Raw genomic sequence first — 107,781 nt, 5'->3', positions numbered from 1 at the left:
TACTCTAACTACACGCTATGTAAAGAAGTGTTTTCTCAAATCTAGTGTAAAATGTTCTCCTGCTAATTTCCACCTATGGCCACAAATTCTTGAATTTGAACTAATATTGAAGTAACTATTTGGTTGAACAGCATCCGACCTGTTATTATCTTATATACCTGGATCATGTCCCCCCTTAGTCTCCTTTGCTTGAGACTGAACAGATTCACGTCCCTAACCTCTCCTCTAAGACCAGGAATCATTCTTGTAGCCCTACGTTGAACCTTTTCCAAGGCAACAATGTCCTTTTTTATATAAGGTCACTGAACCCAGGGGCGTCAGAGGCATTTTGAATGTGGGGGGGACACACTGGCATAAAACTAATATTTTATATTAAATGTGGGGGGGGTCCAAACTAATAATTAATGAGCGAACCTGCACAGAATATTCTAGGTGGGGTCAAACCAAGGAATTATATAATCGTAGCATCACCTCCCTTGACTTAAACTCCACACACCTAGAGATGTAACCCAACATCCTATTGGCCTTTTTTATTGCTTCCCCACACTGGCCAGAGTGGGACATGGAAGCGTCAACATACACACTGAGGTCCTTCTCTAATCAGCTACCTTTATTTCAGTGAAAGCAATAAAATATCTGTACATTATACTTCTGCTCCCTGCATGAATTACCTTACATTTGTCTACATTGAATTTCATCTGCCAGGTATCAGCCCAGTCAGCAGTTAAACCAAGGTCCCGCTGCAGCCTCTGTGCCGCTAGTTGAACCCAGTGGTTCCCCGGTATGAACACAGGAATAACTTCCTGTCTGTTAACCAGTTTTCGATCCAAACTCCTACAGTTCCTAAAATCCCTGGTGCTTTGAGCTTAAGCAGGAGCTGTTTCTGGGGGACAACATCAAAGGCCTACTGGAAATCTAAGTAGATCACATCATATTTAGAGTAGTGTTAGTTTCTATATTCAGAGTGATAGCTGCTATATCCAATAGCTCCTGTATTCAGAGTGTTAGATTCTGTATTGAGAATCCATGGAGATAGAACTGTGTGGAGAACATTTTCATCAACATGAAAATTTCTGTGTAATTTACAGCAATGTATTTGTATTTACAGCAATGTACCAATGTATTTGCCTAAAAACAAAACCAGAATGGTGACATTTAAGGTTGAAGTTGAATCAGCAGAATTCTTGAATTTAAATAACTTAATTGGGCTTGTTTAGGTGGCAGAAAGCAGCAGAGAAGAGCACGACTCTGTCAGGTTCCCTCTTCATTCTGTCTTTTATTTATATACACTTACAATTCCCCGGCACCGGTTTGTACTGCATTAGCCACATACATGAATCCGGCAGGCTGGCGAACCTCACTGTGCTATAACAGTGAACATTCATAGCTAATGAAAGTGACAATGCATATACTGTGCAAAACATTTTCACTGCGGGGCTCCTGCTAGAAACCACCAAAGGCGAGACCAATGCTTACACACTTTTATTGTGCCAATTCACATCATCCTCCAGATTTGTAGGTAAATGCAGCAAGGACAGTAGACAACAATGAGGTAGAGACTTTGGAAACTCTAAAAAGCAGCTGAGGCAAGTGACACAAGCGATGGAAACAGTCTGAGGGGAGAAAAACAGCAGGTCTTTGGCACACAGCTTCATAGATGCAAAAACAAGCAGCGAGGGGGTGGGGGGGGGTTGGGGTGGGGTTAGGGAGGTTAGCTGCATAAGGCCTACTCTGGATCTTTGTTCACTCTAGCGAAGTTAGTGTTCTCTATATTAAACAGGAAAGAAACCGTCATAACCAGGGCTGAGCCCTTGACAATACCTGCCCTTCTGCACATTTACAAAAAGGAAAAATGATTTAAAAACATATTTTACCCCTTTTTGAAGTGCAAATTAAAAGTGCAACAATTTAAAACTGTACAATCTCAAAGGTCAACGTCCATTCCCATTTCAGAGGCATAATTTTAACTGGTTTTAAAACTTGATGGTCACTCAGGTGAACTGGCAGCCAACAAAGATTGTTAATATTAACTAACTGGACAAATAATGTAAGCAAATAACTGCTTTAACACTTTTTTTCTTCTTGTGCTGGAGAAAAGACTTGATTAAAAACCTACACCAACAGCTTCAGACAAGTACGCTGAGGGGTGGGGGGGTCATTTAAAAGCCACCTCTCCAGTTTTCAGCGTCACCACTTAAAACCGCTTGTGTACAAAATTAGTTAAAAACTGCATCACAATGTCTGAAATGCAACTGGTTAAATGAAGCATAACTCATTCTCTCAAAGTAAGAAACTCCAGTTTGCTACCCAGGAAAAACAGGTAACCAGCTGGGGAAGAAAAAAGAATGCAAAGGCACTGAATGGCCGGAGGCCACCGTGAAAAGGCAAATGGGTCTGCAGAGTCGTTTACCAACATGCAAGGAATGTGAAACAAAAAAGTACACAAACAAAGAAAAAAATCATTAAAAAATCAAGGGGAAGGTGTTTTTTTTTTTTTGTGAACACCTTCTGAACCCTGACCTGAATCACCTTCCTCTTTCTGCTTACGCCCAGGGGTCTGTGATCTGCATAAGTGGTGGGTTCAGTAAGTCATCCAGACGCCTCACTCTGCATAGTGCCTCCGGGGACAAACAGCAAGTGCAATCATGAACTTCCGACGGCATGCCCCCCCCCCAGGCTCCACGCCATTGCAACCAGCTTTCTAGTTCTGCTTCCTTTTTTTGAGGGGGGGGGGGGGGTAGGGTATGTGGGAGGAGCATTGGGGGTGTCGGGGGAGGGGGGCGCTTGCGAGGTCATGAGTGAGCTGTGACTACTGGGCAGCTGCTTAGCTGGAGTCCTGGTTCTTCTGGTGCCGCATCATGGGCCGGTGGCTGCTCAGGGCCTCCATGCAGTGCTGCCAGTGCCAGCAGGAGCGGCAGTAGTACTTGAAGCAAGCCTGAGGAGAACAAGGAGCGCTTACACCATGCCAGCATCTCTATAGCCTGCATTGCAGCAGCCATCCCTGAGCCATGGGGGGAGCTCAACCCTCGGTCAGATGTACTAAGTCATCGTAATTAACTACTGCTGCATTTCTATAAGCAGGTGTTTTGATGGATTTTTGTGAGCTGACACACTATTTAAATTCATTAGTGTACATTGATGTGAGGGGGGCTTTTTCCCCATAAAAAGCCATAGAGGCCCCCCTGCTGGGTGGCAGGACTTTTGTAGGGTTTCACGCACCTGGTCTCTACAGAAGAAAGGTCCAGGCTGCCGATTGCACACGTGACACATAGAATCCTCCAGGTACGGGTCGATCTGAACCTGGCAGAGAACAGCACCAAACTATGATCCTCTTAAGAAACTAGTGTCCCATATTGGCCACTGAGATCTCAAATGTCCTCATACCTTCTTGGTAAACTTGGGCGTCTTGATCTCCACGAAGGCTGCGCTCACCGCTTTCAAGTAGCTACGCTGGTTGTTGAAGGTCACACGCCCAGACCCTGTCACAACAAATGCCGGCTTTAAATATGACTGACGCGCATTTTAATAAGCAGCGGCACGAACAGCGAGCGCTCGGTGAACAGGGGCTGCATTATTTATGACGAGCATAGCACTAGATGGCATCCATATCATGTGTCGTAAAGCAGCCATGTAGACGTTTCATAGTGTGCACTTAGAACAAAAGTGCAGGAGCTCAGTGTCAGCCTGCATTCATCCACAGACGTTCAGGGTCATAGACGTCTTACAGGGTTGTTTCCCCAGTCTGTCCACTCTGAGCCAGTGCTACATGCTGCCCGTTTCCTCACCCGCCTGCTTTGGACACAGTGAATTCCTCAGGACTGGCTGCAGTACGTGTCCAGTTTAGCTGCCCTTATCACTCTGCTCTGCTCGGGCTCTGTCCTCTACATCCTGTTCTTTGTAGTAAAGCTATAGGCATCTCATGATGCTTCTCATCAGAAGCTTTTCCAAGGCTGCACCTTTCATGACAAATCTCATAATAAAATTTCTGCTGTTGGAGTTATTTGGATCCAGCCCAAAATCCCTACATGCAGCAGTGTTAAGTACACTGTCAGACAGCTGAGAAGGTTATTCCTATCATAGAGCATTTCTCAGGGTTGGACCACAGCTCTGACTTGTTTCTGCTGTTGCTTTCTCTTAACTGACTAAGTGAAATGAGGTGTATCCCTGGTGTATCCCTGGTGTATCCCTGGCATATCTCTGGAGTATCTCTGGTCTATCCCTGTTGTATCCTTGATATATCCCTCTTGTATCCCTAGTGTATCCCCGGTGTATCCCTGGTGTATCCCTGGCATATCTCTGGAGTATCCTTAGTGTAGCCCTGATATATCCCTGTTGTATCCCTGGTGTATCCCCAGTATATCCCTGGTATAGCCCTGGTGTATCTCTGGTTTATCCCTGTTGTATCCTTGATATATCCCTCTTGTATCCCTAGTGTATCCCTGGTGTATCCCTGGCATATCTCTGGAGTATCCTTAGTGTAGCCCTGATATATCCCTGTTGTATCCTTGGTGTATCCCCAGTATATCCCTGGTATAGCCCTGGTGTATCTCTGGTGTATCCCTGTTGTATCCCTGATATATGCCTGTTGTATCCCCAGTTTATCCCCAGTATATCCCTGGTATATCCCTGGTGTATCCCCGGTATATCCCTGGTGTATCTCTGGCATATCTCTGGAGTATCCTTAGTGTAGCCCTGATATATCCCTGTTGTATCCCTGTTGTATCCCCAGTATATCCCTGGTATAGCCCTGGTGTATCTCTGATGTATCCCTGATATATCCCTGGTGTATCCCCAGTATATCCCTGGTATATCCCTGGTGTATCCCTGGTATATCCCTGGTGTATCCCCGGTATATGCCTGGTGTATCCCTGGTGTATCCCTGGTATATCCCTGGTGTATCCTCAGTATATCCGCAGTATATCCGCAGTATATCCCTGGTGTATCCTCAGTATATCCACGGTGTATCCCTGGTGTATCTCGAGTATATCCCTGTTGTATCCTTGATATATCCCTGGTGTATTCCCGGTATATCCCTGGTGTATCCTCGGTATATCCACGGTGTATCCCTGATGTATCTCCAGTATATCCCTGTTGTATCCTTGATATATCCCTGGTGTATCCCATTGAAACAAGCAACATGTGTTGAGGGCAGACACCATTGTTGGGAGTGGATTAGCTGTCGCTTTCGAATTGCAATTAATTGGAAGGTAGAAAGAAGGTAAATGTTCCTTACCTATTGGATATTTGTGTTTGTCCGTATCAATCCCAGCATACATCACTCCTCCGAAAAGGGCGTTCATGATCATGGCCAGTGCCTCAGCGTTGAGCATGCCATGCAGAGCTCCCACAAACACTGTCTTACTGGGATCCAAGCGTTGTGATGGGCAGCGCACATAATTACTGTCTGAAATCACCCAGGGAATCACTTGTACCTGTTGGGAAGACCTTATCAATGATTGCCACTTTTACTGCTGTTTCACTGCTTTTTCAGGGTTCATTAAAGTCCAAGACAAGGTAATGACCTGTATATCTAGGTCCATTTGGATAATATTTTTTTGTAGAGTAATTGTATGTGATAGGAAGAACAGGCTGAGATCTGTTAGGATGGCCCCACTGATCAGCACAAGGTGCCATGCAGACACTCACATCCTTGCATCGCATCCTGCGGCTGGACATCCTGAAGTAGTACTCGCTGTAGTCCTCTGGGTGGAGCATGTCCTGGGTGCAGGCCTGCAGCAGCCCACGCACGGACTTCTCCGACTCAAACACCAGGTAAACATACCCTGTAGGAACAGTCAGGAGAGCCCACACAGTGCTTACAGCGCAGTCAGAAAGATGGGGAAAACGATGTATGCATATAAATGATATGAGTAATGTGTTATGTTTTATGGGGAATAATAATAATGATGGGCCTGTGACCCTGACCAAGATAAGCCGTTAGATGATTGTTGGAAAATTATAATAGAAAAATTCTGCTTCTATAAGAACGACACCATTATCTCACCTATAATGCCTAGGAAGTGCCCATGTACAGTGCTGCCTGGCAGTGTTAGAGTACAGGAAGTGCCCACGTACAGTGCTGCCTGGCAGTGTCCGAGCTCAGGAAGTGCCCACGTACAGTGCTGCCTGGTAGTGTCCAAGCACAGGAAGTGCCCACGTACAGTGCTGCCTGGCAGTGTCCGAGCACAGGAAGTGCCCACGTACAGTGCTGCCTGGTAGTGTCCGAGCACAGAAAGTGCCCACGTACAGTGCTCCCTGGCAGTGTCAGAGTACAAGAAGTGCCCATGTACAGTGCTGCTTGGCAGTGTCTGAGCACAGGAAGTGCCCACGTACAGTGCTGCCTGGCAGTGTCAGAGTACAGGAAGTGCCCATGTACAGTGCTGCCTGGCAGTGTTAGAGTACAGGAAGTGCCCACGTACAGTGCTGCCTGGCAGTGTCCGAGCTCAGGAAGTGCCCACGTACAGTGCTGCCTGGTAGTGTCCAAGCACAGGAAGTGCCCACGTACAGTGCTGCCTGGCAGTGTCCGAGCACAGGAAGTGCCCACGTACAGTGCTGCCTGGTAGTGTCCGAGCACAGAAAGTGCCCACGTACAGTGCTCCCTGGCAGTGTCAGAGTACAAGAAGTGCCCATGTACAGTGCTGCTTGGCAGTGTCTGAGCACAGGAAGTGCCCACGTACAGTGCTGCCTGGCAGTGTCAGAGTACAGGAAGTGCCCATGTACAGTGCTGCCTGGCAGTGTCAGAGTACAGGAAGTGCCGATGTACAGTGCTGCCTCGTAGTATCCGAGTACAGGAAGTTCCCACGTACAGTGCTGCCTGGTAGTGTCCGAGCACTGGAAGTGCCCATGTACAGTGCTGCTTGGCAGTGTCAGAGTACAGGAAGTGCCCATGTACAGTGCTGCTTGGCAGTGTCAGAGTACAGGAAGTGCCCACGTACAGTGGACAACATCCAAGGCCCATGACTGGAAACCTCAAAAAGTCCTGGAATCTACCATCAGACACCAGTGTCTTTCCTGAAGGCTTAATTAAAAGAAGCCCTGGAACTCACTGGAATCACTGCACATTCAAATGAGACCAAGAACAGATGATCTGACCATTCATATAAACAGTGCATTCAGCATTAAGCCAGAAGCAGTAACGCTCAAAAGATCCCTCATACCTATAATAAAATATCGTGGTGGAGGCTTCTGTATTTTTATTTAGTATCTACTAAGCCTGGGGTCCTTATTAAGGTCAACAAAATCATGGCCTTCAGGAAGCAGTCAAACATTTAGCCAAATAGTCTGACTCCCCTTCACCAAGAAGCTGAAACTTGACCCTAAATAGATCTTTCAGTAAAATGATGACCTCAATATCAATGAAGAAACGGTTACCTAACCACAAAATTACTGCTTTGTAATGGTCGTCTCAGGCTCCACACTTGGAACCTGATCAGCCCCCCCCCCGGTGTCTTCAATGTAACGAACACCGTGGAAGATGACTAAACTGCAGTGGGCGGGGTGCCGAGCAGGATCATGCTCTCTGAGGCTCTGCACCGGTCCCTCTTTAGCTTTTGTGCACCTTACCTTTGGGTGGGCAGCGTGGGTGCTTGCCATCCTTACCGGGCCACTCGACACTCAGGGGCCCGTATGCGCTGAATGTGTTTATCAGTCCAGCTGGAGAAAGAGTCAGGGAAGCTTTAGCGAGAGGCAGTGCTGAGTGGCGAGGGTGGGGCACATGCACAGCCCCGACTCACCTTCGGTGACGTCCCAAGGAACTCCCCCCAGGAACACCTTGCAGGAGTACTGGGCATTTTTATTGCTCCTGGAAGGCAGCTGTCCATTCCATGTCAAGGTGGCCTCGTTCACAGCTGCAGGGACGGGTGATTAACGTACGTCAGAGTAACAGGGGAATCCTCAGCACTTACCAGTCTCGTGTGGAGTACATGCACGTACCTTTGGTTTCAACACTATTAGGGATCAAATCAGCCCCGAACCCCCACCCCCCCAAACACACACGGTACTCCCACAGTATTGGTAGGGATATGCCTCCACCCTCCATACCCAAATCAATGCCCTTGGTGCTGTATAAATGTATACTTTATGTATAAATAATAGCATTTCAGTTTTATATTTGCATTTACCCATCCATCCATACATACATACATCCATTCATCCATCCATCTTTCAAACAATGTATCCAGTTTTGAAGTGCCTCTGTAAAGGTTTTTATGTAACACTTTACTTGAGGGAGGCACAAGTCATATCGTTACTGAAGTAAGAATCACAGAGAAATATAGTAACTCATGAAATGCATGAACTTTTATGATATTTTAATGATGAACGAACATGTGATCAATGTGTAACTGACACTTAATTTTTGTTTAATTAATCCCTTAAGTAAGCGTGTACTACTACATTATTCGTGTCCCTTCAAGTAAAGTGCTACTGGATTTTATTTCCATATTACGATAAAAATAATGAAATATTTTGATAAAATTTGTTGGAGGCTGCTGATTTCAGTGCAAATTTGAAAAAAAAAAACAATGTTTAAATCTACAAAAATAATCATAATGTAAGGAAATATTCTGGTAATTCCTACCAGTGCAATGAATGACAGCTAATAGGCTTCAAAGCAGGACCTAATATGCTGCTTCAGAACGAATTCACATACCGCCACACTGTGACTCTGTATGTTAAAAAAAACATTGTTTAAAAAAACATGTTTTATTTGCGCAGCTTCCTAAAGATGGCTTAATTGTGACACGCTGAAATTAGGTGAAGGCTTTGCAGTGGAAATGTGGAGCACTGATTTTTTTGTCCCTCGAGTTAAGAACTAAATCTCATAAAGGAATAAGCATGTCGGTCTGCTGGTTTTGGCTGCCGGGTTTGGTTTGTCTAACAGAAGCGTCACAGAACCCAAACAGTATTATCTGAGCAGTCCAGGACAGCCATGTTACCCGCAGCCTGTCTGTGAAGTCGAGCTTCTCTCTCAATGCTGAACGGATCTTCTGTTGCCTCCTGGGTGTCCGGGCCTGGCCACACGGAGGCGCCAGGCCAGCGCTTAGGTGGGGCGTTGGCATATCCGGTGCTTGGGGAGGGGGCCAGAAGGGAACTGTCCTGGTCCAAGTGAGAGCTGACGGCCAACTTGATGGCATCCTTTTGCATGCTGGACATGAGGAACGGCAGTGGTGGGGAGATCCTCAAGGAGGACTGTGGGGGCGAGTAAGTAACATGCACTGACAGATCTTTGTACAAAGGAAAATGACAAATGGGAAAATGCATTCTGTAGACATGAATTATCCACCTGGGCTTGAGACAACGAAACAGACTGCCAGCTCTTTGCTTAGGCGAGCATGGACAGAGATTTTGGCACTGTTGGATGCTGCATCGCACACTCTGACAGGACATGACTCAGCAGCCCGAGGACTAGAAAAGCCAGCTGATGTGAATCCAGAAAAGCAAGGAGAATTCTGCATTTACCAGCAAGTCGCAGAGGTGGTCAGACCCTGAGCTGAAGCCACTAGTCTCTGAATCCACTGGGCTGCTTGAGCGGGAGTCCAGCAAGGAGTGGGACTCCAGCCGCGAGCTGAGCCGGGCCATGTTGGAGAACCTCTCCTGGAAGTCGGGAGTGCTGACAGGCCCGTTGAAGGGGAAGCCCAGGGGTTTTCCCAGGATGCTACCCAGAGGGCTGCTGGGCATGCCTAACACTGCAAAGGAATCAAATTAGACACCTGGGCTATTCTGAATGGGCCCCACACTTGCCCAGATTCCCCCTAAGATACTGTTCGTTAGTCTGGCAGCCATGGCAATGCCCTGCGATGCTTCTAGAAGCATCACTATTACTTTTAGCGCTACATTCCAAATACGTAATAAGTATATTTTAAGTTTGCGTGCAAATAAGTGGAACCTCATCAAGGTGGCAGCCCACCTCAGGTCAGTTAGTCAGACCTTAATCAAACCAGCGTCGTGCTCCTGGGTGGTGGTACCTGGCCAGAAGGACCAGCATGGTTTCACTAGCATCCTTTACCTTTTACCCATGTGACTCATGTGCCAAAACGAAGGCCCCATGGCCCGGCTAAGCTGTGGAACAGTGAGCTCAGTGTGTTGGGTCAGCTGTAGGGGAGCTGCCTCCCGGCGGCTCAGGCTGCCCAAGCAATGTGGAGCATTTTACTGCAGCCCAGTAGTCGGTGGTATTAGCCAGGCCCTGTAGCGCTCAGCCTGGCAGTCAGATCCAGCTCTCAAATCCATAGGCCGCTCTGCTGCCCGCCTACAGCAACGGGTTCATTCACACAGGGCAGATAATAGGTGTGATGCAGCATATAGCACAAAAGTGGGTCAGACCTAAACCAAAGGGCAGGAAACTTTTTAAGGACGTTTGGACTTAGGAATATTTCACATTCTTCATCTTAGCAGAGGCCAGTTTCCTCCAGGGGCTGGGAAGCAAATGCTGATGGTGATACTCGAGCCAGTAGCACCCATGCGAGCGATGACATCGATGGCACCTGCATTTCACATATTTATGGCTGTGAATAACATGACAGAGCCAAGTCACAAAAGGCTCCAGAAATGAACGAATTGGAAGACAAACACATCGGAGCCACTGGAATGAAACTGAGGAGTGAAACCACGGTCAAAGGACAGCTGTACGCACAAGCCAATAAAGCGCCGGCTGCATGACCCAATAAAGCTGAAGCTCAGTCCATGAGGTGTAAAAGTCACTAAATTTTATATTTCCTTTGAGCACGGGGTGCTTTTTCATGTCCTAAAATATTAATTAGGTCAGCCATTTTGTAGCATCTCTGCTCCTAAAAACAGATGACAAATTAGCCTGAAGAGCCCTTTACATATAGGCTTACAGAGGTCATGTTGCAAATTACCCTGCACAGAAAAGGGACAAGCTGTCCCAATTGTTTTAGCTGGGATTAAAAGGACACAAAGGAACAAGTGAGTTTAGACAGGTGAAAAACACTGAATTGGCACATCAGAATTGTAAAAGTTTCACGGTATCAAGGGCAATCTTATATTTGGCGTGAAGGGCTAATCCTCTTTTGCAGTTACGTTGGGAAGGTTACATTTTGAGGATACACGAGAATTATCAAGCAGCATGTTAGAGGAAAGACCGTAAAAGCTACGTGTTCCTGAAATAAGCACAGCACACAATTCCCACGCACCGGGAGACCACGAATATAGTCTGATATTCCATAGCGTTGTTAGATTATAGATAGTATCCTGGTTATATCTATACAAGATGGTTTAGCCCCATGGGCGACAAAAACAGCTAGATGCATCTCAAACCTTCCAGAATGGTCCATTTTAGAAGACCAACAGCTGATGCATCACACAGAAGAGTGAGGCAAGTTAGGGGCAAGACCCACTTCTTTCTAGAAAGAGGGAAGCAGGGAGCTAAACCCTGTCGGAGCAGAGATCTATGTACAGCTGCTAATCATTTGCCTCAGAGCCTGGAAGTCACTGCATATTTGTCATGTCTATCTGAGCAGACACAGCCAAGGCTTGGGCAGGCTTCTGTTTTCCCTGACTGAAAAGTTTACTCACTGGAGGGGGTGCCCTTCTGCAGCGACGTCTCTGTGCTCTGGCCGCTCCGGGGGCGATCCCACCCAGGCAGGCTGAGTGAGTGCAGGCCCCGGTCACGGTCCCTGCCGTCGGGCAGCACCCGGGCAGAGTCCTGCGTGCTACTGGGGAAAAGCATCCTGAGCAGAGGACTGCAGTGGCGTCCGAGTCCCGCAGGTCTGTGGGCGTGGGCTGGGGACTGAGGACAGCCTGCAGGCGCTGTTCTCCAGCCGAGGAGGCAGGGGGAGGACGGGGCTCCTTTAAATACCGCGGACGAAGGCGAGCGCACTGCTCCTGCTCCTCAGGTACGCCGGAGAAGTCTGGGAGACAAGCTGCAGCCGCGCCTGCTGAGACTGCCATGCATCTCCATTTGCATCACTGACCCACCGAGCATGTGACCAGGCTGCTGATGCGCTCACGTCCTCCTGCTAATGACATCACCACCCCACCCCCTTGCCCCACACCCTACTGCCCTCCTCTTTCACTGGCTTCCGAAAGGACCGAAAAATTCCGGTTGGAAAATTCCCAGGCTGTCAAACGGCGCGGCACAGATCCACAGAAACGACAGCGGCTTCTGCTAAGGGCTGGTGGAGAGAGAGAGAAAGCGAGAGAGACAGGGAGAGAGAGAGCGAGAGAGGGAGGGAGGGAGCTGCCCGCTCGTGTCACAGACGGCAGACAGCGGCAGTGGCCCACTGATCAGACGCTGGGAAAGGAGCCATTGGAGACCCGCTCCCCGCCACTGGACGGCCTCCAAGTGCTTAGCAAGAGCCCTGATTCAGCAACTGCCGTCGGCACAGAATGGAGGTGTGGGGGGGGGGGGGGCGTGGGCTGGCACGGCCGCTTTGGGCCGAGGGTGTCATTGCCTGACTGACTCTGCATTGTTTACCAGGCAGTATCACACCACTCCCCAGAGGCACGGCGGCCATTGTGATGGCTTTGGGTGGGGATCCGCGGGACAAGGTGACACTGGACGTGGACTTTTCCTGTTTGCTCATCCCTCCTGCACCTCGACGTGAGTGCGGCCCGAATACAAACAGGACTGGGCTGAGACCAGGCCAATCCTTCCGTGCTCCCAAGTCTGGCTTCAGCCACCATTTTGCTGCATGCAGATATTGCACTCTTTCTATTACATCTTTAAGAGATATTTTAAGAGATATTTTTTCGGTATTGATGGGATTTTTAACTGTGATGCCATTAATAAGCAATGTATCATTTTCACATAGTTAGACTATTAGCTTATCTTTTTCAAATGTTTCATATCAGAGAGAGCCATTAGTGAGGACTTGTGCACTTCTCAGACCTATGTAGTGCATTGTACAAAAATGCCACCACTTCCCAGCATGACAATAATAATAAAATAATAATTCCCAAGTAAATATTTCAAAAGGCAAATGAACTGACTAATGACTCAGCTTTTTCAGATTGATTTCTGAAGCTTTAAGGTAGCTCACATGACGGATGTGTCACCCGGATAAAGCAGACGATCATAAGCAGTAGTGTCCCATCTCTGTTCTACATAAAGAACCACTGCCGGAATGTTCTGAGTGCCTCTCTGCAAGTTCCTCAACAGGAGTCGCTATCATGGAACGGCACGATATCTTCCAAAGAATCTTCAGAAAGTGGAGTTTAAATCAGTCAGAGGTCTAGGGGGATAATTCCATTACATGATTCAATTATATTCCTGCAGTGGTGTGCTGGAGAGGTTACACAGACCTCCCACATTCTCAATATCAGACTGTTGAAGCATAATCGCTTCGCCATGACATTAGTGTTCCGGTGCATGTAGCTGGCTCATGGTGAGCAAAGGTTCTGTAATGTGTTCCAGGTGATACATCATAAGTAAACAGCTCAAAGGCTAAACAGAGAACAATCATATACTACATATAATTTTAAATAATGTAATGGAGCACATTCCATAATATCACTGTAATGATGGTGGTCAGTCCATATTCACCTTTTATTAATATACTTTTTTTCCGTCGTGAAGCTGTACTCAGACACATTATCCACAATCACACAGGGGTTTACTGACACAATATACTCTCACTCTTTCAGGGGGAGCTGATCAATTTCCTCACCTGGGGGGAGAAACTCCACATGAGGATACGCATAACGAAAAACACACGTAGCAGATAATAATAATAATAATAATAAAATATTATACAATCTGATGCTAAGCTAATTACACTAATGTACATTTATTTCAGCTTGCAAAGGGTTGTGTTTTTTTTAATGAGCCTACCAATCTTACATGTAACTGAATGACACAAAAGCTTTTTAAAGACACCTTCATGACAGAGCAATGCCTCCACACTGCTACAGCAGGCTCAGTCCCCTCCGAGCCGCCTCTGCCGGAGACGCATCAGCGTCTGCGTCACTGTAAACTACAGGAATTGAACGAACAGGATTCTCTTTGCTCCAAAGAAACAGAATCGTCTTGAATTATTCAGTGTAACATAGCAACACAACTTAAGGTTTGTAGACCATATAAAACAAGTAGTATTAAAAAAAAAAAAGACGTAACATAATCTCCTGTTTAGTGGTGCTCTAAAGAACATAGAATTTAGTGTTTATATATTATTTTAATACAGTTATTAATTGTGATAAAAATGTACAAGGTCATTGCAGGGAAAGAGAGACAGCACTGCACTGAACCACCAAAACAGTTAGGAAAGGGAAAAAAACCACGAGAGTAAAGTGAGAAGCAGGGCTCTGCGCCGGGGAGGGGCAAGCTGAAAGGTCCTGCCGCTGCAGTGCACCCAGTTAGCAGACGGAGCTGAGAAAGCAGCTGAAAGTGGATTAAACACAAATGCCACATTCTCCATACGGGCAATCAAAAGAAGAGAGACACTGTGATACTGGTCATAATGGAGCTGCTTGCTCCTTAAATGATGTGAGGCCAGTAAGCGCATCAGCCGTGTGAGCTTAGAAACACAGTGCGATTACATGAGGCTGTTCTGCACTGGTCCACATGCTACACTCAGGGTTTTCCGCGACGAGGGGCCACACAATGAGCGATTCAGCGCCCGCTCAGCGCAAACAGGGCCCCTTTCAGCCGTCACATAATACTGCATATTGTGTACAAGATGCAGATATTTTTTTAACCACATGAAAACATTTGTAGGCAATAAGTGATTCTACTTTGGGTGAGATTTACAGTATAATGCAATAGAACAGTTTTATTTGAGTCATTGTACTTAAGAAAATGCATTCATTTATTTAGTGAATTTAAATTTAATTGGCCAATAGATATATTTTCATTTTACCTGCTTGTGCTGTTCTGTATAACAGCAGAATAATAAAATAATTATTACAATGTGAAATTTATGTACATTCTAGTACAATCTTAACTGCAAAGGGAGAATGTATGCAGATTTTTGGGATGACCTGTAGGTCAGCTGTACAAACCCAGGTGTGAGGATTTGTCAGCCAATCACTCCTCTGATTAGTGATCTAATTAGGGAGCTGCAGCAAAAACCCACACAAACAACGGCTCCTCAAGGGTAGGACTGACCCCTGTTGTACTATCTATTTAATATTACGTTAAAATCTCCCTTGCTGGTTATTTGAGATCAAAGAATCATGTGCTCTGAAGCATGCTTTCTACCTTCCATAGAATTCATTGTTTTGTCTCATAATAAAAAAGGAAATAAATTGTTTATACGGGAACATTTTTATGCAGGAATGAAAATAAGCACAGGAAGTGACATACGCGATCACACAGGCACAAAGCGAAGCCGTTCTCATAGGGAGCTGCTGATGGGGGGGGCAGGTGCTTGGTGTTTGGAGGCAGAGATTTGGGAGCGAGATGTGAGGATGAGGGCAGACGAGGGGGGCCCTCAGTCTGGGCCATCACTGAGAAAGGGCCTGGAGGACGTCCTTCACCAGCATCGTGCCAATCAGCATCTTCTCGCAGTTGACTGTCAGCTGGGCCACGTGCTGCTCTCTCGTTACAATGGTAACGAGCACCAGGCTGCCGCTGGTCACTGTCTTACCCGCGAACCTGCATATCGGAGGGGGGGGGACAGGAAGAAGGTAGAGATCAGGTCAGAAGGTCGGAAGCCAGCAAGACTGGAAAGAAGAGCAAAAATGGAGGCAGAGAGTACACGTGAACAGTCGGACATCCTTACATGAAAAGAACAGCTTAAGTTCATAGCTATAAAGTAGCTTTTCCCAACCTGGTCCTCAGAGACCCACAGACAGTCCACGTTTTAGTTTTCCTGGGTGCTGAGGGGGAGCGAAAATGTGGCCTGTCTGTAGGGGAGCGAAAATGTGGCCTGTCTGTGGGTCCCCAAGGACCGGGTTGGGAAACACTTCTATATAGGATTCTCACCTGCACTCCATCTCTGAACCACAGGGCACCCGGCTAAGGCTGGCTGTGGAGGTGACCCTCTGCACAATGGCTGCATCGCCCTGGCATGTCTCTCCCAGGGTCAGCTTCTCTGTGATCTCGTTCATGCCCGTCAACTGGCCTGCGGTTAAGGACACGCCACTGCGTAACTAAGTCAGCTCCCACTGTCTGAGGCATCCTGAGTATATCAGGCCGCCTGCTCCACACTCAGCTAAATACATCACTGTGTCATTCACATGAAGATAAAATACAACCATAAAAAGCTTTTATAAAATGGGCAATTTTCATTTTTTAAATTATTCAGTTAAGCTCTAAACTCTGGAACATAAATGGTTGAAAATAATATCTGAAAATACAGGGAATAGTAGTACTCTTGCTTTGATGGTCATAATGGAAAGAAGTTACACAATCCCGCCGCAAAGGTGTGAAACAGTGGCTTGTTTTTTTGAATCGGCTCCAAGGCATCTTATTAATAGATGAAAACTCTGAGGGGTTTGCTTCTGCTATAAACAACCAAGCACATTTCTTTTACCCATGGTCTATTTTGGTTGCTCTTCATAGGTCAAAAATAGCTTTTCCATACAATACAAATAATGAAAAACATTTAACTGCATGCAGCATGTAAGGCTACGTGCTGTCGCTCTCCTGTGGCTACGTGCTGTCGCTCTCCTGTGGCTACGTGCTGTCTCCGTGTGCAGTTGCGTGCTCAGCCGTGTGCTGCGGATGTGCTGTCGCCGTGCTCTGCCTGCATGCTGTCACTGTGTGCTGTCGCCGTGCTCTGCCTGCATGCTGTCACTGTGTGCTGTAGCCGTGCTCTGCCTGCATGCTGTCACTGTGTGCTGTAGCCATGCTCTGCCTGCATGCTATCTCCGTGTGCTATCGCCATGTACAGTCACGGGCCGTTGCTGTGGACATGCTGTCGCTGTGCTCTGGCTGTGCTCTGGCCACATGCTGTTGCCATGTGCTGTCACCGTGTGGTACACTGTGCTCTGGCCACGTGCTGTTGCCATGTGCTGTCACCGTGTGGTACACTGTGCTCTGGCCACATGCTGTTACCATGTGCTGTCACCGTGTGGTACACTGTGCTCTGGCCACGTGCTGTTGCGGTGTGGTGCATTGTGCTCTGACTGTGTGCTGTGTGGCAGTTTCCCACCTAATTCTCTCAGCCCTCATTAACCAGCTTCCCTGGATCATTGCTGTTCCTACATGGCGTGCATTGCTCTGTGACAGACCGAGCCTCCTTCCCTGTGTTTCCTGTCACAGCATGCAGGTTCAAAATAACTAGCTCCCACATCTCCACCCAAATCCCACCCATGTCTCTGCCTACCCCAAGGCCCTCTCACCTTGCTCCTTCTTGAACTCATTCTCTGTCATGAACACTGGCATCATCAACTCCCCCACCGGCGGCTGAATCGTCAAGAAGAACTTCCTGGTGTGGGTGCTGGTGGGGCAGAACAGGGGACATGGAACAAATGCTGAGTCAGGACATGCACACTGCGCAGAGCCCATCACTGTAGTATAAATGTTGCACTATATATGATGTGCACAGTGATGTGTCCTTACTCACTTGCACCTCTGAGGGTCACTGTTTCGCTGTGCTATCACACATCTATTGTTCATAATTATGTATATACTGTCAGTTGGTGTTTGTACTTGGGTTGAGCTAAATGAGTAGTAATCTTCTGCACTTAACTGCTCTGGCGTGCAGCACGCGATGGACACAGGGCAGTGTGCACTTACCAGAGCTGGAAGTTGGCGGCCTGTGTGGAATCAGAGAAGTCGATCCCCATAACCACGGTGACGGTCTCACCTGGAGGCAGCACATCTGAAGACACACAGAAGGAAAATTTTAATCAAGTGCCAGTTTAAGATGTCAATGTATCTCAGGATTATCATATTTTTATAATTACAGAATATATTAACCAGGAACTGTGAATCTCATTTGGCAAATACACTATGTAGACAAAAGTATTGGGACACCTGGTCTGACCCACAGAACATGATGCCATTCTAAATCCATAGGCATCTAAATGGATTTGCCCCCCCCCCCCACCACCCTTTACAGCTGTAATAGCTGCCACTCTTCTGAGGAGACTTTCCACAAGATTTTGGAGTGTGTCTGTGGGAATTTTTGCCCATTCATCCAAAAGAGCATTTGTGAGGTCAGGCACTGATGTTGGATGTGAAGGCCTGGCTCACAATCTCTGTTCTAGTTAATCCCAAAGGTATTTGGAACCATAGCATTGAAAATGTCTTAGTAGGCTGAAGTATTAAGAGTTCCATTCTTTAGAACTAAGGGGCCCAGCCCAGCCCCTGAAAAACACCCTGATACCATTATTCCTCCTCCACCAAACATTACAGTTGGCACAGTGCAGTCAGTCAGGTAACGTTCTCCTGTCATCTGGCAAACCCAGACTCATCCAGCAGACTTACAGACAAAGAATCATTATTTGTCACTCCACAGAACACATTTCCACTGCTCCAGAGTCCAGTGGTGGTGTGCTTTACACCATTTCATCCAACGCTTGGCATTGCGCTTGGTGATGTGAGGCTCGCATGCAGCTGCTCAGCCATGGAAGCCCATTCCATGAAGCTCCTGCTGCAAATTTTTTGTACTGGCATTAATGCCAGAGGAAGCTAGGAATTCTGCAGCCACTGAGTCAACAGAACATGGGTGACTTTTACGCACCATGTGCCTCAGCACTCGGCGACCCCGCCCTGTTACTTTACGCTGTCTGCCGCTTTGGGACTTTATGCTGTTCCTAAATGCTTCCACGTTGCAATAATACCACTTACAGGAGACTGTGGAATATTTAGCAGGGAAAAAAAACAAACTGACTTATTGCAAAGCTGGTATCCTTGAATTACCTGAGCTCTATAGAACAACTCCTTCTTTCACAGATGTTTGTTAATCTGACTGCATGGCTAGGTGCTTGATTTTGTACACCTGTGACAATGGGTCCGAATTGAGAGGTGTGTCCCAATACTTTTGTCTATACAGTGTATCTGTATAGAAGCAGAGGTGAGGTATAAATGGGCAGGGCTGCCATTCCTGACCGATCTCTGGGAACTCGGCGATGCGCATTCCGGACTGCAGCTTGGGCTCCTGGATGCGCAGGTTGCGTGTCTCTGTGTCGCCGCTGTTCGTGAACTGCATCTGCACGGAGACCATGTGGGGGTCATGGCTGAAGGGCTGTCGGCTGAAGCAGTAGCTGACGGAGAGGCCCTCGCCCGTGATGCGGTGCAGCAGCTCGTAGCTCTTCACTGGGCCCGACGCAGGGCTGACGGCCTGTTGGACACGGAAGACAAAAACAGCTTCCTGTCTCATACACTCCGGCCTCAGATTTATGGCCATTTCCACACGACAAAGAATTTGCTAATGAAATGAAAGGCTTCGCTGAGGGGGTGTGGCATGCTGGCCTATCTGACCAGTAACGGCATCTCTTTGAGGAGCGCTTCGTCATTCTGTCTCCGCTACTTTGTCTCTGAAGGCACATCAATTACCGCATGGACAGTTAAATCAGGACAGACTCAAATCAATTCACAGTGACGACAGAAGTATTTTTCCTGCTAGTAAGTGTTTATTAGGCAAAAAAGCTTGTATAAGCTCTTAGCAGCTGTAAAGTCCCAGAACCAGGCTTCTGGTTCTCTGTAGGGGAAGAGCTCTGTGAGGCGTCACTTGTGTGGACAGTTAAAGGTCCGTGGCCGGTAGAGGAATCATATCGCCTTTGGGCCTAGGATCCAGGCTGACCCAGGGTTTACTTACCGCCGGGGACAGTGCAGAATCTGACAGGGACAATCCCTCAAGGTCTGTCACCAGACTGCTGGACACGAAGTTATTCACAGGGGTCACCTGTGGGGATGGCGTGGGTTCGACTGTACAGCGACAGTGACAGAGGGTTGTCAGGGCAACGGCCAGAAATGACACTTAACACTGGTCACAAATAATGCAGATTCTCAAGTGTGACTTTTTAATTCATTTCATTTCATTAATATGTATAAATATTAATGTAAATATCCTGGAATCTTGATTTAGAGAATATGTATTCCAGGTTCATGTACATTTCAACTCATTAAAAAATTTTTTATAAGAAAATATTTATAATTTGATAATAGAATTTTAGTTTTTATACAGATACACTTACAATCATCAAGGTCAAGCAGGGACATTTCCGTCTCTCTCTTCGGTTGTCTTGGTGGTGGTTTGGAGGCACAGGTCTGTGGGAAGAGTGGAGAGATTCCGGAAAAGGCTCTGTAAGCGTTTGTGATGCAGGGAACAGGGCACCTCGTCTCTGGTATGTTTTCAGTGGTTTCTGCTTCATAAATGGCAGTTCCTGTTCTAGCAGGTCAGACAGGGTGAGGGTCAAAATCCTGGATGCTAACATAGACCTTCACTGCTCTGGTGGCTTTTGAAGGCTGTCTGGCTTTGCTGGTGGCCCCCGCAAGCTGAGCTTCCCCCACCTTCTGCTTATTCCTGGTGTCTGTGTCAGACTCGGACTCCCGCTCAGACTCGCTCTCGCTGCTCTCTGAGGAGCTCTCCTCCTCCTCCTCTTCCTCCTCCTCCGACTCGGAGTCTGACGCAGCCTTGGGCCCTTTGCCCTTTGGTGGTTTCTTCCTCTCATCGCCGCTGCTGGGCTCACTGTCAGAGAGAAGGTGTCGTCTCTGAGCTGCAGCTATCTCCCCAGACAGAGCGACTACTACCAGACAAGCTGGGAACCCAACCGTGGCCATGTACTTAAACCAGCTCACGCTGCTCCCCATAGTTACTCAACACGAAAAAAAGCAGAAACACAAATTATATGAATTGAGAAACAGAATTATTAAAGTTTATACTGTACATGAACTGCAAGCCTTAACATGAGGACAATGCGATATTCTATACTAATATTCATTCTCTGCTGACTGCTCGCTTCTTAGCCAGTCATTACCTTCCCTCGCTTTCCTGTGCGCTCTTCTTGGCTCTGCTCTTACTCTTCCTCTTGTGTTTCTCCTCCTCCTCCTCCTTGTCTGACTCTGACTCGCTTTCCTCGCTGCCCGACTCTGAGCCGCTCTCCTCGCTGCCGCTGCCAGTCCCGCTGCCCGTGTCCGAGTCTGGAGGGGAAAGCGGAGGCTGGGACACGCACAAATGCCCCCCCCCACCACACACACACACACACACACACACACACACACACACACACACACACAACACCCCTGCCCATGACCTTGTACTGCGAAGGGCCCAGAGCGCATGCAGGTTAAAGCAACATGCTTCTTATGTTAAGAAAGAGGTGCTGAATATGGCAAGTAAAAAACACAAAATAAAAAACTGAAAAATCCCAAAACATAAGTAGCTGTGTAATATCCAAGGCCGGCAGGACATGCCAGACTCTGCTGTCGCTGTGGAACAATGGCCTCAGTTACCACTGTCTGCCGACTCTGTGGGTCCGGACTCCCCCTCCGAGTCCGAGTAGAAGGGCTTTTCCACCTTCTTCTCCTTTCTCTTCTCACGGCTGCTGCACTTAGTCCACTCAGGAACCTGCAGGCAGTGCAGATGTGGTCAGCACCTGCAATCTCCACGGCCTTTTTCTGTCAGATATGTAGCCTGGCACAGCCCCCCCCCCCATGACCCTGTCAGGATAAGCGCTTGGAAGATGAATGAATGAATGGATGGATGGATGGATGGATAGATAGAATAATAATAATAATAATAATAATGAGATGACAATAGTAAGGCTAAAAGCATTTCTAAACAAGTGGCCATGAGAGTCTGACCCAGGGTTGCCAAAAGCAGAATCCACCTGCGAAGAATGAGGCAACAGGTCTTTAAATTGATTGGTTCTTCTTTTTAGTGATGCAGATCTAACGCAACCAGCAATCTGAGTGCTGTTCATTCAGAGTTCAAGGACACAAGCGGCATAAAACTGAGAACCAGGTGTCACCCTCATGGCCAGTTCTGATTATTTTACCAGGAGAGCTGCAGCGGAGACATGGGTCATCATTGAAAAGTACTTAAAGTTCTCTAGATAACAGAAATGAATGCGCATGTATATAAATAGAGTAAGCCAAACAAATCACACATTAAAACCAAAGACTGCCGTATGTGGACATTCAGAACCATATAGCCACTTCTCAAAATGGCTTCTTGTCCACAAAACAATGAAATTGATACGTAATTTGAAAAGGAAGACAAGGGCAGTAAGGTAAGAGAACACTAAATACTTTCAAGGAAACAGCTTTTGGCAAATTAAGCACAAAGGCGGAGTTGTGCAGTAAGGACTGCAGAGGGTGGTAAGGAGCTGCAGTGACTGGTGCCCTGTGCTGTGCCACTGACTGACTCACTCTGGTTAAGGCTGTGACTCTTTCGAGCAGCATAATAACCTGCCAGATGGGAAAGAAAAGAATGGCATGGAATTGAAATGAATAGTCAAAGGAAAGACAGTACAGAGAAGTGCACGGTACAAAGGACGGGGGGGAGGGGGGGTTTGTCTGGCGGTCCCGCCGGCCCACGTAATTACCAGGCGGGCTTACTAGCGCGGACCTCTTTACTGAAACACACACAAGCTTTACTGCAACCACAGAAAACAGTGCAGCGGCTGGGAGACTTTCAACCTTCAATACTAAGAACTTTCTTCCTGTTATTGTGCCACAAGATGGCCCAGATGAGAGCGGTACAGCAGGCTTCCGCAGACACACCCCGGTGCCGCATGAGTCTACGAGATCAGAGCAGCAGCGTGCAAAACGCTCGCTTATGTGGCCTGAGAACAGACATGGACATAAAAGCGATTCCAAACCAGCAGCAGGTCAAGTCAGCAGTGTTTCCATGCAGCTCGGCTCTTAGCGACTAAAGCACAATATCCACTCACACCATTAGTCACTGCAAGTTAGAAACACGTCTGAAATATCTCACAGTATCATTTCACTGTATCTGTAAAAACCCATTCAGACGAAATAACAATATTCCATTTAGAACCTGACCTACAGGTACCCGTGGTAAATTCCTTCCTAATAATTATTCAATTGGTTAAGAGAAATCTGACTTTCTGAATAAGGCTTGTTTTTTCTTGAGACCACTTATTCATTAAACAGCCTTGAATGTACGTTACGGAATTTATTAAGTTGTTAAAAAAGTTAACTTCCAAAGGCGTTTTCTGCTCTGTATGTGTCTGTGTTCTGAGCCTCCCTGGCCACAGGTAAAGAGGAGGAATCAGACAGCAATCCCAAGGGGCACCTCTGGCCAGCCTCCTAGCGAGCCGATCCGCCCCCTGCTGGTGGAAATGACCTCCTGTAGCTGCAGGTCAGGGCAAAGAGAGAGACGGTCAGCGAGAGAGGAACGACACACAGGGGTGGTAGAGGGGAGGGGGGGAGAGGAGAGTCAAGGAGGGGAGGGGAGGGGAGGGGGCTTTCAGATCAGACACACAGCGCTCCGCCCTGTCTTGGCCTCACTGGGTAAAGTCTACATCGTCTACCGGACGAGACAACCCACAATGGAGGAGAGGGAAGAAAACTCTGAGAGAGGAAGCACCCTGCAGAGCAACAGCCAATCAAAACCCTCAGACACCCAATGAAGAAGCCAAACCAGAAGGTTTCAGGTATTTCGGGGATTTGAACAAAAGTTTTGATTCGATCTTGGATCTTGATTTATCAGACATGGAGATGAACAAACAGCGCAATGGACACAGACTAGGTGGCAGACCAGGCCCCTGTCTTACTCATGAAGTATTTCTCTAAGGCTGCGAGGTTTACAGAGAGTAGGACGGTTCTGGGGGTTTTGTCCTACAGAGCACAGGACAGGGCATGGTCTCCTGATGCATACTCTTCAAACGCAAGGAGATGACAGGGCCAAGCGGATTCCAGTGGACTGGAATTTCACAGCATCTTGAGCAAAGCTTGGTGTGATTCAAAAGCCATGCCGATTCAACCAGCGTAGCCTCAGCTCTCAAAGACATGACAGTATCTCTGCGTGTTTCCATGGACACCGCTTCCCCCCTTTCGTGTAGGAAGACAATCGAAAGATAAGGTGCATTCAGCTACAACCTTCACTAGAACAGGGCGCCATTATTCTGTGGAGCAGATGTTTCTCAGCATGTATCTGGGGGAAGACAATCTTACTGGATGGGCACTTGCATTTGGCAGTACTGTTCTAGAAAAGCATGGAGGTGAACAGAATATGATGCAGGCGTCAAGGGGTGCTTCCGTATGGGGTTGGTGAGACAGGAGTTGAGGGTGGACACAGACAGTGCTCCCACAGGACTGTGCAGAGAGCGTCGGCGAGTGTGGCCGGGGACACGGCCACAAGCGTTACCTCCACATTGCGCACAGACGGATCTGGGGCCACCTCGGGCCAGTCGGGCAGCTCCTGGTAACCACCGGCCTTGGCGTTCAGCAGGTGGGAGAGCGAGCCCAGCTGGAAGTGATCCCGGTCTACAACAACAACACACAGGGGCGACACTCTGCTTAGTGCTTAGCCAGCTGCTCCAGCCATTTCAGTCTATAACAAATCATTAGGCTTTCTGGCAATTTCAAAGCACGTAATCACACTCTACCGAGGTTTATCCATGATCCATATGGCCAAAACACAAAATGTTCATATTTCACTGCATTTACAGTAACGGCTAATTTAAAAATACACTCCTATTAAGTCAGCCATTATTATTGCTATTAGTATTATCATATCATATCATTATTATTATTATTATTATATTAATGCATGGTGGGAGGAAGCTAGCGAAGTGTTGGCAGGGTTGATAAGAGGCTACTCCTGAGTCTGGGTGAGCAGCCATGCATTCTCCCATATCTCTCAGCAGATGGCAGTATAGTGAGCGTAGCGTGGCTGGGCCTGAGAGGCTGGGTCTGAGAGATGGGTTCTGAGAGATGGGTTCTGAGAGGTTGGGTCTGGCTCTAAGAGCCCTCCAGAAGCTGGGGTTGCTTTAGATGCCCTTAATGTCTGGCAGCTGTAGACCAAGGATGTGCCTGGCTGGCTTAGTGACCTGCTGAAGGGCTTTTTGAAGAGCAGCCCAACCATAGGCGTAACAGCCTTTTACACACTGGGTCAGGACACTGCAACAGCCTGCCTTTAAGCATGAGGCAAGTTGGGAGAACAGTGGTTCTTGGCAGCGCTGGTACACAAAGGACTGCTTACGGAGGACTCCCTTTAGCTCTTCAAGTAGCCTGGCATTGTCTAGCAATGTTTCCATTGGCATCATGCATTTTGGTGCCTGTTTTATTCTTCCTTGCACACGAATTCTCCCAGTGCATCCGTTAGTTCTTAATTAACATAGACAGGCCACATATAGCATGAACAGGTTTAAATTAAACCTAGAATGTATGGACTGAAATTTAATCCCCTTCTATAGCATCGGCATGCTGAGTGCTCCCTCTGCTTATCGGTATGAGACGTGATGTCAGGCAAACACCTCAAGCCTTTTGAACCCTCCCTCTCAGTGAAGCCTGTCTGAGCTTTATCATACAGTCGTGGACAGACTAAGAGCCGTGCTTTCCTGCTTAGAATAACAGTACATTGGATTACGAACATGGCTGTATTTCTGAATCCTCCGCAACCTGAAAAGGCTGGAAATTGCTGACATTCATTAGCCAATTCCTGATCTACTGTTTTGCTGGGGTCACGGTCTTCAGCATAAAGTGGCCTATAAGGCTCAGAAGAACAAACAATATCAATAAACAAACAAACAAACTCTTAGAGCCGAATCGTTCACAAATGACCCATCATGCTGGGAACCGACTACCGCTATGGTTGGGACTGAAATGATGAGAAATAAACTCACCACATTGGCATTTGATTGCCGGTGTAGACGTGGCCAACGCCTAGCAAGAACCTAGCACACCTAGTCCACACCTCCTCCCCCCCTTTGCTTTTGCTGAAGTCAACCATTGTATCAGTGATGTAAGCCAAGTAGTGCGCCAGGTCAATAACAGCGTCCAGGATGTTGTGTTTACTGTCACCTCTCTGTGAAAATCGTTTTGTGCAAAGAAATTCTCTGCTGTAATTCAATGATCTTAATTAGCAACCGGGTGTTTGGTAGCAGGAGGGGCCTTGGGGGGTGGGGGGCTTCGTAGCCTGGCCTGTATCTCGTCACTCTTCCCTCACTCTTGCTCCTTTCGCTGACTGCATCACCTTCTCGCTGACATGGTAAGCCATCCATGCTCCAGTGAGCATCAGCTAATCTGGCATCTTCTTCAGTTCACAGGAAATGAGCTGAAATTTTGTTTTCTAATAAGAACTTCCTTATGTCCATATGAAATGTGTGCTCAGCACACAGACTTTAAAGACCTAAGGCTAACAGACACTAAACAAGCACACAGGACGTGCATGGCGAGGTCTTAGCCACAGCCTCTGTGCCATCATACCTATTACGGTTATATAGCTATTCTCCTCATATAGCTCTTATAACTACCAAAAATGACATAAATTGTGTATATTTATGAGGTCAGGTGAAGCATCCCACGTCAACCAATGAGATGCTTTTCAACAAGAAAGGCCCGATGACTGATTTGTAACTATTATCCCTGAGGTACGCTGATATATAAAATGTGTATATGTGGTAAAAGACCACAGCAGAGCCCGTAGCCTTAACCCTATAAAGAAGTATAATGCATACATAGGCAATTCAGGAAGCCATCTTACTTAGACGTAAAAGGCAACAGCGATCCCCTACCAAGGAGGGAGAGTGCACACAATGGCAAGGCAACAAAGATGACAGAAACCAGTGATGCTCATCCATTTTCCACTTGCTTATACAATACAGGGCTACGGTAAGCCTGGGTGCAGCGGGACCATATGAGGAGAACATGCAAGCCCCACACACAAAGTGGAACCCGACCTACCAACCCCGCACGTGTCAGACACACCCACATTAGGAGAGGATAAAGCTAAATGCTAAGGCACCAAGTGTGGGAATTACTGCGGTATGGGGGGATTTCCGAGGGGCGTTCCTGCCCTACCTTTGAAGGGAGACTCGAGCACAGGGGCTGGCTTGAGCGCCAGGAACAGCTTCTTAGCGTACTTGCTGAGCGCGCCGCTCTTGTCAGTGGGCACGATGAGCTGCCGGATGAAGCGAGCCCGGTCTCTGATATCATAGTTCTGGTCATACTTGGCCAGGTTGAGCACGTACTGAGTCAGCAGCTTGGTCTGTATGGTACACAGGAAGGAGGAACATTATAGAAAAAAACCGAGGGGAGCAGATTTAATGGCAAGTGGCAGCGCGCGTGTGTGAGTGTGTGTGTGTGTATGCAAGCGGGTATACCTATCCTTATGGGGACACAATATCAACCCTTAACATGATAAATATCTGTTTTTTCCCGTTTTTTATAAAATTCTATTTTATAAAAATCAGTGACTGCTATGAAAAAACTAAAAATGCAAAAACTCTTGTATTTTGTTCAGTTCCTCATGGTTAGGTTAGGGCTGGGTTAGGGTTAAGGCTGTAAGGCTGTCATTGTTGTGATAAGGGTTTTTACCATAGGAACAGAGAGTCCCCATAAACATATGAATACAAACGTGTGTGTGTGTGTGTGTGTGTGTGTGTGTGTACATGCCTGTGCATGCATGGTATCACCCCATGAATATTCCCACAATGACAGACAAGGCCCATCCAGAGAAAATGCAGGCTGCAGATTACATGCCCAGAGCTCCAGATTGTGCCACGAGATTAAAGGCAAATACTTCACTGCCCTGCATCCCCTGCTTCTGATCGCCACACCCTGGCATTTTCACAGTAATTATCCTCGCCCCTGAAGTTGACGTCACTGCTCAACTGTTAAAATAATGTGCTGCTGTTTTACGAGGGTCTATTATGGCTGAGAGTCTCAATTTCAGGACCATAGACAGCTCTATGCAGGGCCTTCATGGAAGAGCAAAGCGTGAGGCTTTAATGCTGAAAAGAGCTGAAGGTCACCTGCTGCGTCATTCTCCGAGACACAGACAGGTTGTTGTGCAGCCTGTCCAATTTTGCATTTAAAATAAAACCAGATTTATCGCAGTAATGCTGACGGAAGTCAGCTCTGCCGCACACAAGGCCCTTGATCATAAAGTGCACTCGGCACATTAAAGTTACAGAGCGCTCTGGCTAATTACACTGACGGTTTACCCTGCCTCTGCAGGATGCTAGCATTTGGGATGGCAACCAAGCGAAACTGAGGAACAGAAGACACGAACAGTAGAGAGAGGCTATAAAAACAGACAAACAAGCCCTCCACCTGTCTCGCTGGATTCCAGCACGTTACACGGGTTTGATTTACACCATATGGCCGCTTCAACCTTTCCTTGATGAGGATCTAGAATAATCTGCTTTCCCCCTGTGTTTTTCTCTGTGCTACCTATCCAAACGATGTTTTTCACTCTTTTTAAACCACAATACAAAACACAACTTAAACCAAAGCCAATGTCTCCTTAGGACACTGTTCCATTCACCTGCTTGGAGTTGGTCAGGTACAGCTTGGCAGCCAGATTGAGGACCTGCAGCTTGACGATGTCCTCCTCATTGGTGAAGGACTTGGCCATCTTCCTCAGCACATCGGGAGCGATTTTCGGGATGTGCTCGCAGTACTCACCGATGAGCCATAGAATACTGGCCCGGGCCATGGGGACCTGGTCACCGGGGAGAAGGTGTGCGACTGGTGAGGACTAGAAACCCTGGGATGAACTCAGAGGCCTAATTAATGGAAGACAGCTTCAGCTGAGACCCTTTAATGGGCGGCCACCCCACCTCCAGCCCTGGGAATTTGTATGGTGTTCATATTATGGTTTTATTCTCTTACTTGTTTAATTAAAACCATTATATGGTCAGGAGTTGGTGTCACATTCATACACGTATGCTATGACTCAGAGACCCACAGACAAAGGTGGGACCTTCTCCCCACTGCTCACTGTCCTGTTCGCTCGGTGGCTGAGCCGACCAGTGACACCCAGCCACCATACCTGGATGTTGTCCGTCAGCTTGGCCATGTGCTTGATGATGTCACTGTGCCTCTCCGGCTGCATCTGCAGAAGCTTCTTAATCACCACAACTGACTCGGCCACCACCAGCTCTGTGACAAAGGGGCGCAGAAGGCATGACACCCCATGTCACGTCACTCCGCTGGAAGCTTGGAGGACTTGGCCGGGAAAACTCACCATCCCGGTTGGACAGCAGCTGAACCAGCCCGTTGAGACAAGTGTCCCTAACCTCCCCGATGCTGGTGGCACAGCGGCCAATCGCTTGGATGGTGGCAGCAACAAAGTCTTTGTCCATGCTTTTGATATAAGTCTACAACCAGAGGAATGGAAGCGGCACATTACACAGAATGTGCATGTGTATACAGAATATAAAAATGGCACGTAATGTACATAAAGGTTTTTAAAACAAATATAACTATGTAAAACATCATGAACGAATGTGTTGTTACGTAGTCTGAAAAAGAAATCGAAATGCTAAAAATATTTCTAAATAATTTGCCAAACCTGAAATTCTCTCAGAATAGTGGATATGTTGGTTTCATTTGCCAGGTTGGTCAAAACTTCTAACTGCAAATACAACAAATAAGTCTGGTCATCATGTGTAAACAAATCCATTCATCCAACCATCCGCCTATAATTTAAGAGGTTAAGGGGGCCTGATAATTTACAGTGGTGGCACCTGAATACATTTGGCTACTGAGGGTGTCACTAATGGACCCTATGAATAACTCACTGGTACCAATGTATCTCACCCACAATCTACAATACACCTACAATTACCTTGAGGACCTTGATCTGGGTCGGGTCTGTGGACCGGATATAGAAGCTCTTCAGATAGGGTTCAAACATCCCCTTTGAAAAGAAAGACACACACATTTTCTTTTATATATGGAAGTCAACTTCACTTTTACAACATAACTACAAAACTCTCACTCGAAAAGTCAATTCAAAGGGGCAACTTGATAAGTACATTCACAGTATTTTTGTGTTTCAAAATGAATTCTCCTAAGAGCCTGAGCGTGTAAATCAATTGCTCATAAATGAAAATTCTACTTACTCTTCGCTTGATGGACATGGTTGCCACATTCTGCAACACGACGTACTGGACTTCACTGTCGGATAAGTATAGCATTCAGTAATCTCGCTTCACTTAGGGGTGACGGCCTGCTTTACTACAAAGTCACTGGACTGAATAAATTCGACAGAATATGTACCAGTGACTACTAAACACACCAAACAATGCAGGAGTCCATGAAAAGCTATATTTTAACAGAGCTGCTGCATCGTTTACTGCTGAATTCTCCCTTAGTAAACGTCCGCTCCTATATTTCAGTACATTGACTGTGAAATTGTTTGTTGCAGAAGAGTTTCGGCTTTAATCTCAGTCCCTCCTTCACACTTACGGACAAACAAACGACGAAGGAAACCCCAGCAGAGACAGTTTACGGTATCATTACAATCAAAACCCCCATGACGTTCTGCAGACCTCATCCCAGTAAGAGAGCAGCAAGCTGGCCGACAGCTGGGAAGGGAAGGGTAACCAGTGGCTTTCGTGTTTTTCAACATCTTAACATTGTGTGTCGCCCTTATGAAATTGTGCCCCTCACAGCACCTACCTGTGGCTCCTCATGAGGCGAACCAGGGCCTTGGCGATGACCCCAACTTCTGCTTTGGGGGCCAAGTGGAAGTACAGCTGGGCCACAGCCATCACCACCTGGGGATAGATGGTAAAAGGATGAAGCTTGTCTGGGGCTGGTACTCCTTCAGACCAGGATCAGGTGGCACTTACGGCTGCATTACGGCTCTGCAGAAGGGGCTTGGTGTTGCGTAGCAACAGCCTGTGGTCGGGGTCCATCACATAGGGCTTCCTTTTGGCCACCAGGGCGGCAGCTTCCACCTTTTCCTCCTTCCCCTCGTCTTCATCGGAGCCGTAGAAGGTCTTCTCCGTGCCCTCCTCCAACAGGGACTCCTGCTCGGAGAGGGGAGGAGATTACGGGGGTGATCCCCTCTGAGTGGGCACGATGGGGAGGTGGGCACACTCACGTTGGCATTGGGGTTGAGGAACTGCGTGCGGGCGTAACGTGTGAGCATGTTGATGATCACCACCTGGCCCCATTCCTCCACATCGATCAGCAGGTTGCAGAGCTTGCGGTAGTTCTTGTGGATGAGGTCGATACGCTCAGGACAGACTTCCTCGAATGCCATCACCACGCTCCCCGCCACCAGCTGCGGGCGCAGAGAGGGACGATAAGCAGCCTGACCTTTCACCTCCAGGCAAAATTCAAACATACAGTATCAGAACAGCAATGCTTTAAAGATTACATTTACGTATTACTGTAATTGAATGTAATAAAACCAAAGTATATTTAAGGATTAAAATATCAGATATGAATGTCATCTGATAATTTTATTTGTGGATTTAGTCGATTTACTTTTCTGTTTAGACATTAATATTATTCATGTGTGCAGTTTTGAAAACATAATGCATCAATATGTTGAGTAAGTTATACATTTTTGCCTTGTTCACATATTTTTTGTATAACTGCATCAGTTACAATAAATGTGAATAAAAAGTAACACAATCATTCCAATGTGACAAAATACAGCGTTCTTCATCCATCTTACACCATACTCCAATACAGATCTGTGGGGGTGTCTATTCCAGGCATCACATGACACAATAAAAAACACCCCGGATTAAATGACAGTCCACTGCAGAGCAGGCAAACAGCAGTTTAGAAACACCACACTACACACATGCACGTCACTGTACTATAGGAGGAAACCCAGCAGGAGCACGCAAACTGCACACGCACACACACACACAGAGGAGCAGCAGACATGGGAGCTCACACGCCGGGGTGTGAGGTGATGGCAGTATCCACTGAGCCAGCACACTGCCGGCCCTTGGTTCCTGTTTGATGATTTCAGTCAGCAAAAAAAGAGCCAAAAAATAACCCATCTCAATGGGGTTAATGAGAGTGAAATGATTTCTCTTTATTTTACCACATATGTGTCATTCCAAAAGCTGTAACCCAAAGACAGCTAATATAGGCTTACATTAAGGACACAGAAATACATCCACGAACACACAATACACCAAAAAAACAAATATCTCGTGACAAACAGCGGCTCAACGTTCATAAAATATTATATCATACCAAATATTAATTAGATCAGTGTTTCCCAACCGGCTCCCCAGACAGCTCACGTTTTTGCTCCCTACCAGACAGCTCACATTTTTACTCCCTCGCAGCTGGTCTGCGCGTGGGTCCTCGAGGACCCAGCTGAGACACTGAATGAGACATTGGCCATAAATATGGCAGAGCGTTTGAATCAGAAGATTTCCTTACCGTGGTTTTGTCAGCGAGGAGTTTTTCGATCACTTCGATCAACTGGTCTTTCTGGTCTGGGTCTAAGCTAAACATGGTGAGAACGAGGAGGGATACAGTTTAACAAGATGCGTTAAGAGAGCAGAGGAAGGAGTATCAGGTGTGGATGGAATGCCAGGCCCCAGCCAGCTGACATGCCGCACGCACACACACACGCAAATAGATGCTGTCAACGGAAGATTCCTAAAGCAAAACTGTGCAAAACTGTTATCAGCATTAGGTCGAACATGCAGTCTTTAAGGCAGTGGTCTTCAACAGGAAATGCAGTGGGTTCGTGAATCATTGGCAACACATTTTTGTGAAATTGAATAAAATATGTCTGCTAAATAAATATTAGATAATCTCAAACCAGAAATAAGTCAAACCAATGATAAATAAGCACTCTCACATGCTCTATGGATTACACAAACTAGCCTGGTTGTCATCCAGATTCCTTATTCAGCTCAAATGCTGGCACAAGTGCACCATTGGAACAGCAGAGAATAACGTAATGTAAGCTGAAAACACAATGTAAAATTCACGGGGGGGGGGGGCATGCAAATTTAAAAAGAATTTGCGCACAATATTGAATACAACAGTTTGTGATCCTGAAGATTCATTGTGCCCGCCCGTGAATGTGGCCTGTGCCCGCCCGTGAATGTGGCCTGTGCCAGCCCGTGAATGTGGCCTGTGCCCGCCCGTGAATGTGGCCTGTGCCCGCCCGTGAATGTGGCCTGTGCCCGCCCGTGAATGTGGCCTGTGCCAGCCCGTGAATGTGGCCTGTGCCCGCCCGTGAATGTGGCCTGTGCCAGCCCGTGAATGTGGCCTGTGCCCGCCCGTGAATGTGGCCTGTGCCAGCCCGTGAATGTGGCCTGTGCCCGCCCGTGAATGTGGCCTGTGCCCGCCCGTGAATGTGGCCTGTGCCAGCCCGTGAATATGGCCTGTGCCTGCCACTTTTCTCCTGGCCCATTTTCACAGCTCTGTTCAGTCTTCGAGTTTCTGACGTAGTTAAAAAAAACTCACACACACTGCTATTAATTAACTCCTTCATTAGTGCACGAGGGGCAGTATGGTGGTGCAGTGGTTAGCACTGTTGCCTCACACCTCTAGGACCTGAGTTCGAGTCTCCGCCTGGGTCACATGTGTGTGGAGTTCGCATGTTCTCCCCATGTCGTCGTGGGGTTTCCTCCAGGTACTCCAGTTTCCCCCCACAGTCCAAAAACATGCTGAGGCTAATTGGAGTTGCTAAATTGCTGGTTTTAAACAGTGCAGCCTGCACGCGTGGGTGTGTGCGTGTGTATGGTTGTTGGACTTGATATTACCAGCCAAATTTTTTATTTTAAAATCTCGATATCACATATTACGTTTCTTAGATATCCCAGACCTATGGAAAATGCAGACAATTTAAGTTTACTTTTTTTGTACTCTGTTGATTCATATAAACTATGTTTACATAATTAGAAAGCAATATTTTAACGCTGACGGCTGGTACATTTAAGTTTGAAGCATATGATCACCATGTGATGCCAACTGGAAAGGAAGGGGGCTGGGCTAAAGTAGAGCGAACCACAAGTTACTGCAAGGGAGCCTACATGGTCCGCTGAGCTTGGGAGATTATACTTTAAGTCAGGAGAAATCTTATGAAACTTAATTATTAATAATGTTGAGTTTGATTTACATTTACGTTGCTCAAAACTAGGGTGGAAACCCAAAGGCAGGGCCAGCAGTTGGCTTCCGATGCCGTCCGCCCATCCACCACTGGGTAGGGGAGGCCCCCACGATAATATGTGCCCAAGCCTAGTACAGACACACACAGTTTACAGACTGACTATAGAGACAGAACTGCATGGGTCATGCCAAGGCTGCCCAATTCCAGTACTGGAAGGTCAGAATTCAACAGTCTGCAGATTTCTCTACTCAAACACTTATTATAACTCGGGTAATTAGCTGTGTGTTTGAGCAGGGAAATCTACAAACTGTGTTGGATTCTGGCCCTCCAGGACTGGAATTGGGAAACCCTGCTTTACACGGCTGAAGCCAGTTAGATCAAAAACATGCACACCTACCGTCCTACAATCAACACTACAGATACTACTTCTGATTGGATCCATTTCCAATTTTTCTCTTTCTGACATTTTTGCCTTGTTTTTATTTGACGACGAAAGTGTTGGTACATTTCATCATAGTTTTTGGCATCGTAAATCAATTTTTATTATCGTTCCATTTTCCTAAATTAAAAATCTTTATTGACAAATAGTTTTCGTCAACAAAATGACCACTGACTGCAGGTGGGGGGGGCTGTGGGGGGCTCGTACCTGTAGAGCTTAGGGATGGCGTGGGCGGCGGTCTTGCGTACATAGGGCGACATGTCGGAGGCAGCCTCCCTGATGGCGAGCATCATGATGGGCACGATGATGGTGACCCTGATGCTGGAGAGGACCCGCAGAGCACTGGCTCGGATCAGCTGGTTCGGGTCCTGGAGACAGAAAAGGCAGGCATGCTGCTGGTATCGCGCCCAGATCAATATGGCCAGGGATTCATCCCTGGAATTGCTGTTGTTGCTGTTTAAGACCGAACATTTTCACTAATTTCTTTCTGCATTTTTATACCAGTAAAATAAAATCAACAGTTACTCCTGTTTTTATGGGTTTCCACTTATTTTCTTTTACCCCACAAAACAGCAAAGATATTCATCAAAAACTTAAATTTATGCACAAATCATTCTTGATGCTTGATGATGTAAATCAATCAAGGTACAATTATGATGAACATACAAATACTGAGACAGATTGTCACAGACATTATTTACTTTGACTTCAGGTCTTACATTAATATCTATTTAGCAGACACTTCTGTCCAAAGCAAAGTATACGAGTGATAATCAGAGATCAGGGTCAGCCACCATCCCTGAAGCAACTGGGCTTAACCCTCTGGGAACTAGGGGTAGGGACACACTTCACTGACTGGGACATGATCACACATTTCTTTCAATATCAGAAACTTAATTCATGGCAAATAAATTATATCTTAATTTTAATATATATTGTAAATATGCCAGATTTGTGTTAAATTTGTCATCTGACATCAAAGTACAGACATTGCAAAATGCAGTCTGGAACACTTGCAGAAACATTATAAAAGTACATAGTAAGCAATGGTGCCAGTTTGTTTTGATCCCAGATATCTGATCACCAAAGTCTTGGCTACATGAAGATGACTAAATGGCATAGTCGCAACATCCATCCATCCATTTTCCAAACCGCTTATCCTACTGGGTCGCAGAGCCTGCCCCGGAAGCAATGGGAACGAGGCAGGGAACAACCGAGGATGGGGAGCCAGCCCATCGCAGGGCACACTCACACACCATTCACTCACACATGCACTCCTACGAGCAATTTAGCAAGTCCAATTAGCCTCAGCATGTCTTTGGACTGTGGGGGAAAACCGGAGCACCCAGAGGAAACCCCACGACGACATGGGGAGAACATGCAAACTCCGCACACATGTGACCCAGGCGGAGACTCGAACCCGGGTAGTTGCAACATTCAGCGGGATAAATAAATAAGAAAAACCTCACTTTTCCATTGAATATGTAGGAGCCCTAATGTGCATGCACGAGCCATTCACACCTGGCCAATCCCCCCCCCCTTTATGGTGCTGATGGGGATGTATCTGGATCGCGTTTCACTGTTGCATTGTTCATCAAATTAACATGCGAAACCAATTTGAATACGTGGTAAGGATGGTCTCCCATAATCCTCTGCGCAGACGTTCTCTATGCAAGTAATAGAGTTTAAAGATTCTTTCTTCCAAACACTTGGAATGACTTTTCCCAGTTGCAACCTTTCGTTTTGTGGGCAGTGGCGGCTTAATGGTTAAGGAACTGCACTTGTAATTGAAAGATTCAAAGGTTCGAATCCCCGACCAGCAAGGCACCGCTGAGGTACCCTGAGCAAGGTACCGCCCCCAAGCACTGCTCCCCAGTGCTGAATTAGCTGCCCCCTGCTGTGTCACGTTGTCACATATGGGTTAAATGCAGAGAACACATTTCGTTGTTGTGTGCTGTGGTGTGTCAACAATGACAATTAATCACTAAATTCTAATGGGGCTATTTAGAATGCGAATAGTGATCTTCAAGGTGAGAGTGGCACGACACGCCCCCGATGCAGGTAGAACACAGAATGGTGACAATGTTGACTTTTTTGCAGATTTAACCTAATTTTAAGAACTTTAATACATCCAACAATAGACTATTTGAAAAGACAGATTACAGATTTAATTTTTTTCATAATTCTACATAAAAATTTCAGCGAGATATAAACTGAAATAGACCTGAAAAATATGCGGCATCACTTACGATGCGCTCGTCCCCAGAAGGTTAAGGGCCATGTTCAAGGGCCCAACAATGAAGTCACTCTGCCAGCCACAGGATTTGAACTCACGACCTTCTGGTCACGGGTCCAGAGCCACACACCACCCTTCTCTGACAGAGGACAGAAGCCAAGTGTAAATTTGTTCTGTACCTCTGTCTCTTCAATCTGACTAATGATCAACAGCATGGAATTATTGCTAAAAATAGCTGGAGTGACATTAGAACGTCCTCTTTGTGATCTGGGATGAGCAGATATAAATGCAGGTAGGCCTCTGTGGGAGATGACGCGTTCTTTCCAGAGCATCAGGCGAGACGAACGTCTGTGATGACGAGGCCCTTGTGTGTTTCAGGGACAGCCCTGGAGACACAGACGCCTCGGAGGGTTTTGTTTTCAGCCCCTCAGTGCACAAAGAACAAAATCGCTTCAGGGAAAACAGCTACAAATCGTGCAACATCCAGTTTTGCACTAACCTCTCTGAGGAAGCCACAGGAAATCATTTACCGTACCCTGTAATCTTCAGTGGGTTACAAACAAAATATATTGGAAAAAAAAATCACAATTAGGAATGTGTGTGATTGATTGTTTTATCTGCTAGTCGTTTCATTCAAAATGTGATCAGTATCCTGACATTCCACATACAAGCCATTCTTAAGATTATTTAACTGCAAGACTGACCTTTAACCCCCTCTGGAAGGTGGAGATAGAGAGCAGTGCAAGGTCCTGCTGCTCCTCAGCATATCGGACCAAATACACATAGACCAGCTTCTTCACCTGGAGCGAAAGGGACAAACCCAGGCAATCACAGACCAGAATTTTCATCATTTTCACCTTTTTGTTACAAAGAGAAATTGGAGAAAAAGCTCTTCGACCCTGAAGAGGAATGTAAAACTTCCTAATCTTTTCCAACGTGAAACACGGTCATAATTTTGGAAAAATAGCATCTATAAATTTTTGCCAAGACATAATAAAATAGTGCTACAACACAGGTCATCGTATCTGGAAAATGGCCAACAGCAGAATGCATTATTTTAAGTGTTACACTCAGTCACTAATAATTTGGCAGGAAACAGACATGCGAAATAGGTCAGAAATGCTCAAGAGCTCACCTCGATATTCTTACAGGCCACGTTCTTCACCACTGCAGGGAAGAGGTCTGAAGCATTTTTCCCCCTGGCTATCATCTAAAGAAAATGCACAAATCGGTAAGCAGCTCCGACTGACGACTATATCCTCACAATAATCTCCAGCAGGAGCAAACTTGTTTACAGTCAAATGGAGCATGTTAACAAGCAAGAGGAATTAGGAAGAAATACATTCACACTTACTGTTATATTTTTACACTTTATTTATTTAGCAAATGCTTTTTCCAAAGCATACATGTACTTACAACATAAAAAATGTGAAAGCAGGGCACTGTAAGATGTCTGAGTTTACACAAGCCAGTCTGACTTTGAGAAGCTTGAATAGGGACCTTCTTAGTGAATAAGTGACTTGTCTGCACTCCTGAAGTTGGAAGGTTAACACATAAAAATGCAAGACCTCCACTGAGGCAGTGCTCTACAATGTTTTACCATGTCCTTTATAGTTTGAGCACCACTAGAAAATATATTGATCTTTCCTGCTATAAATACATTTCTCTGAAATAAATAATTCAGCCATATGCACCTTTAAAAAGATTCAGTTGACGAATATTTAACACCGGATGGTTCATTCCCATTCAACTGCCACATTAATGAATCTGCAGCCGTCTTAGCAATCTTCCCTGGTGTGTCAAGAGGTTCAAAGTACAACAGATTAATTGAGGTCACCTGTCAACATGAAGCATATTTCAGAACTAATAGTCTAACTGACCACTGGTCTAATTGACACTTGCTAAAAGACTTCCTATTCCCTTGCTGTTCATTACTTCTGACAAAATACTGTGCTTTAATTAAAGCTGAATTGCCATTAATTAATTAGTAGAGCTTTTACATTCATATAATGTGCACACACAAGTTTAAAACAGAACAATTAGGATTTCGAATTAACAAGTATAATTTATTAAATGACAGTCAAATTCATGGCCTTAATCATGACCCCTGACCCTTGTCAGTCCTAAGCATAATCAGGCTAAGGGATGAGCGCTTTGTAAGCTGTACCTGCTGGCCAGTGTTCCCATGGTGCCAATGCAGCTGGTTCCCTACCAGTACTCAAATGACCCCAAACAGTAACTGCAGCCTTCAACTACCTTTGCTGCTCCTGTGCCTCCCACCTTCACTGTTGTCCACTGGTTAATGGCATCCTGTTTATTTGCTCGTGTCGAATTACTATCATTGGTTGATGTGCTTCCACGCCTACTTGTCCATCACTGTGTGCGTCCCATTAGTGCCACTAGCTTATCTCTCACCCCCCCGCTTACTGCCACTACCTTAATAGGCATCCCCATGGAAACCGGCTGTATTAAGAAAACACGGGCCAAACATGTCAAAATGATGCTGTAATGACGGGATGAGAACTCATCATTTAACTTCCAAAAGAAAGGAGAAGGAGCTAAATAAGTATACTATTTTGCCACAGACCATTCCAGATTGATTTCAGCACCAATTAAATAAGTCACATGTGATCAATATGTGCAAGTGCCCTCCGGAAAGCAAGATACAATCTTAATTAATACTATACAACTTGCTGTAAATATTATCCGTTAGTCTTGTGTTGGGAAGGACTACACAGGACGGTGATTTACAATTTGGTAAGGACATCAGACTGATGCGAGTCTGCTCAGTGCCTCCTGCTTCAAACAAATCACTGTGAACTAGTTTAGTATTTAAAAAAGGAAACTGTGCTACATTTACTGGAGTGTGGCAACTGGGTGGGAATTGAGTCCCTGGTATCTGCGACACAAGAAGCAGCTGCTGAAAGTAACAGACTGGATTAAGTTTGCAGGATTATCCCTGTGGCAGGCTGACTGATTGTTTTTCTGGTGTAAACGCAGCAGGACTGATACAGTTTCATGTGTACACCTTTTACTCTCTGGGGCTGTTTCAGTCATCCTTCGTCACTCTGACCCACCAAATAACACCACTGTGTGTATGCACTTCACAAAATAAAAATTAATAATGGTGACCAGGGAAATGCATTATGCTTGGCACTCACTCCTTGTTGCTACTCAAAACCGGCATAAAGGGGAACTTACTGCAACAATCCTCTTCATGGCCTCTAGCTTCAGGGAATCTTTGTTGCTGTCCAGCATTTCCTTCAAGTCATCATGCCTAGTGTTAAAAAAATATATGTTTAAATTTTTATTCAATTAGCTTTTCTCCGTGCACACACTGCACCCTGTTACATAATTGGTTAAAAATGCTTTCAATGCAATGACATGAGTTTTTATTTTTTATTCATTATCCATGTTTTCTACACCACCTTCATTTCTAAATATAAACATTACAATGAAAAATCCCCAGATGGATGCCTGAGATACAGGAGTAACACACATTTTGTTCTGAAGTATTTACACCCCATTTTACGAATGGAATTACTCTTTTTTTATGAAGTACACGAAATGGAGATGTGAATCTCTCTAAGTTACAGTCTTTCATCATTTCTGATTCCGCTTTGTGTCCGCGGCGTTTATTAATAGTCTATGCGGCATCGCTCCATCTGTACACCAACACACTGGGAGAGCAGAGGGCCCATGGAGAATTCCCAGAAGTGATCATAAACAGCAGTACTCGGGAAGGGAACCGGGCATTCCTAACAGTAATGGACCGTACCTAATGTAGCCCTTGAAGAAGCACTAAGTTACTATAGTAATGGGCATTGATTCAGAATCAAGTAGCCGGTGGCTAAAAGTGAAGCCATTAGCGGGCTCCTCCATTCAGCCGTGAGTCAAATAAATGTCAGGTTTCTGCGCGTTATTTCGTCTCTCCGCAGCACCGGTACCTGCTCCATCCCACCAAGCACTTTTCATTAGCTGTTCTATGCTATCGTGTGTGCACTAACGGCTGTTAGCCAGTAGGCATTAGCAAAGCATCAGCGGCGCGAGAGCATCTCGCGCGTCACGTGACACCGGACGCCGAGTGAAAGCGCGGCTCAGTAAAAGGCCGTCCGACAGCGCCGCCGAGCCAGGGATGGCCGGGTCCCAGTCAGGGATCCCGGCTGAGCCAGGGATGGCCGGTTCCCAGTCAGGGATCCCAGCTTGGTATATAATTGATTAAAAAAAAAAAAAACTTGCCGAGCGCGCGCGTGTATGTGTTGGGGGGTGCTGGCTGCTCCCCTCCCCGGGCAGCCATGTCCAATAGTAGTTCATTTCCTGCCGCCTATAATAAAATAAACATTTAGATTAAAATATGGGTTATGACCTAGTAATGTCTGAATCGATTCGATTCTCAAAATGAAAACATATAGATCAAAAGCATCGATATTTCAGCATCAATCCGCACATCCCTACCCGGCGCTACTTCGGATACCGTAATTAAGTCTGTGCCATATAGATATATTGAAAAACTAGTTTGGTTTTCCGAACCCTAAACTAAATTCCTTTTAAAAAAGAAATTGATTACGCCCCACATGACGGTCGAGGTCCCAGCTGACTGGAGCCGTACTTAAATACAGCACGAAATATCCCATGTTATTATTACCAAATTAATCATACATTTATATATTACCCACGTACACGGAAAAAAATTATATAAAACTAAAAAAAAACACAAATAGTAAACCAGAACCAACTTTATGCTTAGAGTTGCAATGCCTTCTTGCGGACGCCGATCTGCTCTGCGCAGGTACTTTTTGTGCCAGCAGGCTCACGCCGGACCCAGTAAGATTGCCGGGCAAAGTTACTTCCACAAATCACCTCCTCAGACTAACAAGGATTATTCTTCCAGCCAAAACAGGTGACTACGCTCAGAAAGCCGGGAATAATGACTTCATCCAAGGCGGCTCCTATTCTCACTGCCAGTGTCTATCACTCCTTTGAGGGTGGGGAAAAAACATACTGTCATTTTACAACTTTACAAACTAAAGTAAAATGATGGTGGGGAAAACACACTAGTCTTAAAATTTTACTTTTTAAAGTGTGTAAGACGATGGTGGGAAAACTAACTTTAAAATTTTTACTTCTGAAATACATTAACATCAGAAAATAATTCATATTGAATACATTAACGGGTCACACAGCATTATAGCAGGAATCACTGTATCGCTACAAGTTAAGATTAGTCAATTAAAACGTTAGGAAGCCACAGTGCTTAATATTTCATTTATCCTCAAGAATGCTTTCAAAAAATGTGGTTGACTAGACAAATTTTAATTTAACAACTTTTTTCTTATATAGTGGTCAACTCAAACTTAATCCGTTCAGAACTCGTGTTCGAATCCAAAAAAAGTTCGAGTTCTGATCGAATTTTCCCCATAAGAAACAATAGAACACCAATTAATTGGTTCCCGGTCCCAAAAAATTACACCTTAATATGTTTTTTTTAGCATTTAAACACAAAATGGACAGGATAAAACAAGAAGAGCATTTTTTTCCTTAATGGCTTCCAAAACGATAAGGAATGTACCCCAACACGGGTCGTGTTGTGCCCCGATCGTCCGCTCCTTCCGTGTGCCACGCCCCCTCGTTAACCTCGTGTGGGATTCCCTTGTGATCAGATGTTTCTATTTGTTGTCATTAGTTCTCTGTATTTAATCCGCATTTCAATTTGTTTCCCGTGTCCGGTTATTAATTGTAACGTCATTGTATTGTTCTGCCTGTTCGCAATTAAACCCCATGGTTCCCGATCGCCTGAGCCCTGTTCCTGCTTCCCCGATACCGGCTCGGCAGATCGTGACAACCCCAAGCCATGCTCCAATACTAGACTATATGCCATGCGGTCCATTGTTTATTTTTATTACTCTGTATTCATTAATTTGTTCGTAAATCGCAAACTTTTAGGTTGTAACATTTGTACAACTATTGCGTAACTTTTTGGTGAGCAATGCCTACCAAAATGATATAAAGTACAGTGTATTACCTGATACAGTATTTTCAATAAAAAAAGCACTATCACCAACAAACGATGCTATGACAGCGAATGGGCTGAGACAAGCGTCACCCTTGGTTTCCGCTGAGAGACGTGCCGCATCTTAGGTCGGCGTTCATGGTTCTACTGCTGTGGTTCAGATCAAGTTCTAGGTCATTTTTTTCGAACTGGTTGGTTAGACTTCTAAGAAATTCGAGTTCTAATGAGTTCGAGAACTGAGGTACCACTGTATATGGAATCACATCCACCTTTTAAATCATTTTCTAAGTACTTTTCTTGGTGAAGGTTGTAGTGTTACATTCGTAATACAATATTACTAATAATATTCTGTAAGTTTTTTTTAAGCAGATGTTACTGCAGAGTAGTAGGAATCTTTTAAGTTTTTGCAATTAATGGCTACAATACTGCAAGACATCTTTAACACAAATTACACAAATCATTTCTGATAGAATTAGAAGAATTAACATTATGTCCTTAGTAAAACTGCTTCCTTGGTTGCTGCCCTGTTCTGGGTTGTTCCCAGCCCTGCAGCCATAGTTCCTGGGGTAGGCTCCAGGCCCCCACAACCTTGCGCAGGATAAGTGGGCATGGAAAATGGATGGATGGATGGATGGATGAAACAGCTTCTATAGCTGTTTATAAAAAAAAAACACCTTTATATGTTTAGAGACGGCAAAAAAAGAGCAAATTTCTTAGAGTCACCCACTGTGAGCAATATAATAATGTAAGTAATGTAAACGTAGACATTTTTCTTTCCTGTATAGAAATTCGCAGATTGTTTTTGTTTCTAGTGTATTTCCCAGGGGGTGGCATGGTGGTGCAGTGGTTAGCACCTCACACCTCTGGGACCCGGGTTTGAGTCTCCGCCTGGGTCACATGTGTGCAGAGTTTGCATGTTCAACCCGTGTCGTCGTGGGGTTTCCTCCGGGTACTCCGGTTTTCCCCCACAGTCCAAAGACATGCTGAGGCTAATTGGACTTGCTAAATTGCCTGTAGGTGTGCATGTGTGTGTGAATGGTGTGTGAGTGTGCCCTGCAATAGGCTGGCCCCCCATCCTCGGTTGTTCCCTGCCTCATGCCCATTTCTTCCGGGATAGGCTCCGGACCCCCAGAAGGATAAGTGGTGTGGAAGATGGATGGATGTATTTCCCAGTGTATGGAGCAGTGTATTTCCCAGTGTATGGAGCAGTGTATTTCCCAGTGTATGGAGCAGTGTATTTACAACCTCCAGTAATGAAGAAATAGATTTGAGAAACAACCAGAAAATAGCAAAACCAAAACCACTGCAATACCTAAAACTTCACCATGTTTCTTTGCTCCATTATTTTTCGCCTGTTCATATGGACGTCATTGAAAATATAATTTTAAAATCCAATTTGGTGCCAAAATTCCAGAGTCTACCTGGAGGAAAAGCACCTTTGAAAAGTTCAGGTTTGCAATAGGTTTCCAAGGCAACAGAAATTAATAAAGAGAGATCAAAGAGGTTGTTTTTTCTCCTCAGTCATTTCAGAGTGATGTTATTTTCAGAGTGCTAGTTTATGAATGGAAACCTACTATCTATCAATGCAGCGGCTTGTAAGACCCTTGCATCTATTGCCTCTTCTACAACTGATATCAAAAAGAAAATGCGGAAGACGCTCCAGCCATGGATCACAGGAGGGCTGTCAAGTGTATTAAACCATTAACAGAAAAACTGGCATTTTAAGTCTGAGGCAGCAGCTAAATTATAATAACTTCTTTGCTATGGTTTATGGACCTTTGGAATAAAGTCACAAATAAGCGACTTTCTAAAATGAAATGAAAAGAAAGAAAATGCAAAAAAAAAAGGTTTTGCTGAGAAATCACACTGTACTGCCTCTCGCATGACACCCGTGTGGCTATTGACTCATTTGCAGCACTTTTGGATGCATACTGTAGTTGAGTGTTTTTGCTGATTTCCCCCAAAGTGGGGACAAAATAAAGTACATTTTAAAAAATGAATTTGGAAGCAATTCTGCAATGCTGCTCTTCCTTATGAGGGTGAGTGCATATCAGTTGGCCACGTTAAGTATGTTAAACTACACAGAATCAGCAAAGTCAAAATATATATATATATATATATATATATATATATATATATATATATATATATATATATATATATATACACACACACACACATTATGGTATACAGCCATAGCCTCAGGACATTAAAAGGCAAACTTGTGAAATTTAAATGCACATATCTATGTGTATTATACTAAACCCACATCCACCTTCAAATGTAACATATTGCACATTTATTTCTCTTTGAAAAAAGGACGACAGTGAGCCTGTGACAGAAAATGTAATAAGACCAATGGAAAAGAACAGGATGCCCCATAGAAAAATAAGAAGCAACCTACTGGTATGACACATGACCCCCCCCCCCCATCAGGCTGTCTGCATGTCTGTGTATAACAGAGGCCGAATTCAGTGTCTGTAGCTGCCCAGGAGGCCGACATAGTCGGTCCTCAGTGCTCCGTATTAAAGTTTTGTTGCATCAAACACCTACAGCCTGCCAAAGAGCTTCACCCATCAAAGTCTAACTTCAAATATTCAGGCTGTTAATATGTGTTTTAGCTCTGCTTGTCTCAATATTAATACATATTCTTTAAATAACAGCCAGGATATATAAATCACAGAGTAATGCTTTCGGCTGAATTACAGTGCAATGACTGATGCTAGTAAATAAAAACTCTATTATTGTACAGAACTGCTTTAAATTCACTAGCAAAATGTATCCATTACTGTTTCACCCTTTCTATAAATGAGGGCCCTTGAAGGTACAACCTGAAATGTTCACAACACCTTAAAAATTTCACTGACACATTAATCAAAAGGCGTAAATAAATCCCTATCAGGGGCGACTTAATATTTTAAAGCTGCTTTCTGGTAAAAAGCAAAAAAAAATTATGTATGTCATGTGGTATACTGCGGTATTATACAATTCAGCAGGTACTGGATTATACAGTGAGTTGCACCTGTGGCTTGGGCAGTGGAAAAACAGGTATTTATATAAAATAAAAGAAATAAGTGTCACTTTCTTCCCCTGTGAAAAATACACAAAAAATCTTTTTGTTTTTCTACTCTGATAATGAAACACATGTGCAGAGATTGACATAACTGGCACGCAATATGAAGGTTAAATCGCACAGGGTAATTTCTTGTCATATCAATACAAATGTGTACTTATTTATGTGCAATTGAGCTTTTTTGACAAGAAAGTAGTTATGTCAATCCCTGTACACATGCTCCTACAAATAGCAACTTGTCAACTTTAAAATTAAAAAAAAAATTTAAAAAAGGGAAGCAGAGCAGACGAGGGACGGGCACTGGGCAGGACGGAAGTTGCTCTGCACTGCATTATCTTAAGTGGGCTGAGGGCCGCTGGGCAGGACAGAAGTCACTCTGGACTACAGTATCTTAACAGGGCTGAGGACCACTGGGCAGGACGGAAGTTAAACTGCACTGTATTATCTTAACAGGGCTGTGGGCTGCTGTGCAGGACAGTATTTGCCGTGCACTGCATTATCTTAATAGGGCTGAGGGCTGCTGGGCAGGACAGTATTTGCCGTGCACTGCATTATCTTAACTGGGCTGAGGGCCGCTGGGCAGGATGGTATATGCCCTGCACTGTATTATCTTAACAGGGCTGTGGGCTGCAGTGCAGGACAGTATTTGCCGTGCACTGCATTATCTTAATACGGCTGAGGGCCGCTGGGCAGGACAGTATTTGCCGTGTACTGCATTATCTTAACTGGGCTGATGGCCACTAGGCAGGATGGTATATGTCCTGCACTGCATTGTCTTAACAGGGCTGTGGGCCGCTGTGCAGGACAGAAGTCACTCTGGACTGCAGTATCTTAACAGGGCTGAGGACCACTGGGCAGGACGGAAGTTACACTGCACTGTATTATCTTAACAGGGCTGAAGGCCACCGGGCAGGATGGAAGTTGCCCCTCACTGCATTATCTTAACAGGGCTGAGGACCACTGGACAGGAAGGAAGTTGCACTTCACTGTATTATCTTAACAGAGCTGTGGGCCGCTGGATAGGATAGAAGTCGCTCTGCACTGCATTATCTTAACAGGGCTGAGGGCTGCTTGGCAGGACAGTATTTGCCGTGCACTGCATTATCTTAACTGGGCTGAGGGCCGCTGGGCAGGATGGTATTTGCCCTGCACTCCATTATCTTAACTGGGCTGTTGGCCGCTGGGCAGGACGGTATTTGCCCTGCACTGCATTATCTTAACAGGGCTGAAGGCCACCGGGCAGGACGGAAGTCGCCCCTCACTGCATTATCTTAACAGGGCTGAAGGCCACCGGGCAGGACGGAAGTCGCCCCTCACTGCATTATCTTAACAGGGCTGAAGGCCACCGGGCAGGACGGAAGTCGCCCCTCACTGCATTATCTTAACAGGGCTGAAGGCCACTGGGCAGGACAGAAGTCGCCCCTCACTGCATTATCTTAACAGGGCTGAAGGCCACCGGGCAGGACGGAAGTCGCCCCTCACTGCATTATCTTAACAGGGCTGAAGGCCACTGGGCAGGACAGAAGTCGCCCCTCACTGCATTATCTTAACAGGGCTGAGGGCCGCTGGGCAGGACGGAAGTCGCCCTGCACTGCATTACTGCTGGCAAGCCTCATCACCACCTCACCACTATTACAGACTCTAATTAATTAAAGTCATGAGAAGCAAAACTTTAACCCTAAAATGCCAAATGCTTCCCTTAGAGTTTTGACCACAGAGGACAGTAATGTTTTGTGAAGAGCCCACAGCTCCTGAGGCTTGTGGACAGTCTCAAGAACGACGCCTGTGGGGTCGGCTGGCGAAATCCCCCCCCGTGTCGCCCTACCGCAGAGGCTGTGCCTGGGCGCTGGAGCTTCTCTCCTCTGGCGAGCACTGCACTTCCTCCTCCCTGGCCTCCTTGGGCAGCACGGTGCTATAGCACGCCTGCTGGAGACCGTCGGCTGTCATCACCGGGCTCCTAGCCTCCTCCTCGCCCTGCGTCGCCTTCACCATGCCAACCGCGTTCACTGGCAGCTGCAGCAACCTCTGCATGGGCGTCATATTTACAGCCCCTCCCCAGCCCACCCCACTGGGCCTGTGGTGCTAGCGCCCTCTGATGGACAAAGCTACTTTCAGGGGTGTCGGTGCTTGTTTCCGCTCTTCTCGTCACGCCTCCTCTCCCGGCGACTCTCCTTCTTCAGCACTGACTGATTCCCTCCTTCTGCTTCCTTTTGTTGTGCAGTGCTGCTCAGTCCCCCACTTCCCACCCCCACAACCGCCACGTTTACAAACCCACCCCTCTGCCTCTCTTGTGTGCCTCTTTCTCTCTCTCTCTCTCTCTGTCCTGTCACCCCTGCTCCCCCTCCCCTCCCCAGCCCCTTCTCCCTGAGCTTCCGCAGCTTCCTGACATGACTCAGCTATCGTCGACTTTTGCTGGAGCGAGGGCTCCTCCACAGACTGTGACAGTGCCAGTGAATGTGGCGATGACTGTGACAGTGACCAGATTCCATTCAAAAGACTCCAAGTTACTGATAATATTGCATTGTCTGCACTGTTTGAACAGCCTCAAACAAACAAAGATATATACCAACAAAACAAAGCCGTCAACTGCTTTCTACAGTTCTTCATTCGGCTTCGTGGCATTATGAAAAACCCCAGACCCTACTGGCTCTGCTCAGAATCTCACACTGGGATGTGGGAGCGGGCAGCCTTTTGCAGATGGACAGGGCAGATGTCTGCTACCATACAGCACAAACAACAATCCACTTATACAAGCCTCAGTTACAAAAGCAGTAGAAGAGGTTCACCTCTGCCTCACAGGGCTGACAGTGAAATGAACACAGAGAAAAATGAATCACCACTAGCAAAGTGCATTTGTAGGAGTACAAGCAGGGAAGGGAAGAGGTGGCTGAATAGAGAATCGGTTGGTGCTTCATTTTATTACAACACTCTGAAATGTCTACGAAATTATGAGCTTATCTGAGTGATACATTTTGTATTTCCAAGGTTTGAGGTGATGATTAAATTTCTTTCATATCAGAAGAAAAGACAGTGCTAAAGAAATCACTTTATGGTAATTATTATATGATTTTAGTTATTAAAAAGGGACAAATATCAGAAATTTTCCCTCTTCTAAGGCAAAACTGCCATTTTAACATTTTAACTCTGTCTTTAAAAGCACTGAAGCAACAATGGAAATTCTGTTTCAGCAACATTACAGATCAAAAAGGCTTTTCAATATAGGGCTGCTCAATTATGTCAAAAATCATAATCATGATTATTGTGGTGAATATTAAGATCACAATTATTTAACATGATTACTCACTGACTTTGGAAATATGTGGGGGCTGGAAAGGGGGGCGCTGGATTTATAACACAAGACAAAAGGACAATAACAATTTTATCACATTTATTTGATAATCGCTGGAAGCCAAAATCATAATTAAAATTAAAATTTGATTAATTGCCCAGCCCTACTATGATATAGCTTGCATTCTTCATAATTCTGTCATTGAAATTTGAATAGGTCATTTGCATTAAAAGCACACAGACTAAATAAAGGACAAGAAAGTTGTTATTGTAAGTTCTGAGAAAATGTTGATATTTCTCAAAGACCTCTGCCTTATTTTGTATTACAAGTGCGTTATATACATCGCTAAAAATATATACCCGTTGTCTATTTTGTTAACCTCTCGGCTGTAGCCAGGAGTATGATCACTTACCAACTAGCTGCTTTTTGAAATCTGATTCTGTGCTACATTATCTCAGCCACGACATACTTTTCAAACGACGTGCAGCAGCTGTTTACGTCCAGGTGCACTTAATAAAGCAGGCAAACAAGGTGTACAACACTGCCCCACCCTGGTTCTCATATGCAGTGCATTTATATCCCGTGAAAAGATCTATAAAATATCCATCCATCCATCCATTTTCCAAACCGCTTATCCTGCTGGGTCGCAGGGGGTCCGGAGCCTATCCCGAAAGCAATGGGCACGAGGCAGGGAACAACCCAGGATGGGGGGCCAGCCCATCACAGGGCACACTCACACATCATTCACTCACGCATGCATTCCTACGGGCAATTTAGCAAGTCCAGTTAGCCTCAGCATGTTTTCGGACTGTGGGGGGAAACCGGAGTACCCGGAGGAAACCCCACGACGACATGGGGAGAACATGAAAACTCCACACACATGTAACCCAGGTGGAGACTCGAACCCGGGTCCCAGAGGTGTGAGGCAACAGTGCTAACCACTGCACCACCATGCTGCCCCGAGCTATAAAATGAATTATATCAAATTAATATCACTTATATCATTCATACAGGCTACTGAAGCTTATGTCCCATCCAGTATTTAAATGCTTGATATATGTGTTTTTATATTTACTGGCTAAAGAAAAACAAAAAATAATAATATAATTAATTATAAACTTTGTGATTTATGATAACAATTAAGCTCCTGTCAAGCAACTACTGTATATACTATTTTTAAAAATATGGCTTAAATAATGCACATAAAGATTCTGGCCTCATTATAATTCACGACTTACTGTTATATTTATGCAAAACTGGTTTATAGAGTTTTATCCAAAATATTCACAGCCACGGACTAAAAACAAGGACTGTACACAGGTCTTTCTCACCGCCGGGGGCCTGCCCAGGGACCTGGCCGGGGCCCTTCCAGGGGGCCTGCCTGGGGGCCTACCTGGAGGCCTGCCTGGGGACCTGCCCGGGGGCCTGTGATCTGTTCCATCATACATGTTTCACGGCACACAGTGGTTGCTGCTCACAAACATTCTCAGAATGAGATGTGACCTCAGGAGGACTCGATACCAGTCAGATGGTCCTCTTTTGTGGTGCACTAAAGATTTTATCGTGGGATTTGTGTACTGACGGAGGCAAAAGCTACAATACAGACATCTGTATATCAGTCACTCGTGAACTTCAAATGCTCTCAAAAAGTGAGGTGTATTCAGATGAAGTAATGCAAATATAGAGGTATTAAACAGGCCTTGCCAGCTGGGTGTGAATAGGAGCGTGGACAGGGCACGCATTCATCTCCAATGCAGGGAGCTCTTTGCCTCTTTACACACATACAACAGCTTCTAAAAATAGCTGCACCACAGACGTCGGCAGACCGGTTGCAGCACCAAGCAGATGTGGTTCAAATGTAAAAATCGAATTATTTCTGTAATGAAGAAGAATAAAACAAAACTCCACCTGACTCATTTTATATGAACACATCTTAGATCTTTTTTCTAAAAAGTCTTATTTACATCAACGATCCATCCATTTTCCAAGCTCTAATACAGTTCAGGGCTGCAAAGTATCATCGAATCATGAATAGTGTTTTATCATTTTATAAATAGACAGACAGACAGACAGACAGACAGACAGACAGATAGATAGATAGATAGATAGATAGATAGATAGATAGATAGATAGATAGATAGATAGATAGATAGATAGATAGATACGCTAGGTAAAAATTAAAGCAAAATCTATCATTATATTAACTTCTCAAATATCTTTGCAAAGTACAATGACTTTCAAAGTACAAAACGCATTTCATTCTTACTAACGATCCCTTGGTATATCAAGTTATACAGACAGATGATTTACAGGCACTGATTTTGATAGCAATTCGCCTAGCAGCACCAGACGGGCGCTCCTTCTAGGAATGGAAACTGCGGTGTTCTGGCGATCACCACGTATCCGTAAGTACCGCGTACGTGCTCCCGTTCTCACGAGAAGGTCGGTGAAACTAGATTATTTAAAACGCAGAGCACATCAAAAGATGCTAAACCGACGATTTGCTTAGTTTGACCTTGGGTTTGAGAGATCTGTATCTATGTAGATAACATTTAAGTAGCTTGGCACATTTTTCATTTCAGTTGACTTGATTGTCTCCTTTTTCTGCAGGTGGAGGGGACATAAACATGAGCGTTCGCGGCTGTCAGCGGCACTCGCCGGGACGCGGCCTGCGCCCGCGAAGTCTGCAGCAGCGCTGCGCTGTCCAGCCGGCGGTCCTGAAAACGCAGCGGGCCGCCAGCGAGGGCCGCCCTTCAGCCTATAAGGCTCAATGCAAGTATCTTATTACCGTTCGCTTTTACCAGAGCAATATGTCGAATATTTAAGCCTGTTTCATGGGCCCGACAACAGTTCTTTGCTGTGATTTTGGTTGGGAAATTACCGCCGCTTTTTGGATTCATAGTGTGGGATGTGGCCTATTAGGCAACATGAATCAGTGGCAACACACAGAGTTTATTCATTTTAAAATACAAAAGGCTTACAGAATAAACCATATAGTGCGTTGTTTGATGTGTTTTAGCCGAGTATTAAGCGATTCTGCGCGAAGCAATTCGCCAATCCATCTAAAACGGAGGGATATGCTTTGAGATCGCTGTTTAATGAATACAATTGCTTTCCAACGCAGATCTTTGTTTTATTTTTTATTTTGGAAACGACACTGGTGGCCACAGCATAAGCCCTCCGCCAGCACTTCCTCCACGCTTTCACTGGCAGGAAATCGCCCCCCCCCCCCGCACCTCCCCCATCAGCTGGCCATGATTTTTCATGTGATAGAATAAAAGGGAGACCGCTATAAATACCCGCCGCTACTCCGTACTTACCTCTTGTAATCAGAGGAGAAAATGCCGCCGCTGGCAGGATCGTGGCCGTATTCGGGCTCCCCGATGCTGGAAGAGCCTCCCTTATCATCGTTGAACGCGGAGCTGGAAGACATGACCACGGCTTTCTTATGGAGCACAATGATGGAGATTCAGCGCGGCGATCCGGCGCTTCTTAAAGGAACACGAGCAGCTTTTCGTTTAAATGCGGTACAGAAGCACGGCTCCTTTACTGATGCTTCCATCACGTGATATTTAACCCTCCCCTCCACCCGTCATAATCATTGTTGTCGGCTTGGGCAGTCCTCCGTGTTTCGACAGTGTCTCCACAAAACAGTTTACAGTGTTTGCATCTCTTGTGCATTGCATGTATTTGAAATACCAATTGAAAACTAGTATCGGACTTTTTTCCAATTACTTCCGTGTGGAGTTAATGACTTGATACTCATATATCAGAAAAAAATGGTCAGTCGTGATCCAGGCATTTTTAGCACTGGTTTAACAAATTACATTGGATTCAGACAAAAAAGAAAGGGGGGGATGTAGGCCAATTTGGCCACACACACCTGCACGTAATATCATATCTAATCTTTGTAAAGGATTCGTCTTGGAAAAACACACATCAGTGTCCCAGGGAAAAAATCATTTACTTACATGCTATTGGAAAAAAGGTGGGAAAGCATCCACAGTAAGTCATTTAAAATAAAATGCCGAAATGTTCACCACATACTAGGCAATTATAGCAAAACTGACAGCAGGTTAGTGTGATAAGTGCATTATTTCTATTTAATGTATCTCTATAGGGAAACCTGCTGTTTTCTTAATATATCAATAGTATAAACGCATAAGTGTTTTCTCACTGAAGATAAATATATATTTTTCAAATTTAAAGCAACCTAACCAAATAGTGGTCGACTTTCATTAAACGTTTTCGTATATCGTTTATAATGATAAATTCCTTAATAATTCGATAATTTTTTAAAAGTCCAAACTAAGGGGGCCACACATTTGAAAATAGCAATATTTTGTATCCATATATATATATATTTGTCACAATTGCTTCAGTCTTGTAACTGTTATCATAAATGATAATAGATTATGTAGTTTCCCATTGTAACAATTTTACATCCAAAATTATACAGGTCTGGAAGAAAATTTAGAGACCACAGCAACATTTTTAGTTTCACTTATTTCTTAGCTTATGGGAAGGTGTCTGTGTAAAATGCACAAAACTGCAGCCTGGCTCTTCCCTGCTTCTCGTTGATGAAGGGCATCTTCCTTGCTTCATGGGTCTTTAAGGGCTTCTAGTAGTCCTAGCAGTCCTAACTATCGTAGCAGTGCACTTCACAGCACTTAATGTTTCCCATTCTTTTTGAAGGTCACTTGAGGTCATCCTCCAGTTCACAGGGCACTGCTGGATAAGTTGACGCTCATCTCTGGCATTAGAAAGCTGCTTCTGTTCTCTATCTGGCTGTTTTTTTTTGTTATTGCCAGTGTCTCCTGCTTCACCTTATTCTTGTGTACCACCATCTTAGAAACTTTGAGCCCAGCAGTGACCTGCCTCGCAGTGTAGCCTTCTGCTAGCAGAACCCGGATTAAACCAGGATTTAAAAATCCAGATTTCTTAAAAATAGAGTGATCTAAATTTTTTTCCAAAACTGCATATGTATGTGATCATTGTGTTAACCACCACATGCAAAATAAAGCTGTCAAAATGTCCTTTCGTTCTTGCATTGCTGTTTTGTGTTATACAGTGCTGTGTGACTTTTGTTTGCTGTTGCAAAGTGTGTTGAGATATGAAGTTACATGTGTGAGTGCTTTCTTTTGCCAGCGAACTTCACATACTGTAATGTAGAGCCTTGCAGTGTTGAAACTGGTGTTATTGAGATGAATGTTAGTTTGCTAAAGAAAAGTGATCAGTCAGTGACAATAAAAGTGGGAACCGAGTATCATTCAGAATTGTGGAGCCCAGGAGCAAACTTACATTGACATACTTACAGTATATCTAAACATTTTGGCTCTCATGGTTAAAACGATGCTGATTGTACTTTTCATTTGGTGGCACAGAATAATTAATTGGTGGAATTATTTACTTTTAAGACTTGAGTTAATCGTTTCGGGTAAGTTAGACGTTTGTAGCTAAAACTTGCTATATGCATGAAATGTTTTGAGAAATGCTCTTATAGTCTTGAGAATGTCAAGTATGTTTCATGAAATGTGCCAAAGCAAATCGAGAAAAACTAATATTCTCAAGACAGAGTATTTAAAAGGTTTACCCCCTTCACTACACTGCTTGCATTTGCGTTTGTTGCAATACACCTGCTCTCCGCTGCTCTGGTGGAATATCACTGTTGCATGCAGCAACCACAATTATGTGTGTCTGAGTCCATGGCACAAGATTCTGCTGCCAGAAAGCACTAGTGGAAATGTCCCTTTTCCTCCTCCTCCACAATTGGGGGGTGGAGGGGTGGTGCTGTCTAGGCTGAGACACAGAAAGGGACTGAGGAACATCCAAAAGGTACAAATTACAGTGTACCCCCAGTGGTACGAAAACGTTCCCGAGTCCATTTCTGTACCTTAAAAGGCACATTGACCTATTGGCAGAAGCTTTAGGGTACAGCCCCAGTGACAAGCAAAGGCAAATTGGGACTCATGACAGTGCAGGTATTAGGAGAGCCAAGTGTCCATCGTTATTAACGGGTAGGTTACAAAACCATAGAAAGCAGTGGGAAGTGCGGACAAACCTAGCGGAGAGCTGTGCCGAGAGCGCGAGCCAGGAAACGGCACAAACATGACGACTGCATGAGCTTTGACACCCTCTACTGCAGCGTCTTTAAGCTCAAGTACACTGCTGGGGTCCCACATTCACCATGCCTGAAGTGGTTCACACACACATTCACAAGTTTACCAGACAGCGTCCTTTCAGCTCATTTATTTTCACCTTCTGGAATAATTTTATGTCCACTAATTTTGACACCCATTCAATTTAATTCTGTCAACTGTTAGAAACTGGTCACCACCCCTAATATAACTGCATTTAAATGCATATAAACACGAAACAAAACCACATTAAAAAGACTAGCACAAATTTAATTGCACAAGAACATAAATATTTATTACAGCCAAGTACAAACATTCACACTTCTCACAGTAGACATTTTGGCAACATCAGGCGGTTATAGGGATGCAGACTCCATCCATCAACACAATCACTGAACCTAACCCAGTTGGTTATTTCAATGTCAGAGCACTGCAGTAAGGGATTCCAGCACGAAAAGTGGTATCTATCAACATTACAAGCAAGGGCTAAGACCACAAATCTAGGAAGAAGGTTCAAGTAGGAGGCCAAGACTAATTTCTACATGGAAAAAATACTAATGGATGGACAAATGTCAGTCACATTCATGCCAGGTTTCTGAACATGCAGTGATTGATGAGCTCCAAGCCCATAGGACTCCACCCTCATTATGCCATATTCCTGCTCTCAGTAAACTGGACACATTTCTGTAGCAACTCCGCGTGTGTGAAGATGCGACATCCAAAGACTCAGCTCTGCCATTAATCCCTGCTTGCAGCCCAGACGGCGTTTCTGGTTTCCTTTGTCCATTAAACTCGACTGAATTCGCTGCAGAAGTTCAGTATGTTGCACAACTGGGATGGGAAGACAAAAGGTGACAACTTGCACAGAATGTGTAAAACCAAATAAACCAGCATATCGGGCATTGTTAGAGTAAACTAACCATTGCTGGGTTGTTTGTTTTTATTTGACTTGTGCTGATCTATAATAAACCGAGAGAAATGCCCCTTTTTAAAAAAAATAAAATAAAAACTGCACTAACAGTGTATGGTTAAACATTACGATAAGACGTACTTGAATTGTCTACTTGACATTATGCATTTTAATATTCATGGAAAATGGCCAAACATAAAATGAATTAAATTTTTTTTCCCCTAACATACGGTATAAATCTCTGCTGCATTCAGCATGAAGATGCCACCCTTCCCAGTGAAGGATTATGGAAAAATGAAGCACATCCTGTCATTTCACCTAGATGACCGCAATTTAAAAGGAATTAACCAGAAGGACTTGCCTGCACTAGTGTTCAATAAAATCACTAAGCAACTTAACAAGAATTACTTACTAAAGGACTAACAGAATTGGCGGGACTTCCATCCAGACTGGGATCCTTCAGATGGGGGTGGATACCAACGCATCTAAGACGTGACCCATAAGCCAACAAACAGAGTCAGTCTCACACTGCACAGATACAATGGTACCAGTGGACCGTCATGCAGTGGTCCATTTGGCAGCTCAGATTAAGATCATTAAAATCCACTAAATCTGACAGCCAGGTTATCAAGGTGTGTCCATTAGTCAAATTCCCAAGGAGCACCGTTACACCCCCCCCAACTGTGCAGCTAACAGCAGCTCAGAGATGTGCCAGAATTTAGGCTGGGTGAGAAGACAACCAACTTCCTCTGACCGGTCATAGTCATGTACAAACTCACACCTGTGGGTGGCAGTGTCTCTCCATTAAAGCCTGCAGTCTCACTGCAGTGCCCTGGGGCAGATTCCCAAAGGACACCAGAGCGGGGTTACTGGTGGGTGCGATCGTCGGCCAGGTACCTGGGCGTGTAGGGCGGCGGCGGGGTAAGAGAAGGCAGCGTGCGGGAGCCCGGGGGGCAGCTCGGTGGCGTACAGTGGGTAGGGGGCCCAGGTCTCAGGGGACGTAGGAATCAGAGCAGCACCTGTCAGATCATCTGCAGAGTCACAAGACCAACAGATTTATACAAATGAACTCAAAGAAAGAGAGGTGACACCTAACCAGCCGTTAAGTCCTTACTCTACGTTCCCCAGAGGGCACAGTGACAGCCAGACGCTGTCAGAATGACTATACTTCCCAGATGCCCCCCAATCAAATCCCCACTCTGCACACCCCCCATACACACTCTCGACTTAGATTTTTTTTTTTAACAGCCCAAAAATTTAAAACCATGTTCAGACCCGTGCCTGTGGTTGTCCTTTCATATAACCACTAGGTGGCACTACAATTTCACAATGTGTCTCAAAATGAAAAGGTCCAATATCACCTATGACTCTCCCAAGATCTCTTTAAAAGATCCAAACAGTTTCTGTATTCACAAGATCAACCATCTCCTGCAGTTCCCTTGCCCTTCCTTTTCTAATGCTGCTGCTTCGAATTTGCTGTGATTTGTCTCAAAAGTTGCTCAGTTCCAGAGCTGGTTCTGTACAAAAAGTTCCTGCAAAGTCAGAAAAAGATCCAAAAACCTTAAATTATCATGCTTACAAGACCAAGAGTCAGAGGCTGCGCCGCTTTAAATCTGGTGCAATTTCTCACAAAATTTGATATATTCCAGATCTTCACCTATACAATCCATCTACAAAGTTAAAAAACGTTCTTAAAAATACTTTGAATAATTGTGCTAATAAGAAGCACCTCCTTTGGTTAATTCCAGTTAAGGGATAAATATGGTTTAAAGCAGGGCTATTCAAATCACGGTCCTCGAGGTCCAAGCACTGCTGGTTCTCCAGCCATCCTTTACCAGTTAGCCAGGTGTGAAGCCTCTGACCAATCAGAATCAGTAATTATTTAACTACCTGGGAGGACTCAAAACAAGGCCTGGATTTGGAATCGAGGTCCAGATTTGAAGACCCCTGGTTTAAAGGGAGCCTCTAAGAGTCCAGGAAGCATGAAACAGTTCAAAACTAATGCTAAAAAATAAAAGTCCAGCTGACTTAATGCATTCAGAAACATACAAGCCGGCACTGCTTCAGAGCACTGCACAGGCCTGGGACAGCGGCGGCAGCACAGGTCCAGTCCCACAATAATGAAGGTCCTTAAGGCAACACAACCCACTAGTAAGGAGCAGAGATGCTGTGCTGCAGCACAGAGCACTGAAGCAGCAATTTCATCAACCATCTGCTCAGTCATTTGATCCAGTGGCGACTTTGGGAGGTTTGAAATATTAGGCCTCTAGTAGCAAAGCATGCATGTGAACTTCAGCTCAGCACCCAGCTTTAAGGGCCTCACTGCAGTGATGGGGGCATGTGGGTCTTTAGGTGCAGCCTTTCACTTACATGGGTCCCGTGCAATGAAGTGAGCTCCTAGAGCTGGGTGGATGTTTGTGGGGTTCGGCGTAGCCATCAGCTTACTCTTTGCCATCTTCGTGTTGGCTTTAGCAAACTCTAACCTCAGGGTCTGTGGATTTTCTGGGTCAAAGCGGATCCCCTGGAGAGAGATGGGCACTGTGAGGGACTGCTGAGCGGGCCAGTGGGAGCCCAGTGTGATTTAGCCTTGCTGTGCTGAGAAACGGGCCAGTGGGAGCCCAGTGAGCCTGTGTGATGTGGCCTTGCTGTGCAGACATGCAACTAAACAGGTCTGTTTGAGGTGCCTTTGCATGAAATTGGTACATATGTGGGTATTCGAGTTGAAATTACTTCAATGCTGCTGCATTGTTTAAAAATGGATTAGGCAAATATGCCGGAAGTTCTGCTCAACACAAATATTTCAAGAGCTTATTTGATTAACAGTCTACATACTGTAAAAGCAGACAGAGTAAAGCTATACCATCAGAAAACGTAGGGATTGTAAGGTAGACACCCGACGTGGGCCAATGCTGCTTAGGTTAGGCAGGTCACTGAGAAATGGCAAACTTCCTGAAGGAGACGGGCTTCCTGCAAGTTCCAGGATCATGCTTAATAAAACTCTTACTAGTGAAAGGACGGCTTCACACCGTTACAGACAGCAATAATGCACAAGCTAAGCCCAACTCATCTTCAGGACCACACAGATGGCCTTTTGCTTACATTTAATGCATTCTTAGCTGCATCAGCACCGGATCGGCAGTCAAAGGTAACAAACCCCACAGGCTAGAGGGAAGAGGGACAGAAAGAAAGAACATGTGAAAGGAGGGAAACAGGACAAGGTCGTCTTCAGGGGTCCGAGTTTGAGCCCAGCGCTCATTCACCTAGATTGTAGTAGAAACTCAGCTCTTGAGCTACCCAAAACAAACCCCATTAACATCACTAACATTCGGAACGTTCTCCAATACATGTTTAAGCTGGACACAGAAAACTCACCTATAATCCATAGTGGGACTGATGGGATCTTACCTGCTTTGAAGTCAACTTAATCAGAGAACCTTCATAACCCTGTAAAGAGAAAAGTTATATCTGTATCTGAACAACATCTCTTGTTGGCAAAAGGTCTGCAAATTCAATATTTTAAATTTCACTAAAGATGCAAATACATTTGGGCCAAGCAATCCTTTATGTAAAGCTTAGTCATGCATATTTCAGGAAACGTCTGACTCATAGCAGAAATCCCAGGCTAGCCAAAGCGTTAAGTCAGCAGAGGTCCAGAGGCTGCAGGACATCGTTATTTTATGGTGACAGAGTCTCCTCAAGACTAGTAGGTGCTGCTATTGTAACCCTGAGCCAGACCATTTCTGCAGCAGAGGGTCCAGCCCTTAAAAGGTATTAACTTTAATGTCAGTTAGTTAAGGCCGTTATCTAAAGTCTGACTTGCATGTTTAGGATAAAAAACATAAAAATAAATTCAGTCAATGGGGCTACTGTTATAGCAACTAATGTGAAGAGGCTTCACCTTAAAGGGTCTGAATAAGAGATAAAGCTCTCGGGGCTTGATGTCGATGGGGAGGCCACTGACAAACAGCGTCCGCACCTTGGGGGAGGGGTGGAAAGAAAAAAAGCACTTTAGGAAGGGGGGGGGGGACACCACTATCCGCAAGCTGCTGACTAGTTTCAACTTCAGCTTGTCGTACATCCATGTGGCGGGGGGTGCATTTATGATGCATCCTTGTATCACCGTAAAACCGAAAAGCTTATGCATGTTTAATGTTACTACATAGTCACACGTTTCAGAGAAATTTCATTTCCGTTGTTGGTTCCAATTTTAAGGCTCCAAGTCCACAGTATGTGGAGGGAAAAACAGCCACGTCCTGAATAAGGGGTCGGTTCTGCACCCGCACCCATGACCTTAAATATTACAGGTAAAGATCACTTTGGTAATGTCAAACAAACAATCTTACTGATCTTAAGTTTGGCTTGAAGTTGAGTTCCCCTACTACAAATACACGTGCAGTGGGAGTAAGGACTCGCCTAATCTACGCAACAAAAATGAATTATTGCAAAGGAATAGTTTCGGGAGGGTTTGGAGACAGACTTGGCATTGATGTGAAACGCACCGAGAGACACGCTGCCATTACGTTTGACGCACTTTCCCTACATGAACGGTAGGTGAACCTATCGGTAGCCAGTGGAAGGTGCAACAAGTTCAGCAATTCCGTCATGAGTTTAATGCTGTTTAATACAGACTGTTGGAAATGGGGATGTTACTAATGAGGATGCAGTTTCCCGGTTTCACAGCTATACTGAATGCTAAACTAGCTATCATATAACAAGTAAAAAATAAAAATAAATAATCCACAGCAAACAATAACCAGTGACTCACATTAGCACATTTCTCAAGAAATTCTGTTAACCTACAGCAAGATAATCACACTGCCAAGACATAAAACACCCTTCGGAGGGCCTGATTTATGCACCACACAATAAGCTGAACCAAAATTCCACTTGTCTGGAACATTGTAGTTTGAGAACAGATGAGTTCTGACATCCAACACAAACAGTGGCTCAGTAAATAACTGTTCCACATGACAAGTCTGAGGTAATAAAAATTCCCCAAAAGTTTACCAGTTCAAACAAAAATTAATTTCACCTTTAAAATACCACTAATTTTCACAAGCATCACAATCATCATGATATCGTTTCCGTGGCATTTCAATTCATGCATAACAATAAATGAAGAGTGCCTTTTAAAAGGTTTCATTTTAAACCAGAGGTACCACATGCAAATGCAGCTTAATGAAGTTAAACTAGATGACATTATGATTTTGCCAAAATGACATTACGATTTTGCACTGATCAATGGGTCACAGAAGGTACTGCACCTTGCCTGGATCCCAGATATACACCATTTTTACTTACCAGAACAGAAAATCTGTGCAGTTTTTAAGCACAAGGCAAGCTTGACAGTCTTCCGCAGACAGCTCTGCAATAACCAGACTCCCCAACCAGCCAAAATGCCAATCTACTGCGAACCCGAGCTGTAAAACGTCAGTGTGGTATATGAACACTGACATTCAGCACGACACCCGCAGATCAGTCGCTCTCAGCTTGCAGCGATCAGTAAGTCATCAGCAGCACATTCATCTGGCAAAATCAGCATTGCAAATATTTGTTTATGAAAGCCAATTTAATAAACAAATGAGTTCGTCAAACGCGTATCCTATAATTATTACAATAAAAGCAAGACGCAGTTTAATCTGAACAGGAAATTCCTTAATGTGGCCAACAAAAATTAAAGGGGGGGGGGAAAGTGTCGCAGAAACGGTCATAAAATAAAAGTTTAAAATACGTCTGACGGATGGATAGCACGAAGGACAACCAAAACACGAACTGAATTTTGTTTAAAAATAAGATGAAAAAGCAGTTTTTGTCTAGCATTAAAGTTTCCAAAAATTCCCAGTACGGTTCAGTTCTTTCCAAAGCGACGCTCCATGCTTTAAAACTATATTCATACTAAAATACTGCCCACTAATAAACCCCCTCCCGATTAATAAAGGGACTTCTCCAGCCCCCTCTCTAACTTAACTACACCAATGTTGTGATGAACTTCTAAATGTAGACCAGCAAGTACTTAAAATACCTTATTTCCCCCGCATTGTACTATGAACGTTGCAAACTTTCACAGTGAAAAATGTACCAAGTTAACTCGGTGTTGTAAACAAAATTAGACCAAAAAAGTTTCCACAGCACGAAGCGAACTTCTGGAGACCGAGGAGCGCTTCCCTTACCTCCTCTTCCATCGTCACATTGCTGTTCGGCTCTGAGTCCGATTTTAGACTCATTGTGGAGCTGAAGTAATTTTTTCGTGCAAGAAAAAAGGAAAATAGTTTTACTACGTTCTAGTCCGTAGACGCTTAGGTGTTTTAAGTTGGGGGGGAGGATCTTTGTGCAAATTCGTGAAATTTCAGGCAAAATGTGTGGTGTATCCGAGGTACCAAACGAAACATAAAACGAAAGGTGAACTGGTGAAAAGGTGCACTGTGAAGGTGAGAAAATGTGAAAAGACGACGCTGTTATTTCATTTTGGCCACATGAAGCGTGTCCGCTTTAGAGTTAAATTTGGGAATGAAAAGCTGAAAAATCGGTGTTACACACGAAACCCAGTAAATGCCCAGCTCATCCTCCTAGCCTTTTCAAATTAGTAACCAATTATAGCAGCAGCCCAAGACGATGAGTGGCGTTGGCGCTGGAAATGGGTCTCAGCTGGGGAGAAGCCCAGCCCTCCGGCACGGCCGCTGCAGGCTGCATCATCTCTGTGGGAAAATTGGCCCAATCCGAATCTTTTTCTCAGATATTCCCAAATAACTGTAGCTGGCTATATTTCATTTACTGACCAACTTATGCCTCGAAGCCTCTGAGGGTAAGCCTGTCACTGCACAGGCCCCAATTTAAAAGGAAAATTTGCCAATTAATAGTGTTCACTGGATGTTACAGCAGATTTTAATTAGACAGCATCTTCTAATATAACACTAGAGACTTCCCTAGTGGATTGCAATTTCTGTTTTAAAATATTTTACAATATACCTCAGAGTATCACAGTCAACTGTCTGGCCGTTTAGGCTCTTTTTGTGTATATCATACGCATTTTAAGAACGATATCAGCATCAATTTTTCCGTTTAATCTAAAGATTGCACGTGTTTTAGTTACCTCCAGCGATTTCCCCGTTAAAATATGCTTATATCACCTTTTATTTTGAATTTACATATAGTTCTGTGCTGTTTATGGTTTTGTGGTGTAGAATTTTTGGTGAATTCTAAATACAACATATTACAGAAATAACTGAAAGAAAAAAAGAGTCTTATATTTCGGGATTATAAACCAATAATTATATTTTCATATTATTTTCATTTTACTTATATCTTAAAGGTTATATAAAAGTACTAGGGTGAACTATGCAGAAGCGCGACACTTTTTGGTAAACGATTTAGAAAAATCTCACAAAAGCCATTTGATTACACTAATATTTTTTCTATTAGCTGTTTCGTTGGATGTGGACAACTAAACAATCCATGTAATATTTAATAGCTGAAAAGGATAAAACATAGGCAAAAGCAAATAAAAAACAAAAATATTTTTTTTCCAAAATGTGCTTTATTTTTTTAAATAATCTCCAGCCTTCTTTTACTAAAATACAACAGCTTCCCCATCATGTGCGCCTAGCAGCCGTATCTCTGGAAAGTCACTACGTTTATCGGTGCCCTTGCCGTACGGTCGCGCCACACAGCGCGTCTTAACGTTCTGATCACACGCATCATAACAGTGTCGCGCCATGAAAAGCCTGGTGAAGACCGAGCCCCGTCTTACCATGATTTTAGCGCTATTTATCTTCATTGATTGTTGATTTTTTAATGTCCTACTTTACCCGATGTCCCACTGTTGCTGAACTCACCCTTTCGAAAGACCAGAATCGTGCAAAATATAGGAGGGTAATGTTTCGCTAAAATAGTGTTTTTAACCATTAACTATTCCTTTACAATATTACATTAATGTCTGGCGTACAGTTTTATAATTTTGTAACGTACTTGGATTTGAACTGATAGCAAACCTGTAATATTTCGAGAAAGGATGAGCGAAGATTTGTATAATAAGGTATTAAGCAATTTTATCTACTACATTTAATATGTGGTTATTTAATTTTAATTAAGCCTATATTCATTTCAGGTTTATTATTCTATAGATATAACATTGCAATAGTCCAATATTAACTGTGATATAATAGCAATAGGTCTATTTAAAACTAAATCGGGTTATATGGACCTGTTCAACATGTTTGGATTTAATTATTGTTAGTCAACAAAAATCTGCGAGGCACGAGGGAATGGAAACCTTTAGTCTTTATTAAACACTGACGTCACGATATTCCTTACCGTGTAACTTAAACTAAAAACAGTCCAAAAGCGCCAATATAAGATTCGGCTTTCGGTCATTTTTAGCAGACTTAATTTAAAATGGAATTAAATTCCCAAGCTTTTCGTAATACTTGAGAACGTGTATAGTTATGAAACAGGGCAATACTCGTTGGTATTCCTGCTGGTGTGCTTTTGGTCCGAAGAAACTAACAGAGTCTGAGTCTATAGTGGGAGACTTTTCATCGTACAATGCAGTTAGTTATACTTTGCTAACTTTAGACGACATGGGTTTACATTAAATCACTTGCTCGACACGCATTATTTTAATGACATTTCCAAGAGCTGCATTCTATGGTAATGTTTTAGCTGATTTTAATTTCATTAAATTAAAAATAAGGTCTTGATCCTTCACAGATGTCTGACAAAGCGAAACGGAACTGGTTCTCCACTACATGACGAGTTTCTAATCTCCTTCCCGGTGGGCTGCACCTCATTAAAGCATTAAAACGGAATGTTGTGATTTGCACTTAATGGCTGCAAAATAGAACTTAACTATAATATAACAGGAAAGCCAGAAGCAGAGGGCAGTGATACAGTGTTGTCAACGTTGGTCAGCTGGCTGGCAGGAGATTTTCAGTTGGAGACTGAAGTATGCATCCTCATGTACATGTATGAAGCAGTTGTATTACCCTGTAATCAGTTTGCAGACCAACCCTAAGCTTTGGATGCAGCTAATATTAGGGTTATAATGGAATAATATAAATTTGCCGTAAGATTTCATGCCTGTGCGTGACAGTCAGAGTGTGAGTGTGACACCAGATGTGAGAGCTGACAGTCCTGCTGACAGGAATCTTAATTCTGTTTTTGGAGATTAGTGTGTAAGTGACTGTGACCTCTGGACAGAATCCTGTCTTTGTCCCCCCGCGGTTCACGCCTTTGAAATAACTGCTGCTGCATGAATCAAACCCCCTCCCCCGCAATGCCCTGCACATCACATGATCTTGTGACATCACATATCTAGTGACGGAATATTTCTTGGTCTTACATGGCCGATACAGGGATGCTGTTTATTTTAGCGGAACATCCTGCAAGGTCAACATGGTGGCAAAGAAAATAATGGCGTAATGGGGGCAGAAACATAAATGCAAACAAGACAAACCCAAGTAGCAGGCAGAGTTGGTGATGCACTAAGCAGGTAGCTGGTCCTACTCTGTACTATGAGAAATAGATGCACAGGTGGGTTCTGTGTAGTGGTGAGTCGAGAGGTCGGGGGCAATTGACCGAAGAACCAGGCTTCATTCCTATGCAAGGACTGCATTGCTGCATGTCTTCGTATGCGTTAATCAGGCAGGTTCCTTAACAAACTTGAATTGTGCCTCAAACAGGCCAGTCAAAAATATTAATGTAAACTTCATACCTGTAACCCATAGACCAGGGATGTCAAACTGCAGTCCTGGGGGGGCGGAGCCTTCTGTAGCTTAGTTCTTTACCTGTTTCCCCACAAATGATTCAACTAAAGAACTGTTATGGTGTTCTAACATTTTACAATGCTAAACCCATCTGTGCAGGGCAGATGCATGTGTACATGTGTAAATTCCCCAGTTTGACTTAGAAAAGTATGCTGCATTGCAATGGTACATAAGGTTTGCCTGTGTGTCAATGTGTGCCTGCATGAGGACTAACAAGATGGATGAAATTTCAAATAATTCCTTCTCTTTTTGTGGATAGTTTTAACTTATCCTGCAATAACTGAGCCATAACATGTTTTATTTTGTCAGATTTCTAGGTTGTAGACTTCAGAGTGACGATATCTGATGATTTACTGTTAAAGACATTAGAGAATTAGACTGACATCGCAGCTCCGAGGTAACAGGTGCACTGTAACCTGCAGGCATACACTGCTGACAAGGTCCCCACAAAGCCTCTTCCCATAAAGGTACAGGGCGCTTTGTCACTACAGAATGCATTATATTTCAGACATACATCCTGACAGCCCTGAACTCTCCATTGATTTTTGTTTTTTAGCCAATGCTTATAGACATATGTGTCAAGCTTTTAGACCTGCATTTATATCTTAATGATTGCTGGTTTAAATGCAAAGATATGCTCTATTGCTATAATATGACCCAAACCAAACTAGATGCAATTTTTAATATAATAATTTTATATAATATAGAGTCATTAATTGGAAGGTATAAGCAGTGAAGATCTATGTCATCAGTAACTGGAGTGGGGATGAGTAGAAGAAATGTGGTGAGCAGATGGAGTGGGGATGAGTAGGTGGAATGGGATGAGTGGATGGAGTGGGGATGAGTAGGTGGAATGGGATGAGTGGATGGAGTGGGGTTTGAGTAGACGGAATGGGGTGAGCAGATAGGGTGGGATGAATGGATGGAATGTGGATGAGCAGATGGAATGGGGGTGAGCGGATGGAATGGGGTGAGCAGATGAAATGAGAGTGAGCAGATGGAATGTGTATGAGCAGAGGGAATAGGGATAAGTAGATGGGGTAGGGGTGAGTAGATGGGGTGGGGATGAGCAGAAGGAATGTGGATGAGCATGGGGTGAGCGGATGGAATGGGAGTGAGCAGATGGAATGGGGATAAGCAGAGGGAGTAGATGGAGTGGGATGAGTAGATGGGGTGGGGTGAGTAGAAGGGGTGGGGATAAGCGGATGGAGTGGGCATGAGTAGATGGGGTTAGGGTGAACAGAGGGAATGGGGATGAGTGGGTGGAGTTGGGATGAGTAGATGGGTTTGGGGTGAGCAGTTGTAGTGGGGATGAGTAGATGGGTTTGGGGTGAGCAGTTGTAGTGGGGATGAGTAGATGGGTTTGGGGTGAGCAGATGAATTGGGGATGAGTAGATGGGTTTGGGGTGAGCAGATGTAGTGGGGACGAGTAGATGTGGTTGGGGTGAGCAGATGGAATGGGGATCAGTTGTTGGAATGGAGATGAGTAGATAACCACCTACTGATGCTTCTCAGCTTCCAAGGCTGAACTTGGCTGTCCGGCCTCTTTACTGGAGGACACGGCCTGAACTGCCAGGCTACGGCTCTTGAGGGGTCTCATGTTTTATTTGGGAGAGCAGAGCCCATTGTCCCACGGGCCACCTTGCACCGCAATCATCCCTCCGCACGGCTCGCTGGAGACGTCTGGTCGGATCAGTGTCACTCCTCCCAAAAGCACTTTATGCTGTCTGCCCATGCCCTCCATGCTGGAGTGAATCATTCATCATTCATTTTTAAACCTGGGGAAACTTACATCATTAATAGTTTTCTATAAATTGGGAAGAAAAGGAGGGTTAAGAACGCCTTCCTTATCTTTCATTATCAGTGTGCCTTTACTGAGGCCAATTTCCTGCGCATGCAGAGAGCAAAAAGCGAAACATATACCTCACAAAGATTGTAATTCTGTTTTAGACTAAATAATTTTATTGGATCAGTTATTTTATGTTTAGTAGTGAAACTGCACCATAAGGTGTGTTAGTCTTATTTTATATGATATCGTAATTAATTTTGAGTTATTTAAAAAGATTTCTCGCCTCACATCTTTTCACAATGCAACTGCTGCTAATGTGTCCATTGTGATGTTGTGATACATCGCAACCCCCCCCCCCGGCTGCTGGGGCAAATTCGGTCCCCCCAGTGTCAAACTCCTTCCAACGCCAGTGATTACATTTGCTATTTAACATATTTATTCCATCCGCCTTCCCGACACATATTCAGAACAAGTTTGTGGACTCTGTAAATGTCTTTACCGAATCTTTATTAAAGATGAACTGGGACAAACACTCAATTTTTTTCTTTCATCATCCCAGTTTCCTCAACAGTAGAAGCTGTAACTCTCCAGATGCCAGCAGAAACACATATAGAGGGAAAGCTGGGGGTAAGCGCCCCCCCATGGCCCTTTAAAATGGTTCCTGAGCACATGCACTCTCCATATGGATGGTCGTAAACTTTTATTTGATTTCTGAAGCTTTCCTCCTCAGACAATGTGATGATAAATGACACACTAATTTGAATTTAGTGTTTTTCTACTTGTGTAGAAAGACTCTCTCTACATTCGGGGAGAAGTTATGCACTTAAAAGCAGTGCTGGGTCTTTGTTGTATTATCATCAAGAAAATTTGTTTCCTTTAAATGGGCCTGAAATCATATCACTCTCAGTACAAAAATAAAAATATAAACTTATATTGTCAGACTGATGGAATGACAGTTTCTCAAGATTGTCGGACATGTGACAGCATGTCTGGTGGGACACGAACCCCGAAGCACAACCGCATTCAGTAAATCTCAGCCCCGGGGGAGTCCGATCTATAAGGAGCGAGAGAACAAAGGGGTCAAGAGAAAAACAAACAGGCAAAGTGAAACGGCTTTCTGCTGGCAGCCAGCCTGCCGGACTGTCGCATCCCTGATGGTAGCAACGTGTGTGTGGCATTCTATGCTAAATAAAGACATGTGTGAATCTGCTGGTGGGAACCTGGGTATGTACACCCTGAGTGATATGCTCCATTGATTAGGCAGCATCTGCTGGGCTTCATACCAGGTGCCTGAAAACAGATCCACCAGACTCCCGTCTGGTCCTCTGATATCTGCCACACAGCAAAGAGCTGTAGAAGGCAGCAGTTTTGATGCCTTGTTGCATGTAGACTGGTTGGATGGTAAGGCGCCTGCTGGTGATGCGCTTAACATGCAGACTGCCTGCTGATCATGCCATTAGCATTAGCATTAGCATGCCATTAGCACGCAGACCATCTACTGAGGCTGATACTGGGGAAACATGCTGCTCAGCATTGCATGGCAAATGCTGTGCTGCAGACATCCTCCCTTTCTACACCCAACATTGATGTTAACCAGTATTATTTACATTTCCATTATTGAAAAATGACCATATTAAGATACTTACAAAAACTAATTATTCACACTTACAGTTTAAGGTTTAAATTTCCATGTCAAGGAATCTGACTGAATTATTTATGTACATCCTTATGTACATCCTTCATAGGTACTCAAGTCAAGTCAAGTAGGTTTTATTATCATTTCAACCATACACACAGTATATGGTGAAATGAGACAACGTTCCTCCAGGACCATCCAGTAGAAGGTGATGGTGAGTCTGAATCCTGTCCCAGGAGGCAAGGGGACTAATACAAGGTACACCCAAGATGGGACACCAGCTCATCATGGGCTGCACCTATACACTATGGGTAAGAAAGGCACACAGTTCAACTAATTGCAGTTTTGGGACCATGGAATTAAACTTGTGAAGCCACGTAAACATAGCATGAATGTGAAAACTCCATGGCAGGGTGAAAACGAGGAGACCGGTGGGAGATAGTCAGTAGATGATAAATGGGAGATAGCAGGGAGACAGCCAGGAGATGATAGCCGGGAGACAGTTGGGAGATGATAGCAGGGAGGCAGCTGGGAGACCGGCGGGAGATAGCTGGGAGATAGCCACGAGATAGCTGGGAGATAGTCACGAGATAGCTGGGAGATAGTCACGAGATAGCTGGGAGATAGTCACGAGATAGCTGGGAGATAGTCACGAGATAGCCAGGATATAACTGGGATATAGTCATGAGATAGTCGGGAGATAACCGGGAAATAGCCATGAGATAGCCGGGGATTGGCCATGAGATAACCAGGATATAACTGGCAGATAGCCACGAGATAGCCCGGAAATAGCTGGGATGATCGCAGGGAGGCGGTTGGAGATGGTCAGAAGACAGCTGGGAGATAGCCGGGAGATAGCTGGGATGATAGCAGGGAAGCACCTGGGAGATGGTCAGGAGACAGTTGGGAGATTGGCGGGAGATAGTTGAGATATATCTTGGAGATAGCCACGAGATAGATGGGATATAACTTGGATATAGCCGTGAGATAGGCGGGAGATAGCTGGGATATAACTGGGATATAACTGGGAAATAGCCAGGATATAACTGGGATTTAGCCATGAAATAACCAGGAGATATCAGGGAGATAGCCGGGAGATAGCTGGGATGATAGCAGGGAAGCAACTGGTAGATGGTCAAGAGACAGTTGGGAGATTGGCGGGAGATAGTTGAGATGTATCTTGGAGATAACCACGAGATAGCCGAGATATAACTTGGATATAGCCATGAGATAGGCAGGAGATAGCTGGGCTATAACTTGGATATAGCCCAGGGAAAGAGCCACAAGATAGCCAGGAGATAGCCGAGATATAACTGGGAAATAGCCAGGAGATAACTGGGATGTAGCCCGCAGGAGAGAGCCACGAGATGGCCGGAAGATAGCTGGGAGCAGGAATCGCTGAAGGTACAAGTTATGTTGCTACCTGCTAACCCACAATGCCATCTGTTCTAAAATACAAATACAATAAATATACAATAAATAAATATTCCTACGGCAGGAATATTAAAAGTGCGTTAGATAAATATCAGAGCAGCCAATGTTATTGAAACAATTCTGTTTTGCTTGGTAGAAAGATTTTCCCCTATTGCAGATCCTGACAGGTACTGATGAAATGGCAGGACACCTCAAAAAATTTTTATAAAACATATAACAGCACCATGAACTGACAGAAAATACTCTTAGGTCGGTATAAACACTGGATCATAATAGCATGCATGTTGTTTAAACAGTGGTAGTTGGTCAAATATGTGTCAAAACTAGTGACCAATGTCCAACAGCTGTAACTTTGGGCTGTAACCAAATCAGGCCCCTGTAATGGCACTCAGGTCATTGCCATTATTGTCAGCGTTAACAGTATTTATTCATTTGGCTTCAGCTAACTGTTGCCTAGACAGCAGTGAGTGTCTTGCAGGTATACAGCTACTTTAAGTTACCTTGACAAGAAGATAATCAAAGTGCCTTTCAGAACGACACCGGATGCAACTTGCATACTGTACCGACTCTGATGAGAACTGCAGCAGGAGGCGTGGCCCCTTAGTGCCAAATCAATAGGCAGCAGCCACAACATGTCCAACAAAAACCCTCTTGCCAGTCTCTCTGAATCCCTGCAATTCCTCTCTTTCATGGTCTGATTAAACATCTTGATTTTATTTTTTTCTACAGAATAGTTTGAAAGTATTTCGTACTTGGTTTATATTGAAAACTGTTGAACAGCTTCAGTTTCGATAATCTGTGGTATAATGTATAATGTTCCCTTATGTTTACGTCATTACATCCATTAAAATGATGATAAACCTGTGATTAATGCAGCTAATCTCCAAGCCTGATGACACATTGTAACCAGTGACCATCAATCAAACATCCTGATGTTTACATCTTATCTTTTTCAATGAGCTTTTAGATGGTTAGGTCATGTCCTTAGGCTTGTGCGAGCAGTTTACAGTTAATTTTATTTTATTTCTTTTACAAGCCTTGCTTTGCCATTAAAAACTGCCAAGGTTGCTCTTCCACAGCCCAGAGACATCTGAAGCTCGTTGGGGATCTCTGCTCTGAGGGAGAATCCCTGCAGGCACCTCCCCCGGTCTCATCAAGACCATAAATCAGGGGCCCACCGTCCAAACACATTCTCTCTATTTAGATCATTTACACTCAACTTTGTAGCAGAACATTTGTGGCTCTTGACAAATGGAAAATAGCAGGACCCTGCTGGTGACGGTTCACAGACCTGCTTTGTCTCAGAAGGAACAGACCTCCACTCCAGAGTCATTCTACTTCCTGCCTGCAGGAAGTGCTCACGCCTGCTTGAATAATAAAGAAAGGTTATTGATCTCTGTGGGGAAATTCTCTTTTCACATACCCCATCTTGCTCTCCATGACACGCAAGTAGGTGAGAGCAAGTTTGGCAGCAGAGGGCAGCCACCTGCAGCAGCGCCAACGAAGCTGGGGGTTAAGGGCCTCACTCAAGGGACAGTTCTGCTGAAGCCAGGCGCAAACCAGCAACCTTCCTACCAAAAGTCCAAAGAATTATCCCAGTGAGCCACACACTGGCCCAATATGGTGTTTTACACTGCAGAGGGACATCACTGGTTCCACAGAGAGGATGCTGTAGGTTGTGAGAAGTTACACAGCCACCAAAGAATCATCACAGGTAGTTCCTGTTGAAATAGATTCCTGGGGAGGGTATGATACATTGGGGACTGGCTGAGAGGTGGACTTCCCCAATGGACACCACCACAGACAATGGGTCCATCACAGTACTGGTTCTATGACAAACCCATATAATCTTTATTTAGGTCTCTGTAAGTCATCAGCAGAAGTTACACTGCAGAGCCAGTCAGCAGAAATAATGTCATAAAAAATGAAAGGCCTCGGTCAACGCCATTGGCTGAGGAGCGGGTGCACTGGTACAGGAGGATGGAAGGCCTGTTAGTGGCCTGGGAAGTGGACAGACCAGTCTTGTTGTGGGAGGAGTGTTCTCCATTTTTATTCATTTATAGATCTTTTCACTAATGCATGTTGGTGGTTTTAAGTTTTGAAAGCAAAAAGAAGGCAGCTTAAAATGCACTTTCCCATTTGAATGATTTGGAAAAGATGAGCGATGTGTGCTCAGAATTGTTAGTTAACGTTTATGCTGTGTTGTAGTTTACTGTTTATTTACTAACCCCTCTAAAACCTGAGGCAGCTCTTAAATGTGCACATTCATCAAATGTTTCATCTAAACAGTTTGTAGCTTTCATTTGGTTATTCTGCTGACTTTTTCCATTTTCTTGAGGATTCACAGTGTTCTGTCACAGGACACATACTCCAGTGTGGTCAAATACAGTACTGCAACAATAGGAGTTATCTTTGCATTATTATCAGTGGCGGGAAAAGTACTCAATTTTCATACTTAAAGTACAGAAACCGCACCAAAACGTTACTCAACTTAAAGCAGAAGTTATCCAGTGAAATACTGCTTAAGTATCTGGTTTTAAAAGTACTTAAGTATAAAAAGTAAAAATTACTACATATTGAAATCCGTTGATGCTACAAAAAGCAGCATATCCTTTTAAATTCACTCAAGACAGGATACAATACAGCACTGTAAGTTACAATACGGAGTCACAAGAAGATAACTGGATATTTGAAGATGTTTGTAGGTAGCTTGGTCACAGTCCGCGGCCACTGCAGTGCCAGTTGTGATGTCTGCCTATAGCACAAGGCCTATGTGAAATGACGGTATTATCGGTAATCGACCACATCAGACTAGTAACTCTGTGTCGGTATCTGACAGCGACTGAACGGGGATTATCGCCTTTGTCGGTGAGGAAGGATCAGGCTGCTCACAAAGCAAGATAACAGAAAGATTTATAAGAGATTAATAATTTGCCTTTCAGCTCAGCCTTCTAGCCTACATTTCTGACACCCCCAACAATTTCTTCATGACTACAATACTTTCTGAGGTGCTATAGTGTTTTAGATGGAACCCTTAGTTAAGAAAACTTAAGTGCAATTTCACAAAATAAATAAATAAATAAATAATGGAGTAAATTTACTGCATTACTTTCCTCCCCTGATCGTTAGTAATGTGGTTAAACAATTCTTTTTTCAGTATTACATGTATATACCATGTGCTCTGTGGCACCTCTCCGGCTAATGGATTCTGACCTTTTTGATGCACTGGTTTCCCTACCTGCTTTTAGCAGAAACATCGGTGATGTAAGCCTCCAGAATGAAGACTGAACACACACACACACACACACACACACAAAATCCTTCACACGCTGATAGGAAACACATCAACAGCAGAATCTCAGAAAGGGGAAGATCTGCAGAAATGAATCTCCAAAAATTAACAGGCAAACTGGTAAATGTATGAGTCTGCAGACCGTAAGAGAGGGACCTGGACTCCATGGAAGATTCCTTAATCACTGCCTGATTCAGGCCCCCCTCCCCCCATGGGCCTGACGCATAGCTCCACAGCCCTTCACGTCTAATCAGCCCAGATGCCTCTGAGACTAACTTAGCAGGATAAATCTTTCATGGGCACCTTCCCCTTGACTGGCCACTGCCACTCACGCTTTGCCTCAGTCACCCTCCACAGTGAGCCTATGTTTGCATAATTCAGGGTCCGCCCACTTGCTCCTCTCATCAGAAATGTAACTGGTTCAGAGCTGGCTGTGTGCCTACAATGATGCTAAAATCTGCTGATTGACAGAAAAGCCACTGATAACCTTTATGACATTACTCATGAGCTTCAGCTCGGTCAGATCTTCACTGAGGAACATCTGTCCACTAACTAGTATCCATCACTCTATACATTTTCTTTTACCTGTTTTGCTTAATTTAATCGCTTTAACAATATCCATCCATTTTCTAAACCGCTTATCCTACTGGGTCGCGGGGGGTCCGGAGCCTATCCCGGAAGCAATAGGCACGAGGCAGGGAACAACCCAGGATGGGGGGCCAGCCCATCGCAGGGCACACTCACACACCAGTCACTCACACACGCATTCTTACGGGCAATTTAGTAAGTCCAATTAGCCTCAGCATGTTTTTGGACTGTGGGGGGAAACCAGAGTACCCGGAGGAAACCCCACGACGACATGAGGAGAACATGAAAACTCCACACACGTGACCCAGGCGGAGACTCGAACCCGGTCCCAGAGGTGTGAGTGCTAACCACTGCACCACCATACAGCCCCGCTTCAACAATATTCATTTGAAATTTGTTGCAATATTCTGAAAATTTGCTAAAATGTGTTTGCACCCATTGATGACCTATTAAGGAATATATACAATACAATTTATACAATAATGAACATACAACTGCATTTTTAAAAATGAATTTTAAGGATACCAGAAATTTCAGGAAAATTTAGGAAAAGTGGTTAATCTGGAGAGCATTTCAAAATAGCATGCTGATTTACAATGGGGAAAAGAGCACAATTAAAATCCACAGTAATGTGAATTAATTTTGTTTATTATTTAATTCATTATCATATATTGTTTTTCAATTCAAGGGAACCATGAACATAATTTTTTCAGGCCCCCACTTAGCATTCTGGGGGTGTTTTACGTTAGAGAGGAATATGGATCATGGAGAGAAGAGGTGAGAAATCTAACTAATCAGATTACTAGAAATCCGGGAATTGTATCAATTGTAAATGTTCTTGCACTTTTGTCAACAATATGTATATAAAAATTAGGCATAGAAATGCGAACAAAATGAGTGCAAAAGTCTACCTATCAATAATATAAAAATGAAGCCAGCAAAGAGGAACTTCCCTTTTTGTTGTTCTGTAAAACGGAACATTGATGGATCTCCCTGGCAAGTTCTGCATTTAACGTCATGTGGGCCACTGGTTACCTTCAGAAATAAGCCCATGTTTGAAGTCATGTCCTAAGAAGAAACAAACAATCAAAGCATTTTAAGAAGATGAATTACAGGTAGCCCCCTTAATACCACATATGAACTATACGCCCTTCTTTGACTGAAACGCGCACCTTCCCTGAAGGTAGGTGAGAGACTTTCCGTGCTCTTCCAGCACAGTCCTCTCGGTTATCACTGAGGTCATCAGCCAGCAACAGACAAATCAACATCCAATTATTCAAAGTTGTGGAGATAAATGACAAATATCCCTGAGTGCATTTTCCCCTCAAAGTGCAGTCTGGACCTTGAGCAGGTCACAAAAAGGTCACCGGGGAGGGACCCAAACTTCTGGGATATCAGCAGAAAAACAGGACCTTGCTTAGGGAGTAACGCTGAATAGCTGTCTCATCCCCCCAGTGTGTTATTATTAGCATGTGGGACAACAAGCACTCCCTCCCGGCAGAACACAGCCTAAATGTTTGAGAGAGAGGCAACTGGTTACATTGGTCCTATACTTAAATGGACCACCATGAACACAGGTCCGTCAGGTTTACTGTCAGTTCGGGTAACAGGGAATTTCAGGCAGACCTGATATTCACAGGCAGACAGAGAAAGGAGCCAGGTGAAGGCGAGCTGGGATCTCGGCCTGCTGGAATGCTCAGCATTCCGATATTCCCTCTGTATGCTGAGCAGCACATTTAATAAGTCAATGGAGGCGTATTTAAAAGCAGTGCCATTCAGAGACTTTTTGGGGAGGTGAGGGATTGCAAGTCAGTAAATTTTACCAACAGGGGGTGGGGGTCACTCTCAGTAAATTTTGCAAGGGGGGCAGAGTCAGAAGCTCTAAAGTGGGGCCCTTTAATGTGGGGCGCCCTCAGCACTGCCCTCCTCTGCACAAGCACGTCTTATAGCGACTGAATCACAAACATGCATACCCCTATTGCACTTTGAGGGTTTAAGGTCCAGTTGTCCAACATTAATATAGTATAGTATATTATATACATACAAATTTTATTAAAACACAAACACAGAAACATTTACACTCAGTGGCCAATATATTAGGCATACCTAGTTAGTACTGGCTAGGACCCATTTTTGCCATCAGAATTGCTGCAAAGGTAGAGGATCTGTGTGTCCGAAGAAGCCGTTCAGTACACCATAGTTACTTTGTGACCCTCCTGTTACCTTTAACAAGTCCGGCCATTCTCCTTTAACCTCTGCAATTGTATTCCCCGGACTACATTACAGTAGGATTCCCCAATTTCGGTCCTGGAAGGTCAGCCTGCAACACAGTTTACAGGTTTCCCTGCTCAAACATACCTACTAAACTGGCAATTCGCTGGCGAGCTGTATTATGAATGTTTCAGCAGGGGACAGAGTCCCAGTGATGTAGGGGCTAGAGGCCCCTGCAAGGTAGGAGCTACTTGTATATCATGTACTTGTATATGATTTATAATATCTGGAAGACCTTTTGAGGACATCGGCGACACTGTGTATTCATGTAGGATACTGTAGGATCAGACTCATAAAAACAGCTCTAGAAATAAAATGATTAAAACTTGTATTTTTAATTTAATTTAAAATACATCATTAAAACAAAAACCTTCAAAACTACACTGAAAAATTACTAAAACATAAATGCTTTTAACATAAAAATTGAAAATAATATACATAAAAATTAAAACAACTTAGAATAAAAATAAAAGCATTTTAAAAATCAAAACTGTAAAAGCTATGACACCAGATGGCCCTCTTTATGGTTTAGGTTTACTCACAGGAGCATTATCACATGGTACTGTGTCCTATCACATATCACTGCGTATCAGCACATGGTACTGTGTCCCATCACACGCTCTTACATATCATCACGTTATATGCCCTATCACATATCACTGCGTATCAGCACATGGTACTGTGTCCTATCACATATCACTGTGTATCATCACATGGTACTGTGTCCTATCACATATCACTGCGTATCATCATATGGTACTGTGTCCTATCACATATCACTGCGTATCAGCACATGGTACTGTGTCCTATCACATATCACTGCGTATCAGCACATGGTACTGTGTCCTATCACATATCACTGCGTATCAGCACATGGTACTGTGTCCCATCACACGCTCTTACATATCATCATGATATGTATCCTATCACATATCACTGCGTATCAGCACATGGTACTGTGTCCCATCACACGCTCTTACATATCATCATGTTATGTATCCTATCACATATCACTGCGTATCATCACATGGTACTGTGTCCATCCACAAAAACAACTGTGAGACTTTTAGTGATCCCTGTGGGGGAATTCTGCTTTTTCCTATCCCATCTGGCTCTCCATGACAGACACATGAGCTTGGCAGCAAAACTGGTCCATAATCAAGACTACTGAGATCCAGAACATGTCCAGCAAAAATCTCCTGGAAAATAAAACAGACACACTCGACACCAACCTGGAAGGCAGATGCAAAGCATAGTGTTCTAAAAGGAACACATCCTCTAAAGAACTGTCCTAAGCGTCTGGAGGGACAGGGACAGAGAATCTGGCTGGATGGATGACTGCCAGGCCCGAAACTACACAAAGGACCCTGACCAGCTGGCAGAGTCAAAACAGCAGCACTGCCTGCAGATTCATACATATAGAACATGCGCCGCCTAGAGGTCAGTTCAGGTGTGTCATTCAAAAACTGCCCAACTTCTTACCTAGGAACCCTGATTTTTTTTTTTATAGCAACATAAATTCCCTGGAGGATACATATGATCATATTTTTAAAATATTTACAGAAAAAAATGCTATATTTATCAGACAAGGAGGAAATGTGGGAAATGTCTCAGGCTATCAGACCGGAACTGAACACAATCCCCCTCCCCTTCACATCTGTATATAGTATTTATTCTTATTTATGGCCTCGACTCTTTACTCTTCTATACCACAGCATTTTTGCACAAAATAACCCTCGCTGCTACCATACAGTAACACTGTAATGGTAGCAGCATACATGAGTAAATCTGTTAATTTGCACTGTATGTTGTCTTGTCTTGTCAATCTGTACTATTATGCTGTCCTGTCTGCACTTATGATGTTGCTCTGTCTTTGACCTGCTCTGTGCTGCACCATGGTCCTGGAGGAACGTTATCTAATTTCACTATATACTGTGTGTATGGTTGAAATGACAATAAAACCTACTTGACTTGACTCGAAATGCGGACTTCACTGGATGATTGACACATCATTGCCTATTTTGTCTTACGTTAGTCTTTGAAAAACTAATCAGTATTGGTTCATCATATTTCTCTTTAAAAGTATCTTTCCTATTCAATCTGCTTGAGAATTAAGGAAGGAATTCAATGCTTCTTACGCTACTAAAAGATTGGGAGCTCCAGAGAGACATCTAGCGGAAAAAGGTTTATTAACCCTTTACCTTACAACGGCCTCATACAGTACATACTCCTTAAAGGCAGTAAGAGAAAACCGATTGGAGTGTCACAATTAACTGTCACCATAATATTTATATTTCTTATATTTTTGTTCATTTTGAGAATGCAATTTGTTCAATCATATATTTAAAATCAACGTGTAATTTTGTAATGAATTCATGGCAATAAGTTATAGACGGATGACTGGATTCATTAATGGGTCATGTACTACCAAAATCAGACAGCAGGTGGCACTCTTAAAAAATGGATAAATTTTCAAACCCTTGATCCTGAACTTGGAGAACAATGTAAGAGGGACTATGGCATTGAAAGCTGAGCTAAAATCTGCAAACAACAATCTCACATAGTTCTCTCTTCCATTGTCCAAGTGGGTGATAATGGTATATAAGACATAGGAGATGGCAGTTGGAGGACCCGTCCAGATACTTACCAAACATGTACTTCAGTCAGTGACAGTGATTACCAGATATCCATAATTAAATGCTTGTTTCTTATTTGTTCATAAGGTAAAAGGAATTTCCTGTGCTGGTTTACACTTACCGCCATGCTTCCAGACAGCGCAAAGAAAACCACGCGTCACACCAATGATGTACCTGCTACCACGTGACGGGAAGTGCTTCGGTCTGGCCGCCATGTTGGAGAAGCCTCGCGCTGTGCGGCTTTCTGCTGCAGACACCGGCCGGAGTCCCGCTCCAGGGACGTATCCTTCCACCAGTTCGTGTGTTTATTCATCATTGTATACTTCTGTATTGACAGTGATATTCTATATTTGTATTGACTACTATTCCCTTGCAACCAAATGTAAGCGGGCACACTCCGTAGTGCAATATATTACTGTGACAGGTCAGTGCCCTCTGTCTAAGGAACTTTTCAAAGAGGAGCAGAGGAACAAGAGTATCTGGATCTCACCGAAATGAATAGCCGACATTTATTTACAAAACACAGATATAAACAAGTATACCTCTTTTAAAGCTTTTCTCTACAGTTTAATTACAAAACACAACCAAAACAAAAATAGACTCAGAGCTTTTTTAAACCCCCAAAATAAAGTGTTCAACATAAAATATCCAATCTACCCGGGTAGCATATTTTTGCTTTGCTATGAAGGTGAAATGAGGTCTCAACGCTTATCTGCAATGTGGGACGAAGGTACAATGGCACGGAAAGGTCCGCTTCGGTCAGCAGGCGCTCGTCTTCAACCTTATCCTCCGTCGCTGCCGCTCGTCCATCCAATCGACAGGTTCGATCCAATGGAAAAAACCAATCTGCATAGCAGTGTAATACCCAATCATTCGCTCAAAAATTAAACTACCAGAATAGTTAACCTAAATTCCAAACAAAACTCCGATTGGTTTTTTTCTAATAAGGTCATTTTCCTAATTTATACAGTAGTCATGAATTAACAGCAAATGAACTTACCGAAGAAAAGAAAATATCCCTGTCCAACTTTCTACCTCAACTTCACTTCCAGCTCACTAACGTTTTGCCGCTCACGGTCTTTTCCCGTCTCTCTGTTTGCTCGTAACGGTAAAAAAAAACTTCTTCCCTCAGCACGACACACTGCCATCTACTGGACGGAAGATTTTAACAACCTTAAAGGAGCATAGGATTTGGGTATAAACTAAAATGAGTTAACTCCCTATTTTTCCAGCCTGCTTTGTGTGGGTTACACATACGTTTTGTAATATTCGGAGCAGCGCTGTGTACCCGTTCATCCCGTATACCGGTTATAGTTTTCCGAACTGATTGATTATGAAATTTTAATATACCGACATACCGTAGCATATCTGAAACGACAGCTCTGATTATGTGTATAAAAATATTCCATCCATCCATTTTCCTAACCGCTTATCCTACTGGGCCGCGGGGGGGCTCCGGAATATTGTGTTAATAAAAATATTCTGAAATAGGGAATTAGTAAACCATGAACTGACACGTGGGTGAATGGTTCTCAATTTTTTTTTTATTTATGAACAAATGCTTTTGTAAAGCAGAAACTGCATGCTTGATTAATTATTCTGATTAGTAAAAAATAGTCTGATTGATATAGGAGTCCATTTCCGCCATGCAAGGACATTCCTGGTGCATATGTTTCTCTAGATGCCAAGGAGCTGGATTACATGGCTTGTAACGGCTCGGTATATTTTAAATAACATCAGCACCTCGACAGCCCTTTCCATTGTTTTCTTCTTGCTGCTTTTGACTCCAAATAAAATATCATACATCTGTGTGACGTGATGTAAGTGGGGTGAAGTTTTCACTCTATCTTCTTGTACAGATATCTTGGCATTAAACAGTAGGTGCACTGGTTAACTGAATGAGTTGGTCTTCATTACCACCAGCATAACAATATCAATGTCTGATTTAGCTGTTTAATCCTGTTCTTTATGGTTCAAGAGTACCACGCTCCTTCTTGCAACAATTTCACAATGTCTCAAATTCACCCTTATCTCCCCCAGAAACCACATCCATTTTTTCACTTAAGCTGTTCCACATTTTCATGATATACTACATGTGAATAATGAACATTTGACAAATATTCTTTATTTGCCATTTGCACAAGTACAGGTATGTTAGAATTCTTCCCTTCACTGACCCCATCTTGCTTTCCATAGCTGGGGGGGTCACAGCACAAGATCAGCCAATGTGCAGTGCCCCTGGAGCTGGGGGATAAGGGCTTTGCTTGAGCTGACGACCTTCTGATAACAGGCACAGAAGCTTAACCCCCTCAGCCACATGCTCCCCCCAGCCACTTTTACAGCTTATAGCCTGCAGAGTTTCTGCTACACATTTGATCATTTAATTGCCCTCAAATATTCATCACTGCCCCAAAATGCATCGATGTGAGATTCCTGAGGCTTGTCTTGCCAGGACTGGACAGCAGACAGTGATGAAGATTGGAAATGTTCTAGAAGTCCTCAGTGTAAGCTAATGCTGCTGCTGTGTTCTTGCCCTGGATCTTGGATATCTTACATTACTGTGGTGCAGCTCAGGACAGTGTTACTGTACCAGTATAGTTAGTGAGGAAACACACTGGCCACATCTGGCATAGCATACCAGTGACTCACTGTAAAACTGTAAAATCACAGGTCATGACAATAAAGATATTGAAAACATTGGATAAATGCTTGAATAAATAATTCAGTCAGTGGCCTAGTTTGCTAGACTTTTTTCATGTGATGGTTTTGATTCAGGCTTCGCACCTTGTCTTCCTTCTAGTGATCGTTACTTTGGGGTGCATGTCTGAGCTGTATTACTTTCTTGAATTCAGATTGACCAGAAGTAGAACTAATAAAGTGAGAATAAAGTTGAAACAGGCAGAGACATTAATCAAATGTCAGAAAACATACTGCTGGAGGCCGGAAAACAAAACAAACAATATTTTTAAACAACTGTCCAGATAGAGAGGAAACATACTAGATAAGCAGAGGAAATTTACATACACAATTACTTTTCGTGGGAAAATGTTTCTGCCGTGCCTGGGAACTGGATGTTTTTCCACAGCCTGTGACGCCTAAAGACCTGACATCACTGCAGCCGGTAGTTCCCCCCTCCAGCTACCCGCACGGCTGCCATCTGTGTGAAATTTCCAGCATTGCATTGTTCTTCAGTTTCCTCTCAACTCCTGCTTCTCCGGCAGATTAATACTTTATGTTTTGAATGTTCACTCCCTAGACGCAGAACGGTGACTGTGTAAGTTGCCGCTGACCTCCTGCACTTCCCCATCTTTATGGGACATGAACAGCACGTCCCCTATGCTGGAGCAGGATGCCAGAAGAGGCTCAATCCCCCACAGAGATGGTTCACATTGAACAAACAGTCCGTGGTCCTCAACGTAGCATTTAAATACAGGTCTTTATTTTTAGCTAAGCCTAGTCCATAGTTATCGTGCTGGCATTTCTTCCCACAAAATATGTATAAATATGGAAACAACTGGGGTGGGAAATGGTCGAAAGGAAATGTAGAAATGTAAGCATAGGGCAGTCTCACTCCTAACCCTCACTCCTTTGCATATTCCGAGCAATAAATCGCCAGCAGCTTTGGCATTACCAGGAATCGATCTCTTCAGTGCTTCTGAAACCTAATGAAAAACACAGACAGTCTCTTTCACTACATTTCCGTCTATTTCTCCTGAGTGTGAAAATGAATCTAACTCTAAATGTTATACTTGTGGTTCCTTAACAGCAGAGCAAGCTGGTCATCTTGTCATTAGCCTAACTCTCCCCATCAATGGAGACCTCAGACCCATCTTTTCTGGGAACACCTCTGCAAACTCACCTGACCCCTGACCTGCGCCAATCACACTATTGTTCTTAATCCTATCGCAGACTTCAGGTTGAAAATACTGTCCAACCACAGAATGCGTTTACAATAAAATTTTAGTTTAGTTTACAAAATCACTTCCATTTGGGATATAAATTGTTTTTTTTTCCTGAACCAAAAAAATTGGTATGCAAAAATAAAACCAAGCTTATCTGCATGGTTTCATAAACCTTAGCGCATAGTTTCTAAAATTATTCATAAAACTACTATCAATGTAGGTCATCACACACATATACAACATCATAAGGCTTTTGACCATTAAACGTTTTTTCCCTGCTCCAATGGGAGCGGGAGAGAGAGTTTTTCGTTACTCTGACGTTTCCGTGATCATTTACAGATCCTTCATGTATGCTGTCCCTTTAAACACCAACAGAAACAACCAAGTTGTGCCAAGCTGTTTATCCAGAACAGTATCAGCTTTTTAAATCTGTTCTGACATCAGATTCACAGCAGTACAGCAGCCAAAAAACAAAAAAAGAGTACAGATCTGCACATTCAGATCCAGGCATCTCTTGCCAAATAGGGGTCTCTGGGCTGCAGATAGACTCAGTCTGAAGATGTACACAACAGGGCTCTGCTTGCAGATGGTTTACCTTTTTGCATCAAAATGAATCTATATGTATATATTTTTTTTCTTTTTCAGTAATCATGACATCATTTTAAATAAAAATGGCCAGGATGGGGGGTGGGGGTATTGCGTTACATCGCAGAGAGTCACAGGGCATGTTGATGACACTGCCAGAAGAGAAGGAACCTTTGCATGTGTTACGGACTAAACAGTAGTTAGCTGTGCTGGCGCCCAGTCTGCCAAATTAAGTGAATTATCTTCCGACTGGTAGACGCAGCTTTCTTAAATTGTGTTACGTAAATCTGCAGAAATCTTTTACACATAGCGCAGAAGGGAGAATAAGAGTATAGGTTTGAGGCAAATGTTGAAATGAACCGTTAAACATTTTGAACACATTCAGAAAAGGTCAGAATTATATGGCGGTGACTTTTCATTACGGTTTATTTAAATTCTTAGTGTCTATCTAGATAAATGGCCTTAAATATTTATAGATAGATAGATAGATAGATAGATAGATAGATAGATAGATAGATAGATAGATAGATAGATAGATAGATAGATAGATATGCTCTTACAGCCTTGAGAAAGTTAAGTATGTCTCATGAAATGTGCCAAAGTAATCGCGAAAAACTCTAATAGCAATCTACAAAATATAGCTAAAATAATTCTAAATGAACATACGTCCTTGCTAGTAGCAGCCGAGGGTATTAAACGTATCGGATATTTGTTTGAACAACGTATCCAGCATATGTTCGCCCTCCTATGCAGCAGGTGGCGATATGACGCTACATTAAAATATTAGTGTTTTAATTTCGTAGAAGAAGAAAATAGCGATTCTGCTGTTTTAAAAAGCTTTGCAGCCACTGAGCGGCATTCCAGTGTCGGACGACAGGTTTGCCTCTAGAGGACAAGATACACATAGAGATACTGTAGGCAGATAGGATACTTCCAACGTTTCTTAAACAGCTCTTTGTAGTATTCATTTAAAAAGTTGTTTTTCAAAACGATATGTCTGACTTTTATTTTACAGAAGTGATCATGATAAATACTCAAGAAAGGTAGGCAAGAAATTTTTTAAAGAATTTATTGGGGCTATATGGGATTTCGTAATCTAAGTGTTTTTTCATTATCTTGTTTTTCCTCAAACTTTTAATTAACCCGCTGACATTTTCGATTATTTTAAGTATAAACATTTAGTCATATCACTCCTTGTATAATTATAATTAAAAGAAAACTTTTACCAAAGAAAAACCAAGAACGGCGGGTCAGTGTGTGTATGTACACCTTCAGTATTAATATCTACATCAATTTCAGTTTAATACTTTATAAACTTGCAGCTGTACTTTTACTTGCGGTACTCGTATTATTTATGCCATTTTCTGGTTTTGAATTGTCTTCTATTTTCTTGATATTCTCTGGATAGTATTTAGTCACTAAATTTTCTTAACTTAAGAAAATCCTTCATTTAGTCTTGATTTTTCCATTGTCAGCCTGTCGCATTGCAACCTCTCATTTTCTAATTTCAGATAACAACAAAAACACCATAGTCACATGCTGATTACCCTTACAAATCTTGCACGGTTAGTTAACTACTGTCTTGAATGAAAATTTAGTTAACCATAGCCTCATTTTGTAGAGAAACTGTAAGAATGAAATGTTTCCGCCTATGGTGGTGCGTTTTATTACTGATTTGCGCTGTCCTTCGGTAGAATGTTAATTGCGATGTATATAATATCCACTGCCGGGTACAAAAAGTCGTGTACTGGTAGGTTGATGTTTTATGCTAAAATCGGTTTAGCGGTAAATCACTATGAAGAATAAAGATCGGTATACAAAACACAGTGTTCTTTTTTTAGTGTTTCCAAGACATGTAAAATAGGTCATTATTTAAAATGTACTCCTGTCTCGAAAGGTCTCGAAGTTATCCTACATGGGGTCTAATAATAAATCTCTAAATCGTTTAAATATAGGCTACTGTATTGTAATGTATTAGTGATAATAACCTTGAACATTATTCTTTAAGCCTTTTTGTCGTTAGGCATAGACATATAAAATGGGACATTTTCGTTTCGAATAGAGATATCGTGTTATGTCCGGCAGGAATATATGAAGGTATTTAAAAAACAAAACAAAGGAAAAACATTTTCGTTGTGCCTCCAACGAGGCGCTTTCCGGTGCTGACTACGGAGACGCCTGTCAGCTGTGCATGTCGGCACTGAATGCAGATCTTGGCTGCCCCGGATCACACAGCCATTACGTAATCGCTGCCCGGCAGGGCTCTTAGCACAACATTCCCATTTTTACGGGTCAGAATCTCACTTAAAAATAAACAAATTGTTGGGACGCAGCAAACAGAGTCTACGGAATTTTACTTGACCTTTTGGTCGCTCCATCCATCCATCCATCTATCCATCCATCCAAACCTCTTATGACTGCTTATTCTGATCAGGGTTGCTGGAGTTGTTTTATATTTGCGGTTAATTACACATCTCAGTATTACTGAATATAGGTTCTGAGTGTCACATTTAAAATGCTATTTGATATGGAACGCCATAAAACGTGTAATAAATAAACATACCTATAAAGGAATAAGTAAATATTTCAACAATTAGTTCAATTTGTCCTGTTATACCTTTTAAGAAAGTATTTAAAAATATTTCATAATGCTTGTCTTCTAAATATAATCTTTAAATTGTATTTCATAACAACATTGTGATGTCATTATTGTATTATAAAAATATAATTTCACATAATGCAAATGTGATTACTGAAATTATTCAAAGTATATTTCACAATAAGTTCAGCTTTTCACATTATTATATTTCTGAATGACGGTTTTCCAAACCACATTTTTATTTCATAATGCCTCTTTTCAAAATAATAGTGCGGTCAGTCAATCACTTTGAAGGGGGTGGGATTGAGTTTGTTATTTGCTAATCATTTTCCATCCACTATTCATCAGATTTAGGAAGTAATTTGAATAGTCGCGGGGAGCAAAATTTTTAATTTTATTTTACAACCTAATCCTAACCCTAACCTAACCCTAACCTTTTTTAATGGCTAAATTGAACAAAGAGGCCACATGAACTGGATCTTGAAGTCATTGTTTTTAAATGCCTGAAGTTTTGGGCTGTGAAGCTATTGAACCACTACAAAGCCAAGTCTAATATTAAGAATAAACTGCACTGTTTTACTACTGACCGTTCAATCAGACCATCTTTTGAGCAAATGCTGCCTAGAGCCGTTGTGCATGGGGAAGAAGGTTTCACCTGACAGGCCAGGAATTGTAACTTAAAATCCAGAAACACTTCTTTCTAGGAACCAAGTTATTTACAGATATGTTTATATTGATGGTACGAACATGGGCTTCTTTATGACGTCATTACTTGCGTCAACAAGGCCCAAGATTCAGGCATGCTTTTTGTCCCATTGCTTTAAAATAAATTGTAGTGATATTGCTGATATACCCAATACCCAAAAGGATAATTTCTGTATACTGATATATTTTGAATGTACGTAAGCAGCGGGATTCATTATTTTGTCGTTCAGATAAAATAGTATGCCAAGAGAAAGATTAATTTAGTATAATTTATTGCCAAGGAAAATATGGAGGTGTTTTTAAGATGGAGATAAACATAAAATTCAGCTTCGTGTCACCATGGAAATCTCAGGGCTTCCTGTATCCTAGTCACGCCTGGAGCCAAGGGAATCTCAGGGCTTCCTGTATCCTAGTCACGTCTGGAGCCAAGGGAATCTCAGGGCTTCCTGTATCCTAGTCACGCTTGGAGCCAAGGGAATCTCAGGGCTTCCTGTATCCTAGTCACGCCTGGAGCCAAGGGAATCTCAGGGCTTCCTGTATCCTAGTCACGCCTGGAGCCAAGGGAATCTCAGGGCTTCCTGTATCCTAGTCACGCTTGGAGCCAAGGGAATCTCAGGGCTTCCTGTATCCTAGTCACGCCTGGAGCCAAGGGAATCTCAGGGCTTCCTGTATCCTAGTCACGCCTGGCACCATGAGAATCTCAGAGCTTCCTGTATCCTAGTCAAGTCTGGCTCAGGCTCTAAGGTGTAGGCTGGCTCATAGAATTCTTTCGAAGGACTGAGGGGGCGTTCGAGTGTAAGATTTAAAAAAATTCAGATAAAAATATTTTTGGGTTGTTTCTATTTACATTAACAAAAGGCGTGACTAGATACATTAACATTTGCCCAGGCTTGTGATTGGGTGGGTCAGGCTCCTCCCAGTCACCCTCATGTATAGTTTAAATCAGTCCTACTGGCACAGTGAAAACACACTGAACAGCACTGCCTCACTTTTCACCTGCTCTTTGAATTTCTCTCTAAGCAGCAGCCCTCTGGTGGATTCTGCCGTTCACTGCTCCAGCCACCAGGCTCCTGGGCCTCTGTGGTGCTCCTGATGTCCCTCACCCACCGTCTAAGATCCCCAGTGGGCGAGGAATGGGCAGGGATCACTCCTTCGATGTACTCCTTCACAAGGCAAGACCCTGACCTGTGATTCATTCGCTGTTTCATTGCTCTATATATTATATACACACATACATATATACATACATATATACACACACACACACACACACTGAAAAGCAATGCATCTGATCACATCATGCAATTCACCTGCAATTCATCAGTTTAATTAGCGAAGCTAGCTTTAGCAGATTAGTGTTTCTGTTCACTGTAAAAATCATTAGAAGACCTTAGGTTTCACTAAATCTAGTTTCACTGCCTGAAAATCCAATAACATTTTTTCACAAGTAAAGTGAATAAAATTTAAAGGTCAAAAACATTTGTAAACCGTAAAATCATACATATTTGTCCTGTCTGTTATGAGTGTGCCTGTAAGAGTCTATCTGGCTTGCTGTTGGCCGACTTTATGAGTCAATAACTTGTCGGATTTAAGGTTTTAAGGGGATTTATGGGGCCTGTACCACAAAGCTGAATGTCTTGCTTAGCCGGATAACTTGTCGGACTTGAGGTATCCAAGTTTAAATGGACTTAATCTTCGTCCATTTACATTTAGCCCAGACTACCTTAAATCCAAGCTGAGACCCTCCTTTCTAGTTCTGGGTACATGGTGCCATGTTTGTAGTCCCAAGCTGGGAAAAATGTGGGAAAAATATCAGCATGGGTCAGGTGCAAAACAGGGCTCCAACAAAAACACGTATCTGACAAGTGGAATATCATAGAAAGAACATTTTAATGCAGATTTATTCCAGTCTTAAATATCCCCAGTTAATCACTCTAGTCTGGCAGATGGGACTTCAATGTTAAACAGACTAAAATTTTAGTCCTCTAGGTATGTTAAGAGTTTCAGAACCAAAAACCGAACTGAAGCTAAATTCATATAATAAAAGTTAGAGGCTATCATTAGCCTCCGCTAATTTTTTTTGTTGTTGTGATTTTTCAGTTTAGTGTCATTGAATTAAATTTTGCATTTAGTGGATTAGCCGTTATCCAACCTAACTTTTCAGTTAGCTGTAGCTCACTACCAGGACTGGATAATCATGTTATTTAGAAACTGGAGATACAAATTCACATAATGACTGAGCCCTTCATTTTTTGTCCGTTTCTCTACCTTCGTCCTTATCTGCGCCCTTCAGGATGACAGGCTAACTGTAACACAGACCACCCCAGTGAACGGGAAGCCCAGCGTCCTGCACTTCCAGCACCGGCTGACTGAGCACAGAGCTTCCTTCTGGGAAGGTGTGCTTAATGCAGACAGCCTCTTCCTGCAGGTCCCAGAGGGAGAGCTCCTCGAAAGCAGCAGGGAAAGGTGTGAGCTCATGTACAAAACGTACTTCAGTCCTCAAGTGGATGTGCAAATTGGAACAAAGCTGTGGTGTCAAGAGCAGAATATTTGTCGTATATATTGTTTGTGTTCAAAATAGGAATATGTATTACAATCATTTCTACGACTGTCAGTTACCAACATGATTAGTATTGATATATTTGTCCCCATTACAGATACATAATCATTCTCATGGTTTGCATTTTCTGCCCCTTGTCTTACAGCCTCACCAGTCTACTTCAGTTCACTGAAGAGAATTTAAAAGTCAGCCATGTGTTCCTTTGGTTCCCCAAAAGCAGGGAAGATAGACGTAAGAGCAATCCTTTAAATATAATTGCAACACTTTACTTGAGGTGGCACAGATAATGTAGTAGTACACTCTTTGTTATGGGTTAACTGAAGAAGTAAGTGTTGTGTACAGATTGCTCATTCATCGGTAATCAGTCATGACAATTCATGTATTTCATGCAGTAACTATTTGTTCATGATGTATTCTTGAGTAGTAACTGAGTAACTAAGTTATTTTCGATACCTCAAGTAGTGTGACCATCTAATTGCATGTTAAAATAAAAGCACACAAAAAATATACTGAATACAGAGTCCTTCCTTGTAGATAATTAGCTGTGCTCTCTATTCAGAGAGGGGTCTATTCAGAATTTCTGCAAATCTGAGTTGATATTTATTCCTACACATATTAGTTATGATTTAGGTTTCCGTTTTGTTTGCAGATATATTTTTAGTTGACAGAAGAGAAGAGACTTGCCTTGTCCTTGTGTCTTCCAGTGTGGATTACAAAGACATTTCACTACATGGGCTTTGAAGTCGTGAAGCCAGGACACCCACTGGTACCCGCTCAGGCTGGCCTCCTGTTCATGGCCTACTCACTGGATCCTCATGGCCCCGATGAAGAGTGAAGACAGCAGAACCAGCTCTGGTCCTCTGCTCCGTCATCATGTGCGTGTGGAGATTCCCATGCATGGTGTGTGTCATGGGTTGGTCCCTTGCTCTTTCAGTGAGTCAGCCGACCAGAGGTGCTCAGTAAGCTTAGATTAACCTGAGGATTAAGTGATCTTAGATTGACTGAGAGACCTCCTCAGCCCAACCTAAAAAAGCAGCCTTTGCCAAGGATGAATTCACCAATGGTTCATTTGGTGCTATATGTGCTGCATGTTTTAAGCCTCGCACCAGCTATCTGGGTCTATATCCTTATATAGAAGTACTTTTCACAACAGATACTGTCTACAAGAAGGACCACAAAGAGCAAGAAAGAGGTAAAAGAAATATGACGGGGGCACTTATCAAGTGAACTGCCAGTACTGTTGGAGCAGGGCACCAGTTACAGCTGGCGCTACCCGAGTGATGTTTCAGAGTAACAGTATCTTATCACATCCTTTCTGTCACACTTGAGACGCTGCATTTCATCCATACAAGCTTAGTATAACAAAAGCTAAAAATTGACATTAATCAAATGGTCCAATCAAATGTTATAAGTACTTAAAACTAATATTGTGCCTTGTGCTGTGCTTATTTGTGGATATTTTTGGCTAATAACTTACTGCGAGAATGCACTGATTTTAAGTGCACTTTGGTATGACTGGCTGCATAAAATAGTCAAAATTACTCTCAAATGAGTAAAAAAAAAGGCAGAAATTGGAACCAATAAAATTAGTAGGCTAAAACTTAGGGATATAGTGGACACATCGGGATTGTAAATAGCTGCACAAAAGTGTACTCAAATAAAAGCAAGTAAATAGTTCAGTTAAAGTGCTGTTACAGTACTGGAAAGTGAACTCAAGTAAAAGTGCATCTTCTGCACAGCTATCGCCCCCTAGCGGACAAACCCTTCCAAGCGCTTATCGACACACGTCATCACACAGTGAATCTCGCACCACGCAGCATGCTGGTTACAGCACTGCACACCAATAGCCCCACAATGCACGTGAAAGCCCACACTTCAGCCCAGGCAAAAGATCCGTGAGCGTGTGCAGTACCTTCTAATACCACCCTGACCACTAGCTGGCTGCGCTGCCTTCTTAAGATACACAGAAAACAAACAAAATAAGCACAAGATAAAAGCTTAGCTTTCTCCGAGGTTCAAGACCCTCCCCTGGGGTGTAAGCTTTGGCGCTGGCCGGCCCTTTTCAAAACCGAGAGGGAAGGAAAGTTGAATGCCGATCCAGCCATTTGCGGACTCCGCTTTTCACGTCTGCGGAGAATCACTGACCGAGAAGCCGCAGTCACATCCCTAGCCCCTCGGTCCTAACTGTCGTCACACTAACCCTCTCTGGACCTGGACCTGCAGCCCTAAACGGCATACGAGCGGAACCCAACCGCCTGAACATGCGCGAGCTTAGCTTGGCGCGGTACGTCTCGTCAAGCGCCGCTTCCCAAAACACCCCACATTATCCGTCCTTTTAACAAGTTCCCTGCCCGCACCCATCAACAACGCCCAGGTGTAGCCACTTAATTACCCCCCGCTGGTCTTATGAACAAATCCCTCCACCCCACACTCCCACAGCTCACTTCATTACAGTATTAGCGAGATCAGTCACACCAACGCCACTCATATTCCTGAACAATTTCCATCTTCTTTTCCATTGTGATTGATTTCTTTACCTTCTCTTCCTTCATTAGTTTCTTTTCTAGCTTTTTGGGGCCATTTTGATAGCAATTAGCTAAATTGATTATATAAAGCACTGCACAGACCGAAATTACGTCAGCAAACAGGCGTATCTGAGCTCAGACTGACAGCTACAGAAGCCTCCTGTCTCTTTGTTCACAAGCCGATACACGTTTTGCCTCAATTGGCATTCGGGTCGTAACACAAGACTTTGGTCGTAAGTCAAATCTAAAATTTTGGTCGTAACCGAAGTTGTAATTCGTAATTCGAGGGTCCATTGTACAATCATTTACCTACAATATTAAGTTCAGAGACATTTCTCTTTACAAATCACATAATCTATGATGTATTTGAGAAACCGGTATAGCTGCTCTTTGACGTCTTCACCTGATGTCAGACATGCCACAGATCCAGGGCCCCAAGACCTCTGGCCCTGTGTGATTTAAGTCAAAGTCAAAGTAAACTTTATTGTCATCTCTGCTATATACTGTACAGGTACATAGAGAGACGAGATGATGTGGCTCCAGTTTTTTTTTTTCCCAGTGCAGACGAGAGAAAAACATGTAACAAATAGGCACGTGGTAAACAAAGTAAATAAATATAAGGTATACAAAAAATATACTATGCTTGGAGACAGAGGTTACAATAGTTGTATATGGAAAATGTGCAAATAAGTGGCAGAAGTGCAAAAATGCTTGTAGCAGAGTTTGTGTCTAAAGTGCAGATGTGCAGGAGTCAATTTGTTCGCAGTCCGGGTGTGTGTGGGGGGGTAAGTGTGTTCAGGAGTCTAATGGCTAGTGGGAAAAAGCTACATTCATGTTCAAGTTCCATACATCACAGCAGCCCCAGTCCAGGGTTAGGGCCCTGATGTCTTTAGAACCCAGCAACGCCCATGCCCGAGGTAAAGTGCTTAAAAGACATTGTCTCTGCCATTTTTGGCTGTAATACTGCATCTGCTCTGAGAGAATGAGTGGAGATCATAGATTAGGACACCAGCCAAGAGGTTGTACATCGAGGTTTTATTAAAGAAAAACACATACAGATAAACTAAGTGGCGTTCCGATGATGCAGATCCATGGGGTTTGAAAAAGGAGGTGGCACACCTCACTTCTCCTTCTCCTTCTGCTCCTTCTCCTTCTTGTCCTTCTCAGCCTTAGCCTCCTCAGCCTCATGTTTCTTGATCAGCTCCTCTACCTCCTTCTGCTTGAGAACCTTGATCTTTGTCTTGCCATTCTCACGGGTCAGTGTGGCAATTTCCACTGCAAGTTAGCCAGGAAAACTGTCAGTCATGGCTAAGGGCCACTGTCAAATATTTAACACTCAAAAGCACTTGGTTAATTTGGCTGTGGAAGTGTAGACCGTACCATATAAATATGGGGTTCATTATATCCCACAGTTGCAGAATATCTGACTGAAATTATCCATGTTTATGGAGGTAAGCATACATCCAAATTTAAATAAATACAATACAGAGAATTATGAAAGTTTGGCATTATAAAGCCCACCTTTCTCAGCAGACAGCTTACTGACGTCCATCGTCTTGTTCAGCACTTTGACGGCTAACGCCAAGGCAGCAGAGAGCGTCATCTCTCCTTCTTTGAAGTCCTGCTTCAGCATGGACACAGCTGCCTAGGGAAGCACAGATTCTGGCTTTTAGACACTGGGAAATAACTTAATACTTATCAATACACAGTGAGCTTTTGGTTTTTGCATTTAATTCCATTTAAAGCACTCAAACTACTGTATATATGTGTAAAACTGTCATTACATAACCCTGGGTTTCCTGCAATTTTTCATTTCACTGCAACCTGCATCAATGTTACTGTATGCGTGACAAAATCTTGAACCTTCAATTAAAGGCCTGAGGCAAGAACTGGTTTGCTGTACTGAATGGTGCAACACTGCCATCTAGTCTCAAACCCCTTGTAAGACTTTGTAAATCTACTAGAGCTAGTTGCTGTGGTGCATCACTGCATGATTCAGGTTTCTGATTCCAAATGACAAAATGCATCTCATTCACTTTTATGATTTAGTCTTTGCCCCCAAACAAGAAATGTGTTTACCATTTGTACTAGCAGTGATTACACTAGATTAATTGACAATGAGTTTTGTGACATATTGATAGCATTTTTGCAGTTTCCTGAGTATATTGTGCATAATTTATATTTACATATTTACATAATTAGCAGATGAATTTGTACAAAGTGACACACAAGTTGGCAAAAAGTACATCATAAACATACGTGCCGTCAAGGAGCCAGCTAGCATTAGGCGCAGCTAGCATTAGTTAACGTAGAATTGACCATAATAGGGTGCAGACCAATTCTGTCCTAACATGAGACCAAAGCATCAAAAGTATGGAATCACTAATCTTCCCACGATGACATGGGGAGAAAATGCAAACTCTGCACATATGTAACCCAGGCAGAGACTCGAACCTGGGTTCCAGAGGTGCGAGGCAACAGTGCTAACCACTGCACCACCATGCCGCCCCCCATTTGTGAAACCAATATATTAAATAGAGATTCTTTTTGGGCTGTAATGGTACTTGCATGACTCATGTGCCGCTGTTATACCATTTTCGGTTGGGTATATACAATGAAACGAATTAATACATTTACTGACATGAACAAAACCTAAAATCGACAAGTGGATGTTCAACACGGAAGACCCAGGAGAGCCTATGAACCCCCCCCGAGTCACGTAAATCAGTCATTTGGGAACATAGTTTCCCAGTAAATCACACCAATACCGGAGAGATACCAATCCGATATTTTTTCCCCCTTATTCATCAACTACTAAGCATTAAATGAGACATTTGTATCAATACATTTTATTTAACATGACAATCTACCTGCATGTAATAATGTAATGGTATTGTCTGAGTAAGAATAGTATATTACAATGGTCATGTTGCTCAAAAACAAAGCTACGCCACTAGACTACAGGAAGAAATCCACCGCCAACATGACTTTTTTTTATTTGGTAGGGTAAGTCCAGAAAGATATTAGGATATAAATATATTATTATATATATATATTATATTATTATATATATATATTATAGTCTGCTTTGTTCTATTCAGTAACAATTTTCACAAAAAAACCCAGAAATATTAGTGTAAATTGTGCAATCTATTGGCAAGTGAAATATCCATCCATCATAAAAATATCAATGTATCGCGCACAATGTATAGTACTCAAGTCTTAAGTTTCACTGTGCGCCATTGTACTGAAGTAGTAATCAACCAAACCTTAGAAGGAATATAAAATCAGATCATTTTTACTGTGATCAGCACTTGCCTTACATACATGCACTCAGCAGTTTTGCTTTCTCCTTCCTTCAGCGTAAAGTACTGTAATATTTCCCACACATCACCTGACACTCGTTTTTTCAGGCTACACCTATTCCGATAACAAATCAGAGCAGTTTTTTTTACTCCCTCACCAACTAAATTTTTTGCCAGTATGGGCCCAATACCAATAGCGGCTACTGGTTCAGTGCCATCTCTAATAAGAACATCAGTTTCAAAACAAACACTGCCTCACTGTATCAGAATTGCACTAAAACTGAGGTGCGTACCAAACTGTAAATTTTGTGAATTATTCTATACTTGAGTGCTAGATTCTATACTCTGCGAAAAGTTTTAATTATTTTAATTAATGATCACATGATTAACCAGTTAAAATGTTTTTTTGCAGCCTAACACACAAGAAATTACTGCACAAAATTAAGCGGAGACCAAACAAGCGACTTACTGCACTATTGTTGCCTATACAGGTGGCTTTCCAGCCTCCATAGTTTCCACTGGGGTCGCTCTGATACAGCTGGAAGCCGTAATGTTTGTCCCACCCCATGTAGAGCAGAGAGACGCCGAACGGCCTCTTCCCTGTACGGCAGGAAACACACTGGTTACAGTCAGCTGTCTTTAAATAAATCATCCTGAGAGAAATGTGTGCTTGAGTCGTCCGATTCCGCTCTACCTCCAAACTGTGTGTAGGCCTGTTTGATGTCACATAAGGCTGTTACCAGCTGCTCGCAGGGAATTGGCTCCTGGTATTGTAGCAAATACCTTAGCAGAAAAGGGTAGGAAGGTGAAAACAGTATTTAAAAAAGTATGCAAAGAAAGAAGCTTTTAAAAGTGGGAAAAAAACAAAGAAAACTAATTCTGCCACCTACCCAGCCCCCGCTGCTTACCTCTGTGCTATTAGCCTCAGCTCATTGGTCAAAACATTGGCGTCTGATGTAATTCCAGCGACACTGCAGGCCATGTCCCTGTAAGACAGAGCAGCACAGGCCAAATCCTAATCTTCGTTTTCTTTGTGAAATGGGAGTTTATAATAGATTTTCAGTAGATGCACAAAAAACATACTCATTAAGTTTGTAGATCTTTTCTGAAAAGAAAACTTCATCAAGCAGTTTGTGAATGTTTCGCCTCTCTGCCGCCAACAAGACTCCATCATTGGCCAAAATGCCAAGGCACGTGCCAGCGTGACCGATGGCCTCCATGGCATATTCTACCTGGTAGAGCCGACCTGCCGATCAAAAAGAAAGGAAAGAAGGTTCATGGGGCAGCTTCCTGCACATCGACATGGGTACGATTAGAGAATAGCTAATAACAAAGAAAAACTCCACTTTTACTTAACTTCTGTAATAAACTGTCCGATAACTACTGCATTACAAAAACAACAGAATGACCACTAAAACAAATAACTGACAAAACAAATCTCTTGCCTTCAGGAGAGAAGATGGTTGTCCGTGAATCATATCTACGAGACTGGAATAAAAGTCATAACATGCAATATCATTACATGTAGAAGGGAAAGGGGAAAAAACCCAAAAACTAAAAATCATTATAAATGGTTTCACCCATAAACAATTCAGTCTTTTGTGTGACTAATTTACGGATCATAAATATTATCACAATAACATGTGTTTGAACACCCTCAGGAAACGTATTAAACTGGCTAAAATATTACTTAACATTTAATATAACCATTCATTTCACCACAGTAAAAAGTACCACCCACTTACCATGACTGAGTCGCCTTACAAAAATCAAAAATAAACCTGCATAAGGAAAAACAAACGGGTTAGCCTCTAATCCAAATTCCGCACAGTGCGACAGTACTATTTAGGATATTAAAACTGCTTGATCACAAGAATGAACCTCTTGATTTTTTTTAAACAAATGTCAAACATAAGTGTGGTATCAATCTCTGGTCAAGCGTGGACTTTCTAAAGATGAATATTCCAGATGGTTCACACTGTACGTGTACTCGCTACCGTTTGCTGCTGGGCCCCATATATATTATTTTGGCCAGAAAATGTAATCATCGTCCATCAACCGAAAGACGACCGATTAAACTAAAATATAAGGTGCCTCCTATAATCATAATAATCGGGTAAATCTAAATATTAAATTTTAGATACATATTCAACTTTTTCGAAGGACTAGTCAACTAGAAAACACTGGATATTAAAGCAGCTAGCTATATACTGGGACGATTCAGAAGACAGAAAGGCTATACAGGTGAAGTGAAAGTGAAACGTAGCCCATACAGAGGGCAGAAAGTTGCCTAACCTTTAAATACATAACGTTGAAATTAAAAATATTTACATTTTGAACTTTTAATTGCAAATTTTAACTGAACAGTAACGAAGAGATTACCAACATGAAACAGGAATACAGTCATTGTACAGCTAGCTAAGGCTAACATATTAGCTAAAGGGGCAAGAATGAAGCAGCAACTTTCGAGCTAGTGCAGCAGGCCAAATCGCTAGCGAAACACCGGCTGTGCTCCCAAAAACATATATTTAAAATAGTCAAATCAAGTGAAAATAAGAATTTTAAGGGAGCGTTGGACACCATTTAACATTCTGGAGAAATAAAAGCAGCTGTATTATTACCTTCTTAAATTCAGTCCCGTAAGTATGTTGTTGGAGGAAACAGGAGACTTGGGCAAACGACTCCGCTAGACACCAGTCAACGTGAAACAAATCCAGACACAGTCTAGATATGACCCAATATTTGAATAGCGCCCTCTGATGTCAAGGAGGTAGAACGCACAAAAACGAGTAATTCAACTTGTACCGTGTACAGGTTGACTCTTGACTTATCACACTTTCAGCTTCCGGTTGCTGTCATAAATGGGATATGTCACGTGATGTACCACAAACAAACAAAACAAATAAACAAACTAAGGAATAGAGCTAAATATTTTATTTGGGGGGGGGGGGGGGGGGACAGATTTGACAGATTTAGGGGGGGGCTGCACTTCCCCCCGCTCTCCAAAATCTACTGAGTGATTGAAAGTGCCGACCCGAGTACGGGGCAGAAGATGTCCAGCTACTCCCCCGACCAGTCACGCTAATCCATAACTGTATTTCTGTCAAAGGTATGCCGATACATTACGTATATATTTTTATTTTGAAATGCATAATTGATATTCTCGTGTTCTACGTATCACGTGTTGTTATTAGCCACAAAATAGTGCGTTGAGTTTGTGGTTCAGGTCAGAATCAGAAAAACTTTAATTACCCTGACAGAACTTGCTTAACACATTAGTTATTTAAAAATGACACATAAGTGGTTTTCTGTCTCAGATCTATTTTCATTTGATGGTTCCTTGTTTTAAAAGCGAAAAATTAAGATTGCTGTAAATGTACGCGTTGCTGAAGTATGCATTTTTACGGCATGTATGTTTTGCCTATAGAGGGCGCACTTGGCAACAAGATAATATGTCATTCAACCTTCTCATCTGATCTTCATAGACACAAGTTAACTTAAATGACACTTAAGAAAATGAATGTCATAAGCAACGTGTATCACATATCTGTATATATAACACTGATGTGTAATTGAAGGAGTGGTTTAAATTAACATGCTCTTACAACATAACAAAAAAAATTAAACAACACTACACCCACAATCATTGTTTCTCTCATTCAGTTATTTCTTTACCTTTCATAGACTTGATGGATAATATGCAATAATTGGTTTAACCTGCCATGAAAATGATTTGTTGGAAAATGAAACAAAATGGTTATAGTTCAAAGTCTGGGAGCACAGAGACCCCCAGTGGGGGGTTTCTCCACCTGGGCCCCCACCCTACCTATGCTGTACCATTTGTTTCGGATTTGCTCTGATTTAATGTTGATTTAGTAATGCCCGGGTTATTGCAGCTGGAAAGATCCAGAACTACCCAAAGGCATGCTGGGATACACAGAGATTCACAGGGTACCCTCACTCCTACGCTTTACCCACCATCAAAGAAAGACACCCCGTCTCATTTCATGGGCTGCTCAGTTTACAGTTATACCACAAAAGATTGTGGGTCTCAGATTGACGACATTCCCTGTTGTGTTTTTGCCTGAACGATTCTAATCCTAAACCCTCCAGATCAGCAGTGATCGAGCCTAATTACATTAGCACCAAAACCACTTAATGGAGACCGACTGCCAGTCTAAGGTAAATTCGACACATTCCCTTCCTTAGACATTTGTTAGCAAAGAGGCAATAAAATCTTTGTGAGGTACTTATTCTGTAAATGTTAAACGATAATGTAAACTATTACCCTCATAGCCAGTCTGACAGTACATAATTCTAGCAGGTTTATATTCAATGTACAGATCATATCTGTAAATAAATACGTCCAGGACTGAAATATGTAACTGGTCTCATCCATTCAATCCAGATGGCAACACTATTGATGCCTGTTTGAATATGAAGGAGGAAATAGCTGATGAATGAAGTCATACTGTATTATGCTCAGAAAGAGCAATGTGAGATGCTAAAAAACAAGTTGCTGATGTAAATCTGTCTTCACTAATTCTGTTGAAAAACATGTAAAGTAAAACTGAGAATCGAACCCTAGCAGGTAAGTGAACGATGAACTAGAACAGGATTTATCACCCAAAGTTTGCAAGGCCCTGGGATAGCTGTGATGCTCTACTTAACAATGCTGTGAAGAGACTGAAATCAGTAATTAAAGAAGCATCTCTGGAGGGAGGAAATGTCTTGGAGAGTAAAGGTTCTGAGGAGAGACCGCCAAGGAACGCAAGGCCTTGCTGCTTACATGTCTTCACTAACTTCTGTAAGACATTGTATTTTCCAGCAGAATCATCCACACTCAGATTCATCTTAACAAAGCACAATGCCAAAATAAATATTAACAGCTCCATGGAGATTCTATTTTGTCAAATCTTTCATTTTCAAGGACACATTTAGTTGAGTAAAACTTGTGACTGGTAAATCTCATCTGTCTCTCAGACAGCACATGCCAGAGTCATGTAAGCATCCACCGTGCTGTGGACCAGGCTCTCAGCTCCTTAGGAGAGATATGAGGGATGTCCCTGGACACCCCTACAGCTGGTGACCGTCCAGAGTGACGCATGCTTCTAGTTTATCCTCTGACCAAAACAGGTATTGTAAAAATCTGTGAATGCAGCTCCTCTAATCATCGCAACTCGCATTTGGTGTCCGTGCTGAAAAACAAACCTCAAAACACTTAATAAAGGCGATAAAATGATAAGCTACTGTCTGACTGTTCATCAGACCATCATCAGAAGAAGACAGCTTAGTGTAGAGGTGAACTTCCTGCCAATTATCAGCTCTGTAGTACCAGGACAGCAATTCTTACCTGCCTTTAGTAGCCAGCCCAATAGCCGGTATGTTTATGCGATTTTGGCAGGACATCGTGAACATGTGGGAAAATCTTTCAAAATACTTTCCCACCAGCTGTGACATTGGTGCTCTGGATTGAAATAACTCAAATAAAGAGCCTCTCCTGATTACTAAAGCAAAGGAGCTACAACAACTACAGGCAATTTCCAGTGGCTGACACTGAAAAGGGAATCTTTGCCCATGAATCAACCTTCAGTCCATCTTCTAGAAAAAACAATGACTTACATTAGAATCTACCAAAATAGTCAATGAGCCTCTGGAATGTTTTCCTGCCTGCTTTCCGCTTACATATTCTCATATATTACATGGTGTCATATATTACATATTCTCATTAACATTTCTATTTATGTGGTTCCTAATCGTATCAGCAATATATGGAATAATTAGGAGAATATTGCTGTGGCAATCAAAACAAATTTAGCATAAAGATCACTATATATATATATATATATATATATATATATATATATATATATATATATATCACAATATACAGACGCTCCCCTACTCACGAACGAGTTATGTTCCGAATGGTCGTTCGCAACTTAAAATGATGTTGAATAATGACTTACAAATATTTCAAGGGTATACACAAGTACAAAGAACTAGGATGATGGGAGTATGCACGCCACGCTGCTGTGCCAGTAATCAAAACTGGCTAATACAACGCCCCCCCCCTCCACCCAATGATCATATCTCCCCCTAAATGGATGGAGACCACAAACCCCCCAGAGCTCAAACCAAAGTTACAGCCTTGCCACTAATTATTACTTACACTTGATTGCTAGCATTAAGAGGCAAATGACAATATTGAAAAATGATGTTTTGCAGTTACATTTTACAGGTTTTCCAAACACGTAACTCACTCTGAGTTCTTGTTCAGACCGTCTTGCTTCCACAAGCTTGATTATTTTTTCTGTCGTTAACTTTGCTTTTCACCAATTGACGCGACTCGATCACCTGCCTGTGTTCAAATGTGCTTCTCTTAGTGTATCACCTGCCTGTGTTACAATGTGCTTCTCTTAGTGTATCACCTGCCTGTGTTACAATGTGCTTCTCTTAGTGTATCACCTGCCTGTGTTACAATGCGCTTCTCTTAGTGTATCACCTGCCTGTGTTACAATGCGCTTCTCTTAGTGTATCACCTGCCTGTGTTACAATGAGCTTCTCTTAGTGTATCACCTGCCTGTGTTACAATGCGCTTCTCTTAGTGTATCACCTGCCTGTGTTACAATGTGCTTCTCTTAGTGTATCACCTGCCTGTGTTACAATGTGCTTCTCTTAGTGTGTCACCTGCCTGTGTTACAATGCGCTTCTCTTAGTGTATCACCTGCCTGTGTTACAATGTGCTTCTCTTAGTGTATCACCTGCCTGTGTTACAATGCGCTTCTCTTAGTGTATCACCTGCCTGTGTTACAATGTGCTTCTCTTAGTGTATCACCTGCCTGTGTTACAATGTGCTTCTCTTAGTGTATCACTTGCCCGTGTTACAATGTGCTTCTCTTAGTATCACAGCTAGTTTTGCTGTGGTTGGGGTGGGGGGCATGACGACGACTGAGGCCCTATAATCCCACACTGGGAAAAACAGCACAGCAGACCCACCACATTCCCACAAACTGCTTTCTGCATCGATAATTATGCAAAACCACACAGTAAATGTAACAGTTTTTGGCTGTTATAATGTATGAAAGTGGTTATTCTTGAAGTAAACAAGACTACATATTAAATATATTTGGAATCTATAAAGCTTTATGCCAGTGAAAATAGGACAGTTGCACTAAAATGTCCAGCAAATTTCAAAATTTTAAATGTTCTGTTCTTTTCTCTGACAGATCTGAAGCTGTTACACATTTGCTTCTATCACTACTCTGACAGGCCTATCCATCTGTCCATCCATCCATCCATCCATCCATCCATCCATCCATCCGTCACATAACCAGCACAAAAGTAAAAGAGAACAAATGACTGGATTTATTTTTTGTGTATTTGCTCCAGAAATGCTGATTTTCTAACTGTAAATTACTTGTGGGTTCCACAAAGAATATATCTTCATTTTGGCCATTCATTCATTCTGGCCGTAGTTATACCAAATATAATTAAATTAAGACCGCCTGAAATTTAGGACCCATAAGTAGCAGCAACCCAAAATATGCATCAAAATTGTACTCATACAAATATTTAACTAGAAAAAGCTTTAAAATCACCAATATCCATCCATCCATACATCCGTCCATCCTCTAACCATTCACCCTGGTGCGGGTCACAGGGACCCATGCGTGAATTTCAGTTTAAAGCCGATTAAGGACAACAAACGCATGTGCAGAGCGGAGTTCACCACTGCGCACAGCTACTCTCCTGCTTGGCCATATTCAGGTTTGCGGGAACCACTGGTGTCCCAGCTGCCCTCTGGGCTGAGGGCAGAGCGAGTAAATAGGTAAAGTGAGTGACTGATGCCACCAAAAATGGCCAAACAGGCATGCAGAATGGAAGAGGCCTCCTGTAACACTTCCCAGGGAGAGACAAAGCCCTCCCTAAGCCCATCTGTAAATTAATTACTGGCTGTCTGTGGAGCCCTTGATGAAAATTCATCAGGATAAGATCTAATTACAGCTGATGGAAAGTGCACACAAAAACGCGGATGTCGTACTGCTGCTCTCCAGGAACACCAATCTCCGTGCTGCCCAAGGTTCTCTTGGGAACTAATAGCTCTTTGGGTGAACCGCAGTCATTTCTAGCCAGGAGGAACGGCGCAGACGGGGAACAGCGTGTCAGTAATAAGCGTAATAGTCACAGTGTGTCCCGTCTCTTAGGCAGAGCTCAGGGATCGTTTTTTTTTTCTTTTTTATAAGGAGCTGCACCAGCAAGTCAACAATACACACATTTATTCAGCACTGAGGGCCTGCATTCCCTTGCATCCTCAATCGAGGTACATGCATGCTCGCGTTTCACCAAAACCAGAAGGACAAATTCATTTATATGATTAACACTGTCCATGCGTACGTGTGTTTTTTAAGCTTTTGAAAGTTATACATCACAGTTACATAATAATTCCTATTTACCTGGCTTATTCCAGTATCCCAGTGTATGTCTTGTATATATTCAAAGTTCCTTATTACCTTCATTCAGATTTTTAGCCTGCTAAAGGAGGAAGTGCAGGAAACCTAAACAAAGTAAAATAAATGATCATTAAAATCCTTAGGATAAAAAAATAAGCCTTCAGAACGGTTTGTGTCTCGCACCAGTGACCAGAGAAATGCATTGATCAGTACCCTGGATCTATTTTAATACGTTTAACTAAAATGATAGTGAAGTGTGTCTCATTTGTACATAATTGCCTCACATATGAGCATGAATAATGTCAGGAAAATGAAATCATGTGACACACCATTATTGACTCTTTTTGTTGATAGGCAGGTAGGCTTAAGGACAATACGTGTGCTTGGGGGCAGGTAGCTCTACATAGTGATGTCTCATGTCAGAAGATGTGGTTTTCAGCAGGACCAAGCCTTAATTCCGGACACTTAATTTATCGAGCAGATGCTTTTGTCTGAGCTGACAAACAAGCAAGACACATAATACATCACAATAGGTACTGGCAGAGGAAAGGGCAAGACAAAAAGAAGGGAGAAAGTTATTCAGGAGAGAGGGAGAAAGAGAGAGTGAGAGGGCTAGAGAAAGAGAGAGAGACAAAGAGCCAGAGTGAGCAAGAGACAGAGAGAGAGAAACACTGACAGAGAGACAGAGAGAGGGAGGGAGGGAGAGAGAGCCAGAGAGAGAGAGAGAGACACTGACAGAGAGAGAGAGAGAGACATTGACAGAGAGACAGAGAGAGAGAGAGACACTGACAGAGACAGAGAGCCAGAGATAGAGAGAGAGAGAGAGAGAGAGAGACTGACAGAGAGACAGAAAGAGAGAGAGAGAGCCAGAGAGAGAGAGAGAGAGAGACACTGACAGAGAGCCAGAGAGAGAGACACACAGAGAGCCAGAGAGAGAGGGAGAGAGAGAGAGAGAGAGAGAGAGAGAGAGAGGGGGAAAGAGAGTAGGAGGGGAAGCCGGAGAGGGAGCCCCGAACAGGGACGTGAACACTGAGCACTGAGACACAGTCTTACCAAACACTGCGAGAAAATGCCCAACTTCACAGGTACCTGGAAAATGAGGAGCAGTGAGAATTTCAATGAGCTCCTGAAAGCCCTCGGTAAGTACTTTGTAAAATTACTAATATCTACAGAGTATGAAAATCTCATATATAAATCAACATTGTTTGCATTTTATTCTTTGTCTGATGGTGCGTAGTCCAAATTGTCTCCACCCATTTGAAAAAAGTACTTAAAATTGCTAAATTGATACCGATGCAGAGGTCATCACCATGGTTAATTCTGAGGGACATTTTGACCAAAATGCATTTTTACTAAACACAATATTTAAAAATTAATACATAATTTTTTCCCTCAGTCAAAACATTTTTCCCACGGACACATTCGTCTGTGTATGGATGGGGTGACGATACCTGTGCGGATGGGAAGTGGTCGTAAGAGATAGGAAATAAAATTCCAGAACAGTTGCTTAATTATTATAAAATCTGATATTATAAAGTAAAAAAAGTTATAAACATTCTACTTAATGAAGGTCACCCAAGGAATCGTCTTTTCACTGGAACTGAACCTGTTCAAACAGGACTGTTGGAGAATCAGGATTTTTAAACACAGAAAATAGTACATAAATATTAGAAGCATTAAATGGGTCCATCATTTAACAACGGTATCCTGTCTCGACTTGGATACACACACGGGGGTCTGGCCCCTATGCATCTGAATGCTGTAGGTCAAAGCTCTGCATAGATAGGGAGCATCCCTCCCTGAGAGTGGCGGTTAAGCTGTCAGAATGATGTACCAGCTTGTTTTGGTATGCTGAGGTAAAAGATCTGAATTGGAAATTCAGGACGAACCGCAGCAACAGCAACAACAGATAATCTGCGGAGGACGCGCCGCTTCTGAGACCTGCCATCGACTTTGATGGCCCGGATTCCTTTCCTGGCAAACAAAGACGGATGACAGGCAGTACTGCAATCAATTCTGCTGGGATATTCAAAGATACAGGCTTTTAATTGGATCATGAACAATAAGCCTTGAAAAACCATTGCGAATACACAGAGGACACTGACCTTCTAATATGAAAGAATGGGACGGGTTAGGCCACCTGAGACATCTGTCACTGGGGTTCACTTAATGCACTAAAATTAGGCACTAAATTTGGATTAAAATGCATTTTTGGATTAACCACTTTCATTTGTTCCTTTTTTTAAATACCTAGACATGCCCTGGTGCCTATCATTTTACTCTAGTGTATAACTCAAAAGCCACAACTCAGAATTTCACAAGATCACCTGGACTCTCTTTATTCAACGCCTTGTGATTTCATTAGGTAACGTTATATAGTAGAGTAATAGAAGCCTACACTCCAAATTGCAAGCATATGAAACACAAAGGCACTCCACTACTCCAGTATTCACTCTCAGTCTACTGATGGCAAAAAGTAAACATTACTTGTGTTTGAGCCAGGGAAACCTCTAATGCAGCTCAGGAACTCATCTTCTGGAAAGGAGCCCAAGCAAAGCATACATCCTCCTGCTGGAAAAAATGCCATGTGGGACAAAGAGAGATGTAACCCTAACCACTGTGGGGTGAGGGTAAGAAGCAAGACAGGGGAGAAGATGACAGTGTGTGTGTACAAAGAGGCGGCGACACTCAGGGCCAGCAAAGCCAGGCACTGACTCGCAGTGACTAGAGTTACAACCGCAAACCTCTTCAATTCTCTCCCTGGCCAAAATCGGGTCAAAATCAGTCCATCCTCCCAAATTTCCAAAATCCTGTATCATGTATCAGTGCTTTTTCTTCAGTGCTCTGTTACATCTGAGTAATCTTTTAAAAATCTGTTTTAATAATAGGTAACGTTGAAAATGAATTGACTACACCCATTTCTTAATTTTAACAAACTGAATTTTCACAAGAAATGAAACAAGTTAAATTGCCTGAATAAAGATGTGGCTGAATTAACAGGCCAAGTGTTATTTACAGAATTGGGCAGAAATTTTACTGACTGTCACTGAAGCACAAGGGGACGTCATCAGCTCCAATGTAGTTGAAGAGCAGTCCTCCTGTCAGGTCAGGGCTATAACCCCCCCACATGCACCCTGCACCCAGGTGTGAACGCCATGCTCAGGAAGGTGGCAGCAGCGGCGGCCTCCAAGCCCCACGTGGAGATCCGACAGAGCGGCGAGCAGTTCTACATCAAAACCTCCACCAGCGTGCGCACCACCGAGATCAACTTCCACATCGGGCAGGAGTTTGATGAGGAGACAGTGGATGGGAGGAAGTGCAAGGTGAGTGTTTCTTCTGTAACGATATTTTTCTCAAATTTAAACGTTTTTTACACTCATTAAACTGCAAAATAAAACACAATAAAACCAGACTTTGCCAAACATATGATTAAACGCTCAATTAGAGTGACCAAAACAGCCATAGCAAAAGCGGGGAACTCTTTCGGTACTTTGGGGTGTGACTTGAAACGCTTTCTTTGTCGATCAGTCACACAAATAGCCTGCCTCGGAAACACAATACAAACACCACCTTGAAAACTCAGAAAACAACGATAAATGAGGGAAACATAGTAAAAATAATAATAATGGATGCGTGGACAAATGAAGTGATTCAAGCTTAAACTGCGACCTGGTCAGAAGAACCAGAGATCAGTATAGCATAACAAGAAATGAAGTATTTGCATAATATAGAAGGACAGCATGGTATCGGGAAAGCAATGGAGGTAAACTGTAA

At 43.4% G+C, this 107,781-nt stretch overlaps 6 protein-coding genes and 1 long non-coding RNA gene across 10 annotated transcripts in view; 2 read left to right on the top strand and 5 right to left on the bottom strand.

The window, feature by feature from the left end:
* Window positions 1–1,266: 1,266 nt before the first annotated feature.
* On the bottom strand, window positions 1,267–11,907 carry LOC125704183 (cytoplasmic polyadenylation element-binding protein 1-like). The gene is given in 11 exon segments (XM_048969539.1): window positions 1,267–2,935; window positions 3,220–3,300; window positions 3,385–3,479; window positions 5,234–5,432; window positions 5,647–5,783; window positions 7,564–7,653; window positions 7,734–7,847; window positions 8,937–9,189; window positions 9,460–9,686; window positions 11,533–11,689; window positions 11,692–11,907. Coding segments are annotated over 11 exon segments (1,680 nt in total). The 3' UTR covers window positions 1,267–2,824.
* Window positions 11,908–13,490: 1,583 nt separating this feature from the next.
* Window positions 13,491–52,435, bottom strand: LOC125704179 (AP-3 complex subunit beta-2-like). 3 transcript variants are annotated; one of them, XM_048969532.1, is made up of 28 exons: window positions 52,240–52,435; window positions 39,749–39,824; window positions 37,683–37,757; window positions 37,252–37,347; window positions 34,519–34,679; window positions 32,186–32,252; window positions 30,876–31,058; window positions 30,622–30,801; window positions 30,449–30,546; window positions 29,890–29,944; window positions 29,613–29,684; window positions 29,337–29,399; window positions 29,010–29,142; window positions 28,815–28,924; window positions 28,308–28,484; window positions 26,840–27,026; window positions 24,183–24,301; window positions 22,220–22,258; window positions 21,302–21,416; window positions 20,827–20,989; window positions 20,360–20,537; window positions 20,044–20,116; window positions 19,665–19,774; window positions 18,956–19,187; window positions 17,639–17,723; window positions 17,242–17,339; window positions 15,881–16,019; window positions 13,491–15,550 (listed from the first exon to the last, which is right to left on the bottom strand). In XM_048969532.1, exons 1-28 carry the CDS (start codon window positions 52,350–52,352, stop codon window positions 15,400–15,402), a joined length of 3,348 nt encoding a protein of 1,115 aa, XP_048825489.1. In that variant the 5' UTR covers window positions 52,353–52,435; the 3' UTR covers window positions 13,491–15,399. The 3 variants fall into 3 exon arrangements, with proteins under 3 accessions (XP_048825489.1, XP_048825491.1, XP_048825490.1); XM_048969534.1 differs by lacking the exon at window positions 52,240–52,435 and adding an exon at window positions 41,284–41,530; XM_048969533.1 differs by lacking the exon at window positions 22,220–22,258.
* A 2,870-nt stretch (window positions 52,436–55,305) lies between these two features.
* On the bottom strand, window positions 55,306–62,736 carry LOC125704187 (RNA-binding protein, mRNA-processing factor 2a-like). The gene is made up of 8 exons (XM_048969544.1): window positions 62,137–62,736; window positions 59,865–59,942; window positions 59,372–59,410; window positions 59,066–59,128; window positions 58,337–58,487; window positions 56,864–56,997; window positions 56,379–56,451; window positions 55,306–55,887 (listed from the first exon to the last, which is right to left on the bottom strand). The coding sequence occupies exons 1-7, from the start codon at window positions 62,188–62,190 to the stop codon at window positions 56,386–56,388; spliced, it is 585 nt and encodes a 194-aa protein (XP_048825501.1). The 5' UTR covers window positions 62,191–62,736; the 3' UTR covers window positions 55,306–55,887; window positions 56,379–56,385.
* A 5,270-nt stretch (window positions 62,737–68,006) lies between these two features.
* Window positions 68,007–80,492, bottom strand: LOC125704191 (uncharacterized). Of its 2 annotated transcripts, none has more exons than XR_007381050.1 (3): window positions 80,374–80,492; window positions 79,548–80,219; window positions 68,007–68,570 (listed from the first exon to the last, which is right to left on the bottom strand). It is a non-coding gene; the product is annotated as an uncharacterized LOC125704191 (long non-coding RNA). The 2 variants fall into 2 exon arrangements; XR_007381049.1 differs by lacking the exon at window positions 68,007–68,570 and adding an exon at window positions 77,086–77,936.
* Window positions 80,493–84,681: 4,189 nt separating this feature from the next.
* LOC125704186 (ornithine decarboxylase antizyme 2-like) lies at window positions 84,682–94,807 on the top strand. The gene is given in 6 exon segments (XM_048969543.1): window positions 84,682–84,903; window positions 88,188–88,254; window positions 88,256–88,336; window positions 89,458–89,630; window positions 89,870–89,955; window positions 90,429–94,807. Coding segments are annotated over 6 exon segments (588 nt in total). The 5' UTR covers window positions 84,682–84,853; the 3' UTR covers window positions 90,560–94,807.
* Window positions 93,268–98,296, bottom strand: psma4 (proteasome 20S subunit alpha 4). The gene is made up of 9 exons (XM_048969542.1): window positions 98,176–98,296; window positions 97,300–97,335; window positions 97,000–97,042; window positions 96,638–96,800; window positions 96,463–96,540; window positions 96,249–96,337; window positions 96,024–96,154; window positions 93,771–93,894; window positions 93,268–93,524 (listed from the first exon to the last, which is right to left on the bottom strand). Exons 2-9 carry the CDS (start codon window positions 97,300–97,302, stop codon window positions 93,370–93,372), a joined length of 786 nt encoding a protein of 261 aa, XP_048825499.1. The 5' UTR covers window positions 97,303–97,335; window positions 98,176–98,296; the 3' UTR covers window positions 93,268–93,369.
* Window positions 98,297–104,964: 6,668 nt separating this feature from the next.
* Window positions 104,965–107,781, top strand: part of crabp1b (cellular retinoic acid binding protein 1b) — a 9,354-nt gene continuing 6,537 nt past the window's right edge. Inside the window, exons 1-2 of the mRNA XM_048969545.1 lie at window positions 104,965–105,146; window positions 107,152–107,330. Of these exons, the coding sequence (XP_048825502.1) occupies window positions 105,077–105,146; window positions 107,152–107,330 (249 nt within the window). The 5' untranslated portion in view covers window positions 104,965–105,076. The remainder of the gene's footprint in view (window positions 105,147–107,151; window positions 107,331–107,781) is intronic.

The sequence above is a fragment of the Brienomyrus brachyistius genome, chromosome 11 (genome assembly GCF_023856365.1).
Source record: "Brienomyrus brachyistius isolate T26 chromosome 11, BBRACH_0.4, whole genome shotgun sequence".
Classification (NCBI taxonomy): domain Eukaryota; kingdom Metazoa; phylum Chordata; class Actinopteri; order Osteoglossiformes; family Mormyridae; genus Brienomyrus; species Brienomyrus brachyistius.
This window is presented reverse-complemented; position numbering and strand designations above follow the sequence as displayed.

Coding starts and splice junctions, on each gene's coding strand:
- LOC125704187 (XM_048969544.1), bottom strand. CDS start 62,190: ATGAGTCTAAAATCGGACTCAGAGCCGAACAGCAATGTGACGATGGAA. Junction 59,129..59,371: donor TTAAGTTGACTTCAAAGCAG/GTAAGATCCCAT, acceptor TCTTCCCTCTAG/CCTGTGGGGTTTGTTACCTT. Junction 56,452..56,863: donor CCGCCGCCCTACACGCCCAG/GTACCTGGCCGA, acceptor GTCACGTCTTAG/ATGCGTTGGTATCCACCCCC.
- psma4 (XM_048969542.1), bottom strand. Junction 96,155..96,248: donor GGCCTACACACAGTTTGGAG/GTAGAGCGGAAT, acceptor CCTGCCGTACAG/GGAAGAGGCCGTTCGGCGTC. Junction 93,895..96,023: donor GTATAGGCAACAATAGTGCA/GTAAGTCGCTTG, acceptor GTGCTTCCCTAG/GCAGCTGTGTCCATGCTGAA.
- LOC125704179 (XM_048969532.1), bottom strand. CDS start 52,352: ATGTCTTCCAGCTCCGCGTTCAACGATGATAAGGGAGGCTCTTCCAGC. Junction 37,348..37,682: donor TGGCCTGTAAGAATATCGAG/GTGAGCTCTTGA, acceptor CTTTCGCTCCAG/GTGAAGAAGCTGGTCTATGT. Junction 24,302..26,839: donor GCTCGAGTCTCCCTTCAAAG/GTAGGGCAGGAA, acceptor TTGTTGTTGTAG/ACCGGGATCACTTCCAGCTG.